The sequence below is a fragment of the Heptranchias perlo genome, chromosome X, assembly GCF_035084215.1.
Source record: "Heptranchias perlo isolate sHepPer1 chromosome X, sHepPer1.hap1, whole genome shotgun sequence".
In the NCBI taxonomy this organism is placed as follows: domain Eukaryota; kingdom Metazoa; phylum Chordata; class Chondrichthyes; order Hexanchiformes; family Hexanchidae; genus Heptranchias; species Heptranchias perlo.
The window spans coordinates 1784433-1893258 of NC_090370.1; the positions used below are offsets into that span (position 1 = coordinate 1784433).

At 57.4% G+C, this 108826-nt stretch overlaps 1 protein-coding gene across 3 annotated transcripts; it reads right to left on the reverse strand.

Annotated features, from left to right (window-relative positions):
• Window positions 1–34908: 34908 nt before the first annotated feature.
• Window positions 34909–105871, reverse strand: ankrd52a (ankyrin repeat domain 52a). 3 transcript variants are annotated; one of them, XM_067976428.1, is made up of 28 exons: window positions 105702–105871; window positions 93336–93419; window positions 90712–90790; window positions 90132–90202; window positions 88926–89126; window positions 87003–87090; window positions 86238–86380; window positions 84357–84569; window positions 81588–81666; window positions 79342–79456; window positions 78054–78136; window positions 77194–77311; window positions 75987–76055; window positions 70570–70710; window positions 68350–68424; window positions 65563–65674; window positions 64561–64632; window positions 63562–63763; window positions 61941–62028; window positions 61168–61285; window positions 42526–42745; window positions 42244–42331; window positions 40568–40651; window positions 39674–39819; window positions 39085–39164; window positions 38043–38125; window positions 37264–37355; window positions 34909–35852 (listed from the first exon to the last, which is right to left on the reverse strand). In XM_067976428.1, the coding sequence occupies exons 1-28, from the start codon at window positions 105726–105728 to the stop codon at window positions 35599–35601; spliced, it is 3225 nt and encodes a 1074-aa protein (XP_067832529.1). In that variant the 5' UTR covers window positions 105729–105871; the 3' UTR covers window positions 34909–35598. The 3 variants fall into 3 exon arrangements, with proteins under 3 accessions (XP_067832529.1, XP_067832528.1, XP_067832530.1); XM_067976427.1 differs by having other exon boundaries at window positions 39085–39167; XM_067976429.1 differs by lacking the exon at window positions 38043–38125 and having other exon boundaries at window positions 35766–35852; window positions 39085–39167.
• Between the last annotated feature and the right edge of the window lie 2955 nt (window positions 105872–108826).

A 108826-nucleotide genomic window follows, 5' to 3' on the forward strand; every position in this document is an offset into this window, starting at 1 on the left:
GCAGAAACACACTGAACAAGGAGAAGGGAAGACAAACAGATATTGAAGAGGGCCACAAATCCTTTCAAAAAGGGGACTCTCAGTATAAATGGGTTAACAGTTTGGTAGAAAAATAAGTTTGGTACTTTGACAGGTTGCAATTTGAGAGTGAAGCTCTCCGTCTCACAGGCTGCAGGGCACGCGGTCTGGGATTGTCAGACACCATCCCGACTTGGAAATATATCGGCCGTTCCCTCATCGTCGCTGGGTCAAAATCCTGGAACTCCCTTCCTAACAGCACTGTGGGAGAGCCGTCACCACACGGACTGCAGCGGTTCAAGAAGGCGGCTCACCGCCACCTTCTCAAGGGGGCAACTGGCGATGGGGCGATAAATGCCGGCCTCGCCAGCGACGCCCACATCCTGAGGACGAATGCGAAAAGAAAACGGGGGCCCTGCTTAATGAGTAGGAAGGGTACAGTCTAAAGACGTACTGATACTGGTGACATATCCTGGCTACGAGGCTGGTAGTTTGAGGCTTCTGAAAGCGCGCAAAGTTCCAGGCGTGTTTTCAGACCTGCTATTGAGCAAAATGACGACCGGTTTTGTCTCAGGTAAGGCTTGCGGGGTGGGGGGGGAATGAAACAAGTCACAATACTACTGGTAGAAGTTTAAAAACAGCCTTGGGGAGACTCTGGTGAGCAGCCGAGCCACACGTCCCCAGACAGTGCTGAGTTAGGGGGCTATATTTGTTCTCCACTTGCCCCCCCACGCCACCACCGGGATAGGGAAGGGTAAATCAGCCAGGGCCGCGGCCCCCCACCCCCAAGCGGTCAGTAACCACCGCCGGAAAGTAAGTGTGTCGGTGGAGACTGGGTGAGATGTGGGCTCTCTCTCCGCCTGCTCCCTTCCTCCCCCACCATTGAACAGGCCTGCTGATACTCAGACAAGGATCAGACGTGCAGCACGAGGGACTGGCTTCACCAGTCCGTACCCCAAGTCGTCAGGGGTGGACATGCGGGGGGGAGGGAGGGGGTAAGAATAAAACAAAGGTCCACGTACTGTGGGTACTGACCCTGCGCTGATCGAAAACAGGGCGACGGGGGAGTGACAGCGGGTGTGGGGGGGGAGGGGGAAATGGGTGAGAGAAACAGGGCGACAGGGCGAGTGACAGCGGGTGTGTAGGGGAGAGGGGGTAATGGGTGAGAGAAACAGGGCGACAGGGCGAGTGACAGCGGGTGTGGAGGGGAGAGGGGGTAATGGGTGAGAGAAACAGGGCGACAGGGCGAGTTACAGCGGGTGTGAGGGGAGAGGGGGTAATGGGTGAGAGAAACAGGGCGACAGGGCGAGTTACAGCGGGTGTGGGGGGAGAGGGGGTAATGGGTGAGAGAAACAGGGCGACAGGGCGAGTTACAGCGGGTGTGAGGGGAGAGGGGGGTAATGGGTGAGGGCGACAGGGCGAGTTACAGCGGGTGTGGGGGGGAGAGGGGGTAATGAGTGAGAGAAACAGGGCGACAGGGCGAGTTACAGCGGGTGTGGGGGGAGAGGGGGTAATGGGTGAGAGAAAAAAGGTGACAGGGCGAGTTACAGCGGGTGTGAGGGGGGAGAGGGGGTAATGGGTGAGAGAAACAGGGCGACAGGGCGAGTTACAGCGGGTGTGGGGGGGGAGAGGGGGTAATGGGTGAGAGAAACAGGGCGACAGGCCGAGTTACAGCGGGTGTGGGGGGAGAGGGGGTAATGGGTGAGAGAAAAAAGGTGACAGGGCGAGTTACAGCGGGTGTGGGAGGAGAGGGGGTAATGGGTGAGAGAAAAAAGGTGACAGGGCGAGTTACAGCGGGTGAGAGGGGAGAGGGGGTAATGGGTGAGAGAAACAGGGCGAGTTACAGCAGGTGTGGGGCGGAGAGGGGGTAATGGGTGAGAGAAACAGGGCGAGTTACAGCAGGTGTGGGGCGGAGAGGGGGTAATGGGTGAGAGAAACAGGGCGAGTTACAGTGGGTGTTGGGGGAGAGGGGGTAATGGGTGAGAGAAACAGGGCGACAGGGCGAGTTACAGCGGGTTTGGGGGGGAGAGGGGGTAATGGGTGAGAGAAACAGGGCGACAGGGCGAGTTACAGCGGGTGTGGGGGGGAGAGGGGGTAATGGGTGAGAGAAACAGGGCGACAACCCGAGTTACAGCGGGTGTGGGGGGAGAGGGGGTAATGGGTGAGAGAAACAGGGTGACAGGGCGAGTTACAGCGGGTGAGGGGGGGGAGAGGGGGTAATGGGTGAGAGAAACAGGGCGACAGGGCGAGTTACAGCGGGTGTGGGGGGGAGAGGTGGCAATGGGTGAGAGAAACAGGGCGACAGGGCGAGTTACAGCGGGTGTTGGGGGGAGAGGGGGTAATGGGTGAGAGAAACAGGGCGACAGGGCGAGTTACAGCGGGTGTGGGGGGGAGAGGTGGCAATGGGTGAGAGAAACAGGGCGAGTTACAGCGGGTGTGGGGGGAGAGGGGATAATGGGTGAGAGAAACAGGGCGACAGGGCGAGTTACAGCGGGTGTGAGGGGAGAGGGGGTAATGGGTGAGAGAAACAGGACGACAGGGCGAGTTACAGCGGGTGTGAGGGGAGAGGGGGTAATGGGTGAGAGAAACAGGGTGACAGGGCGAGTTACAGCGGGTGTGGGGGGAGAGGGGGTAATGGGTGAGAGAAACAGGGCGACAGGGGGAGTTACAGCGGGTGTTGGGGGAGAGGGGGTAATGGGTGAGAGAAACAGGGCGAGTTACAGCGGGTGTGGGGGGGGAGGGGGTAATGGGTGAGAGAAACAGGGCGACAGGGCGAGTTACAGCGGGTGTGGAGGGGAGAGGGGGTAATGGGTGAGAGAAAAAAGGTGACAGGGCGAGTTACAGCGGGTGTGAGGGGGGAGAGGGGGTAATGGGTGAGAGAAACAGGGCGACAGGGCGAGTTACAGCGGGTGTGGGGGGGAGAGGGGGTAATGGGTGAGAGAAACAGGGCGACAGGCCGAGTTACAGCGGGTGTGGGGGGAGAGGGGGTAATGGGCGAGAGAAATAGGGCGACAGGGCGAGTTACAGCGGGTGTGGGGGGAGAGGGGGTAATGGGTGAGAGAAAAAAGGAGACAGGGCGAGTTACAGCGGGTGTGGGAGGAGAGGGGGTAATGGGTGAGAGAAAAAAGGTGACAGGGCGAGTTACAGCGGGTGAGAGGGGAGAGGAGGTAATGGGTGAGAGAAACAGGGCGAGTTACAGCAGGTGTGGGGCGGAGAGGGGGTAATGGGTGAGAGAAACAGGGCGACAGGGCGAGTTACAGCGGGTGTGGGGGGGAGAGGAGGTAATGGGTGAGAGAAACAGGGCGACAGGGCGAGTTACAGCGGGTGTGGAGGGAGGGGGGTAATGAGTGAGAGAAACAGGACGGCAGGGCGAGTTACAGCGGGTGTGGAGGGAGGGGGGTAATGAGAGAGAAACAGGGCGACAGGGCGAGTTACAGCGGGTGTGGGGGGAGAGGGGGTAATGGGTGAGAGAAAAAAGGTGACAGGGCGAGTTACAGCGGGTGTGAGGGGGGAGAGGGGGTAATGGGTGAGAGAAACAGGGCGACAGGGCGAGTTACAGCGGGTGTGGGGGGGAGAGGGGGTAATGGGTGAGAGAAACAGGGCGACAGGCCGAGTTACAGCGGGTGTGGGGGGAGAGGGGGTAATGGGTGAGAGAAAAAAGGTGACAGGGCGAGTTACAGCGGGTGTGGGAGGAGAGGGGGTAATGGGTGAGAGAAAAAAGGTGACAGGGCGAGTTACAGCGGGTGAGAGGGGAGAGGGGGTAATGGGTGAGAGAAACAGGGCGAGTTACAGCAGGTGTGGGGCGGAGAGGGGGTAATGGGTGAGAGAAACAGGGCGTGTTACAGCAGGTGTGGGGCGGAGAGGGGGTAATGGGTGAGAGAAACAGGGCGAGTTACAGTGGGTGTTGGGGGAGAGGGGGTAATGGGTGAGAGAAACAGGGCGACAGGGCGAGTTACAGCGGGTGTGGGGGGGAGAGGGGGTAATGGGTGAGAGAAACAGGGCGACAGGGCGAGTTACAGCGGGTGTGGGGGGGAGAGGGGGTAATGGGTGAGAGAAAAAGGGCGACAGGGCGAGTTACAGCGGGTGTGGGGGGGAGAGGGGGTAATGGGTGAGAGAAACAGGGCGACAGGGCGAGTTACAGCGGGTGTGGGGGGAGAGGGGGTAATGGGTGAGAGAAACAGGGCGACAACCCGAGTTACAGCGGGTGTGGGGGGAGAGGGGGTAATGGGTGAGAGAAACAGGGTGACAGGGCGAGTTACAGCGGGTGAGGGGGGGGAGAGGGGGTAATGGGTGAGAGAAACAGGGCGACAGGGCGAGTTACAGCGGGTGTGGGGGGGAGAGGTGGCAATGGGTGAGAGAAACAGGGCGACAGGGCGAGTTACAGCGGGTGTTGGGGGGAGAGGGGGTAATGGGTGAGAGAAACAGGGCGACAGGGCGAGTTACAGCGGGTGTGGGGGGAGAGGGGGTAATGGGTGAGAGAAACAGGGCGACAGGGCGAGTTACAGCGGGTGTGAGGGGAGAGGGGGTAATGGGTGAGGGCGACAGGGCGAGTTACAGCGGGTGTGGGGGGGAGAGGGGGTAATGAGTGAGAGAAACAGGGCGACAGGGCGAGTTACAGCGGGTGTGGGGGGAGAGGGGGTAATGGGTGAGAGAAAAAAGGTGACAGGGCGAGTTACAGCGGGTGTGAGGGGGGAGAGGGGGTAATGGGTGAGAGAAACAGGGCGACAGGGCGAGTTACAGCGGGTGTGGGGGGGAGAGGGGGTAATGGGTGAGAGAAACAGGGCGACAGGCCGAGTTACAGCGGGTGTGGGGGGAGAGGGGGTAATGGGTGAGAGAAAAAAGGTGACAGGGCGAGTTACAGCGGGTGTGGGAGGAGAGGGGGTAATGGGTGAGAGAAAAAAGGTGACAGGGCGAGTTACAGCGGGTGAGAGGGGAGAGGGGGTAATGGGTGAGAGAAACAGGGCGAGTTACAGCAGGTGTGGGGCGGAGAGGGGGTAATGGGTGAGAGAAACAGGGCGAGTTACAGCAGGTGTGGGGCGGAGAGGGGGTAATGGGTGAGAGAAACAGGGCGAGTTACAGTGGGTGTTGGGGGAGAGGGGGTAATGGGTGAGAGAAACAGGGCGACAGGGCGAGTTACAGCGGGTTTGGGGGGGAGAGGGGGTAATGGGTGAGAGAAACAGGGCGACAGGGCGAGTTACAGCGGGTGTGGGGGGGAGAGGGGGTAATGGGTGAGAGAAACAGGGCGACAACCCGAGTTACAGCGGGTGTGGGGGGAGAGGGGGTAATGGGTGAGAGAAACAGGGTGACAGGGCGAGTTACAGCGGGTGAGGGGGGGGAGAGGGGGTAATGGGTGAGAGAAACAGGGCGACAGGGCGAGTTACAGCGGGTGTGGGGGGGAGAGGTGGCAATGGGTGAGAGAAACAGGGCGACAGGGCGAGTTACAGCGGGTGTTGGGGGGAGAGGGGGTAATGGGTGAGAGAAACAGGGCGACAGGGCGAGTTACAGCGGGTGTGGGGGGGAGAGGTGGCAATGGGTGAGAGAAACAGGGCGAGTTACAGCGGGTGTGGGGGGAGAGGGGATAATGGGTGAGAGAAACAGGGCGACAGGGCGAGTTACAGCGGGTGTGAGGGGAGAGGGGGTAATGGGTGAGAGAAACAGGACGACAGGGCGAGTTACAGCGGGTGTGAGGGGAGAGGGGGTAATGGGTGAGAGAAACAGGGTGACAGGGCGAGTTACAGCGGGTGTGGGGGGAGAGGGGGTAATGGGTGAGAGAAACAGGGCGACAGGGGGAGTTACAGCGGGTGTTGGGGGAGAGGGGGTAATGGGTGAGAGAAACAGGGCGAGTTACAGCGGGTGTGGGGGGGGAGGGGGTAATGGGTGAGAGAAACAGGGCGACAGGGCGAGTTACAGCGGGTGTGGAGGGGAGAGGGGGTAATGGGTGAGAGAAAAAAGGTGACAGGGCGAGTTACAGCGGGTGTGAGGGGGGAGAGGGGGTAATGGGTGAGAGAAACAGGGCGACAGGGCGAGTTACAGCGGGTGTGGGGGGGAGAGGGGGTAATGGGTGAGAGAAACAGGGCGACAGGCCGAGTTACAGCGGGTGTGGGGGGAGAGGGGGTAATGGGCGAGAGAAATAGGGCGACAGGGCGAGTTACAGCGGGTGTGGGGGGAGAGGGGGTAATGGGTGAGAGAAAAAAGGAGACAGGGCGAGTTACAGCGGGTGTGGGAGGAGAGGGGGTAATGGGTGAGAGAAAAAAGGTGACAGGGCGAGTTACAGCGGGTGAGAGGGGAGAGGAGGTAATGGGTGAGAGAAACAGGGCGAGTTACAGCAGGTGTGGGGCGGAGAGGGGGTAATGGGTGAGAGAAACAGGGCGACAGGGCGAGTTACAGCGGGTGTGGGGGGGAGAGGAGGTAATGGGTGAGAGAAACAGGGCGACAGGGCGAGTTACAGCGGGTGTGGAGGGAGGGGGGTAATGAGTGAGAGAAACAGGACGGCAGGGCGAGTTACAGCGGGTGTGGAGGGAGGGGGGTAATGAGAGAGAAACAGGGCGACAGGGCGAGTTACAGCGGGTGTGGGGGGAGAGGGGGTAATGGGTGAGAGAAAAAAGGTGACAGGGCGAGTTACAGCGGGTGTGAGGGGGGAGAGGGGGTAATGGGTGAGAGAAACAGGGCGACAGGGCGAGTTACAGCGGGTGTGGGGGGGAGAGGGGGTAATGGGTGAGAGAAACAGGGCGACAGGCCGAGTTACAGCGGGTGTGGGGGGAGAGGGGGTAATGGGTGAGAGAAAAAAGGTGACAGGGCGAGTTACAGCGGGTGTGGGAGGAGAGGGGGTAATGGGTGAGAGAAAAAAGGTGACAGGGCGAGTTACAGCGGGTGAGAGGGGAGAGGGGGTAATGGGTGAGAGAAACAGGGCGAGTTACAGCAGGTGTGGGGCGGAGAGGGGGTAATGGGTGAGAGAAACAGGGCGTGTTACAGCAGGTGTGGGGCGGAGAGGGGGTAATGGGTGAGAGAAACAGGGCGAGTTACAGTGGGTGTTGGGGGAGAGGGGGTAATGGGTGAGAGAAACAGGGCGACAGGGCGAGTTACAGCGGGTGTGGGGGGGAGAGGGGGTAATGGGTGAGAGAAACAGGGCGACAGGGCGAGTTACAGCGGGTGTGGGGGGGAGAGGGGGTAATGGGTGAGAGAAAAAGGGCGACAGGGCGAGTTACAGCGGGTGTGGGGGGGAGAGGGGGTAATGGGTGAGAGAAACAGGGCGACAGGGCGAGTTACAGCGGGTGTGGGGGGAGAGGGGGTAATGGGTGAGAGAAACAGGGCGACAACCCGAGTTACAGCGGGTGTGGGGGGAGAGGGGGTAATGGGTGAGAGAAACAGGGTGACAGGGCGAGTTACAGCGGGTGAGGGGGGGGAGAGGGGGTAATGGGTGAGAGAAACAGGGCGACAGGGCGAGTTACAGCGGGTGTGGGGGGGAGAGGTGGCAATGGGTGAGAGAAACAGGGCGACAGGGCGAGTTACAGCGGGTGTTGGGGGGAGAGGGGGTAATGGGTGAGAGAAACAGGGCGACAGGGCGAGTTACAGCGGGTGTGGGGGGGAGAGGTGGCAATGGGTGAGAGAAACAGGGCGAGTTACAGCGGGTGTGGGGGGAGAGGGGATAATGGGTGAGAGAAACAGGGCGACAGGGCGAGTTACAGCGGGTGTGAGGGGAGAGGGGGTAATGGGTGAGAGAAACAGGACGACAGGGCGAGTTACAGCGGGTGTGGGGGGAGAGGGGGTAATGGGTGAGAGAAACAGGACGACAGGGCGAGTTACAGCGGGTGTGAGGGGAGAGGGGGTAATGGGTGAGAGAAACAGGGCGACAGGGGGAGTTACAGCGGGTGTTGGGGGAGAGGGGGTAATGGGTGAGAGAAACAGGGCGACAGGGGGAGTTACAGCGGGTGTTGGGGGAGAGGGGGTAATGGGTGAGAGAAACAGGGCGAGTTACAGCGGGTGTGGGGGGGGAGGGGGTAATGGGTGAGAGAAACAGGGCGACAGGGCGAGTTACAGCGGGTGTGGAGGGGAGAGGGGGTAATGGGTGAGAGAAAAAAGGTGACAGGGCGAGTTACAGCGGGTGTGAGGGGGGAGAGGGGGTAATGGGTGAGAGAAACAGGGCGACAGGGCGAGTTACAGCGGGTGTGGGGGGGAGAGGGGGTAATGGGTGAGAGAAACAGGGCGACAGGCCGAGTTACAGCGGGTGTGGGGGGAGAGGGGGTAATGGGCGAGAGAAATAGGGCGACAGGGCGAGTTACAGCGGGTGTGGGGGGAGAGGGGGTAATGGGTGAGAGAAAAAAGGAGACAGGGCGAGTTACAGCGGGTGTGGGAGGAGAGGGGGTAATGGGTGAGAGAAAAAAGGTGACAGGGCGAGTTACAGCGGGTGAGAGGGGAGAGGAGGTAATGGGTGAGAGAAACAGGGCGAGTTACAGCAGGTGTGGGGCGGAGAGGGGGTAATGGGTGAGAGAAACAGGGCGACAGGGCGAGTTACAGCGGGTGTGGGGGGGAGAGGAGGTAATGGGTGAGAGAAACAGGGCGACAGGGCGAGTTACAGCGGGTGTGGAGGGAGGGGGGTAATGAGTGAGAGAAACAGGACGACAGGGCGAGTTACAGCGGGTGTGGAGGGAGGGGGGTAATGAGTGAGAGAAACAGGGCGACAGGGCGAGTTACAGCGGGTGTGGGGGGAGAGGGGGTAATGGGTGAGAGAAGCAGGGCGACAGGGCGAGTTACAGCGGGTGTGGGGGGAGAGGGGGTAATGGGTGAGAGAAACAGGGCGACAGCCCGAGTTACAGCGGGTGTGGGGGGAGAGGGGGTAATGGGTGAGAGAAACAGGGTGACAGGGCGAGTTACAGCGGGTGAGGGGGGGGGGAGAGGGGGTAATGGGTGAGAGAAACAGGGCGACAGGGCGAGTTACAGCGGGTGTGGGGGGGAGAGGTGGCAATGGGTGAGAGAAACAGGGCGACAGGGCGAGTTGCAGCGGGTGTGGGGGGAGAGGGGATAATGGGTGAGAGAAACAGGGCGAGTTACAGCGGGTGTGGGGGGGAGAGGGGATAATGGGTGAGAGAAACTGGGCGAGTTACAGCGGGTGTGGGGGGAGAGGGGGTAATAGGTGAGAGAAACAGGGCGACAGGGCGAGTTACAGCGGGTGTGAGGGGAGAGGGGGTAATGGGTGAGAGAAACAGGACGACAGGGCGAGTTACAGCGGGTGTGAGGGGAGAGAGGGGGTAATGGGTGAGAGAAACAAGGCGACAGGGCGAGTTACAGCGGGTGTGGGGGGGGAGAGGGGATAATGGGTGAGAGAAACAGGGCGAGTTACAGCGGGTGTGGGGGGAGAGGGGATAATGGGTGAGAGAAACAGGGCGACAGGGCGAGTTACAGCGGGTGTGAGGGGAGAGGGGGTGATGGGTGAGAGAAACAGGACGACAGGGCGAGTTACAGCGGGTGTGAGGGGAGAGGGGGTAATGGGTGAGAGAAACAGGGCGACAGGGCGAGTTACAGCGGGTGCGGGGGGAGAGGAGGTAATGGGTGAGAGAAACAGGGCGAGTTACAGCGGGTGTGGGGGGAGAGGGTGTAATGGGTGAGAGAAACAGGGCGACAGGGCGAGTTACAGCGGGTGTGAGGGGAGAGGGGGTAATGGGCGAGGGCGACAGGGCGAGTTACAGCGGGTGTGGGGGGGAGAGGGGGTAATGAGTGAGAGAAACAGGGCGACAGGGCGAGTTACAGCGGGTGTGGGGGGGAGGGGGTAATGGGTGAGAGAAACAGGGCGACAGGGCGAGTTACAGCGGGTGTGAGGGGAGAGGGGGTAATGGGTGAGAGAAACAGGGCGACAGGGCGAGTTACAGCGGGTGTGGGGGGAGAGGGGGTAATGGGTGAGAGAAACGGGGCGACAGGGCGAGTTACAGCGGGTGAGGAGGGAGAGGGGTTAATGGGTGAGAGAAACAGGGCGACAGGGCGAGTTACAGTGGGTGTGGGGGGGAGAGGGGGTAATGGGTGAGAGAAACAGGGCGACAGGGCGAGTTACAGCGGGTGTGGGGGGGAGAGGGGGTAATGGGTGAGAGAAACAGGGCGAAAGGGCGAGTTACAGTGGGTGTGGGGGGAGAGGGGGTAATGGGTGAGAGAAAAAGGGCGACAGGGCGAGTTACAGCAGGTGTGGGGGGAGAGGGGGTAATGGGTGAGAGAAACAGGGCGACAGGGCGAGTTACAGCGGGTGTGGGGGGAGAGGGGGTAATGGGTGAGAGAAACAGGGCAACAGGGCGAGTTACAGCAGGTGTGGGGGGAGAGGGGGTAATGGGTGAGAGAAACAGGGCGACAGGGGGAGTTACAGCGGGTGTGAGGGGAGAGGGGGTAATGGGTGAGAGAAACAGGACGACAGGGCGAGTTACAGTGGGTGTGGGGGGAGAGGTGGTTATGGGTGAGAGAAACAGGGCGACAGGGCGAGTTACAGTGGGTGTGGGGGGAGAGGGGGTAATGGGTGAGAGAAACAGGGCGACAGGGGGAGTTACAGCGGGTGTTGGGGGAGAGGGGGTAATGGGTGAGAGAAACAGGACGACAGGGCGAGTTACAGTGGGTGTGGGGGGAGAGGGGGTTATGGGTGAGAGAAACAGGACGACAGGGCGAGTTACAGCGGGTGTGGGGGGAGAGGGGGTAATGGGTGAGAGAAGCAGGGCGACAGGGCGAGTTACAGCGGGTGTGGGGGGGGAGGGGGTAATGGGTGAGAGAAACAGGGCGACAGGGGGAGTTACAGCGGGTGTGGAGGGGAGAGGGGGTAATGGGTGAGAGAAGCAGGGCGACAGGGCGAGTTACAGCGGGTGTGGAGGGGAGAGGGGGTAATGGGTGAGAGAAACAGGACGAGTTACAGCGGGTGTGGGGGGGGGAGGGGGTAATGGGTGAGAGAAACAGGGCGACAGGGCGAGTTGCAGCGGGTGTGGGGGGAGAGGGGGTAATGGGTGAGAGAAACAGGGCGAGTTACAGTGGGTGTGAGGGGAGAGGGGGTAATGGGTGAGAGAAGCAGGGCGACAGGGCGAGTTACAGCGGGTGTGGGGGGGGGAGGGGGTAATGGGTGAGAGAAACAGGGCGACAGGGCGAGTTACAGCGGGTGTGGGGGGAGAGGGGGTAATGGGTGAGAGAAACAGGACGACAGGGCGAGTTACAGCGGGTGTGGGGGGAGAGGGGGTAATGGGTGAGAGAAACAGGGCGAGTTACAGTGGGTGTGAGGGGAGAGGGGGTAATGGGTGAGAGAAACAGGGCGACAGGGCGAGTTACAGCGGGTGTGGGGGGAGAGGGGGTAATGGGTGAGAGAAACAGGACGACAGGGCGAGTTACAGTGGGTGTGGGGGGGAGAGGGGGTAATGGGTGAGAGAAACAGGGCGACAGGGGGAGTTACAGCGGGTGTTGGGGGAGAGGGGGTAATGGGTGAGAGAAACAGGACGACAGGGCGAGTTACAGTGGGTGTGGGGGGAGAGGGGGTTATGGGTGAGAGAAACAGGACGACAGGGCGAGTTACAGCGGGTGTGGGGGGAGAGGGGGTAATGGGTGAGAGAAGCAGGGCGACAGGGCGAGTTACAGCGGGTGTGGAGGGGAGAGGGGGTAATGGGTGAGAGAAGCAGGGCGACAGGGCGAGTTACAGCGGGTGTGGGGGGGGAGGGGGTAATGGGTGAGAGAAACAGGGCGACAGGGCGAGTTACAGCGGGTGTGGAGGGGAGAGGGGGTAATGGGTGAGAGAAACAGGGCGACAGGGCGAGTTACAGCGGGTGTGGGGGGGAGGGGGTAATGGGTGAGAGAAGCAGGGCGACAGGGCGAGGTACAGCGGGTGTGGGGGGGGAGAGGGGGCAATGGGTGAGAGAAACAGGGCGACAGGGCGAGTTACAGTGGGTGTGGGGGGAGAGGGGGTAATGGGTGAGAGAAGCAGGGCGACAGGGCGAGTTGCAGCGGGTGTGGGGGGGGAGAGGGGGCAATGGGTGAGAGAAGCAGGGCGACAGGGCGAGTTACAGCGGGTGTGTGGGGGAGAGGGGGTAATGGGTGAGAGAAACAGGGCGACAGGGCGAGTTACAGCGGGTGTGGAGGGGAGAGGGGGTAATGGGTGAGAGAAAAAGGGCGATAGGGCGAGTTACAGCAGGTGTGGGGGGAGAGGGGGTAATGGGTGAGAGAAAAAGGGCGACAGGGCGAGTTACAGCGGGTGTGAGGGGAGAGGGGGTAATGGGTGAGAGAAAAAGGGCTACAGGGCGAGTTACAGCGGGTGTGGGGGGAGAGGGGGTAATGGGTGAGAGAAACAGGGCGACAGGGCGAGTTACAGCGGGTGTGGGGGGGGAGGGGGCAATGGGTGAGAGAAACAGGGCGAGTTACAGCGGGTGTGGGGGGAGAGGGGGTAATGGGTGAGAGAAACAGGACGACAGGGCGAGTTACAGCGGGTGTGGGGGGAGAGGGGGTAATGGGTGAGAGAAACAGGACGACAGGGCGAGTTACAGCGGGTGTGGGGGGAGAGGGGGTAATGGGTGAGAGAAACAGGGCGAGTTACAGTGGGTGTGAGGGGAGAGGGGGTAATGGGTGAGAGAAACAGGGCGACAGGGCGAGTTATAGCGGGTGTTGGGGGAGAGGGGGTAATGGGTGAGAGAAACAGGGCGACAGGGCGAGTTACAGCGGGTGTGGGGGGAGAGGGGGTAATGGGTGAGAGAAACAGGGCGACAGGGCGGGTTACAGCGGGTGTGGGGGGGGGGAGGGGGTAATGGGTGAGAGAAACAGGGCGACAGGGCGAGTTACAGCGGGTGTTGGGGGAGAGGGGGTAATGGGTGAGAGAAACAGGACGACAGGGCGAGTTACAGTGGGTGTGGGGGGGAGAGGGGGTAATGGGTGAGAGAAAAAGGGCGACAGGGCGAGTTACAGCAGGTGTGGGGGGGAGGGGGTAATGGGTGAGAGAAAAAGGGCGACAGGGCGAGGTACAGCAGGTGTGGGGGGAGAGGGGGTAATGGGTGAGAGAAAAAGGGGCGACAGGGCGAGTTACAGCGGGTGTGGGGGGAGAGGGGGTAATGGGTGAGAGAAACAGGGCGACAGGGCGAGTTACAGCGGGTGTGGGGGGGGAGGGGGTAATGGGTGAGAGAAACAGGACGACAGGGCGAGTTACAGCGGGTGTGGAGGGAGAGGGGGTAATGGGTGAGAGAAACAGGGCGACAGGGCGAGTTACAGCGGGTGTGGGGGGAGAGGGGGTAATGGGTGAGAGAAACAGGACGACAGGGCGAGTTACAGCGGGTGTGGGGGGAGAGGGGGTAATGGGTGAGAGAAACAGGGCGACAGGGCGAGTTACAGCGGGTGTGGGGGGAGAGGGGGTAATGGGTGAGAGAAACAGGACGACAGGGCGAGTTACAGCGGGTGTGGAGGGAGAGGGGGTAATGGGTGAGAGAAACAGGGCGACAGGGCGAGTTACAGCGGGTGTGGGGGGAGAGGGGGTAATGGGTGAGAGAAACAGGACGACAGGGCGAGTTACAGCGGGTGTGGGGGGAGAGGGGGTAATGGGTGAGAGAAACAGGGCGAGTTACAGTGGGTGTGAGGGGAGAGGGGGTAATGGGTGAGAGAAACAGGGCGACAGGGCGAGTTACAGCGGGTGTTGGGGGAGAGGGGGTAATGGGTGAGAGAAACAGGACGACAGGGCGAGTTACAGTGGGTGTGGGGGGGAGAGGGGGTAATGGGTGAGAGAAACAGGGCGACAGGGCGAGTTACAGCAGGTGTTGGGGGAGAGGGGGTCATGGGTGAGAGAAACAGGGCGACAGGGCGCGTTACAGCGGGTGTTGGGGGAGAGGGGGTAATGGGTGAGAGAAACAGGACGACAGGGCGAGTTACAGCGGGTGTTGGGGGAGAGGGGGTAATGGGTGAGAGAAACAGGGCGACAGGGGGAGTTACAGCGGGTGTTGGGGGATAGGGGGTAATGGGTGAGAGAAACAGGACGACAGGGCGAGTTACAGTGGGTGTGGGGGGAGAGGGGGTTATGGGTGAGAGAAACAGGACGACAGGGCGAGTTACAGCGGGTGTGGGGGGGAGGGGGTAATGGGTGAGAGAAGCAGGGCGACAGGGCGAGTTACAGCGGGTGTGGGGGGGGGGAGGGGGTAATGGGTGAGAGAAGCAGGGCGACAGGGCGAGTTACAGCGGGTGTGGAGGGGAGAGGGGGTAATGGGTGAGAGAAGCAGGGCGACAGGGCGAGTTACAGCGGGTGTGGGGCGGGGAGGGGGTAATGGGTGAGAGAAACAGGGCGACAGGGCGAGTTACAGCAGGTGTGGGGGGAGAGGGGGTAATGGGTGAGAGAAACAGGGCGACAGGGCGAGTTACAGCGGGTGTGGAGGGGAGAGGGGGTAATGGGTGAGAGAAGCAGGGCGACAGGGCGAGTTACAGCGGGTGTGGAGGGGAGAGGGGGTAATGGGTGAGAGAAACAGGGCGACAGGGCGAGTTACAGCGGGTGTGGGGGGGAGGGGGTAATGGGTGAGAGAAGCAGGGCGACAGGGCGAGGTACAGCGGGTGTGGGGGGGGAGAGGGGGCAATGGGTGAGAGAAACAGGGCGACAGGGCGAGTTACAGTGGGTGTGGGGGGAGAGGGGGTAATGGGTGAGAGAAGCAGGGCGACAGGGCGAGTTGCAGCGGGTGTGGGGGGGGAGAGGGGGCAATGGGTGAGAGAAGCAGGGCGACAGGGCGAGTTACAGCGGGTGTGGGGGGGAGAGGGGGTAATGGGTGAGAGAAAAAGGGCGACAGGGCGAGTTACAGCAGGTGTGGGGGGAGAGGGGGTAATGGGTGAGAGAAAAAGGGCGACAGGGCGAGTTACAGCGGGTGTGGAGGGGAGAGGGGGTAATGGGTGAGAGAAAAAGGGCGACAGGGCGAGTTACAGCAGGTGTGGGGGGAGAGGGGGTAATGGGTGAGAGAAAAAGGGCGACAGGGCGAGTTACAGCGGGTGTGAGGGGAGAGGGGGTAATGGGTGAGAGAAAAAGGGCTACAGGGCGAGTTACAGCAGGTGTGGGGGGAGAGGGGGTAATGGGTGAGAGAAACAGGGCGACAGGGCGAGTTACAGCGGGTGTGGAGAGAGGGGGGTAATGGGTGAGAGAAACAGGGCGACAGGGCGAGTTACAGCGGGTGTGGGGGGGGGGGGGGGGAGAGGGGGTAATGGGTGAGAGAAACAGGACGACAGGGCGAGTTACAGCGGGTGTGGAGGGAGGGGGGGTAATGAGTGAGAGAAACAGGACGACAGGGCGAGTTACAGTGGGTGTGGGGGGAGAGGGGGTAATGGGTGAGAGAAAAAGGGCGACAGGGCGAGTTACAGCGGGTGTGGAGGGAGAGGGGGTAATGAGTGAGAGAAACAGGACGACAGGGCGAGTTACAGTGGGTGTGGGGGGAGAGGGGGTAATGGGTGAGAGAAAAAGGGCGACAGGGCGAGTTACAGCAGGTGTGGGGGGAGAGGGGGTAATGGGTGAGAGAAACAGGACGACAGGGCGAGTTACAGTGGGTGTGGGGGGAGAGGGGGTAATGGGTGAGAGAAAAAGGGCGACAGGGCGAGTTCCAGCAGGTGTGGGGGGAGAGGGGGTAATGGGTGAGAGAAACAGGACGACAGGGCGAGTTACAGCGGGTGTTGGGGGAGAGGGGGTAATGGGTGAGAGAAACAGGGCGAGTTACAGCGGGTGTGGAGGGAGAGGGGGTAATGGGTGAGAGAAACAGGACGACAGGGCGAGTTACAGCGGGTGTGGGCGGGAGAGGGGGTAATGGGCGAGAGAAACCGGGCGACAGGGCGAGTTACAGCGGGTGTTGGGGGAGAGGGGGTAATGGGTGAGAGAAACAGGGCGACAGGGCGAGTTACAGCGGGTGTGGAGGGAGAGGGGGTAATGGGTGAGAGAAACAGGGCGACAGGGCGAGTTACAGCGGGTGTTGGGGGAGAGGGAGTAATGGGTGAGAGAAACAGGGCGACAGGGCGAGTTACAGTGGGTGTGGGGGGAGAGGGGGTTTTGGGTGAGAGAAACAGGACGACAGGGCGAGTTACAGCGGGTGTGGGGTGGAGGGGGTAATGGGTGAGAGAAACAGGGCGACAGGGCGAGTTACAGCGGGTGTGAGGGGAGAGGGGGTAATGGGTGAGAGAAAAAGGGCGACAGGGCGAGGTACAGCAGGTGTGGGGGGAGAGGGGGTAATGGGTGAGAGAAAAAGAGCGACAGAGCGAGTTACAGCAGGTGTGGGGGGAGAGGGGGTAATGGGTGAGAGAAAAAGGGGCGACAGGGCGAGTTACAGCGGGTGTGAGGGGAGAGGGGGTAATGGGTGAGAGAAAAAGGGCGACAGGGCGAGTTACAGCGGGTGTGGGGGGAGAGGGGGTAATGGGTGAGAGAAAAAGGGCGACAGGGCGAGTTACAGCAGGTGTGGGGGGAGAGAGGGGGTAATGGGTGAGAGAAACAGGGCGACAGGGCGAGTTGCAGTGGGTGTGGGGGGAGAGGGGGTAATGGGTGAGAGAAAAAGGGCGACAGGGCGAGTTACAGCGGGTGAGGAGGGAGAGGGGGTAATGGGTGAGAGAAACAGGACGACAGGGCGAGTTACAGCGGGTGAGGAGGGAGAGGGGGTAATGAGTGAGAGAAACAGGACGACAGGGCGAGTTACAGTGGGTGTGGGGGGAGAGGGGGTAATGGGTGAGAGAAAAAGGGCGACAGGGCGAGTTACAGCGGGTGTGGGGGGGGAGAGGGGGTAATGGGTGAGAGAAACAGGGCGACAGGGCGAGTTACAGCGGGTGTGGGGGGAGAGGGGGTAATGGGTGAGAGAAACAGGGCGACAGGGCGAGTTACAGCGGGAGTGGGGGGAGAGGGGGTCATGGGTGAGAGAAACAGGGCGACAGGGCGAGTTACAGTGGGTGTGGGGGGAGAGGGGGCAATGGGTGAGAGAAACAGGGCGACAGGCCGAGTTGGATCAGATGTTTGGGGAGGGGGGGTATTAGAGACGAGAGAAACAGGGCGACAGGGCGAGTTACAGCGGGTGTTGGGGGAGAGGGGGTAATGGGTGAGAGAAACAGGGCGACAGGGCGAGTTACAGTGGGTGTGGGGGGAGAGGGGGTTATGGGTGAGAGAAACAGGACGACAGGGCGAGTTAAAGCGGGTGTGGGGGGGGAGAGGGGGCAATGGGTGAGAGAAGCAGGGCGACAGGGCGAGTTACAGCGGGTGTTGGGGGAGAGGGAGTAATGGGTGAGAGAAACAGGGCGACAGGGCGAGTTACAGCGGGTGTTGGGGGAGAGGGGGTAATGGGTGAGGGCGACAGGGCGAGTTACAGTGGGTGTGGGGGGAGAGGGGGTAATGGGTGAGAGAAACAGGGCGACAGGGCGAGTTACAGCGGGTGTTGGGGGAGAGGGGGTAATGGGTGAGAGAAACAGGGCGACAGGGCGAGTTACAGTGGGTGTGGGGGGAGAGGGGGTTATGGGTGAGAGAAACAGGACGACAGGGCGAGTTACAGCGGGTGTGGGGGGGGAGAGGGGGCAATGGGTGAGAGAAGCAGGGCGACAGGGCGAGTTACAGCGGGTGTGGGGGGGGAGGGGGTAATGGGTGAGAGAAACAGGGCGACAGGGCGAGTTACATCGGGTGTGGGGGGAGAGGGGGTAATTTGTGAGAGAAAAAGGGCGACAGGGCGAGTTACAGTGGGTGTGGGGGGAGAGGGGGTAATGGGTGAGAGAAAAAGGGCGACAGGGCGAGTTACAGCAGGTGTGGGGGGAGAGGGGGTAATGGGTGAGAGAAACAGGGCGACAGGGCGAGTTACAGCGGGTGTGGGGGGGGTGGGAGAGGGGGTAATGGGTGAGAGAAACAGGACAACAGGGCGAGTTACAGTGGGTGTGGGGGGAGAGGGGGTAATGGGTGAGAGAAACAGGGCGACAGGGCGAGTTACAGCGGGTGTGGGGGGAGAGGGGGTAATGGGTGAGAGAAAAAGGGCGACAGGGCGAGTTACAGCAGGTGTGGGGGGAGAGGAGGTAATGGGTGAGAGAATCAGGGCGACAGGGCGAGTTACAGCGGGTGAGGAGGGAGAGGGGGTAATCAGTGAGAGAAACAGGACGACAGGGCGAGTTACAGTGGGTGTGGGGGGAGAGGGGGTAATGGGTGAGAGAAAAAGGGCGACAGGGCGAGTTACAGCAGGTGTGGGGGGAGAGGGGGTAATGGGTGAGAGAAACAGGACGACAGGGCGAGTTACATCGGGTGTTGGGGGAGAGGGGGTAATGGGTGAGAGAAACAGGGCGAGTTACAGCGGGTGTGGAAGGAGAGGGGGTAATGGGTGAGAGAAACAGGGCGACAGGGCGAGTTACAGCGGGTGTGGGGGGAGAGGGTGTAATGGGTGAGAGAAACAGGACGAAAGGGCGAGTTACAGCGGGTGTGGGCGGGAGAGGGGGTAATGGGCGAGAGAAACAGGGCGACAGGGCGAGTTACAGCGGGTGAGGAGGGAGAGGGGGTAATGAGTGAAAGAAGCAGGGCGACAGAGCGAGTTACAGCGGGTGTGGGAGGAGAGGGGGTAATGGGTGAGAGAAACAGAGGGTAATGGGTGAGAGAAACAGGGCGACGGGGGAGTTACAGCGGGTGTGGGGGTGTAGAGCGGGTCATGGGTGAGAGAAAGAGGGCGACAGGGCGAGTTGCAGCGGGTGTGGGGGGAGAAGGGGTAATGGGTGAGAGAAACAGGACGACAGGGCGAGTTACAGCGGGTGTGGGGGGGGAGAGGGGGCAATGGGTGAGAGAAACAGGGCGACAGGGCGAGTTACAGCGGGTGTTGGGGGAGAGGGGGTAATGGGTGAGAGAAACAGGGCGACAGGGGGAGTTACAGCGGGTGTGGGGGGAGAGGGGGTAATGAGTGAGAGAAACAGGGCGACAGGGCGAGTTACAGCGGGTGTGGAGGGGAGAGGGGGTAATGGGTGAGAGAAACAGGGCGACAGGGCGAGTTACAGCGGGTGTGGGGGGGAGGGGGTAATGGGTGAGAGAAACAGGGCGACAGGGCGAGTTACAGCGGGTGTGGGGGGAGAGGGGGTAATGGGTGAGAGAAACAGGACGACAGGGCGAGTTACAGCGGGTGTGGGGGGGAGGGGGTAATGGGTGAGAGAAAGAGGGCGACAGCGCGAGTTGCAGCGGGTGTGGGGGGAGAGGGGGTAATGGGTGAGAGAAACAGGACGACAGGGCGAGTTACAGCGGGTGTGGGGGGGGAGAGGGGGCAATGGGTGAGAGAAACAGGGCGACAGGGCGAGTTACAGTGGGTGTGAGGGGAGAGGGGGTAATGGGTGAGAGAAACAGGGCGACAGGGCGAGTTACAGCGGGTGTGGGGGGAGAGGGGGTAATGGGTGAGAGAAACAGGGCGACAGGGCGAGTTACAGCGGGTGTGGGGGGGAGGGGGTAATGGGTGAGAGAAACAGGGCGACAGGGCGAGTTACAGCGGGTGTGGGGGGGAGGGGGTAATGGGTGAGAGAAACAGGACGACAGGGCGAGTTACAGCGGGTGTGGGGGGGAGGGGGTAATGGGTGAGAGAAACAGGGCGACAGGGCGAGTTACAGCGGGTGTGGAGGGGAGAGGGGGTAATGGGTGAGAGAAACAGGGCGACAAGGCGAGTTACAGCGGGTGTGGAGGGGAGAGGGGGTAATGGGTGAGAGAAACAGGGCGACAGGGCGAGTTACAGCGGGTGTGGAGGGGAGAGGGGGTAATGGGTGAGAGAAACAGGGCGACAGGGGGAGTTACAGCGGGTGTGGGGGGAGAGGTGGTAATGGGTGAGAGAAACAGGGCGACAGGGCGAGTTACAGCGGGTGTGGAGGGGAGAGGGGGTAATGGGTGAGAGAAACAGGGCGACAGGGCGAGTTACAGCGGGAGTGGGGGGAGAGGGGGTAATGGGTGAGAGAAACAGGGCGACAGGGCGAGTTACAGCGCGTGTTGGGGGGGGAGAGGGGGTAATGGGTGAGAGAAACAGGACGACAGGGCGAGTTACAGCGGGTGTGGAGGGAGGGGGGTAATGAGTGAGAGAAACAGGACGACAGGGCGAGTTACAGTGGGTGTGGGGGGAGAGGGGGTAATGGGTGAGAGAAACAGGGCGACAGGGCGAGTTACAGCGGGTGTTGGGGGAGAGGGGGTAATGGGTGAGAGAAACAGGGCGAGTTACAGCGGGTGTGGAGGGAGAGGGGGTAATGGGTGAGAGAAACAGGGCGACAGGGCGAGTTACAGTGGGTGTGGGGGGAGAGGGGGTAATGGGTGAGAGAAACAGGACGACAGGGCGAGTTACAGCGGGTGTGGGGGGGAGAGGGGGTAATGGGTGAGAGAAACAGGGCGACAGGGCGAGTTACAGCGGGTGTGGGGGGGAGAGGGGGTAATGGGTGAGAGAAACAGGGCGACAGGGCGAGTTACAGCGGGTGTGGGGGGAGAGGGGGTAATGGGTGAGAGAAACAGGGGGTAATGGGTGAGAGAAACAGGGCGACGGGGGAGTTACAGCGGGTGTGGGGGGAGAGGGGGTAATGGGAGAGAGAAACAGGACGACAGGGCGAGTTACAGCGGGTGTGGGGGGGAGAGGGGGTAATGGGTGAGAGAAACAGGGCGACAGGGCGAGTTACAGTGGGTGTGGGGGGAGAGGGGGTAATGGGTGAGAGAAACAGGACGACAGGGCGAGTTACAGCGGGTGTGGGGGGGAGGGGGGGTAATGGGTGAGAGAAACAGGGCGACAGGGCGAGTTACAGTGGGTGTGGGGGGAGAGGGGGTAATGGGCGAGAGAAACAGGGCGACAGGGCGAGTTACAGCGGGTGTTGGGGGAGAGGGGGTAATGGGTGAGAGAAACAGGGCGACAGGGCGAGTTACAGCGGGTGTGGAGGGAGAGGGGGTAATGGGTGAGAGAAACAGGGCGACAGGGCGAGTTACAGTGGGTGTGGGGGGAGAGGGGGTAATGGGTGAGAGAAACAGGACGACAGGGCGAGTTACAGCGGGTGTGGAGGGGAGAGGGGGTAATGGGTGAGAGAAACAGGGCGACAGGGCGAGTTGCAGTGGGTGTGGGGGGAGAGGGGGTAATGGGCGAGAGAAACAGGGCGACAGGGCGAGTTACAGCGGGTGTTGGGGGAGAGGGGGTAATGGGTGAGAGAAACAGGGCGACAGGGCGAGTTACAGCGGGTGTGGAGGGAGAGGGGGTAATGGGTGAGAGAAACAGGGCGACAGGGCGAGTTACAGCGGGTGTTGGGGGAGAGGGGGTAATGGGTGAGAGAAACAGGGCGACAGGGCGAGTTCCAGCGGGTGTGGAGGGAGAGGGGGTAATGGGTGAGAGAAACAGGGCGACAGGGCGAGTTACAGCGGGTGTGGGGGGGGAGAGGGGGTAATGGGTGAGAGAAACAGGACGACAGGGCGAGTTACAGCGGGTGAGGAGGGAGAGGGGGTAATGGGTGAAAGAAGCAGGGCGACAGGGCGAGTTACAGCGGTTGTGGGAGGAGAGGGGGTAATGGGTGAGAGAAACAGGGGGTTATGGGTGAGAGAAACAGGGCGACGGGGGAGTTACAGCGGGTGTGGGGGTGGAGAGCGGGTCATGGGTGAGAGAAAGAGGGCGACAGGGCGAGTTGCAGAGGGCGTGGGGGGAGAGAGGGGGTAATGGGCGAGAGAAACAGGGCGACAGGGCGAGTTACAGCGGGTGTGGGGGGAGAGAGGGGGTAATGGGCGAGAGAAACAGGGCGACAGGGGGAGTTACAGTGGGTGTGGGGGGAGAGGGGGTAATGGGTGAGAGAAACAGGACGACAGGGCGAGTTACAGCAGGTGTGGGGGGAGAGGGGGTAATGGGTGAGAGAAACAGGGCGACAGGCCGAGTTACAGCGGGTGTGGAGGGGAGAGGGGGTAATGGGTGAGAGAAACAGGACGACAGGCCGAGTTACAGCGGGTGTGGGGGGAGAGGGGGTAATGGGTGAGAGAAACAGGGCGACAGGGCGAGTTACAGCGGGTGTGGTGGGGAGAGGGGGTAATGGGTGAGAGAAACAGGACGACAGGCCGAGTTACAGCGGGTGTGGGGGGCAGAGGGGGTAATGGGTGAGAGAAACAGGACGACAGGCCGAGTTACAGCGGGTGTGGGGGGAGAGGGGGTAATGGGTGAGAGAAACAGGGCGACAGGGCGAGTTACAGCGGGAGTGGGGGGAGAGGGGGTCATGGGTGAGAGAAACAGGGCGACAGGGCGAGTTACAGTGGGTGTGGGGGGAGAGGGGGCAATGGGTGAGAGAAACAGGGCGACAGGCCGAGTTGGATCAGGTGTTTGGGGAGGGGGGGTATTAGAGACGAGAGAAACAGGGCGACAGGGCGAGTTACAGCGGGTGTGGGGGGGGAGAGGGGGTAATGGGTGAGAGAAACAGGGCGACAGGGCGAGTTACAGTGGGTGTGGGGGGAGAGGGGGTAATGGGTGAGAGAAACAGGGCGACAGGGCGTGTTACAGTGGGTGTGGGGGGAGAGGGGGTAATGGGTGAGAGAAACAGGGCGACAGGGCGAGTTACAGTGGGTGTGGGGGGAGAGGGGGTAATGGGTGAGAGAAACAGGGCGACAGGCCGAGTTACAGTGGGTGTGGGGGGAGAGGGGGTAATGGGTGAGAGAAACAGGGCGACAGGCCGAGTTGGATCAGGTGTTTGGGGAGGGGGGGTATTCGGGACGAGAGAAACAGGGCGACAGGCCGAGTTAGATCAGGTGTTTGGGGAGGGGGGTATTAGAGACGAGAGAAACAGGGCGACAGGCCGAGTTAGATCAGGTATTTGGGGAGGGGGGTATTCGGGACGAGAGAAACAGGACGACAGGCCGAGTTAGATCAGGTGTTTGGGGAGGGGGGTATTCGGGACGAGAGAAACAGGGCGACAGGCCGCGTTAGATCAGGTGTTTGGGGAGGGGGGTATTCGGGACGAGAGAAACAGGACGACAGGCCGCGTTAGATCAGGTGTTTGGGGAGGGGGGGTATTCGGGACGAGAGAAACAGGGCGACAGGCCGAGTTAGATCAGGTGTTTGGGGAGGGGGGTATTCGGGACGAGAGAAACAGGGCGACAGGCCGAGTTCGATCTGGTGTTTGGGGAGGGGGGTATTCGGGACGAGAGAAACAGGGCGACAGGCCGAGTTAGATCAGGTGTTTGGGGAGGGGGGTATTCGGGACGAGAGAAACAGGGCGACAGGCCGCGTTAGATCAGGTGTTTGGGGAGGGGGGTATTCGGGACGAGAGAAACAGGGCGACAGGCCGAGTTAGATCTGGTGTTTGGGGAGGGGGGTATTCGGGACGAGAGAAACAGGGCGACAGGCCGAGTTAGATCAGGTGTTTGGGGAGGGGGGTATTCGGGACGAGAGAAACAGGGCGACAGGCCGAGTTAGATCAGGTGTTTGGGGAGGGGGGTATTCGGGACGAGAGAAACAGGGCGACAGGCCGCGTTAGATCAGGTGTTTGGGGAGGGGGGTATTCGGGACGAGAGAAACAGGGCGACAGGCCGAGTTAGATCTGGTGTTTGGGGAGGGGGGTATTCGGGACGAGAGAAACAGGGCGACAGGCCGAGTTAGATCTGGTGTTTGGGGAGGGGGGTATTCGGGACGAGAGAAACAGGGCGACAGGCTGAGTTAGAGGCAGCACCGTCAGACAGTCTCTACCGTGTGGGGGGAGCTAACAGGGGCATCAACGATGAAAGATATTTTATAGCGACGGGTCAGAGCACCCGGTTTGAAAAGAAGGCAGCATGAGAACACTGAGAATAAATCATCAAAATGTACAGCTCCTCGTTCATATTGAGAGATCGGAAGTGGGAGAGAGGGGGGCGGGGGGTTTATACTGTGATTCTCCTGCCAATCGGATTCCATTTTCTGAAGGTCAGAATCAACCATCACACCGTGAAGTGACATGATTAGGGTGCGTTATTCCGCCCCCCGCCCCAAGACACACACAAAAGTAAACCCTCCCCTCCCTGCGACTCCGCACCTCACGCAGCCCTTCATTGCTGTTTGATGCCGTACTGACGTCAAGTGCAAAAATATCACCCCCCCTGCCCCCCGCCCCAGACGCGAGGAGCTGCTGCTGCTCTCCCCTTGCTGAAAGTTTTTACAGTGGACTCGGACAGGGCCGCAACGAGTCGTAAAACTCCCGTTGTGGGGGGTCACAAAAAAAAAGTGCATGTGTTTTACTCTCAAACTTACCCCGTCTCTCTCGCTCGCTCGCGCACACACACACGCGCACACACACACACACACACACGCACGCACACACACGCACACACACACACGCACACACACACGCGCACACACACACACACACACACACGCACACACGCACACGCACACACGCACACGCACACACGCACACGCACACGCACACACACACACGCACACACGCACACGCACACGCACACACGCACACGCACACACACACACACACACACACGCCAAAGTGACCTGCAATGATAATTCAGAACTGTAAACCGTGTGATATTTAAAGGAGACGGCACGCGGGGTGGGTTGGAGGGGGCAGTTTTCGAAGAAACCAGTCGCAGGTACGTAACCCGTGGGCCCCGTCCCGCCTGTCACCAACTCCTGAAGTTCAGGATGGAAGGAGTCAACCTCCAACCTTGGAACAAATACTTTTGGGGGAGGTGCACGGGTTCTAAACGGTCGAGGTAAACGGTTGAAAATAAACTTTGCGTCTTTTCTGCTTGTTTGGCGTCTCCGGCAAGAACAGTCTTACATTTTTTTAAAACGAAAAAGAAAGTTACCAGAGACTATTTTGTTACGCCTGAGGCTTCGAAAGATGCTACATTAGAGTCCTCGGTGCGCAAGAAAGTGGAAGGACAAGAAACTGCAACTCTTTCCCTGTCCCTTCCTAACAGGGATCCACTATTTTATAAACATCCAGTGAGGTGTTCAGTGGTGGGGAGGGGGAAGTCAGGAGGCATAAGAACAGGGAGCTCGCTGCAGAAAGATAACACTTTACAGTACATATAAATAAATAATTTATTTTTAAAAAAAAATAATCCGTGGCTGAATTCTGGTCGTAAAATGTATCCCATTTTACCGTTAAACCCTGGATTGGCTGCTTAATGAACTGAAACCCACACAGGAGACACGGGGTTAAACCAGCTCCGCTCCCACTTGGCGCGAGACTCGAGCAGCATTCTCCACACGGTAAGGTTGCAAGACGAGGAGAATTAATTTTAATTAATCGGATAGCTCGCCCAAAGAGCCGGCACAGGCATGATGGGCTGAACAGCCTCCTTCTGTGCTGAATCGTTCTACATTTCTAACTCGAAACATATTCCAGGGCAAGTGGGGCCCCTTTAAAATTTCATGACATATAAATTTGTACAGGGCATTACAACCTGGACAGAGGTGAAGGGTAAGGCCACCAGGTTTTAAACACGTCAAAATAATCAGGAGTTAATTTTTTTTTCGATGAGGATAATTCATAATGGCGACAGGCTGAAGCACCTTCTCCTCTGACTAAGCTGACCCTTTTCGCCGAGTGCTGCGGCCTTAACCTGTGGAGCAGACGCTGCAGCGTGGGCCTGGTTAACCGGGGCCTGCTGTTTTCCCCCCCGCAGGTGGCTGGGCTCCCCCCTCCTGCACAGACCCCCTCTGGACTCTGTCCGCTCCACTCCCCGAGTCTGTTTGCTCCTTTGAAAAATATTTCATCTCCATCGTTTTACATACATTTGAATGCTGATTTGAAAACAAACAGGACGTGGTCCTGATTTCACAGTCTGGGTTAAATCCACATTTGTACAAGTCCAGTTCCGCTCCACAATGCTTTCTTAAAAAAAATACAAGTGGTCATGAATAAAGATCAGGGGTTGGTGGTGTGCGAGGAATAAGTCACGGTCAGTGTAACTCACACCTGTAGGGAGTTCTGTAACCCCCTCCTCCCCACCACCGGTTACAGATCCCATGCCTCCGTCATTCCTGATCTGACGGTGCCGGCCGGTAATTACAAGCGCCACAGCTGAGCCCGGACCAGTGTCCCCGGCCCGGTGTGATCAGGAGCGGGAACGCCCGAGGTCGAGTGCAGTCCCTCCCAGCACCACGCTCGCTGAGGCCGGACCAGCGTCCCCGGCCCGGTGTGATCAGGAGCGGGAACGCTGGCTGGCACGGGGACGGCCGAGGTTGAGTGCAGTCCTCCCCAGGCACTGTTAACCAAGTTCAGGCTTCAGTTTAAACACAGTGACCGTCTCCAGGCACCCCGCTGCAGCACCTAAACCAGACTGAGGGAGGTGGGCGGGTACTGATCGACGGGACGTCCCAGTCCCAGACTGAGGGAGGTGGGCGGGTACTGATCGACGGGACGTCCCAGTCCCAGACTGAGGGAGGTGGGCGGGTACTGATCGACGGGACGTCCCAGTCCCAGACTGAGGGAGGTGGGCGGGTACTGATCGACGGGACGTCCCAGTCCCAGACTGAGGGAGGTGGGCGGGTACTGATCGACGGGACGTCCCAGTCCCAGACTGAGGGAGGTGGGCGGGTACTGCTCGACGGGACGTCCCAGTCCCAGACTGAGGGAGGTGGACGGGTACTGATCGACGGGACGTCCCAGTCCCAGACTGAGGGAGGTGGGCGGGTACTGATCGACGGGACGTCCCAGTCCCAGACTGAGGGAGGTGGGCGGGTACTGATCGACGGGACGTCCCAGTCCCAGACTGAGGGAGGTGGGCGGGGTACTGCTCGACGGGACGTCCCAGTCCCAGACTGAGGGAGGTGGGCGGGTACTGATCGACGGGACGTCCCAGTCCCAGACTGAGGGAGGTGGGCGGGTACTGATCGACGGGACGTCCCAGTCCCAGACTGAGGGAGGTGGGCGGGTACTGATCGACGGGACGTCCCAGTCCCAGACTGAGGGAGGTGGACGGGTACTGATCGACGGGACGTCCCAGTCCCAGACTGAGGGAGGTGGACGGGTACTGATCGACGGGACGTCCCAGTCCCAGACTGAGGGAGGTGGGCGGGTACTGATCGACGGGACGTCCCAGTCCCAGACTGAGGGAGGTGGGCGGGTACTGATCGACGGGACGTCCCAGTCCCAGACTGAGGGAGGTGGGCGGGTACTGATCGACGGGACGTCCCAGTCCCAGACTGAGGGAGGTGGGCGGGTACTGATCGACGGGACGTCCCAGTCCCAGACTGAGGGAGGTGGGCGGGTACTGATCGACGGGACGTCCCAGTCCCAGACTGAGGGAGGTGGGCGGGTACTGATCGACAGGACGTCCCAGTCCCAGACTGAGGGAGGTGGGCGGGTACTGATCGACAGGACGTCCCAGTCCCAGACTGAGGGAGGTGGGCGGGTACTGATCGACGGGACGTCCCAGTCCCAGACTGAGGGAGGTGGGCGGGTACTGATCGACGGGACGTCCCAGTCCCAGACTGAGGGAGGTGGGCGGGTACTGATCGACGGGACGTCCCAGTCCCAGAATGAGGGAGGTGGGCGGGTACTGATCGACGGGACATCCCAGTCCCAGACTGAGGGAGGTGGGCGGGTACTGATCGACGGGACGTCCCAGTCCCAGACTGAGGGAGGTGGGCGGGTACTGATCGACAGGACGTCCCAGTCCCAGACTGAGGGAGGTGGGCGGGTACTGATCGACAGGACGTCCCAGTCCCAGACTGAGGGAGGTGGGCGGGTACTGCTCGACTTACTCAGCTGCTACAACGGAATCACACGCCAACTAAACGCGCTCAGACCCTTCAACAGGTCTCCAGACTTTTGCGTAAACCCTCACACTGACGGACAGAGCAGCCCAGACACAAGTTAGCCGGATGGGGTTAAAGTGCGGAACATTTTGGAAGCATATTTGGATTTTAAAAGTTGACGTCTCCCTGCGTGCGAGGGGACCAATCTGCATTTTCAACCACCCAGCCCGCCCCCCCCACCTAACCTCCCCTTTCCTTGGTCAAAATTTCCATTTGGAGGTAATGAGCAAGAGTTAACCCTTAAACGCCAGTTAACTCAGTCAATGGAATACCTGGGATAACCCCCTCCCCAATCATACCGAAGCCTCCTCCAGCAAGCTGAATTACGGGATTCGGTTCCCCCCCTCCCCTTCCCTCCCCCCCCCCCCCAAAAATGAAACCTTTTTCCGGCGTTGCAGGGAAGTTCAACCCAGTAAATCTCTAAAGGTTAACGGTGGTCGCTGCACTACGGTAGTTCACTGCAACTGTAACACTAGTGAAAAGCACAATCACTCTCGCAAGCTTGCACACACACGCACACGCACGCCCCCCCCACCCCAACTTCTGTTCCACGAGACAGTACATTCAGCATTTGTCAACAGTTTTTATGGCTCGGGTGAGTTAACCCTTCCGGCAACTCCGATTGTTTTTTTTTGTTGTTTTTGTTTTAACGATTCAATGGCAGTGCAAATACACCCACAAAAAATGTATTTGTGCTGTTTAACCTCCTCCTCCGCCCTGCTCTTCAAATTCGGACCCTCCCTTCCTAACGAATTGTCCCACCCCCCCCTCCCCCCACCGGCTCCAACCACCAATCCCTTGCACTTTCTTTCCCTGCTTTGGGAAACGAGATCCTCTCTCTCTCTCTCTTTCTCTCTCTCCCCCATCTCTTTTTTTTTTCTTCCGCTGGGGGAAAAAAAAAAGTGCTCGATTTAAAGCAAGTGCTTCAGACGCACCAAGGAAACCAATGTGAATCTCATCCAGCTAGATAATGCATTATTACTATTACTGTAAGTTTGTCAAGTGTGCTGTTGACATACACTTATTGTATATATAATATATTAAAAATAAAAAAAAGAGAACAACGCCATTGAGAAAGAGTGGCCTCGATTACAATAAACCCGTAATCAACAGGGTCCTTTGCTCGACGAGCAATACTGTCTTGCGTGCCATGTTAAGGAAGAAAGATGGGCGGTAGGAAACTTCGGCCGCTAGCCAGTGCCCCCCAGAGCCGGACGTGTACCAGCAACGTAAGGGGAGGGGGGAAATCACTGGTTACGGTCCGCACTGGAGCCCTGGCTTCCACTCCACATGCACTGCAAATCACTGGCTACGCCACCCTCCGCCAATCCCTGCCGCTACCTCACGCTCAATCCTTTGGCCAAAGGCAGCACTGGCAGTGGTCAGCACGTGAACTGAACTCGTTTTTACCCGCGAGATCTCGGCTGGTCCGAGGTTACTGCCCGGCTGCTGCTAACGCAGTAGATTTCTTGGCTGACGGGCCAAGTGCCAAACTCTAAGAACACAACATCGAGCCACCGGGGGACTTGTGTGGAGCTGATTCCCTCCCTCAGAGTTGGTGTTTTAATCTACCCCGCTGGCCACACCCTGTAATTACAGCAAGCAAAATACTGCAGATGCCGGGAAACCCGAGATGAAAACAGAAGATGCTGGGAGCACTCAGAGGGTCGGGCAGCGGTGGAGAGCAGGAGGGGTTCGGGTTAACGTTTGAGGGGGGTTGGAAAGGTGGTCACCCTGAAACGTTAACCCGACCGTCCTCTCTCACCACAGACGCCTCCCGACCTGAGTATTTCCAGCACTTTTCCTGGTAATTACAGCTTGTGGAGAGAGGAAGGGGAGTGCCAGGGGCGCGAGTGAGAAAGTCACTTCACAAGGTCTTAAGGCTTGGGACATTCTGTAAACTGGTCAGCAACTCTTGCAAAGTGTCTCTCCCCCCTCCGCCCTGCCCCGGCGATTGCAGGTCAAGTCGGGACAACACCGTACGCGTTGGAAGATACCGTCGGCTGAGCTGAACCGGGTCCCCCGCTCTCTTCCCCCTCCTAGTTTTGTAAAGTTTGCTTCGTGATCGGGCAAGAATTTTTGCGAAAGGCAAGAATAAAAAAAAAAGGCCGAGTGACCGGTTGGTGAACTCAGAATGGGAAGTTACAAGGGCGCCAGTCCCCGTGCCAAAAAAAAAACAGTGCAAGGCCACAACAGACAGAGCAAACAGGGCGCTGGGCCGCAGTGCTGGATCAACAGAGTTCAAATCCCCACAGGCCACAGTGAAGCTTTACAGGTCCCTGGTCCGGTCTCGCACCTGGAGTTTTTGCTACAGTTCTGTTGGCTGGGGTTTAAAGGGGTGGGGGCCCATAGACAGTGCAGAGGACAGCATCTAACATCTGATCCCTGGTGTTACATTGACAGCGGCTTGATTAAAGGGGGCTCCCAACCTCAAAATAAAAAAAGGCCCACGTACCCCTAGACTAGATGGGGAAGATATCGATCTCGCAGGAGAATGGTCAAGGCACAGGGGGTCGGAGACGGCGAAGGGCAGGTTTAGGGCGGGCGTTAGGAAGTGTTGTGTTGCACAGAGGCGTCAACAACTTGGTCATGAGGGTGGTTGAGGTCATGACATTGGGCACCCTTAAGGGGCAACTAGATCGTGCCATGGGGATCTGGGGAGGACTGGTATTCTGGTGGGGGTGGGAGGTGGGGGGAGACGGACTGGGCCAAAGGTGGCGTTCCATCGAAAACCCTCCCAGGATCTTGTGAAAGAACGGATTTGTCATGACCCAGCTCTGCCCCCATGAATCACTTGCAAAGCATATTCCAGCAAAAGGTAATGGGTGGGCAGCCATTAATATCAATCAGTACCTGGCTTTAAAACACAGGAGCGCTGAAGGGGCAGGGCAATCTCACTGGGATCTTAACTTGGACGCGTACCATCGGTCGTCACTCGTGACCCGTTGCTGCTCGCCAACGGGAGCCCTCGCCGTTTCATGAACTATTAATGCTGAACTGTACTGCTCGGGAAGGTCAAGCTGCCGGTGGTTTTGGTGGTGGTGGGGGGGGAAGACACGAGCTGGTGACCGTCGCTGGACCGAACGCAGGGTGTTTAATGCAGTGTTTGTCACGTGGCACCCGGGATGGATTTAGAGAACGGTTTAAATAAAAAAAACCAACCCATCGAGAGGTGCAGAAACGGTGTGCTGTGAGGGGTCCTCCGAAGCAAACCATATGAGATCCAGTGTAAGTCCTATTGCACTCCTCGTCTTGCATATATTGAAAAGGTCCTGTCCAATCGTGTTCAGAGTCAACTACTCCAGGTTAATTACAGTAACCGTCCGATCGCCCCCTCCCCAAGAACCGTTTTACAATTCTACGTCGTGCGTTGGAGCAGTGATTCTCGGTCCGGGGACTGAATTAAGAAACGCCCTTCAAACGACTGTCATTTCCCTTCAGCTCCGGTGCCCACAGGCCACTTGTTAAAACGTGAATCGCTGTGGGAGTCAGCGGGTAGTGATCCCATTCGCGTTTGGGTCGTATAAAAGCAGGGAGATAAAACCAGTCAGTGTTGGGGAGGGGGTGTCAATTTCACCAAGCATGGTTAACAGGGTCGGGGTATCGGACTGAGGAGGGGGTGGCACGCCCGCAGTGGGTATCAGACCGAGGGGGGAGGGGGAACGCCCGCAGTGGGTACCGGACCGAGAGGGGAGAGGGAACGCCCGCAGTGGGTACCGGACCGAGGGGGGAGAGGGAACGCCCGCAGTGGGTACCGGACCGAGAGGGGAGAGGGAACGCCCGCAGTGGGTACCGGACCGAGAGGGGAGGGGGGGCACGCCCGCAGTGGGTACCGGACCGAGAGGGGAGGGGGGGCACGCCCGCAGTGGGTACCGGACCGAGAGGGGAGGGGGGCACGCCCGCAGTGGGTACCGGACCGAGAGGGGAGGGGGGCACGCCCGCAGTGGGTATCGGACCGAGAGGGGAGGGTGGCACGCCCGCAGTGGGTAACGGACCGAGAGGGGAGAGGGAACGCCCGCAGTGGGTACCGGACCGAGAGGGGAGAGGGAACGCCCGCAGTGGGTACCGGACCGAGAGGGGAGAGGGAACGCCCGCAGTGGGTACCGGACCGAGAGGGGAGGGGGGCACGCCCGCAGTGGGTACCGGACCGAGAGGGGAGGGTGGCACGCCCGCAGTGGGTACCGGACCGAGAGGGGAGAGGGAACGCCCGCAGTGGGTACCGGACCGAGAGGGAAGGGGGAACGCCCGCAGTGGGTAACAGACCGAGAGGGGAGAGGGAACGCCCGCAGTGGGTAACGGACCGAGAGGGGAGAGGGAACGCCCACAGTGGGTACCGGACCGAGAGGGGAGAGGGAACACCCGCAGTGGGTACCGGACCGAGAGGGGAGGGGGAACGCCCGCAGTGGGTACCGGACCGAGAGGGGAGAGGGAACGCCCGCAGTGGGTACCGGACCGAGAGGGGAGGGGGAACGCCCGCAGTGGGTACCGGACCGAGAGGGGAGGGGGAACGCCCGCAGTGGGTACCGGACCGAGAGGGGAGAAGGAACGCCCGCAGTGGGTACCGGACCGAGAGGGGAGAGGGAACGCCCGCAGTGGGTACCGGACCGAGAGGGGAGAGGGAACGCCCGCAGTGGGTACCGGACCGAGAGGGGAGAGGGAACGCCCGCAGTGGGTACCGGACCGAGAGGGGAGGGGGAACGCCCGCAGTGGGTACCGGACCGAGAGGGGAGAGGGAACGCCCGCAGTGGGTACCGGACCGAGAGGGGAGGGGGAACGCCCGCAGTGGGTACCGGACCGAGAGGGGAGGGGGAACGCCCGCAGTGGGTACCAGACCGAGAGGGGAGAAGGAACGCCCGCAGTGGGTACCGGACCGAGAGGGGAGAGGGAACGCCCGCAGTGGGTACCGGACCGAGGGGGGAGAGGGAACGCCCGCAGTGGGTACCGGACCGAGGGGGGAGAGGGAACGCCCGCAGTGGGTACCGGACCGAGAGGGGAGGGGGAACGCCCGCAGTGGGTACCGGACCGAGAGGGGAGGGGGAACGCCCGCAGTGGGTACCGGACCGAGAGGGAAGGGGGAACGCCCGCAGTGGGTACCGGACCGAGAGGGGAGGGGGAACGCCCGCAGTGGGTACCGGACCGAGGGGGGAGAGGGAACGCCCGCAGTGGGTACCGGACCGAGAGGGAAGGGGGAACGCCCGCAGTGGGTACCGGACCGAGAGGGGAGAAGGAACGCCCGCAGTGGGTACCGGACCGAGAGGGGAGAGGGAACGCCCGCAGTGGGTAACGGACCGAGGGGGGAGAGGGAACGCCCGCAGTGGGTATCGGACCGAGAGGGGAGAGGGAACGCCCGCAGTGGGTACCGGACCGAGAGGGGAGGGGGAACGCCCGCAGTGGGTATCGGACCGAGAGGGGAGGGGGAACGCCCGCAGTGGGTACCGGACCGAGAGGGGAGAGGGAACGCCCGCAGTGGGTATCGGACCGAGAGGGGAGAGGGAACGCCCGCAGTGGGTATCGGACCGAGAGGGGAGAGGGAACGCCCGCAGTGGGTACCGGACCGAGAGGGGAGGGGGAACGCCCGCAGTGGGTACCGGACCGAGAGGGGAGAGGGAACGCCCGCAGTGGGTACCGGACCGAGAGGGGAGGGGGAACGCCCGCAGTGGGTACCGGACCGAGAGGGGAGGGGGAACGCCCGCAGTGGGTAACGGACCGAGAGGGGAGGGGGAACGCCCGCAGTGGGTAACGGACCGAGAGGGGAGAGGGAACGCCCGCAGTGGGTACCGGACCGAGAGGGGAGAGGGAACGCCCGCAGTGGGTACCGGACCGAGAGGGGAGAGGGAACGCCCGCAGTGGGTACTGGACCGAGAGGGGAGGGGGAACGCCCGCAGTGGGTACCGGACCGAGAGGGGAGAGGGAACGCCCGCAGTGGGTACCGGACCGAGAGGGGAGAGGGAACGCCCGCAGTGGGTACCGGACCGAGAGGGGAGAGGGAACGCCCGCAGTGGGTACCGGACCGAGAGGGGAGGGGGGCACGCCCGCAGTGGGTACCGGACCGAGAGGGGAGGGGGAACGCCCGCAGTGGGTACCGGACCGAGAGGGGAGGGGGAACGCCCGCAGTGGGTACCGGACCGAGAGGGGAGGGGGAACGCCCGCAGTGGGTACCGGACCGAGAGGGGAGAGGGAACGCCCGCAGTGGGTACCGGACCGAGAGGGGAGAGGGAACGCCCGCAGTGGGTACCGGACCGAGAGGGGAGAGGGAACGCCCGCAGTGGGTACCGGACCGAGAGGGGAGAGGGAACGCCCGCAGTGGGTACCGGACCGAGAGGGGAGGGGGAACGCCCGCAGTGGGTACCGGACCGAGAGGGGAGGGGGAACGCCCGCAGTGGGTACCGGACCGAGAGGGGAGAGGGAACGCCCGCAGTGGGTACCGGACCGAGAGGGGAGAGGGAACGCCCGCAGTGGGTACCGGACCGAGAGGGGAGAGGGAACGCCCGCAGTGGGTACCGGACCGAGAGGGGAGGGGGAACGCCCGCAGTGGGTACCGGACCGAGGGGGGAGGGGGAACGCCCGCAGTGGGTACCGGACCGAGAGGGGAGGGGGGACGCCCGCAGTGGGTAACGGACCGAGAGGGGAGGGGGAATGCCCGCAGTGGGTACCGGACCGAGAGGGGAGAGGGAACGCCCGCAGTGGGTAGTGGACTGAGGGGGGGGGGCACGCCCGCAGTGGGTAGTGGACCGAGAGGGGAGGGGGGACGCCCGCAGTGGGTAGTGGACTGAGGGGGGGGGGCACGCCCGCAGGAGTGGGGGGCATGCCTGCAGGTCACAGGATAGCAGCTGGCAAAATGTTAAAAAAAGACATGCTGCATTTTAATAAAACAATTTAAAAATTAAATATATAAAATCAAACAGCGCGCTAGTTTTGCTAAAATGAGACAATTTCAAGCAGGAATCGAACCTCTGGGTCACAAGGAGATTAATCCCAATTACAGGTTAAACCTTATAGCAGGGCATGACCCTTTAAGTCAGTGGCCTCAGGTTATCTACAAACTTACTGATTTAATACTGGATTAACCCGTGTCACATACCACGCTCGACGCCCCTGCTTTACCGTGTCTGCAGGTGAATTAAACTCCGTTTTCACCGCGTGGGAATTTGTGCTGTTTCGGGTAGTGCGTTCAATCGGTCTCCCCGCTCCCCACCCCGCCCCCCCCCCATGAATGCCTCAGGCCTTCCCCTTACAGAGGGGGCTGTCGTCTTCCCTTCCCCCCCACCGCGATCGGAACCACCGGCTCGTGGTGGACGAAACGCGTCGAATTCCATCCTGCTACAGGCGAGCTCTCGGTCCCTCGCTCGTGACACAACCCCAGCCTTATATATATATATAAAAAAAAAGACACGATCTGCACTGAAATGTTGGCGACTGCACCCCACACCTGCTCTCACCCCTCACCACCGCCCCACCCGCCCCACCACAGTAAACGGGCGAGCTTCTAACTGTTTGAAGATGGGGGGGCGGGGGGCAGCAACGAGGGATTGAATCACTCGCAACCCAAAACAATCTATTCTTTGGCGTCAGTTCTTTGCACACCCAGTTTAATTCACACAGACTAGCTAGTGTATATTATTGTTATATATATATATATATTATAAATAAATATATATAAAATAATATAGTTTTGATCTCTGTCATTGTATTAGCTACTTTCTCTTTTGTTTTAAATAACAATTAAATGATACTGAAGTATATTTAAATGCTGCTGTACTTTAAACTGGAAAAGCCTATTCTGTAAACTCCTGAATATTAAGACTAAATAGCAGTGCATGTTTATACGCGCGAGTTACTAGTAAGGCCACACTTCTAGCTGGCGTTGCTCTCCTTCAAGGTAAGGTTATGGGATGGATTCACCCACGCCCCGTTACTCGGGGTAACAGCCGTCCAGGCCGACGGCGCTGTGGCGGTCTTCGCCGAACGGGCAGATGGCACTTCCGCCAAAGGTGGTCACGGAGTCGCAGGACACGGCCTTGGCCAGGATGCTGCAGTTCTTGATGAGGTTGAGGCTGAAGGAGCTGACGGCGTCTTTGGGTGGGAAAGGCTTCATGGTAGCCAGAATAAGTGCCAGGCAGTCGGCCACGTCCTTGTTGGGGGCGCAGGCCAGGGCCGGGGTGTGACCTGTGGGCGAGAGAGGAGAACAGCCCGGGTCAAAGAAAGAAACAGCGAATGTCTCGTTACCCGCGAGGCCTGACTTTACTGCACTCATTCCAGGCACCAGCTTCAATTAAAGGGGATTAATTTACACATGAAAAGAAAAAAAGGCAAAACAGTAACTTTCAAAAGGGGAACTGGATAAATACTTGAAGGGGAAAAATTTACAGGGAAAGGGCAGGGGGAGTGGGACGAATTGGATAGCTCGTTCAAAGAGCTGGCACAGGCACGATGGGCCGAATGGCCTCCTTCTGTGTTGTATACCATTCTACGAAGGGACCTGCATTTCTACAGCACCTTTCACGTCCTCAGGACGTCCCAAAGCGCTTCACACAGCCAATGAATTACCTGTTCAAGTGTGGCCACTGTTGTGATGCAGGGAAACGCAGCAGCAGCCAATCTGCGCACAGCAAGATCCCACAAACAGGAATGAGATAAATGACCAGATAATCTGTTTTTTTTTTAAAGTGATGTTGGTTGGAAGGATAAATATTGGCCCCGGGGGGACACAATAAAATCAGGGCAATCAAGGGAATCGTTATTACTTAAAGTCTCATAACCAAAAGAACAAATGGACATACAAGTAAAAAAAATAAATTATAGCACCCCTTCCCCTATCTCAACAAGGGCAGTAGTATATGCGCTACAATTGGCCTCAACACCCCTGAGTTTTGGGGGGACGGGGGGGGGGGGGAAGAGAACAAATGTGATTAGCCAGGGTTCCAATAAATGAAAAATTGTGAAAGAGGAACCTCCCACTGGAAAATGTGCAAATGTCGGGGAAGGTTAGTGTCACACACACGACTTTCCCTACACGCACTGGCCAGCCTCACAAAGAATGGCCAGAGGGAGAGGGGGGGTTGGGGGGGGCAGCATCAGCGGGGAGCGTACTCCAAGCAAGGAGCCAGCACCACTTTGGCACTGTGGCCAGTTAGCTGATTTCGGCTCGGGAGGAGCAGCCGTGGATGGGGCGGGGTGGGGGGGGGCTACAATTCCAATTCGGGAACCCCCCCCTCCCCGAAGTGGGGGGTGGAGCATCGGCATCCCGCTTCTGGTCGCTATCAGCGACCCCCTTACTGGAGGGGTGGGGACAGGGATCGAGGCTTGGCCTCGGCGCACCCTCCCACAGTCGAATAAGCTCACAAGGAGCACACTGCTCAAGATATCGAACCTGTGAAACGGAACCCGCGGAGCCGACTAAAGTCTGCGTCTCACGGGTTTCACCGCCGCTCTCGTGCTGAAACAGCTGCCTGCAGAAACCGTCGACCAAGGTTTCCAATTCCCAGCGCTGGTTCTGCTGGCGGGGCCGAGGACCCCGTGACATCGTAGTCGGGAGAGGGAGAGGGTGAGGAGGGGGGCCGCAGTGGTGGATACTAACCTTCTTCATCTACGGCAAGAACAGTTGCTCCTCTGTTAAGGAGTGCTTGTACCACTGAGGCCAGTCCGTTCCGAGCTGCTATATGAAGCGGCCTGTTAACACAAGAATGGGTTACAGTTAAGGGGCCTGCGTTCGACCCACACTGATACATACAAGAGCTCAGGGGAACCCCACCGCCCGCTGTACAGACCAGTAGGTTCAATCCTTAGCCTGTGCTGTGTTAGTTGATTAACAGGGTAACTGATAGGCATGCTACGATTGCCCCTAGTGTCTCGAGAGGGACTCCAGATGAAATAACTGCGGGCGTGCGACTGCGCGTGTGCGCGGGGAGGGGAGAAACGGGATCAGGTTCAGCTGCCGCGCCCGCTCTCCGCGGTCAAACGACCTGCTGACACCCTCCGTCAGGCGAATAACCTTGGCTGAGCCACCCCTAAACAAGGAGTCGGCACCTTCGGGAGGGAAAGACGCCGCAAGAGAGAATACAGGCAGCCTCGACTTTATAGTGGAAGGCCAGGGAGGGAAGGAAAGAGGGCGAGGTACTAGAGGAGAAAGGCCAAAATGGGACCTGGCAGGAGACGGTGCAATGAGTTGATTTTAAAACAGCGAGATGCAGAGAGGAGGAGGAGTGTGCACGAACTGGGCAATTGGAACTTGAGGGGGGAAAATACAGGTCAGCACTGACCATAGTAGTGGGGATAAGAGCGCGGGGATCGTGAAGGGACTGTGCTCGAGTCTGGCTGCTGTTAAGTTCCACTCACACTGCTAATGCTGTTACTTACATTTGCAGTGCACCGTTAGTTGCATTAATAAGGCCATGGTCGCAAATTTCCCCAAGAATCAACAAGGCACACATTTCATGGCCCTACAGTGGGGAATAAACAGAAGCAGATTACACACACATTTCACCAGTTCTACGTGGCAGTCAGTCACGGTTTCACAGCAACCTCTCAGTACCACGGCCCAATCAATACATTTAGCATTCTCCCCACGGCCCGTGGCCGGCCAACAAAAGCCCTTCGACTCAGCCCAACAGCCCCCATCTTTCACCCTGAATCTTGCTTCGTCTCATCGACACCGAACCTCACCGACTCCCCGGTCCCACACTAACTCCCCCCCCCCACCCCGCATCGTTGATGGTGCCTCCAAGGAACTCTTGGTGCCAGATACTCGGTTCCCCCTCGTCAACTGTTAATCCTCAACCAAGCCCAAATCCGTCCTGGATTTCAAACGTACCTGGGGGAGGTCTAATCTGATTCTGACTCGCCCCGGTGGCAGACAAGAAATGGCAGGTCATCGAAGAGGTCTCTCACCTCCAGTCAGTGTCTCTCTCTCTCACACCGTTTATTTTATCAATACTGTGGTCCGTACACCTGCGCACTTTGCTCTCTCGTTCCCCGCAAGCTCCCCGTCCCGCCACGCTCTCCCTCCTCCCTGCGCTGAAGTTAAGACTTATCCGCACCGTCTCCTACGCCGGCACTCTCTTCCAGCACCTCAAAACCCTCACTGCCCTCGGTTTCCAAGCGTGGCTAACAATACTGGTTATCTATCGCCATGCAAAAACCTGAAAAGAAACCTTTCAACCAGCAAAGTGTCTGGAGAAACCAGGTCAGCTCAGAGGTAAGACAGGTCAATGTTAACAGGTGGTCCCTCCATCACAGTCTAGGAGTATAATCTCAGGTGGCAAGCCCCTTCACGATCAATCTCTCTCTCTCCTCCTTCAGACGTTGTTTGGCCAGCCACGCGTAACTACCCCGTCATTTTTCCACCCGTGCAAACCGGACAAGGGTGTTTCACCCAGCGGACAGCGAGCGAGAGACTAACCTTGCTGCAGGCCAGGTGAAGAGCTGTGTTCTTGTTGACATCATGCAGTGTCAAATCAGCACTCGCTCTGTGTAGCAGAACTTCTGGAACAGAAAGTATTATTTTAAATCTGCATCCTACTTGTACCGGCCCCTGCGCCCACGCGGGCGCGTATGCACCCCAGCCCCTGCGCGTCTCCTCCCCTGCTCTGGTTTTCATCGTCAACTGCTGCACATTCCCATCTCCTCCCATTAGACAGACCATCACCCACCTACAATCTTGGGGTGCCCATGTTCAGCTGCCCCTATTCCCTTCCCCCAGACCGTCACCCACCTACAATCTTGGGGTGCCCATGTTCAGCTGCCCCTATTCCCTTCCCTTCCCCCAGACCGTCACCCACCTCCGTCACCCACCTACAATCTTGGGGTGCCCATGTTCAGCTGCCCCCCTTCCCTTCCCCCAGACCGTCACCCACCTACAATCTTGGGGTGCCCATGTTCAGCTGCCCCCCTTCCCTTCCCTTCCCCCCAGACCGTCACCCACCTACAATCTTGGGGTGCCCATGTTCAGCTGCCCCCCTTCCCTTCCCTTCCCCCAGACCGTCACCCACCTACAATCTTGGTGTGCCCATGTTCAGCTGCCATCATGAGGGGCGTCCTCCCCATTTTATCAGTCGCGTTCACTGAGGCTCTATGGCTTAGGAGCAGCTGCAGGCACTGCACGTGGTTTGAGAAAGCAGCCGCATGCAGGGGGGTTCTGCGATGGACAAAAAGCACACAGGAGTCAGAGAGTAGCTTGAATACCAGATAGCAGCGCACAGCAGGACCTGCACAGCCCGCTAGAGCAGACGACCCTCCCCTGGGGTAAATCACTGGATAATTCTGGTCGTAAATGGGTGGTAGAAGGATAAAAAAAAAAGTACAATTCAGATAACAAGAAAATCGATCGCACCGAAACATCCCCCCGGTCGATCGCACCGAAACATCCCCCCCACCCCTGGTCGATCGCACCGAAACATGCCCCCCCCACCTCCGGTCGATCGCACCGAAACATCCCCCCGATCGATCGCACTGAAACATTCCTCAGCGTCTCGCAGGGAATCTAAAAGCTCAGGAACTGGCATGCAGGTAAATAACCCAGCCACTGGGTTATTTAGTGATGTTGGTCGAGGGATGAACATTGGCCCTGGGACACCAGGGAGAACTCCCCATCTCTCGTTGCAATCGTGGCCGTGGGATCTTTAATATCCACCCAAGGGGGCAGACAGGGCCTCAGTTTAACGTCTTATCCGAAAGACAAGGGCTGCGTTCCCTCAGTACTGGCACTGGGAGCGTCAGCCGAGGTTACGCGCTCAACATCCAGGTTTGGGGCTGGCAATGAGGCGCAAGGCAGCATTGCCTGGAAAGCTCTGGCTGGTCATCGGGAAGGCAGGCGATTGTGGGACAGTGAATGGAGGCCCCACCACATGCGGGCATGACAACAATTCACAGTAACATTTCCTTACCTTCCTTTGGCATCATTGCTATTCACAATCTTGGCACCCAGGATGCCGATCAGCATTTCCGCAGCTCCGTCGTGACCATTTATTCTACAGGGGAGGGGAAGGGGAAGAAGGAATAGTGAGCGTCAAAAGGGTTTCATAGACAGCAACCTCCCCCTCCAGGGATTCGGCGGTTAAATGCGGGGGAAGGGGTACACGCAGGCAGTATAGGTGTCCCTCTCTCCAGGGATTCGGCGGTTAAATGTGGGGGAAGGGGTACACGCAGGCAGTATAGGTGTCCCTCTCTCCAGGGACCAGGGGGTTAAATGTGGGGGAAGGGGTACACGCAGACAGTATAGGTGTCCCTCTCTCCAGGGACCCGGGGGTTAAATGTGGGGGAAGGGGTACACGCAGACAGTATAGGTGTCCCTCTCTCCAGGGACCAGGGGGTTAAATGTGGGGGAAGGGGTACACGCAGGCAGTATAGGTGTCCCTCTCTCCAGGGACCAGGGGGTTAAATGTGGGGGAAGGGGTACACGCAGGCAGTATAGGTGTCCCTCTCTCCAGGGACCAGGGGGTTAAATGTGGGGGAAGGGGTACACGCAGACAGTATAGGTGTCCCTCTCTCCAGGGACCAGGGGGTTAAATGTGGAGACTGGGGTACACGCAGGCAGTATAGGTGTCCCTCTCTCCAGGGACCAGGGGGTTAAATGCGGAGAATGGGGTACACGGAGATAGTTTGGGTGTCCCTCTCTCCAGGGACCAGAGGGTTAAATGCAGAGATTGGAGTACACGGAGATAGTTTGGGTGTCCCTCTCTCCAGGGACCAGAGGGTTAAATGCAGAGATTGGAGTACACGGAGATAGTTTGGGTGTCCCTCTCTCCAGGGACCAGAGGGTTAAATGCAGAGATTGGAGCACACGGAGATAGTTTGGGTGTCCCTCTCTCCAGGGACCAGAGGGTTAATTATGCAGAACGGGGTACGCGGAGATAGTTTGGGTGTCCCTCTCTCCAGGGACCAGAGGGTTAAATGCAGAGATTGGAGTACACGGAGATAGTTTGGGTGTCCCTCTCTCCAGGGACCAGAGGGTTAAATGCAGAGATTGGAGTACACGGAGATAGTTTGGGTGTCCCTCTCTCCAGGGACCAGAGGGTTAATTATGCAGAACGGGGTACGCGGAGATAGTTTGGGTGTCCCTCTCTCCAGGGACCAGGGCGTTAAATGCGGAGATTGGGGTACACAGAGATAGTTTGGGTGTCCCTCTCTCCAGGGACCAGGGGGTTAAATGCAGAGATTGGAGCACACGGAGATAGTTTAGGTGTCCCTCTCTCCAGGGACCAGGGGGTTAAATGCGGAGAGTGGGGTACACGGAGATAGTTTGGGTGTCCCTCTCTCCAGGGACCAGGGGGTTAAATGCGGAGACTGGAGTACACGGAGATAGTTTGGGTGTCCCTCTCTCCAGGGACCAGAGGGTTAAATGCAGAGATTGGGGTACACGGAGATAGTTTGGGTGTCCCTCCCTCCAGGGACCAGGGGTTTAATTGTGGAGAATGGGGTACACGCAGTTTAGGTGTCCCTCTCTCCAGGGACCAGAGGGTTAAATGCGGAGACTGGAGTACACGGATGTGGTTAGGGTGTCCCTCCCTAGGGACCCGATAGAAAAGGCGAGAGCAGCAATAGGTACAAGAGGGTAACTTACACAGCACAGTGCAATGGACTGAAAGGATCGGCCTCGAGGTTAGACAACAATTTGTGTTCAAGTAGTAATTCCAAACAGTCTTCGTGACCTGAGAGACAGAAAGGGACGTTACCCTGGGCAGCAGCCACAGCAACTTAAGCTGCAAATGAGAGAGACACCACAGTGCAACAAGAGAAAATTTCCAACCTGGACTGAGCGACAAAGCAAACCAGACTGCACAACTGGCCGACGATTCAGAAAAGGGACCCAGTGCAACGCTCTGCACCCTGGCCATCGCCTTACCTTTGTAACAGGCCCAGTGCAAAGGTGTGTAGCCAGAATAGTCCTGCAGAGAATCCAAAGGATCCACGGAAAGTGCTGCCTGCAGCAAGATCCCCAGGATGTTAGTGTGCCCGCACGCTGCAGCAAAGTGCAAGGGCGTCCGACCCTTCACGTCCCGGCACAGGACAAACGCCTCGTGGTCGAGGAGAGATGCTACGCATTCCTCACATCCCTGTACGGCCTGAAACAGGGAGCACATGGAACAAGGTGTCAGAAGCCTACGGGTAACAGCCCCCTGCCGGTGGGTGGGGCGCCCATGCTGGCCGATGCCCTTCACAGTCCGTTAGCCTGCCGGCACTCACCGGCAGGGCCTGTAGGTGAAGAATGGACAGACGGGTGAGTCACTGTGTCACATTGAAGGAACCAGCCTCCCCTGCGGGTCAGATAATATCTCCCGTCAGGTAACGGCTGCCAGCAGTGGGCAACTCCTGCAACCCCGCACCCCCCACACTTCGTTTGCTCCCGCCCCCAATCAGTGGGCAACTCCTGCAGCACCCCCTTCGCTTGCTCTCCGCACCCCACCCACCCCCCCATGAGTGGCAGCTTGCTCCAACTCAAAGCTCCCTCCCGATTGTGCTGAAAACAATCTACGAGCAGTATCGGTTAGCAATCAGAGCCCGACCCGTGACGTACGAGGTACAGCCCTTTCCCCAGTGTTATAACCCCTGACACACCCCTCAGGAGTGCCAGCTCCCACCCTCTCCCCATTGTTATAACCCCTGACTCACCCCTCAGGAGTGCCAGCTCCCACCCTCTCCCCAGTGTTATAACCCCTGACTCACCCCTCAGGAGTGCCAGCTCCCACCCTCTCCCCAGTCTTATAACCCCTGACTCACCCCTCAGGAGTGCCAGCTCCGACCCTCTCCCCAGTGTTATAACCCCTGACTCACCCTCAGGAGTGCCAGCTCCCACCCTCTCCCCAGTCTTATAACCCCTGACTCACCCCTCAGGAGTGCCAGCTCCCACCCTCTCTCCAGTGTTATAACCCCTGACTCACCCCTCAGGAGTGCCAGCACACACCCTCTCCCCAGTGTTACAACACCTGACTCACCCCTCAGGAGTGCCAGCTCCTGCCCTCTCCCCAGTGTTACAACACCTGACTCACCCCTCAGGAGTGCCAGCTCCCACCCTCTCCCCAGTGTTACAACACCTGACTCACCCCTCAGGAGTGCCAGCTCCTGCCCTCTCCCCAGTGTTACAACACCTGACTCACCCTTCAGGAGTGCCAGCTCCCACCCTCTCCCCAGTGTTACAACACCTGACTCACCCCTCAGGAGTGCCAGCTCCTGCCCTCTCCCCAGTGTTATAACCCATGACTCACCCTCAGGAGTGCCAGCTCCCACCCTCTCCCCAGTGTTATAACCCCTGACTCACCCCTCAGGAGTGCCAGCACACACCCTCTCCCCAGTGTTATAACCCCTGACTCACCCTCAGGAGTGCCAGCTCCCACCCTCTCCCCAGTCTTATAACCCCTGACTCACCCCTCAGGAGTGCCAGCTCCGACCCTCTCCCCAGTGTTACAACACCTGACTCACCCCTCAGGAGTGCCAGCTCCCACCCTCTCCCCAGTGTTATAACCCCTGACTCACCCTCAGGAGTGCCAGCTCCCACCCTCTCCCCAGTGTTATAACCCCTGACTCACCCCTCAGGAGTGCCAGCACACACCCTCTCCCCAGTGTTATAACCCCTGACTCACCCTCAGGAGTGCCAGCTCCCACCCTCTCCCCAGTGTTACAACCCCTGACTCATCCCTCAGGAGTGCCAGCTCCCACCCTCTCCCCAGTGTTATAACCCCTGACTCACCCCTCAGGAGTGCCAGCTCCCACCCTCTCCCCAGTCTTATAACCCCTGACTCACCCTCAGGAGTGCCAGCTCCCACCCTCTCCCCAGTGTTACAACCCCTGACTCATCCCTCAGGAGTGCCAGCTCCCACCCTCTCCCCAGTGTTATAACCCCTGACTCACCCCTCAGGAGTGCCAGCTCCCACCCTCTCCCCAGTGTTACAACCCCTGACTCATCCCTCAGGAGTGCCAGCTCCCACCCTCTCCCCAGTGTTATAACCCCTGACTCACCCTCAGGAGTGCCAGCTCCCACCCTCTCCCCAGTGTTATAACCCCTGACTCACCCCTCAGGAGTGCCAGCTCCCACCCTCTCCCCATTGTTATAACCCCTGACTCACCCCTCAGGAGTGCCAGCTCCCGCCCTCTCCCCAGTGTTATAACCCCTGACTCACCCCTCAGGAGTGCCAGCTCCCACCCTCTCCCCATTGTTATAACCCCTGACTCACCCCTCAGGAGTGCCAGCTCCCACCCTCTCCCCATTGTTATAACCCCTGACTCACCCTCAGGAGTGCCAGCTCCCACCCTCTCCCCATTGCTATAACCCCTGACTCACCCCTCAGGAGTGCCAGCTCCCACCCTCTCCCCAGTGTTATAACCCCTGACTCACCCTCAGGAGTGCCAGCTCCCACCCTTTCCCCAGTGTTATAACCCCTGACTCACCACTCAGGAGTGCCAGCTCCCACCCTCTCCCCAGTGTTATAACCCCTGACTCACCCTCAGGAGTGCCAGCTCCCACCCTCTCCCCAGTCTTATAACCCCTGACTCACCCCTCAGGAGTGCCAGCTCCGACCCTCTCCCCAGTGTTACAACACGTGACTCACCCCTCAGGAGTGCCAGCTCCTGCCCTCTCCCCAGTGTTACAACACCTGACTCACCCCTCAGGAGTGCCAGCTCCCACCCTTTCCCCAGTGTTATAACCCATGACTCACCTCAGGAGTGCCAGCTCCCACCCTCTCCCCAGTGTTATAACCCCTGACTCACCCCTCAGGAGTGCCAGCACACACCCTCTCCCCAGTGTTATAACCCCTGACTCACCCTCAGGAGTGCCAGCTCCCACCCTCTCCCCAGTCTTATAACCCCTGACTCACCCCTCAGGAGTGCCAGCTCCGACCCTCTCCCCAGTGTTACAACACCTGACTCACCCCTCAGGAGTGCCAGCTCCCACCCTCTCCCCAGTGTTATAACCCCTGACTCACCCTCAGGAGTGCCAGCTCCCACCCTCTCCCCAGTGTTATAACCCCTGACTCACCCCTCAGGAGTGCCAGCTCCCACCCTCTCCCCAGTGTTATAACCCCTGACTCACCCCTCAGGAGTGCCAGCACACACCCTCTCCCCAGTCTTATAACCCCTGACTCACCCCTCAGGAGTGCCAGCTCCGACCCTCTCCCCAGTGTTACAACACCTGACTCACCCCTCAGGAGTGCCAGCTCCCACCCTCTCCCCAGTGTTATAACCCCTGACTCACCCTCAGGAGTGCCAGCTCCCACCCTCTCCCCAGTGTTATAACCCCTGACTCACCCCTCAGGAGTGCCAGCACACACCCTCTCCCCAGTGTTATAACCCCTGACTCACCCTCAGGAGTGCCAGCTCCCACCCTCTCCCCAGTCTTATAACCCCTGACTCACCCTCAGGAGTGCCAGCTCCCACCCTCTCCCCAGTGTTACAACCCCTGACTCATCCCTCAGGAGTGCCAGCTCCCACCCTCTCCCCAGTGTTATAACCCCTGACTCACCCCTCAGGAGTGCCAGCTCCCACCCTCTCCTCAGTGTTACAACCCCTGACTCATCCCTCAGGAGTGCCAGCTCCCACCCTCTCCCCAGTGTTATAACCCCTGACTCACCCCTCAGGAGTGCCAGCTCCCACCCTCTCCCCAGTGTTACAACCCCTGACTCACCCCTCAGGAGTGCCAGCTCCCACCCTCTCCCCAGTGTTATAACCCCTGACTCACCCCTCAGGAGTGCCAGCTCCCACCCTCTCCCCATTGTTATAACCCCTGACTCACCCCTCAGGAGTGCCAGCTCCCACCCTCTCCCCAGTGTTATAACCCCTGACTCACCCCTCAGGAGTGCCAGCTCCCACCCTCTCCCCATTGTTATAACCCCTGACTCACCCCTCAGGAGTGCCAGCTCCCACCCTCTCCCCATTGTTATAACCCCTGACTCACCCTCAGGAGTGCCAGCTCCCACCCTCTCCCCATTGCTATAACCCCTGACTCACCCCTCAGGAGTGCCAGCTCCCACCCTCTCCCCAGTGTTATAACCCCTGACTCACCCTCAGGAGTGCCAGCTCCCACCCTTTCCCCAGTGTTATAACCCCTGACTCACCACTCAGGAGTGCCAGCTCCCACCCTCTCCCCAGTGTTATAACCCCTGACTCACCCTCAGGAGTGCCAGCTCCCACCCTCTCCCCAGTCTTATAACCCCTGACTCACCCCTCAGGAGTGCCAGCTCCGACCCTCTCCCCAGTGTTACAACACCTGACTCACCCCTCAGGAGTGCCAGCTCCTGCCCTCTCCCCAGTGTTATAACCCCTGACTCACCCTCAGGAGTGCCAGCTCCCACCCTTTCCCCAGTGTTATAACCCCTGACTCACCACTCAGGAGTGCCAGCTCCCACCCTCTCCCCAGTGTTATAACCCCTGACTCACCCTCAGGAGTGCCAGCTCCCACCCTCTCCCCAGTCTTATAACCCCTGACTCACCCCTCAGGAGTGCCAGCTCCGACCCTCTCCCCAGTGTTACAACACGTGACTCACCCCTCAGGAGTGCCAGCTCCTGCCCTCTCCCCAGTGTTACAACACCTGACTCACCCCTCAGGAGTGCCAGCTCCCACCCTTTCCCCAGTGTTATAACCCATGACTCACCTCAGGAGTGCCAGCTCCCACCCTCTCCCCAGTGTTATAACCCCTGACTCACCCCTCAGGAGTGCCAGCACACACCCTCTCCCCAGTGTTATAACCCCTGACTCACCCTCAGGAGTGCCAGCTCCCACCCTCTCCCCAGTCTTATAACCCCTGACTCACCCCTCAGGAGTGCCAGCTCCGACCCTCTCCCCAGTGTTACAACACCTGACTCACCCCTCAGGAGTGCCAGCTCCCACCCTCTCCCCAGTGTTATAACCCCTGACTCACCCTCAGGAGTGCCAGCTCCCACCCTCTCCCCAGTGTTATAACCCCTGACTCACCCCTCAGGAGTGCCAGCTCCCACCCTCTCCCCAGTGTTATAACCCCTGACTCACCCCTCAGGAGTGCCAGCACACACCCTCTCCCCAGTCTTATAACCCCTGACTCACCCCTCAGGAGTGCCAGCTCCGACCCTCTCCCCAGTGTTACAACACCTGACTCACCCCTCAGGAGTGCCAGCTCCCACCCTCTCCCCAGTGTTATAACCCCTGACTCACCCTCAGGAGTGCCAGCTCCCACCCTCTCCCCAGTGTTATAACCCCTGACTCACCCCTCAGGAGTGCCAGCACACACCCTCTCCCCAGTGTTATAACCCCTGACTCACCCTCAGGAGTGCCAGCTCCCACCCTCTCCCCAGTCTTATAACCCCTGACTCACCCTCAGGAGTGCCAGCTCCCACCCTCTCCCCAGTGTTACAACCCCTGACTCATCCCTCAGGAGTGCCAGCTCCCACCCTCTCCCCAGTGTTATAACCCCTGACTCACCCCTCAGGAGTGCCAGCTCCCACCCTCTCCTCAGTGTTACAACCCCTGACTCATCCCTCAGGAGTGCCAGCTCCCACCCTCTCCCCAGTGTTATAACCCCTGACTCACCCCTCAGGAGTGCCAGCTCCCACCCTCTCCCCAGTGTTACAACCCCTGACTCACCCCTCAGGAGTGCCAGCTCCCACCCTCTCCCCAGTGTTATAACCCCTGACTCACCCCTCAGGAGTGCCAGCTCCCACCCTCTCCCCATTGTTATAACCCCTGACTCACCCCTCAGGAGTGCCAGCTCCCACCCTCTCCCCAGTGTTATAACCCCTGACTCACCCCTCAGGAGTGCCAGCTCCCACCCTCTCCCCATTGTTATAACCCCTGACTCACCCCTCAGGAGTGCCAGCTCCCACCCTCTCCCCATTGTTATAACCCCTGACTCACCCTCAGGAGTGCCAGCTCCCACCCTCTCCCCATTGCTATAACCCCTGACTCACCCCTCAGGAGTGCCAGCTCCCACCCTCTCCCCAGTGTTATAACCCCTGACTCACCCTCAGGAGTGCCAGCTCCCACCCTTTCCCCAGTGTTATAACCCCTGACTCACCACTCAGGAGTGCCAGCTCCCACCCTCTCCCCAGTGTTATAACCCCTGACTCACCCTCAGGAGTGCCAGCTCCCACCCTCTCCCCAGTCTTATAACCCCTGACTCACCCCTCAGGAGTGCCAGCTCCGACCCTCTCCCCAGTGTTACAACACCTGACTCACCCCTCAGGAGTGCCAGCTCCTGCCCTCTCCCCAGTGTTATAACCCCTGACTCACCCCTCAGGAGTGCCAGCACACACCCTCTCCCCAGTGTTATAACCCCTGACTCACCCTCAGGAGTGCCAGCTCCCACCCTCTCCCCAGTCTTATAACCCCTGACTCACCCCTCAGGAGTGCCAGCTCCCACCCTCTCCCCAGTGTTATAACCCCTGACTCACCCCTCAGGAGTGCCAGCACACACCCTCTCCCCAGTGTTATAACCCCTGACTCACCCCTCAGGAGTGCCAGCTCCCACCCTCTCCCCAGTGTTACAACCCCTGACTCATCCCTCAGGAGTGCCAGCTCCCACCCTCTCCCCAGTGTTATAACCCCTGACTCACCCCTCAGGAGTGCCAGCTCCCACCCTCTCCCCAGTGTTACAACCCCTGACTCACCCCTCAGGAGTGCCAGCTCCCACCCTCTCCCCAGTGTTATAACCCCTGACTCACCCCTCAGGAGTGCCAGCTCCCACCCTCTCCCCAGTGTTACAACACCTGACTCACCCCTCAGGAGTGCCAGCTCCCACCCTCTCTCCAGTGTTATAACCCCTGACTCACCCTCAGGAGTGCCAGCTCCCACCCTCTCCCCAGTGTTATAACCCCTGACTCACCCTCAGGAGTGCCAGCTCCCACCCTCTCCCCAGTGTTATAACCCCTGACTCACCCCTCAGGAGTGCCAGCTCCCACCCTCTCTCCAGTGTTATAACCCCTGACTCACCCCTCAGGAGTGCCAGCTCCCACCCTCTCCCCAGTGTTACAACCCCTGACTCACCCCTCAGGAGTGCCAGCTCCTGCCCTCTCCCCAGTGTTACAACACCTGACTCACCCCTCAGGAGTGCCAGCTCCCACCCTCTCCCCAGTGTTATAACCCCTGACTCACCCTCAGGAGTGCCAGCTCCCACCCTCTCCCCAGTGTCATAACCCCTGACTCACCCTCAGGAGTGCCAGCTCCCGCCCTCTCCCCAGTGTTATAACCCCTGACTCACCCCTCAGGAGTGCCAGCTCCCACCCTCTCCCCATTGTTATAACCCCTGACTCACCCTCAGGAGTGCCAGCTCCCACCCTCTCCCCAGTGTTATAACCCCTGACTCACCCCTCAGGAGTGCCAGCTCCCACCCTCTCCCCAGTGTTATAACCCCTGACTCACCCTAAGGAGTGCCAGCTCCCACCCTCTCCCCAGTCTTATAACCCCTGACTCACCCTCAGGAGTGCCAGCTCCCACCCTCTCCCCAGTGTTATAACCCCTGACTCACCCCTCAGGAGTGCCAGCTCCCACCCTCTCCCCAGTGTTATAACCCCTGACTCACCCTCAGGAGTGCCAGCTCCCACCCTCTCCCCAGTGTTATAACCCCTGACTCACCCCTCAGGAGTGCCAGCTCCCACCCTCTCCCCAGTGTTATAACCCCTGACTCACCCTCAGGAGTGCCAGCTCCCACCCTCTCCCCAGTGTTATAACCCCTGACTCACCCCTCAGGAGTGCCAGCTCCCACCCTCTCCCCAGTGTTATAACCCCTGACTCACCCTCAGGATTGCCAGCTCCCACCCTCTCCCCAGTGTTATAACCCCTGACTCACCCCTCAGGAGTGCCAGCTCCCACCCTCTCCCCAGTGTTATAACCCCTGACTCACCCCTCAGGAGTGCCAGCTCCCACCCTCTCCCCAGTGTTATAACCCCTGACTCACCCCTCAGGAGTGCCAGCTCCCACCCTCTCCCCAGTGTTATAACCCCTGACTCACCCTCAGGAGTGCCAGCTCCCACCCTCTCCCCAGTGTTACAACCCCTGACTCATCCCTCAGGAGTGCCAGCTCCCACCCTCTCCCCAGTGTTATAACCCCTGACTCACCCCTCAGGAGTGCCAGCTCCCACCCTCTCCCCAGTGTTACAACCCCTGACTCATCCCTCAGGAGTGCCAGCTCCCACCCTCTCCCCAGTGTTATAACCCCTGACTCACCCTCAGGAGTGCCAGCTCCCACCCTCTCCCCAGTGTTATAACCCCTGACTCACCCCTCAGGAGTGCCAGCTCCCACCCTCTCCCCATTGTTATAACCCCTGACTCACCCCTCAGGAGTGCCAGCTCCCGCCCTCTCCCCAGTGTTATAACCCCTGACTCACCCCTCAGGAGTGCCAGCTGCCACCCTCTCCCCATTGTTATAACCCCTGACTCACCCCTCAGGAGTGCCAGCTCCCACCCTCTCCCCATTGTTATAACCCCTGACTCACCCTCAGGAGTGCCAGCTCCCACCCTCTCCCCATTGCTATAACCCCTGACTCACCCCTCAGGAGTGCCAGCTCCCACCCTCTCCCCAGTGTTATAACCCCTGACTCACCCTCAGGAGTGCCAGCTCCCACCCTTTCCCCAGTGTTATAACCCCTGACTCACCACTCAGGAGTGCCAGCTCCCACCCTCTCCCCAGTGTTATAACCCCTGACTCACCCTCAGGAGTGCCAGCTCCCACCCTCTCCCCAGTCTTATAACCCCTGACTCACCCCTCAGGAGTGCCAGCTCCGACCCTCTCCCCAGTGTTACAACACGTGACTCACCCCTCAGGAGTGCCAGCTCCTGCCCTCTCCCCAGTGTTACAACACCTGACTCACCCCTCAGGAGTGCCAGCTCCCACCCTTTCCCCAGTGTTATAACCCATGACTCACCTCAGGAGTGCCAGCTCCCACCCTCTCCCCAGTGTTATAACCCCTGACTCACCCCTCAGGAGTGCCAGCACACACCCTCTCCCCAGTGTTATAACCCCTGACTCACCCTCAGGAGTGCCAGCTCCCACCCTCTCCCCAGTCTTATAACCCCTGACTCACCCCTCAGGAGTGCCAGCTCCGACCCTCTCCCCAGTGTTACAACACCTGACTCACCCCTCAGGAGTGCCAGCTCCCACCCTCTCCCCAGTGTTATAACCCCTGACTCACCCTCAGGAGTGCCAGCTCCCACCCTCTCCCCAGTGTTATAACCCCTGACTCACCCCTCAGGAGTGCCAGCTCCCACCCTCTCCCCAGTGTTATAACCCCTGACTCACCCCTCAGGAGTGCCAGCACACACCCTCTCCCCAGTCTTATAACCCCTGACTCACCCCTCAGGAGTGCCAGCTCCGACCCTCTCCCCAGTGTTACAACACCTGACTCACCCCTCAGGAGTGCCAGCTCCCACCCTCTCCCCAGTGTTATAACCCCTGACTCACCCTCAGGAGTGCCAGCTCCCACCCTCTCCCCAGTGTTATAACCCCTGACTCACCCCTCAGGAGTGCCAGCACACACCCTCTCCCCAGTGTTATAACCCCTGACTCACCCTCAGGAGTGCCAGCTCCCACCCTCTCCCCAGTCTTATAACCCCTGACTCACCCTCAGGAGTGCCAGCTCCCACCCTCTCCCCAGTGTTACAACCCCTGACTCATCCCTCAGGAGTGCCAGCTCCCACCCTCTCCCCAGTGTTATAACCCCTGACTCACCCCTCAGGAGTGCCAGCTCCCACCCTCTCCTCAGTGTTACAACCCCTGACTCATCCCTCAGGAGTGCCAGCTCCCACCCTCTCCCCAGTGTTATAACCCCTGACTCACCCCTCAGGAGTGCCAGCTCCCACCCTCTCCCCAGTGTTACAACCCCTGACTCACCCCTCAGGAGTGCCAGCTCCCACCCTCTCCCCAGTGTTATAACCCCTGACTCACCCCTCAGGAGTGCCAGCTCCCACCCTCTCCCCATTGTTATAACCCCTGACTCACCCCTCAGGAGTGCCAGCTCCCACCCTCTCCCCAGTGTTATAACCCCTGACTCACCCCTCAGGAGTGCCAGCTCCCACCCTCTCCCCATTGTTATAACCCCTGACTCACCCCTCAGGAGTGCCAGCTCCCACCCTCTCCCCATTGTTATAACCCCTGACTCACCCTCAGGAGTGCCAGCTCCCACCCTCTCCCCATTGCTATAACCCCTGACTCACCCCTCAGGAGTGCCAGCTCCCACCCTCTCCCCAGTGTTATAACCCCTGACTCACCCTCAGGAGTGCCAGCTCCCACCCTTTCCCCAGTGTTATAACCCCTGACTCACCACTCAGGAGTGCCAGCTCCCACCCTCTCCCCAGTGTTATAACCCCTGACTCACCCTCAGGAGTGCCAGCTCCCACCCTCTCCCCAGTCTTATAACCCCTGACTCACCCCTCAGGAGTGCCAGCTCCGACCCTCTCCCCAGTGTTACAACACCTGACTCACCCCTCAGGAGTGCCAGCTCCTGCCCTCTCCCCAGTGTTATAACCCCTGACTCACCCCTCAGGAGTGCCAGCACACACCCTCTCCCCAGTGTTATAACCCCTGACTCACCCTCAGGAGTGCCAGCTCCCACCCTCTCCCCAGTCTTATAACCCCTGACTCACCCCTCAGGAGTGCCAGCTCCCACCCTCTCCCCAGTGTTATAACCCCTGACTCACCCCTCAGGAGTGCCAGCACACACCCTCTCCCCAGTGTTATAACCCCTGACTCACCCCTCAGGAGTGCCAGCTCCCACCCTCTCCCCAGTGTTACAACCCCTGACTCATCCCTCAGGAGTGCCAGCTCCCACCCTCTCCCCAGTGTTATAACCCCTGACTCACCCCTCAGGAGTGCCAGCTCCCACCCTCTCCCCAGTGTTACAACCCCTGACTCACCCCTCAGGAGTGCCAGCTCCCACCCTCTCCCCAGTGTTATAACCCCTGACTCACCCCTCAGGAGTGCCAGCTCCCACCCTCTCCCCAGTGTTACAACACCTGACTCACCCCTCAGGAGTGCCAGCTCCCACCCTCTCTCCAGTGTTATAACCCCTGACTCACCCTCAGGAGTGCCAGCTCCCACCCTCTCCCCAGTGTTATAACCCCTGACTCACCCTCAGGAGTGCCAGCTCCCACCCTCTCCCCAGTGTTATAACCCCTGACTCACCCCTCAGGAGTGCCAGCTCCCACCCTCTCTCCAGTGTTATAACCCCTGACTCACCCCTCAGGAGTGCCAGCTCCCACCCTCTCCCCAGTGTTACAACCCCTGACTCACCCCTCAGGAGTGCCAGCTCCTGCCCTCTCCCCAGTGTTACAACACCTGACTCACCCCTCAGGAGTGCCAGCTCCCACCCTCTCCCCAGTGTTATAACCCCTGACTCACCCTCAGGAGTGCCAGCTCCCACCCTCTCCCCAGTGTCATAACCCCTGACTCACCCTCAGGAGTGCCAGCTCCCGCCCTCTCCCCAGTGTTATAACCCCTGACTCACCCCTCAGGAGTGCCAGCTCCCACCCTCTCCCCATTGTTATAACCCCTGACTCACCCTCAGGAGTGCCAGCTCCCACCCTCTCCCCAGTGTTATAACCCCTGACTCACCCCTCAGGAGTGCCAGCTCCCACCCTCTCCCCAGTGTTATAACCCCTGACTCACCCTAAGGAGTGCCAGCTCCCACCCTCTCCCCAGTCTTATAACCCCTGACTCACCCTCAGGAGTGCCAGCTCCCACCCTCTCCCCAGTGTTATAACCCCTGACTCACCCCTCAGGAGTGCCAGCTCCCACCCTCTCCCCAGTGTTATAACCCCTGACTCACCCTCAGGAGTGCCAGCTCCCACCCTCTCCCCAGTGTTATAACCCCTGACTCACCCCTCAGGAGTGCCAGCTCCCACCCTCTCCCCAGTGTTATAACCCCTGACTCACCCTCAGGAGTGCCAGCTCCCACCCTCTCCCCAGTGTTATAACCCCTGACTCACCCCTCAGGAGTGCCAGCTCCCACCCTCTCCCCAGTGTTATAACCCCTGACTCACCCTCAGGATTGCCAGCTCCCACCCTCTCCCCAGTGTTATAACCCCTGACTCACCCCTCAGGAGTGCCAGCTCCCACCCTCTCCCCAGTGTTATAACCCCTGACTCACCCCTCAGGAGTGCCAGCTCCCACCCTCTCCCCAGTGTTATAACCCCTGACTCACCCCTCAGGAGTGCCAGCTCCCACCCTCTCCCCAGTGTTATAACCCCTGACTCACCCCTCAGGAGTGCCAGCTCCCACCCTCTCCCCAGTGTTATAACCCCTGACTCACCCCTCAGGAGTGCCAGCTCCCACCCTCTCCCCAGTGTTATAACCCCTGACTCACCCTCAGGAGTGCCAGCTCCCACCCTCTCCCCAGTGTTATAACCCCCGACTCACCCCTCAGGAGTGCCAGCACACACCCTCTCCCCAGTGTTATAACCCCCGACTCACCCCTCAGGAGTGCCAGCTCCCACCCTCTCCCCAGTGTTATAACCCCTGACTCACCCTTCAGGAGTGCCAGCTCCCACCCTCTCCCCAGTGTTATAACCCCTGACTCACCCCTCAGGAGTGCCAGCTCCCACCCTCTCCCCAGTGTTATAACCCCTGACTCACCCTCAGGAGTGCCAGCTCCCACCCTCTCCCCATTGTTATAACCCCTGACTCACCCTCAGGAGTGCCAGCTCCCACCCTCTCCCCAGTGTTATAACCCCTGACTCACCCTCAGGAGTGCCAGCTCCCACCCTTTCCCCAGTGTTATAACCCCTGACTCACCCCTCAGGAGTGCCAGCTCCCACCCTCTCCCCAGTGTTATAACCCCTGACTCACCCTCAGGAGTGCCAGCTCCCACCCTCTCCCCAGTCTTATAACCCCTGACTCACCCCTCAGGAGTGCCAGCTCCGACCCTCTCCCCAGTGTTACAACACCTGACTCACCCTTCAGGAGTGCCAGCTCCTGCCCTCTCCCCAGTGTTATAACCCATGACTCACCCTCAGGAGTGCCAGCTCCCACCCTCTCCCCAGTGTTATAACCCCTGACTCACCCCTCAGGAGTGCCAGCACACACCCTCTCCCCAGTGTTATAACCCCTGACTCACCCTCAGGAGTGCCAGCTCCCACCCTCTCCCCAGTCTTATAACCCCTGACTCACCCCTCAGGTGTGCCAGCTCCGACCCTCTCCCCAGTGTTACAACACCTGACTCACCCCTCAGGAGTGCCAGCTCCCACCCTCTCCCCAGTGTTATAACCCCTGACTCACCCCTCAGGAGTGCCAGCACACACCCTCTCCCCAGTGTTATAACCCCTGACTCACCCTCAGGAGTGCCAGCTCCCACCCTCTCCCCAGTCTTATAACCCCTGACTCACCCTCAGGAGTGCCAGCTCCCACCCTCTCCCCAGTGTTACAACCCCTGACTCATCCCTCAGGAGTGCCAGCTCCCACCCTCTCCCCAGTGTTATAACCCCTGACTCACCCCTCAGGAGTGCCAGCTCCCACCCTCTCCCCAGTGTTACAACCCCTGACTCATCCCTCAGGAGTGCCAGCTCCCACCCTCTCCCCAGTGTTATAACCCCTGACTCACCCCTCAGGAGTGCCAGCTCCCACCCTCTCCCCAGTGTTACAACCCCTGACTCACCCCTCAGGAGTGCCAGCTCCCACCCTCTCCCCAGTGTTATAACCCCTGACTCACCCCTCAGGAGTGCCAGCTCCCACCCTCTCCCCATTGTTATAACCCCTGACTCACCCCTCAGGAGTGCCAGCTCCCACCCTCTCCCCAGTGTTATAACCCCTGACTCACCCCTCAGGAGTGCCAGCTCCCACCCTCTCCCCATTGTTATAACCCCTGACTCACCCCTCAGGAGTGCCAGCTCCCACCCTCTCCCCATTGTTATAACCCCTGACTCACCCTCAGGAGTGCCAGCTCCCACCCTCTCCCCATTGCTATAACCCCTGACTCACCCCTCAGGAGTGCCAGCTCCCACCCTCTCCCCAGTGTTATAACCCCTGACTCACCCTCAGGAGTGCCAGCTCCCACCCTTTCCCCAGTGTTATAACCCCTGACTCACCACTCAGGAGTGCCAGCTCCCACCCTCTCCCCAGTGTTATTACCCCTGACTCACCCTCAGGAGTGCCAGCTCCCACCCTCTCCCCAGTCTTATAACCCCTGACTCACCCCTCAGGAGTGCCAGCTCCGACCCTCTCCCCAGTGTTACAACACCTGACTCACCCCTCAGGAGTGCCAGCTCCTGCCCTCTCCCCAGTGTTATAACCCATGACTCACCTCAGGAGTGCCAGCTCCCACCCTCTCCCCAGTGTTATAACCCCTGACTCACCCCTCAGGAGTGCCAGCACACACCCTCTCCCCAGTGTTATAACCCCTGACTCACCCTCAGGAGTGCCAGCTCCCACCCTCTCCCCAGTCTTATAACCCCTGACTCACCCCTCAGGAGTGCCAGCTCCGACCTTCTCCCCAGTGTTACAACACCTGACTCACCCCTCAGGAGTGCCAGCTCCCACCCTCTCCCCAGTCTTATAACCCCTGACTCACCCTCAGGAGTGCCAGCTCCCACCCTCTCCCCAGTGTTATAACCCCTGACTCACCCCTCAGGAGTGCCAGCACACACCCTCTCCCCAGTGTTATAACCCCTGACTCACCCTCAGGAGTGCCAGCTCCCACCCTCTCCCCAGTCTTATAACCCCTGACTCACCCTCAGGAGTGCCAGCTCCCACCCTCTCCCCAGTGTTACAACCCCTGACTCATCCCTCAGGAGTGCCAGCTCCCACCCTCTCCCCAGTGTTATAACCCCTGACTCACCCCTCAGGAGTGCCAGCTCCCACCCTCTCCCCAGTGTTACAACCCATGACTCACCCCTCAGGAGTGCCAGCTCCCACCCTCTCCCCAGTGTTATAACCCCTGACTCACCCCTCAGGAGTGCCAGCTCCCACCCTCTCCCCAGTGTTACAACCCCTGACTCATCCCTCAGGAGTGCCAGCTCCCACCCTCTCCCCAGTGTTATAACCCCTGACTCACCCCTCAGGAGTGCCAGTTCCCACCCTCTCCCCAGTGTTACAACCCCTGACTCACCCCTCAGGAGTGCCAGCTCCCACCCTCTCCCCAGTGTTATAACCCCTGACTCACCCCTCAGGAGTGCCAGCTCCCACCCTCTCCCCAGTGTTACAACACCTGACTCACCCCTCAGGAGTGCCAGCTCCCACCCTCTCTCCAGTGTTATAACCCCTGACTCACCCTCAGGAGTGCCAGCTCCCACCCTCTCCCCAGTGTTATAACCCCTGACTCACCCTCAGGAGTGCCAGCTCCCACCCTCTCCCCAGTGTTGTAACCCCTGACTCACCCCTCAGGAGTGCCAGCTCCCACCCTCTCTCCAGTGTTATAACCCCTGACTCACCCCTCAGGAGTGCCAGCTCCCACCCTCTCCCCAGTGTTACAACCCCTGACTCACCCCTCAGGAGTGCCAGCTCCTGCCCTCTCCCCAGTGTTACAACACCTGACTCACCCCTCAGGAGTGCCAGCTCCCACCCTCTCCCCAGTGTTATAACCCCTGACTCACCCTCAGGAGTGCCAGCTCCCACCCTCTCCCCAGTGTCATAACCCCTGACTCACCCTCAGGAGTGCCAGCTCCCGCCCTCTCCCCAGTGTTATAACCCCTGACTCACCCCTCAGGAGTGCCAGCTCCCACCCTCTCCCCAGTGTTATAACCCCTGACTCACCCTCAGGAGTGCCAGCTCCCACCCTCTCCCCAGTGTTATAACCCCTGACTCACCCCTCAGGAGTGCCAGCTCCCACCCTCTCCCCAGTGTTATAACCCCTGACTCACCCTAAGGAGTGCCAGCTCCCACCCTCTCCCCAGTGTTATAACCCCTGACTCACCCTCAGGAGTGCCAGCTCCCACCCTCTCCCCAGTGTTATAACCCCTGACTCACCCCTCAGGAGTGCCAGCTCCCACCCTCTCCCCAGTGTTATAACCCCTGACTCACCCTCAGGAGTGCCAGCTCCCACCCTCTCCCCAGTGTTATAACCCCTGACTCACCCCTCAGGAGTGCCAGCTCCCACCCTCTCCCCAGTGTTATAACCCCTGACTCACCCTCAGGAGTGCCAGCTCCCACCCTCTCCCCAGTGTTATAACCCCTGACTCACCCCTCAGGAGTGCCAGCTCCCACCCTCTCCCCAGTGTTATAACCCCTGACTCACCCTCAGGATTGCCAGCTCCCACCCTCTCCCCAGTGTTATAACCCCTGACTCACCCCTCAGGAGTGCCAGCTCCCACCCTCTCCCCAGTGTTATAACCCCTGACTCACCCCTCAGGAGTGCCAGCTCCCACCCTCTCCCCAGTGTTATAACCCCTGACTCACCCCTCAGGAGTGCCAGCTCCCACCCTCTCCCCAGTGTTATAACCCCTGACTCACCCCTCAGGAGTGCCAGCTCCCACCCTCTCCCCAGTGTTATAACCCCTGACTCACCCCTCAGGAGTGCCAGCTCCCACCCTCTCCCCAGTGTTATAACCCCTGACTCACCCTCAGGAGTGCCAGCTCCCACCCTCTCCCCAGTGTTATAACCCCCGACTCACCCCTCAGGAGTGCCAGCACACACCCTCTCCCCAGTGTTATAACCCCCGACTCACCCCTCAGGAGTGCCAGCTCCCACCCTCTCCCCAGTGTTATAACCCCTGACTCACCCTTCAGGAGTGCCAGCTCCCACCCTCTCCCCAGTGTTATAACCCCTGACTCACCCCTCAGGAGTGCCAGCTCCCACCCTCTCCCCAGTGTTATAACCCCTGACTCACCCTCAGGAGTGCCAGCTCCCACCCTCTCCCCAGTGTTATAACACCCGACTCACCCTTCAGGAGTGCCAGCTCCCACCCTCTCCCCAGTGTAACAACCCCTGACTCACCCCTCAGGAGTGCCAGCTCCCACCCTCTCCCCAGTGTAACAACCCCTGACTCACCCCTCAGGAGTGCCAGCTCCCACCCTCTCCCCAGTGTAACAACCCCTGACTCACCCCTCAGGAGTGCCAGCTCCCACCCTCTCCCCAGTGTTATAACCCCTGACTCACCCTCAGGAGTGCCAGCTCCTGCCCTTTCCCCAGTGTTATAACCCCTGACTCACCCCTCAGGAGTGCCAGCTCCCACCCTCTCCCCAGTGTTACAACCCCCAACTCACCCCTCAGGAGTGCCAGCTCCCACCCTCTCCCCAGTGTTACAACACCTGACTCACCCTCAGGAGTGCCAGCTCCTGCCCTCTCCCCAGTGTTACAACCCCTGACTCACCCCTCAGGAGTGCCAGCTCCCACCCTCTCCCCAGTGTTACAACCCCCAACTCACCCCTCAGGAGTGCCAGCTCCCACCCTCTCCCCAGTGTTACAACCCCCGACTCACCCCTCAGGAGTGCCAGCTCCCACCCTCTCCCCAGTGTTATAACCCCCGACTCACCCTCAGGAGTGCCAGCTCCCACCCTCTCCCCAGTCTTATAACCCCTGACTCACCCTCAGGAGTGCCAGCTCCCACCCTCTCCCCAGTGTTATAACCCCTGACTCACCCCTCAGGAGTGCCAGCTCCCGCCCTCTCCCCAGTGTTACAACCCCCGACTCACCCCTCAGGAGTGCCAGCTCCCACCCTCTCCCCAGTGTTATAACCCCTGACTCACCCTCAGGATTGCCAGCTCCCACCTTCTCCCCAGTGTTACAACCCCCGACTCACCCCTCAGGAGTGCCAGCTCCCACCCTCTCCCCAGTGTTATAACCCCTGACTCACCCTCAGGAGTGCCAGCTCCCACCCTCTCCCCAGTGTTATAACCCCCAACTCACCCCTCAGGAGTGTATGCTCCCACCCTCTCCCCAGTGTTATAACCCCTGACTCACCCTCAGGAGTGCCAGCTCCTGCCCTCTCCCCAGTGTTATAACCCCTGACTCACCCCTCAGGAGTGCCAGCTCCCGCCCTCTCCCCAGTGTTACAACCCCCAACTCACCCCTCAGGAGTGTATGCTCCCACCCTCTCCCCAGTGTTATAACCCCTGACTCACCCTTCAGGAGTGCCAGCTCCCACCCTCTCCCCAGTGTTATAACCCCTGACTCACCCCTCAGGAGTGCCAGCTCCCACCCTCTCTCCAGTGTTATAACCCCTAACTCACCCCTCAGGAGTGCCAGCACACACCCTCTCCCCAGTGTTATAACCCCTGACTCACCCCTCAGGAGTGCCAGCACACACCCTCTCCCCAGTGTTACAACCCCCGACTCACCCCTCAGGAGTGCCATCTCCCACCCTCTCCCCAGTGTTACAACACCTGACTCACCCTCAGGAGTGCCAGCTCCTGCCCTCTCCCCAGTGTTATAACCCCTGACTCACCCCTCAGGAGTGCCAGCTCCCACCCTCTCCCCAGTGTTATAACCCCTGACTCACCCCTCAGGAGTGCCAGCTCCCACCCTCTCCCCAGTGTTATAACCCCCAACTCACCCCTCAGGAGTGCCAGCTCCCACCCTCTCCCCAGTGTTATAACCCCCAACTCACCCCTCAGGAGTGTATGCTCCCACCCTCTCCCCAGTGTTATAACCCCTGACTCACCCCTCGGTGCAGGGCTGTCCGCCCCCTTTTATCAGCAGCATCAGTCGTAGCTCCTTTCTCCAGCAGTAGGTGTGTGCAGTCCATGTGCCCGTTGGTCACGGCCAGCATCACTGCAGTCCTGAGGAGCATAGGGCAAAAGTGAAGCAGCCTGCAGTCAGCCTGGTGTCTCCTGCCTAACACGGCTCCTCCGCCCTGCAAAATGTGACTCTCACTAGAGCGGTTCCAAAAGCCAGCGCAGCTCAGTAGCGTCTAACTTGCCTTAGCTAGACCGAGGCGCAGACAGTTCCTCTCTAAGAAATCAGGGTTAAAAAAACTGCAGGTAGAGGTAAGATAATCCATTCTGGGACTGGATTGATCCACTTTCTCCTTATTTACCCTATCAAAACCCCTCATTAACACCTCTATTAAATCTCCCCTTAACCTTCTCTGCTCCAAGGAGAACGACTCCAGCTTCTCCAGTCTCTCCGCATAACTGGAGTCCCTCATTCCCAGGCGCCGTTCTGGTAAATCTCCTCTGCACCCTCTCCAAGGCCTTGACATCCTTCCTAAAGTGCGGTGCCCCAGAACTGGGACCTAACCAGTGATTTGTGAAGGTTTAGCATAACTTCACGCAGTAACGCTGTGACTAGGATCACTGCCCAGATGAGGAAGAGAATCGGTTCATCATCACCCAGCCTTTGCACAGACGGGTTTGACGTTAATGAACGTGGCCCGTTTTACGGCACGGCTACGCAGCAGCGACTGGCTGGGGGGGGGGGGGTTTGACGACTTACTGTCCTTGGGCATCCATCGTGTCCAGTTCCTCCACGTTCTCCACACTGTTGATCAACAAGTGCAAACAGTCAGTGCGGCCATTGGCAGCTATTCAATGACGGAGGGAGAGAGAGGAAAAAAAGGAGTGTGAACCAAACTGGAAGGAAGGAGCAATTCAGTTATTTTAAACAAATCTTTTACTGAGCCTGCACACACAGTAACATCACCAAGTACACAAGCCGACTCCAGATTAAACCAGGAACTGGTTTATATCGTACAGATTAAACTGCGAAAAAGTTATCTTGTGTTAAGTTTGTGCTCAGCAAGCTTCAGAGAAGGAATAGTGCTCAGGAAAAGAACAATTTCCCTTTCAGTCTCACAGTGTCAGTAAACACTCCCAGGGCAGGTACAGCACAGCTTAGGTACAGAGTAAAGCTCCCTCTACACTGTCCCATCAAACACTCCCAGGGCAGGTACAGGGTTAGATACAGAGTAAAGCTCCCTCTACACTGTCCCATCAAACACTCCCAGGGACAGGTACAGGGTTAGATACAGAGTAAAGCTCCCTCTACACTGTCCCATCAAACACTCCCAGGGCAGGTACAGGGTTAGATACAGAGTAAAGCTCCCTCTACAATGTCCCATCAAACACTCCCAGGGCAGGTACAGGGTTAGATACAGAGTAAAGCTCCCTCTACACCGTTCCATCAAACACTCCCAGGGCAGGTACAGGGTTAGATACAGAGTAAAGCTCCCTCTACAATGTCCCATCAAACACTCCCAGGGCAGGTACAGGGTTAGATACAGAGTAAAGCTCCCTCTACACCGTTCCATCAAACACTCCCAGGGCAGGTACAGGGTTAGATACAGAGTAAAGCTCCCTCTACACTGTCCCATCATCACTCCCAGGGCAGGTAGAGGGTTAGATACAAAGTAAAGCTCCCTCTACACTGTCCCATCAAACACTCCCAGGGTCAGGTACAGGGTTAGATACAGAGTAAAGCTCCCTCTACACTGTCCCATCAAACACTCCCAGGGCAGGTACAGCATGGTTAGATACAGAGTAAAGCTCCCTCTACACTGTCCCATCAAACACTCCCAGGGCAGGTACAGCACGGGTTAGATACAGAGTAAAGCTCCCTCTACACTGTCCCATCAAACACTCCCAGGGCAGGTACAGGGTTAGATACAGAGTAAAGCTCCCTCTACACTGTCCCATCAAACACTCCCAGGGCAGGTACAGGGTTAGATACAGAGTAAAGCTCCCTCTACACTGTCCCATCAAACACTCCCAGGGCAGGTACAGAGTTAGATACAGAGTAAAGCTCCCTCTACACTGTCCCATCAGACACTCCCAGGGCAGGTACAGGGTTAGATACAGAGTAAAGGTCCCTTTTGTGCCAGTGTGATCTGTTCCCGTTTCCCACACCAGCCATCCTCTGGCCTTTCTAACCAAGTTTACCAACCCAGTGCCAAATTAGGTGAGTTCGGTGCTCACTCGGGATTGGGTTGAGACGGCCGCGAACGTTTGCGAGCTGCGAGTGTTCACCCGGTTTAAATTTCCGCACACCTGCGGGTTTGGGCGGGTGTGCGAGGGCCCGCCTCCCCCACCTCGGTCGAAGGCCGGGGCTCCGACTGTACCTGCAACGTGAAGCGCGGTTCCTTTGGTTAGCCGGTCCTTGATCAGGATGGACGCTCCGTGCCTGGTCAGAATCTCCACGCAGTCCGTGTGCCCTCTCTGCGCTGCCACGTACAGCGGCGTGCGGCCGACGCGGTCCCTCGCGTCCAGGTTCACCAGGGTTTCCACCAGTACTTTCAGGGCCTCGGGGTGACCGTTGTAAGCCTGGAGAGGGGAAAAGGGGCTCGAGGATTAAGGGAGGCCCTTTCCTTTTTTTTTTAACGGACGCAACTTCTTCTCGTTCCCTCAATCACATTTTCCATGCTGGATGAACTCTGCTTGGGTGCGTCGCAGCCTCCACCGGACAGTGCTGCCTCCAGCAACCCCCTCTCCCACCCTCTCACCCCACGCACAGGCCGATCTCAGTTCCCTCCCCACCAGCTTGATCGACATTCAGCTAACTCGGTGCAGACCGAGGATCGAACCTGCAAACGTCCAGGTTGTCGTGACCCAGTACCGCACCACACTTATTGCCTTGTTGCTCGTCGTCGACTGACGCTCCTGGTCCCTGGTGGTTTTTACCTTTGCAAATCTCCGCCCCTCCTTTGCTCGCTTCTGATATTTACGTTCCCCGCCTGCTCGGTCGCGGTTTGCTGCTGTTTCACGAACGTGCGAAGTGAAAGAGGGACTCGACAGTCGTTCAAGAGCGGCAGCGGGAAATCTGACAGGCGGCACGTTTGCTGGGCCGAAAGCTTCGCCACGCAGCGGGAGCACACCCACCTTCCGCGAGGAGAGAAACTGGAATCTATTCACTGACCCAACTCATATCACCGTTCAAAATCCCGGGACAATGAATTGGACAGCGGCACCCTGCCGTTTAGGACATAGGGACCATTAGGAACAGGAGCAGGCCATTTCGTAGAACCGTACCGCACGCGAGGAGGCGGCCATTCGGCCCATCGTGCCTGTGCCGGCTCTTCTGAAAGAGCTAAATACGCCGTTTCATAAAAGGTTGTACTCACAGCTAAGTGCAAGGGGCTCACTGGGATGACACTCTCTGCTTCGTTCAGGCAGTCGAACGTCGTCTCGATGAGCTGTGAAAGCATTTTTGCATCGCAACCATTTAGTTTATTCCCTTCAGGTGCGACGACGAAAGAAAAGGGAAAGGAGGAGAAAAGAAGCAACAGGCAGCGGAGAGCCAGAAAGCCGCACAGACACAGAGGGATGATGAGGAGAGGGTCCCTGCCACAAACTCCGCTCCCTTCCCACCGACTCCATCCCTCTCCCCGGCCGCCGTCTGAGGGTGAATCAGACCGTTCGCAACCTCGGCGTCCTGTTTGACTCTGAGCTGAGCTTCCTACCCCACATCCTCTCCATCACCGAGACCGCCTACTGTAACTTCGCCCGTCTCCGCCCCTGCCTCAGCTCATCTGCTGCTGTAACCCTCACCCGTGCCTTTGTCCCCCTCCAGACTCGACTATTCCAACGCTCTCCTGGCCGGCCTCCCACCTTCCGCCCTCCGTAAACCTCAGCTCATCGAAGACTCTGCTGCCCTGTATTCTAACCCGCACCGAGTCCCGTTCACCCATCACCCCCTATGCTCGCTGACCCACATTGGCTCCCGGTCCAGCAACGCCTCGGTTTTAAAATTCTCATCCTTGTTTTCAAATCCCTCCATGATCTCCTCGCCACCCCCACCTTTGTATCCTCCTCCAGCACCTACAACCCTCCGAGATCTCTGCGCTCCTCCAATTCTGGCCTCCCCGATTTCCCATCGCTCCACCACTGGCGGCCGTGCCTTCAGCTGCCTGGGCCCTAGGTTCTGGAATTCCCTCCCTAAACCCCTCTACCTCCTTTAAGACGCTCCTTAAAATCCACCTCTTTGATCAAGCTTTTGGTCACCTGTCCTAACAGCTCATGCGGCTCGGTGTCGAATTTTGATCGCTAACTCTCCTGTGAAGCGCCTTGGGGACGTTTTACTATGTTAAAGGCGCTGTATAAATGCAATTTGCTGTTGTACTGACCAGTTCCAGGTTCTGCTTGTTCCCGTGTGCAGCTGCGTAGTGTATTGCACTGTAACCTTGCTTGTCCTGAATCGACGGGTCGGCACCGTTGTCCAGCAAGTACTCCAGACAGCTGGAACGGCAAAGGATCAGCGTTAAAACCACGCCCGCGGGAGCACGGGAAGGGCACGCGGTGAACGCACGCGGCAGACGTCTGGAAGCGAGGCGGGAGGACCTCTAGCCGAGCCCTGCCTGCGAACAGGTCAATCGCGATGCCGCCCTTCAGGCGGGACGATAGATCGGGGCCCCGACTGCCTGTTCTGAGGGTTCAGCGGGCATTTACATGGCTGTCTGCGGGATCCTGCTGTGCGTGGAATGGCTGCCTGGCCTGTCTATGTAAGAGCGAGTGAGCGAGTGGTGCTTTGAGACAGTCTGAGAGCTGTGACAATGCGCTACATACGTGCAGATTTCCCTCCCCTCCCATTTAATTACACAGCACAGAAACAGGCCATTCGGCCCAACTGGTCTGTGCTGGTGTTTGTGCTCCACAAGAGTCTTGGACGTTAAGATTTTTGAAACTGCTGCAATTTTGCCCCACCCGTTTCCTTTTTAAAAGCTGAAAAGGCTGCATTGGCCCAGCAGTAAATCGGCAGAAAAGTGTTCCCATCACCATTTAAACCCCTGTGCGGGAATCCAATCCACTCACTGCATTCCATGGACACAGCAGGCAGGGGATTTAGTACCACTGTGTGGCCAAGAACAGCACTGCGCTTAGGTTAGGGATAGCTCCTGAAATCGGAGACGGGTGCCAAAAGAAACCAGGGGTCTTTACGGAGCACCTACCTTTGAAGGACTTTAGGAAGGATGTCAAGGCCTTGGAGAGGGTACCGAGGAGATTTACCAGAACGGTACCAGGGATGAGGGACCTCAGTTATGTGGAGAGACTGGAGAAGCTGGGGTTGTCCTCCTTAGAGCAGAGAAGGTTAAGGGGGAGGTTTAATAGAGGTGATCAAAATCATGAGGGGTTTTGATAGAGTAGATGGGGAGAAACTGTTTCCGACTGGCAGGAGGGTCAGTAACCAGAGGACACAGATTTAAGATAATTTGCAAAAAAAGAAGGGAGATGAGGAGAGAATTTTTTTTACGCAGCGAGTTGTTATGATCTGGAACGCGCTGCCTGAAAGGGCGGTGGAAGCAGATTCAATAGTAACTTTCAAAAGGGAATTGGATAAATAATTGAAAAAGAAAAATTTGCAGGGCTATGACGGGCCGAGTAGCCTCCTTCTGTGCTGTAAGGTTCTACGGCTGCGGCCCGAATGTTTAAACGACCCGTCCTCCCCGATCCCTAACTGCTACCCTGCACACCCCACGGGGGGAAGAGAGTTCCAGATTTCCACTCCCCTTTGTGTGAAAAAGTGCTTCCCTGAATTTCCAGTCTCTAATTTTAAGATTGTGCCCTCTTGCTGTTGATTCCCTCACCAGAGGAAATAGTTTCTGTGTCTAACCAATCGAACCCCATAATCATTTTAAATACCTTGAGCGGATCACCCCTCAAACTTTGAAACTCACGGGAACACAACCCAGGTTCATGCAACCTGTCCTCCTAATTGATCCCCTTGGGCCCTGGCGAAGAGGGCGGACGGGGCCTCGGTTTGAGGCCTCATCCAAAAGACAACACCCTCCTGCGACTGCAGTGAAGTGCCAGCCTAGATTATGTCCTTTAGTGGGGCTCGAACGCACAACCCTCTGAGAGCGGAGATTCTGGTCGTCACAGACACATAGACCCCCCCAGCCCACACAACCGTCCCCTTATCCCTCTCTCATACACGCACTCACCCCGGGTGGTAATTGCAGCAGAGCAGGGAGTTACAGGCAGCCTAGTGGTACATGTCACAGCACCTAGCATGGATCCTGAGTTACTTCTGAACTGAACACAAGGCAGTCAAGGTCCGTTCAATTCAATTCACGCAGCGCAGCTTATATCTTAAAGCCGGGCCCACCCGGCCGTGTAAACGTCCGATTGGGACGAGGGCTCACTGGGTCAACCGATCTCAGCCAGGGGAGCAATAAGGGGCCGTCCTCCAGGGACGAGGGGCGCTGCAGGTGACCTCAGCACCCCCGGGTGAGGGGAAAATGGGACGAAAGCAGTCGGGCCTCTGCTGTCAGGTAAACTCCCCGCGGACAGGGTCGGGGAGCGCCTTCTGTACCGGCAAAGCTTGCTCGTGCTCACAGTGCACACTAAGAATGGGCAGCCGGGCAAGATGCAATGTGCGAGGGGGTGCAGAAACAAGTCAGCACCTTCAGGAGCGAGGGGCAAGGGTTTGGCTGGGGGGGGGAGATTTTATACACAGTCACGCTCTCCACTTCACTGCTCAGGCAGCCAAAGCTGGGGGAACCACACCACCCTGTGAAAGCGCAGCAGGCTCTCCTGTTCCAGAGCTGTGTACACTCAGTCTTTTGTATCAAGCCCATCTCGTCTGAAGACGGGCCTCTCTCTAGAGGAGTCACTGATATACTGGGCATCTGGGAGCCCAATGGAGTTGGGGCCAGCCCAGGCGATGGGCAGACACGGGGTGGGGGGGTTATATATGCGCGTGCGTGTCTCAGTCCCACTGATCAGTGAGATCAGCTCTCGCTCAGGAGAGGCCGGGGATGAGGCCTGGGCCTTTCCTAATCTGTACGCCTCAGCCAGCAACAGGACAATCTCCCAGAACCAGCAAGTCAGCTCCATCGATTAGACTGTGCTGGGGCAGGGTGATGGTGGCGTGGGGGGGGTTGCGGAGGGAAACCAGCAGGCGTTGTACTTACAAGAAGGCCTCCTTCTCCCGAGATTCCTTTAGTACTTCTTCATCGCGTTCGTGACTACTTGTGGGATGGTCACTCCTTGAGGAAAAAGAGGGAACAATCAGCGGCTCGGAGTAATAGTTGAAGCCTCACCCCTGCACCCTCTCTCGATGGCTCAGGGGATTAAATACACCACCCGGTGCTGTACAGAGCAGGCGATCCCATACTGTGATCTGAGGCGCGCTGCCAGATGGGGAGACTATTGCTGGCCTCAGCGCAAGGCAGGGTGCTAGGGAAGAATCACAGAGGGTACCCAGTCCTGATCACTGGCTGGCGACGCCTGGAGAGTGGCACCTGTGCCTGGCCATCAGCCAAGAACTGAGTCAGGCCTCCTCAAGGCCTGCTGGTCACCCGGAGCAAGGACTACCAGAGGGACTGGAGGAGCTGGGGTTGTTCTCCTTAGAGCATATACGGTTAAGGGGAGATTCAACAGAGGTGTTCAAAATCATTAAGGATTTTGATAGAGTAAATAGGGAGAAACTGTTTCCAGTGGCAGGAGGGTCAGTAGCCAGAGGACACAGATTTAAGATAATTGGCAAAAGAGCCAGGAGGGGAGATGAGGAGAAATTATTTTTGCACAGCGGGTTACGATGACCTGGAATGCGCTGCCTGAAAGGGCGGTGGGAGAAGGTTCAATAGTAACTTTCAAAAGGGAATCGGCTAAATACTTGAAAGGGAAAAATTTGCGGGGCTTTGGGGAAAGAGCAGGGGGGAGAGTGGGACTAATTGGACAGCTCTTTCAAAGAGCCGGCACAGGCACGATGGGCCGAATGACCTCCTTCTTTGCTGTATCATTCTATGATTCTAGGGCGGGCTGCACCTCACCGAGTCAGGAGAGGGAGTAAGCATATGTCTCCCGGCAAATCGCCCATGGCATTGCTCGTTAACTCAGGCGCGCTGCACAGTGTAGGCTGGTCTGCTGAAGTATTTGGGGGAGGTGGCGTCTCTCTCTCTAAAGCTGCAACAAATAATTGCTTTTCCATTCTTCAATTAAATGCTCAGGTCAAGCTGCAGATCAGAATCATAGTTTGTGCTCAGGTCAATGAAGCAACTGCAGAGCGTTCTGGTATAAAACATGCTGCAGAAGCTTTCACTGGATTGAGTGACGTCTGCAGTACCACGTGTAAAACGACTCAGACGTTCTGTTACGCGTTGCCTGTTTTTTGTTGCCAGAAACACTGGCCCGGAAGTAACGGTTAAAGTGCAACGGTGGATCTGTTTGTAGTGCTGTACTTGTAACAGCCAACATTAACGCCACTCATACAATCTTCCCAACACTGCTGCTGCAGTTCGATTCCTGGTCTGTGCCTGTTACAACCAGGACGGCTAAATGACATACTATTTCCTCCAACTAAGCATGAAGCAGAGCCACTGGAGATACACTAATATTAATACATTTCATATAGTACAGCACAGAAGCAGGCCACTCGGCCCATCTGGTCTATCCCGGTGTTTATGCTCCACACGAGCCTCCTCCCTCCCTACTTCATCTCACCCTATCAGCATATCCTTCTATTCCTTTCTCCCTCATGTGTTTATCCAGCTCCCCCTTAAATCCATCTCCACTATTCCCCTCAACCACTCCATGTGGTAGTGAGTTCCACATTCTCACCGCTCTCTGGGGAAAGAAGTTTCTCCTGAATTCCCGATTGGATTTATTGGTGACTATCTTATATTTATGGCCCCCGAGTTCTGGTCTCCCCCACAAGTGGAAACATCTTCTCCACATCTACCCTATCGAACCCCTTCATAATTTAAAGACCTCGATCAGGTCACCCCTCAGCCTTCTCTTTTCTAGAGAAAAGAGTCCCAGCCTGTTCAGCCTTTCCTGATAGTCATAACTGCTCTGTTCTGATAACATCCTTGTAAATCTTTCAATGCACCTTCTCCAGTGCCTCTATATCCTTTTTATAATATGGAGACCAGAACTGTGCACAGTATATTTTGAAAAAATCCAAACACACAGAACTGAAGGAGATATGAGGCCCTTCAGCTGACTAACGCGATCGGAGCCTCCAGTACACGTTACCCTTCACGTCAAGGCACCCACCGCAATCATGAACCGATCTTTCCCTTTCAGATGCTGACTGACCTGCTGTGCTCTCCCACCCTCTCCTGTTTATATCGGATTAACGGCTGGCACGGCTGGCATTCCATCTCTCCGTGCCAGCACCAGCTTCGTACCTTCTGTATGCCTCTGAAGCAGCAGCGTAGTGCAAGGGGGTGCAGCCTCTCCCGTCTGTCACAATGATACTGGCCCCAGCGGTTATTAAAGTTACCGTACACTGATAGCTGCCATTGGCAGCTGCATAGTGCAATGGAGTCCTGCAATAAAAGGACATGCTCAGAATTAGCCACCGGCAGGGGGAAGAGTTCACTGGCAAAAGATTGGCATCAGTTTCACTGATCGGTACCATTTCACAGGGGAGCTCAGTCCAAGGTACCATTTCACAGGGGAGCTCAGTCCAAGGTACCATTTCACAGGGGAGCTCAGTCCAAGGTACCATTTCACAGGGGAGCACAGTCCAAGGTACCATTTCACAGGGGAGCTCAGTCCAAGGTACCATTTCACAGGGGAGCACAGTCCAAGGTACCATTTCACAGGGGAGCTCAGTCCAACGGACCATTTCACAGGGGAGCTCAGTCCAACGGACCATTTCACAGGGGAGTTCAGTCCAACGGACCATTTCACAGAGAAGGAGCATCACCCCAAGGTACCATTTCACAGGGGAGCTCAGTCCAAGGTACCATTTCACAGGGGAGCTCAGTCCAACGTACCATTTCACAGAGAAGGAGCATCACACCAAGGTACCATTTCACAGGGGAGCTCAGTCCAACGTACCATTTCACAGAGAAGGAGCATCACACCAAGGTATCATTTCACAGGGGAGCGCAGTCCAAGGTACCATTTCACAGGGACGGAGTCTCACCCCAAGGTACCATTTCACAGGGGAGCTCAGTCCAAGGTACCATTTCACAGGGACGGAGTCTCACCCCAAGGTACCATTTCACAGGGGAGCTCAGTCCAAGGTACCATTTCACAGGGACGGAGTCTCACCCCAAGGTACCATTTCACAGGGACTGAGTCTCACCCCAAGGTATCATTTCACAGTGACGGAGTCTCACCCCAAGGTACCATTTCACAGGGACGGAGTCTCACCCCAAGGTACCATTTCACAGGGACTGAGTCTCACCCCAAGGTACCATTTCACAGGGACTGAGTCTCACCCCAAGGTACCATTTCACAGGGACTGAGTCTCACCCCAAGGTACCATTTCACAGGGACTGAGTCTCACCCCAAGGTACCATTTCACAGGGACTGAGTCTCACCCCAAGGTACCATTTCACAGGGACGGAGTCTCACCCCAAGGTATTATTTCACAGGGACGGAGTCTCACTCCAAGGTATCATTTCACAGGGACGGAGTCTCACCCCAAGGTACCATTTCACAGGGACTGAGTCTCAGCCCAAGGTACCATTTCACAGGGACTGAGTCTCAGCCCAAGGTACCATTTCACAGGGACGGAGTCTCACCCCAAGGTACCATTTCACAGGGACGGAGTCTCACCCCAAGGTACCATTTCACAGGGGACGGAGTCTCACCCCAAGGTACCATTTCACAGCGACTGAGTCTCACCCCAAGGTATCATTTCACAGGGAGTGAGTTTCACCCCAAGGTATCATTTCACAGGGACAGAGTCTCACCCCAAGGTGCCATTTCACAGGGACGGAGTCTCACCCCAAGGGACCATTTCACAGGGACTGAGTCTCACCCCAAGGTATCATTTCACAGGGACGGAGTCTCACCCCAAGGTACCATTTCACAGGGACGGAGTCTCACCCCAAGGGACCATTTCACAGGGACGGAGTCTCACCCCAAGGGACCATTTCACAGGGACGGAGTCTCACCCCAAGGGACCATTTCACAGGGACGGAGTCTCACCCCAAGGTATCATTTCACAGGGACGGAGTCTCACCCCAAGGTACCATTTCACAGGGACTGAGTCTCAGCCCAAGGTACCATTTCACAGGGACTGAGTCTCACCCCAAGGTACCATTTCACAGGGACGGAGTCTCACCCCAAGGTACCATTTCACAGGGACGGAGTCTCACCCCAAGGTACCATTTCACAGGGGACGGAGTCTCACCCCAAGGTACCATTTCACAGCGACTGAGTCTCACCCCAAGGTATCATTTCACAGGGAGTGAGTCTCACCCCAAGGTATCATTTCACAGGGACAGAGTCTCACCCCAAGGTGCCATTTCACAGGGACGGAGTCTCACCCCAAGGGACCATTTCACAGGGACTGAGTCTCACCCCAAGGTACCATTTCACAGGGACTGAGTCTCACCCCAAGGTACCATTTCACAGGGACGGAGTCTCACCCCAAGGTACCATTTCACAGGGACGGAGTCTCACCCCAAGGTACCATTTCACAGGGACGGAGTCTCACCCCAAGGTACCATTTCACAGGGACAGAGTCTCACCCCAAGGGACCATTTCACAGGGACAGAGTCTCACTCCAAGGTACCATTTCACAGGGACAGAGTCTCACCCCAAGGTACCATTTCACAGGGACGGAGTCTCACCCCAAGGGACCATTTCACAGGGGAGCTCACCCCAAGGGACCATTTCACAGGGACAGAGTCTCACCCAAAGGGACCATTTCACAGGGACAGAGTCTCACTCCAAGGTACCATTTCACAGGGACAGAGTCTCACCCCAAGGTACCATTTCACAGGGGCGGAGTCTCACTCCAAGGTACCATTTCACAGGGACGGAGTCTCACCCCAAGGTACCATTTCACAGGGACGGAGTCTCACCCCAAGGTATCATTTCACAGGGACGGAGTCTCACCCCAAGGTACCATTTCACAGGGACAGAGTCTCACCCCAAGGTATCATTTCACAGGGACGGAGTCTCACCCCAAGGTACCATTTCACAGGGGAGCTCACCCCAAGGTACCATTTCACAGGGACGGAGTCTCACCCCAAGGTACCATTTCACAGGGACAGAGTCTCACCCCAAGGTATCATTTCACAGGGACGGAGTCTCACCCCAAGGTATCATTTCACAGGGACTGAGTCTCACCCCAAGGTACCATTTCACAGGGACTGAGTCTCACCCCAAGGTACCATTTCACAGGGACTGAGTCTCACCCCAAGGTACCATTTCACAGGGACTGAGTCTCACCCCAAGGTATCATTTCACAGCGACTGAGTCTCACCCCAAGGTACCATTTCACAGGGACGGAGTCTCACCCCAAGGTACCATTTCACAGGGGAGCTCACCCCAAGGTACCATTTCACAGGGACGGAGTCTCACCCCAAGGTATCATTTCACAGGGACGGAGTCTCACCCCAAGGTACCATTTCACAGGGACTGAGTCTCACCCCAAGGTATCATTTCACAGGGACGGAGTCTCACCCCAAGGTACCATTTCACAGGGACGGAGTCTCACCCCAAGGTACCATTTCACAGGGACTGAGTCTCACCCCAAGGTACCATTTCACAGGGACGGAGTCTCACCCCAAGGTACCATTTCACAGGGACGGAGTCTCACCCCAAGGTACCATTTCACAGGGACGGAGTCTCACCCCAAGGTACCATTTCACAGGGACAGAGTCTCACCCCAAGGGACCATTTCACAGGGACAGAGTCTCACTCCAAGGTACCATTTCACAGGGACAGAGTCTCACCCCAAGGTACCATTTCACAGGGACGGAGTCTCACCCCAAGGGACCATTTCACAGGGGAGCTCACCCCAAGGGACCATTTCACAGGGACAGAGTCTCACCCAAAGGGACCATTTCACAGGGACAGAGTCTCACTCCAAGGTACCATTTCACAGGGACAGAGTCTCACCCCAAGGTACCATTTCACAGGGGCGGAGTCTCACTCCAAGGTACCATTTCACAGGGACGGAGTCTCACCCCAAGGTACCATTTCACAGGGACGGAGTCTCACCCCAAGGTATCATTTCACAGGGACGGAGTCTCACCCCAAGGTACCATTTCACAGGGACAGAGTCTCACCCCAAGGTATCATTTCACAGGGACGGAGTCTCACCCCAAGGTACCATTTCACAGGGGAGCTCACCCCAAGGTACCATTTCACAGGGACGGAGTCTCACCCCAAGGTACCATTTCACAGGGACAGAGTCTCACCCCAAGGTATCATTTCACAGGGACGGAGTCTCACCCCAAGGTATCATTTCACAGGGACTGAGTCTCACCCCAAGGTACCATTTCACAGGGACTGAGTCTCACCCCAAGGTACCATTTCACAGGGACTGAGTCTCACCCCAAGGTACCATTTCACAGGGACTGAGTCTCACCCCAAGGTATCATTTCACAGCGACTGAGTCTCACCCCAAGGTACCATTTCACAGGGACGGAGTCTCACCCCAAGGTACCATTTCACAGGGGAGCTCACCCCAAGGTACCATTTCACAGGGACGGAGTCTCACCCCAAGGTATCATTTCACAGGGACGGAGTCTCACCCCAAGGTACCATTTCACAGGGACTGAGTCTCACCCCAAGGTATCATTTCACAGGGACGGAGTCTCACCCCAAGGTACCATTTCACAGGGACGGAGTCTCACCCCAAGGTACCATTTCACAGGGACTGAGTCTCACCCCAAGGTACCATTTCACAGGGACGGAGTCTCACCCCAAGGTATCATTTCACAGGGACGGAGTCTCACCCCAAGGTATCATTTCACAGGGACGGAGTCTCACCCCAAGGTACCATTTCACAGGGACGGAGTCTCACCCCAAGGTATCATTTCACAGGGACGGAGTCAAACCCCAAGATACCATTTCACAGGGACGGAGTCTCACCCCAAGGTAACATTTCACAGGGACTGAGTCTCACCCCAAGGTACCATTTCGCAGGGACGGAGTCTCACCCCAAGGTACCATTTCACAGGGACGGAGTCTCACCCCAAGGTACCATTTCACAGGGACGTAGTCTCACCCCAAGGTACCATTTCACAGGGACGGAGTCTCACCCCAAGGTACCATTTCACAGGGACGGAGTCTCACCCCAAGGTACCATTTCACAGGGACTGAGTCTCACCCCAAGGTACCATTTCACAGGGACGGAGTCTCACCCCAAGGGACCATTTCACAGGGGAGCTCACCCCAAGGTACCATTTCACAGGGACGGAGTCTCACCCCAAGGTACCATTTCACAGGGACGGAGTCTCACCCCCAAGGTACCATTTCACAGGGACGTAGTCTCACCCCAAGGTATCATTTCACAGGGACTGAGTCTCACCCCAAGGTACCATTTCACAGGGACGGAGTCTCACCCCAAGGTACCATTTCACAGGGACGGAGTCTCACCCCCAAGGTACCATTTCACAGGGACAGAGTCTCACCCCAAGGTACCATTTCACAGGGACGGAGTCTCACCCCCAAGGTACCATTTAACAGGGGAGCTCAGCCCCAACACATCCTTTTGGGCCTGACCCCCCCCTCCCCCACATGGACCCGATCCCCATCACCAGGTGGGGCCCGACCCCAACTCGTGCGCCATCTGACTTCTCCCACGTGTGCCCTCCCCATCCCCTCCGGCCCCGTCTCCGCCGCTCACCTTCCAAATTTATCCTCCCTCCTTAAACCCGCACCGCTGCTGAGCAGCAAGTTAAGACACTCTACATTCCTGCAGGGAAAGGAACAAGAAGAAAGATAATTAACAAGAGTGAAGGAGGACACGACAGACCACAGGGGAGCACGGGACATTTGTGCACCGCATCTCCCGCACACCGAGTCCAGCTCCACAACAGCCTGCAACCTGTGACTCCGCACATCCCAGTCACAGGGATCGGGCCTCAGCTTCAAGCGGAAACCAGCGAGTACAATTTTCCACACAGTTTTACAAATCCTTTTGAAACCCAATTCCATTCCCGTTCTCGAAAAATAAACTGTTTTTGTCAGCGATTTTGCCCACCATTTTCAGCTTCCCCCCCTCTTTCCTGAGGGCGCTCTGACCCCTTGCTCTGTTAGGGCAGCAGGGGTGTCCGATCGCACCTCGTCCAAGCGTCGTTGGGGTGGGAGGGGGGAGAAGAGATATCACTGCCGAACCCTGCCCTCACTTTCCAGCAGGAACTTCGGTTGGTTTACACCCCAACACAGGGGTGCGAGGCCAATTGTGTCCCACCACGCTCTCCAGCTGAGATCAGCTCACTCAGTTATCGTTATCGTCCAAACCCACACCCCGGCAGCAGCCCCAACAGATTAGGGCTGTGGCTGTACCCCGGGCAGTTGGTGTCTAACCCACATCACTGACCGTTGCGTGGCGAGACTCGGAGGAGCTGCTCCTTAGAGCAGAGAAGGTTAAGGGGGAGATTTACTAGAGGTGTTCAAGGTGACGAGGGGTTTTGATAGTTTCCCCCCATCTACTCTGTTTCCACCGGCAGGAGGGTAGAAGACACAGGTTTAAGATATTTGGCAAAAAATCCAGAGGGGAGACGAGGAGAAATTTTTTTTACGCTGCGAGTTGTGATGACCTGGAATGCGCTGCCTGAAAGGGGGGTGGGAGCAGATTCAATAGTAACTCTCAAAAGGGGAATTGGATAAATACTTGAAGGGGGAAAATCTGTAGGGTTGTGGGGAAAGAGCAGGGCAGCGGGACTAACTGGACAGCTCTTTGGCAGGCCCGACGGGCCGAATGGCCTCCTTCGGTGCTGTGAGGTTCTATGACTGTGTGACCGGTCCGGTCCAGCCTCTACCCTGGCCCCCCTTGACCTCCACCAGCCCGAACCCAGCCTTCTCAGGGAGAAAGTAAACCCCTCACTCACCCTCCTGAAGCAGCAGCGTGAAGGCAGGTCCGCCCGAGGTCATCTGGGGTATTTATGTCGAAGCCTGCAGACAGCACGTGCTCGTTACTGAACGACGACACAATGCTGTACATTTGACCTGGAATTAGGTGCAACGTTCAAAATAATGCAATCAGCACAGAAATAAGGAAGGATCACTTCTTTAAAAAACACACACACACACACACACTGAAACCTGTAAATTACGGACACCTCGCGGACTGGCATGAGCTGTCCTTATTTTCAAAATGGTCATTGGATGTCGTGTAAAAATGCTCAGTGAAATGGGGAGTTCTTTACCCAGCATTGCACAGCGGCAGAGAAACCGCGCTCTCCCCCGGGTACTGAGCCCTGCGAGCATTCGATCCGAGGGAGGAGGGGGCAACAGAGAGTGCGGGCTTTCTCTCCCCCTGTACGTGCTGGGTAAAGAGCACCCCCTCACCCCCCCATTCCACAACAGCCGTTTCTTCCACAAAACCCCCACCGCCGCCTGGCGCCGACCTGCGAACACTGACCCGACGAGAACTTGTGGGCGGGGGGGGGCAGAACGGAGAAGCGAGCTGCGGGGGCAAGGTTCCAGTGATCCCGACTCAGTGAAAGTGGTATCTGGAACAGACGGTGTGCGTCCCTGTGTTTTTAAGGTGTAAAAGGTACTTGCTGCATTGAAGGCCGTCTGTAGTTTGTAATTTGCGAGTGTCCCCAAGTGTCCCGTTTTTCTTTTGTGGGAGCGTCCCCGTTTATGCAGGTTTCACTGAATTAAGACCAAAAACTGGAGGGGAAAGGGGTGGGAGCGAGGGAGGAAAAGAAGCGGAGGATGAAGACGTATAAACAAAGCAACTTGCCTGATGAAAGCAACTTGCGGCAGCAATCTGAAAACCCGTAAAGCACAGCCAGGTGCAGAGGAAACATACCGTGAATTCCACGTCTGAAAACAGAGAACAGAAAAGACTCGCACTTACACGTTGCCTCGTCATGTGGCGCAAACATTTCAGATCCACCCGTGCACCGTCACTTCAGGGGGCTGCAGTGGCCGAATCGCGCAACGATGCAGCACAGGAGGAGGCCGATCGGCCCGTCGTGCCTGCTGCTGCGTGGGCAGACGCAGCAGCCATTTCGCACCTGCGACCTCCCAACCTCAGCGCTCCTGTGTTAATGATGGACAAACGGGCCAGAGCGCCCAGCGACTGACCACCAGACCAGCGCAGGCACGAGATCACCAGGCTCCCACATCCTGGCCAGGGCCGGTCAGCGGCGCAACAAAAAAAAAATCACAAACAGAACTTATGCGTGTCTCTCTCTAATTGTCTCTACTGCTTTGAGATCTCTGTCCCTGACTGTTTGATACTGAGGCACTTCTGTTGCCTCTATCCATCCGTGAACAAATAGCAAAATGCTACCAGATGCTGGAAATCTGAAACAAAAACAGAACATGTTGGAAACACTCGGGTCAGGCAGCATCTGTGGAGAGAACACACACAGAGTTCTCGGGCGTGGGGAGTCTTTTGTCAAGGTCGGATGTTCGCTGATAATACGTTCCAGTCTTGACAAAGGGCCCATAGTCCCAAAACGTGTTTTGTCTGTATTCTCCATTGATGATGTTTCCATTCCAGTACTGTCCTGTTTCTGTATATCCAATTCTTTCTCACTCTGTGACTCTGTCCTTCTATCAGTCTCCCTCCCCTCTCTCACGTGTCCCTGCTAACTCAAGTGCGCCTGGAAACAGGTTTTTTTTTAAAATTGAGCTTTCAAGTTAGTGAAATTTGAGCTGACCATTGACATACACCCGACAGAAATGGCAACCTGCTGAATACAAAGACAGACAACACTGATGGGACACACATAAATAGAGACAAAAATAAACAGATCAGTGAGTACAGGCAGTGAGGAGATAAAGACAGAGGTAGTCAGCCAGACAATAGGTAAGGATCAATAGACAGGTAAGTAGATAGGTTAGATACAGAAGGTAGACAGGTAGGTAGATGATAGATGGGCAGACAGACAGACATAGGTAATAGATAGATGGATTTGGATGAATAATTCATGGGGGTAGGTCGAGATGGATAAAGAGGTAATAGACAGAAATTCAAGGGACAAGAACATTCAGGAACCGGGAGTGTCACCAGTACTTACCGTGCTGTATCAGCACCATTTGTCATTAAGGTACTGATGAGTAGTTCATGACCATATCTAGCAGCAACATGTAGAGGAGTATTGCCATATTTATCTGCACAGTCTATCTCTCCACCTGAGAACAGACAATGACCCATTACTACTGAACCACCACACACTGCCCGTCACGTACATTATGGGACAGGCACGCTCACCCTGGCAGCCTGGGGCACTGGGCAAGTGGACGTCATTCCCACGGTTTACACAGCATTCAAGGTGCACAGGGGCCAAGCCCGGAAGGCAGCATCCTGCTGAGTCCTTAGTCTTATCCGTCGCTGTCTGCAGCACCAAGCATATCAACACTCGTCACACTGGACTTTTCGAATAAAGTGCGCAGGGAAAACTATACTGGATTACTTTTGCTGCCTTTTGTCTCGTGAGCCCCTCGTTCACGAGCGAGCGTGGTGCCTGAACTAAAGGTGACTTTATGTTATGTTTAACAAACCAATCTGATGGTTCAGAGGTAACCTCACCATCTGAGCCACTCTGGCCGGGAAGACCCATGGTTCAATTCCCCAGGCCTGGGCTCGTTTAGCTCATCACAGCTGGGAGACCAGCAGGGAACGGCCACCAACTGGAGTAGGGAAGGTGGAGGGGGGGGGGGAAATATCGGCCAGCGTTCCCAATCCTGATCACCGTGCAGTTGGAAAGAGAATGTGAGGACGACGGGATCGGGTCCCAGATGAAATGCCCTCCACAGTTGGGATACCCGTACTAACCATCACCGTCCCGGCTCGCACTTGAGGGCGACAGCACGCATGGAACTGTACCCCAGTAAGTGAGCCCACCATCATTGGGCTCAGACACCAATAACTGGAGGGTACCCCCACTCATTGAACTGCGCTCCCACTAAGTGAGCCAACCATCACTGTCTGGGTTCACATGATGCTGGTGGGCAATCTCCACCATGGAACTGTACCCCAACACACAACTGAAGAGCAGTCAAAATTAGAAGAGAACAAGCAGCAACTGCTGGGGAGCGGGAATATATATTTTTTTATTCATTTATGGGATGTGGGCGTCGCTGGCAAGGCCAGTATTTATTGCCCATCCCTAGTTGCCCTTGAGAAGGTGGTGGTGAGCCGCCTTCTTGAACCGCTGCAGTCCGTGTGGTGAAGGTTCTCCTACAGTGCTGTTAGGAAGGGAGTTCCAGGATTTTGACCCAGCGACGATGAAGGAACGGCCGATATATTTCCAAGTCGGGATGGTGTGTGACTTGGAGGGGACTGTGCAGATGGTGTTGTTCCCATGCGCCTGCTGCCCTTGTCCTTCTAGGTGGTAGAGGTCGCGGGTTTGGGAGGTGCTGTCGAAGAAGCCTTGGTGAGTTGCTGCAGTGCATCTTGTAGATGGCACACACTGCAGCCACTGTGCGCCGGTGGTGGAGGGAGTGAATGTTTAAAGGTGATTGATGGAGTGCCAATCAAGCGGGCTGCTTTTTCCTGGATGGTGTCGAGCTTCTCGAGTGCTGTTGGAGCTGCACTCATCCAGGCAAGTGGAGAGTATTCCATCACACTCCTGACTTGTGCCTTGTAGATGGTGGAAAGGCTTTGGAGTCAGGAGGTGAGTCACTCGCCACAGAATACCCAGCCTCTGACCTGCTCTTGTAGCCACAGTATTCATGTGGCTGGTCCAGTTAAGTTTCTGGTCAATGGTGACCCCCCAGGATGTTGATGGTGGGGGATTCGGCGATGGTAATGCCACTGAACGTCAAAGGGAGGTGGTTAGACTCTCTCTTTTTGGAGATGGTCATTGCCTGGCACTTGTGTGGTGCGAATGTATTTAACATATATTGTGTAAGCAGAATCTTGTGCAGAATATGGCATCGAATGCACAAAGATCTAGCATTGATATCAGTTCCGCTCTTCAATTATGTGTCTACGGCATTTAATATCTTATACACAGCACTTACAACAACATAGCCCTGCCCTTAACAGTCTTCCATCGCTGTTTTTTCAAAAGGAGAAAATGCATCAATGGAACATTCCCATTATCTGTTCCCCCTCAAAGGGATATGAACAAACGTGGCTATTATCTTTTTGTAGCTGTTCCCCACTTTGTCCTTAAAACACACGATCCACTTGGGATGTATAATGAACGTTAGCTCAAAGCCCAGGTTTTAAGATTTGAGCTGCACATTTCCGATGTGGGCGTGTGTACACAAAAGCCCATCTCAAGCTTCAAAGCAAGGCATTAAAAGAGGTACGTACCGTTCTGGATGAGAATCTGAGACCGTGTAAACCTGCCGTGGATTGCAGCCATGTGCAATGGGCTCTTCCCATCCTTACTCTGAAACAGCAAGAGGAGAGTCCGCTGGCTTATAATCAGGCTCGGCGCAGCACAGGTTAAGGGACAGCAAGTCTAACAGTTTCGCCTTACAAGGCAGTGGTTGTACGGAGGCCGGGTGCAGCACCTTGGAGTGCCAGGACACCTTGGGATGTACGTTCCGCAGCGCCTCCAACACTGCCATAGTGCAGTCCAGGCCTTGGAAAGATTACACCCAAACATCTTCCCTGCACCCCTCTCCTGCAATTATACTGGAAGTCTGCTGCCGGTCTCCCCCAGGGCCGCTGGAGGCCGAGCAGGTGGGCAGTGGCAGAGGGAGCCTCCGCTGCACTACAATACGGTAGATCGAGTGATTTACATCACATCACATAGAATTTACAGCATTGAAACAGGCCATTTGGCCCAACTGGTCGATGCCAGTGTTTACGCTCCCCACGAGCCTCCTCCCTCTCACCCTATCAGCATATCCTTCTATTCCTTTCTCCCTCATGTGTTTATCCAGCTTCCCCTAAATGCATCTCCGCTATTCGCCTCATATGGCAGCGAGTTCCACATCCTCACCACTCTCTGGGTAAAGAAGTTTCTCCTGAATTCCTTATTGGATTTGTCAGTGAATATCTTATATTTATGGCCCCCTGGTTTTTGGACTCTCCCACAGGTGGAAACATCTTCTCTACGTCTACCCTACTGAACCTCTTCATAATGTGGGGGGTGCAGCCGACCACCCTAGACCTGCATGAGCTGGACTTTTGTGCCCAATTCTGGACACCACACTTTAGGGAGGATGTCAAGGCCCTTGGAGAGGGTGCAGAGGAGATTTACCAGAACGGTACCAGGGATGAGGGACCTCAGCTATGTGGAGAGACTGGAGAAGCTGGGATTGTTCTCCTTGGAGCCGAGAAGGTCAAGGGGGAGATTTGATAGAGGTTTTGATGCGAGTAAATAAGGAGAAACTATTTCCGGTGGCAGAAGGGTCAGTAACCAGAGGGGACAGATTTAAGATAATTGGCTAAAGAACCAGAAGCAACATGAGGAAAAATATTTTAAGCAGTTGTGCAGTTATGATCTGGAATGCACTGCCTGAAAACAGATTCAATACTAGCTTTAAAAAGGGGAAAAAATTGTAGGGGCTATGGGGAAAGAGCAGGGGAGTGGGACTAATTAGATAGCTCTTTCTAAGAGCCAGCACAGGCAAGTTGGGCCGAATGGCCTCCTCCTGCGCTGTATCAGTCTATGATAGCTCTGCAGTGATGTGAAGCACCTTGTGAAAAATACATTGGGCCCTCCCGGCTTCAGAGACTCCAGGGAAATCAGGTGCACTCTGTGCAAAAGGTACAGCCAGATGTGGATCACTGTGGAAGTCTCCTGTTACAGTGGGGATGATGAGGATGTACGAATAGTCTGGAGTGTTGGCTCAATCCGCTTCAGTCATCAGGGAGCTGTTACCAAGGCCGTGCAGTGCTCGGGGTTCAGATACCGACCTGCCGCCCTCTAACACCTGGGCTCAAACCCAGTACACTGATGGGATGATGGGTCTCTTCCCTGCTCATTGTAAGGCTCCGAAAGGCAAGATGTTTGTCGCAGCCTCGATCCAATCCTAACTACCCGAGTTCAACATTAAATTATCGGTGTCAGAGATGGCTGGTACGGAAAAATGACCGATTGGTCCAATAGAGGGCACTCTTACCACCTCGGAGCTCTGCAGCATTGATGGGACAGTGTGGAGGGAGCTTTACTCTGTATCTAACCCTCTACCTGCCCTGGGAGTGTTTGATGGGACAGTATAGAGGGAGCTTTACTCTGTATCTAACCCTGTACCTGCCCTGGGAGTGTTTGATGGGACAGTGTAGAGGGAGCTTTACTCTGTATCTAACCCTGTACCTGCCCTGGGAGTGTTTGATGGGACAGTGTAGAGGGAGCTTTACTCTGTATCTAACCCTGTACCTGCCCTGGGAGTGTTTGATGGGACAGTGTAGAGGGAGCTTTACTCTGTATCTAACCCTGTACCTGCCCTGGGAGTGTTTGATGGGACAGTGTAGAGGGAGCTTTACTCTGTATCTAACCCTCTACCTGCCCTGGGAGTGTTTGATGGGACAGTATAGAGGGAGCTTTACTCTGTATCTAACCCTGTACCTGCCCTGGGAGTGTTTGATGGGACAGTGTAGAGGGAGCTTTACTCTGTATCTAACCCTGCACCTGCCCTGGGAGTGTTTGATGGGACAGTGTTCGAGGGAGCTTTACTCTGTATCTAACCCTGTATCTGCCCTGGGAGTGTTTGATGGGACAGTGTAGAGGGAGCTTTACTCTGCATCTAACCCTGTACCTGCCCTGGGAGTGTTTGATGGGACAGTGTAGAGGGAGCTTTACTCTGTATCTAACCCTGTACCTGCCCTGGGAGTGTTTGATGGGACTGTGTAGAGGGAGCTTTACTCTGTATCTAACCCTGTACCTGCCCTGGGAGTGTTTGATGGGACAGTGTAGAGGGAGCTTTACTCTGTATCTAACCCTGTACCTGCCCTGGGAGTGTTTGATGGACAGTGTACAGGGAGCTTAACCCGTGCTGTACCTGCCCTAGAATTGCTGGATGCCCGAGGGGGATAATCTTCCAGTTCTCATCTCCAACGCCCCTCAACTTTACGAGCACGAAAATCCCACCGTTGCTGGGGTGAGGTTTGGGCGGAAAGCTGGCTCACCTGAAGATTCACATCCGCTCCGTTATTGACCAGGAGCTCCAGGCATAACGCACCGTTTGTGGAGACAGCAGCAAAGTGCAGCGGCGTGAAACCCTTCTCGTTGGGCTGGTTTACGTTCGCGCCGTAATTCACCAGCTCGTTTGCCACCGCATCTTGTCCAGTGTAACAGGCAATGTGGAGGGCAGTGTTTCCGTAGGCGTTTGGTTCATCGATCTAGGGAGGCAATGGGAACACACAGGCACTCAGTTTCCCCTTTTCATGCACATCACATTTATTTCCACAATGTTGATTCTCGGGATAACAGGTCAGTGTCAGTCGTGGCTCAGTGGGTAGCACTCTTGCCTGAGTCAGAAGGTTGTGGGTTCGAGCCTCACTCCAGGGGCTCGAGTCCCATAATCCAGGCTGACACTCCCAGTACCAGTACTGAGGAAGCGCCGCACTGTCGGAGGGTCAGTACTGAGGAAGCGCCGCACTGTCGGAGGGTCAGTACTGAGGGAGCGCCGCACTGTCGGAGGGTCAGTACTGAGGGAGCGCCGCACTGTCGGAGGGTCAGTACTAAGGGAGCGCCGCACTGTCGGAGGGTCAGTACTGAGGGAGCGCTGCACTGTCGGAGGATCAGTACTGAGGGAGCGCTGCACCATCAGAGGGTCAGTACTGAAGGAGCGAGGCACTATCGGAGGGTCAGTACTGAGGGAGTGCGGCACTGTCGGAGGGTCAGTACTGAGGGAGCGCCGCACTGTCGGAGGGTCAGTACAGAGGGAGCGCCGCACCATCAGAGGGTCAGTACTGAGGGAGCACTGCACAGTGGGAGGGTCAGTACTAAGGGAGCGCTGCACTGTGGGAGGGTCAGTACTGAGGGAGCGCGGCACTGTCGGAGGGTCAGTACTGAGGGAGCGCTGCACTGTCGGAGGGGCAGTACTGAGGGAGCGACGCACTGTCGGAGGGTCAGTACTGAGGGAGCTCCGCACTGTCGGAGGGTCAGTACTGAGGGTGGGCTGCACTGTGGGAGGGTCAGTACTGAGGGAGCGCTGCACTGTGGGAGGGACAGTACTGAGGGAGCGCTGCACTGTCGGAGGGTCAGTACTGAAGGGGCGCCGCACTGTCGGAGGGTCAGTACTGAGGGAGAGCTGCGCCGTCGGAGGGGCAGTACTGAAGGAGCGAGGCACTATCGGAGGGTCAGTACTGAGGGAGTGCGGCACTGTGGGAGGGTCAGTACTGAGGGAGCGTCGCACTGTCGGAGGGTCAGTACTGAGGGGGCGCTGCACCGTCGGAGGGTCAGTACTGAGGGAGCGCTGCAGTGTCGGTCGTGCCGCCTTTTGGATGAGACATTAAACCAAGGCCCCGTCTGCCCCTCTCAGTTGGACGTAAAAGATCCCACGGCCACTATTTCTCTCCGGTGTCCTGCGGCCAATATTTATCCCTCAACCAACATCACTAAAAACAAATTATCTGGTCATTACCTCATTGCTGTTTGTGGGATCTTGCTGTGTGCAAATTGGCTGCTGTGTTTCCTACATTACAACAGTGACTACACTTCAAAAAGTACTTCATTGGCTGTAAAGTGCTTTGGGACGTCCTGTGGTGGTGAAAAGCGCAGTATATAAATGCCAAGTTCTTTCTTCCTTTTCTCGGTGAGTAGCCGAGCGGTGCAGAACAGCAATGTCCCGGGTTGTGATCCGGACTAATTGATGAGATATTGATTGCTATGATTAGTCGATAACTCCTTCATCATTGTAACCCTGCGACTGCTCGGATGGTAGAAGGCCAACTAGATGGACCTTTCCTCGTCCAGCGAATCCCATGTCCCCCCCCCCCACCAAAAAATGGGGGGAGAACGGGATTCCGCTCGGATTTCCCCTGCGCTGCGTCCGCGGCACTTACCTCCACCCCGAGCTTCAGAAGGTATTTCACAACGTCGATTTGTCCGTTCGAGGCAGCAGCATGTAGTGGCGTGTAACCCTTCTTGTCCTTGCACGTTACGTCAGCCCCACGAGACGACAGCAGCTTCACAACGTCCAAGTGTCCTGCGGCGGCAACGTATCAGGTCAGTGTTGGGGGTATTGGGGGTATGGGGGGGTAAACACAAACACGATCCCAAACCACCGCGCCCCCACCACCCCGTACAAACTGCGGGGTCAAGGGGAGATTTAATACAGGCGTTCAAAATTATCAGGGGTTTTGATGGAGTAAATAGGGAGAAACTGTTTCCACTGCCAGGAGGGTCAGTAACCAGAGGGGACAGATTTACGGTAAGTGGCGAAAGATCCAGCTCCAACAACCCTCCCTGAAACTCCCCAGTGAGGTGCCCATAGGGTGAGATTTTCCTCACCATAAGCAGCCACTCCCCCACTCCCCACTCCCATCACATCTCTCTTCCACCCTGTGCTAGTTTTTAAGGTCCCTCCCTTCAGTCATAATTCACATCCAACCTATTTCAGCTTACATCTGCAGTACCAACTCCCATTAATGCGGGGTTCAAAGTCCAGTTATCATGTTCACACAACATGGGAAAACCTGGGGCTCCCAGCGCCGGTCCAAAGGCCCATAACTGGACCCCCTGGGACCCCCTTCTGGCAAGGTCAGGAGTGGTCAGTGATTTTTCTCCTCTTGACTTATTCCACCACCAACGTTAACGCTGCCAGTTACCTATATAAGCTGCCCAGTGAATAGGTTGTCGTTCCTTCTTGTCGCAGGCACTGACACTGGCCCCTTTATTCAACAACAAATGTACCATCTGAAAACAAAACAGCACAGACAGAGATGAGGGCCCAAGCACTGATGGGGTTATTAAAACATCATTTTATATTTTACTGCTCCCTCACTGGTCATCCTCGGGGAATTGACCCAACCCTGATCCTCACTGGGATACGGTCACTCTTGGGGAATTGATCCAACCCTGACCCTCACTGGGGTACGGTCACTCTCGGGGAATTGACCCAACCCTGACCCTCACTGGGGTACGGTCACTCTCGGGGAACTCACACAACCCTGACCCTCACTGGGGTACGGTCACTCTCAGGGAATTGACCCTACCCTGACCCTCACTGGGGTACGGTCACTCTCAGGGAATTGACCCCACCCTGACCCTCACTGGGGTACAGTCACTCTCAGGGAATTCACACAACCCTGACCCTCACTGGGGTACGGTCACTCTCGGGGAATTGATCCAACCCTGACCCTCACTGGGGTACGGTCACACTCGGGGAATTGATCCAACCCTGACCCTCACTGGGGTACGGTCACTCTCGGGGAATTGACCCGACCCTGACCCTCACTGGGGTACGGTCATTCTCGGGGAATTGACCCGACCCTGACCCTCACTGGGGTACGGTCACTCCCGGGGAATTGACCCCACCCTGACCCTCACTGGGGTACGGTCACTCTCGGGGAATTGACCCCACCCTGACCCTCACTGGGGTACGGTCACTCTCGGGGAATTGACCCCACCCTGACTCTCACTGGGGTACGGTCACTCTCGGGGAATTGACCCGACCCTGACCCTCACTGGGGTACAGTCTTGGGGAATTCACACAACCCTGACCCTCACTGGGGTACGGTCACTCTCAGGGAACTCACACAACTCTGACCCTCACTGGGGTACGGTCACTCTCGGGGAATTGACCCCACCCTGACCCTCACTGGGGTACGGTCACTCTCGGGGAATTGACCCGACCCTGACCCTCACTGGGGTATGGTCACTCCCGGGGGATTCACACAACCCTGACCCTCACTGGGGTACGGTCACTCTCGGGGAATTGACCCGACCCTGACCCTCACTGGGGTACGGTCACTCTCGGGGAATTGACCCCACCCTGACCCTCACTGGGGTACGGTCACTCTCGGGGAATTGACCCCACCCTGACCCTCACTGGGGTACGGTCACTCTCGGGGAATTGACCCGACCCTGACCCTCACTGGGGTACGGTCACTCTCGGGGAATTGACCCGACCCTGACCCTCACTGGGGTACGGTCACTCTCGGGGAATTGACCCGACCCTGACCCTCACTGGGGTACGGTCACTCTCGGGGAATTGACCCGACCCTGACCCTCACTGGGGTACGGTCACTCTCGGGGAATTGACCCGACCCTGACCCTCACTGGGGTACGGTCACTCTCGGGGAATTGACCCGACCCTGACCCTCACTGGGGTACGGTCACTCCTGGGGGATTCACACAACGACTATTATTGAGGCGCAAAGAATTTACTGAACTGCCCGAAACAGCTGGAACGCTGAATACGTTATAAGCACCGTCTTTGTAATTGGCCCTTATGGTACTGGCAAATGGACAGCGCCATTTGCCCGATATGGGCAGCTGCCTGAATTAGCACGGACAGTGTGAGTGGTGGGAACTGTACCGCAATTCACAACGGTAAATGCTAACAGAAAAACATGGCCAAAAATAGCGCCGACAGGAAGTTTTGTGGGCAGGAAGAGTGCGCCCTTTGCAAGATTTTTTTTAAACGAACACATATTATATGTATACATTGCAGACAGATAGATACAGCAGGCCTGGCACTGGCGTGTAGACCACATGCGGAATTAAACAAAGCGGAGCCCGTGACTTGCCTCTACGTGACTGCTGTACGCTGCATGGTGGAGGGCCGTCCTCCCGGTGCGGTCGGATACATTTACACTGCTCAGCAGTGGGATCAGGAGCTCGGTGCACTTTGTGGCCTTGTTAGCAGCAGCTACGTGCAGCGGTGTCTGCCAGTATTTGTCCCGGGCGTTAACGTCAGCAGAATGCTTCAACAGTGTGTTAACTGCTCTCTGTCGGTGCAGGGAGAATTATTTTAAATCGCTTAACCAATTCCATCACAAAGGTGGTCTTTAAATGTAATCTTTTCCCCCCTGGTTCCGGCTGAAGTGGAAGAGAGTGAAACAGTTCTAAAACATGCAGACCAGCATGGGGTCAGATGAAATCCCCTGTCTAATCACAGCTGGGGCTGCAGATTGAGCATTTTAGCCAACCTCAGCGCTCTGGATTAGGGAGGGAAGTATCAAAGTATCAGGCTGGACTCCTACTCCCCTCATCGCTATCCAGTGTACGAAGGGATATCTGTCGGGCGGAGGAGGAGGGCTGGACTCAGCTCGACGCTGATGACCCTCCACAGTCGATTAGCCAGCCTACGCCCACAATCAAGGCTCCCGCGTCGATTGAGACACTGCAGGAGATTCTCGCAGGCCGAGAGGACGAGCGTTATCGGCAGAACTGTTGTACCAGGCTTTGCCGTCAGCCTGCCCTCTCCGAATTACAGTTACAGCATAGTTACAACAGTGACTTGCATTTATATACAGCGCCTTTAACAAAGTAAAACGTCCCCAAGGCGCTTCACAGGAGCGTAAATCTGACAAAATCTGACACTGCATCAAAAAAGGAGATATTAGGACAGGTGACCAAAAGCTCGGTCAAAGAGGTAGGTTTTAAGGAGCGTCTTAAAGGAGGAGAGAGAGGTGGAGAGGTTTAGGGGGGGAATTCCAGAGCTCAGGGCCCAGGCAGCTGAAGGCACGGCCGCCAATGGTGGAGCGATTAAAATCAGGGATGCGTAAGAGGCCAGAATTGGAGGAGCGCAGAGATCTCAGAGGGTTGTAGGGACTGGAGGAGGTTACAGAGAGAGGGAGGAGGGGGGGGCGATGTCATGGAGGGATTTGAAGGCAAGGATGAGAATTTTAAAATCGAGGCGTTGCCGGACCGGGAGCCAATGTAGGTCAGCGAGCACAGCGGGGGTGAATAGGACTGGGTGCGAGTTAGGGTAGGGGGCAGCAGTTACTTACTTCATTACGAGAAGCTGCAGCTCGGTGCAGCGGTGTCAGCCAGGTATTGTCCTTAGCGTTAACGTTAGCACCTGTGGGGAAACAGGGAAAGGCAGATGTTATCGGTCTTGTAATCATGTTTAAATAGGCTGGCGAACTCTTGCCCGCGGTACAACAACACTCAATACAGGATAAAGCTCACGTTATACTCTGCTGCGACCACCTCAGAAAAGCACAAACTGCACAAGCGAGGACTTCACTCTCAGGCTATCCAGCTCTCTCGTCTGTGAGCGAGACTGCCTTCTGAACGTTGCATCGCGAGAGGTCTTGTGCGCGCTGTGGACGGGCACTCATTGGGAGTTGGGTTACACAGCGGTTTATTTCAGGCAGAAGACTGTCTGGTCTGCCCATCCGATTATCTGCGACTGCAACTGGGATTTTTGATAGCGCATTTGACGCAGCCGACAGCCGCCCCCCCCCACAGGGTTCTTCGACATCAGCCCCCCCCCTCCCCCAAGAGCGTGGGGGTCAGGCATGACGGTCACAAGCTTACAATACACGGATTGATACTGCACGCTTTAGATAATGTCTGAAGTATTACCTGACTGAATAAGGACATCTATGATCTGAACGTCACCCAGGTAAGCAGCAGCATGGAGGGGCGTACGTTTCTCTTGGTCCTGTAAACAGAACGGAAAGGACAAAAAGATTTGATCAGTCACCTTCAGACCCACAACAAAGTGATGGACACGTCTGGATAAAGCTGTGTAATAAAAATGTTTTGCGTTTGTTGGTTATAGTGCTTCTTTGGCTGACGCCTAACCGGTCAATCAGTCGCCTAACCGGTCAATCAGTCGCCTAACCGGTCAATCAGTCGCCTAACCACAACAACAACTTGCATTTATACAGCACCTTTAACATAGTAAATCGTCCCAAGGCGCTTCACAGGAGCGTAAATCAGACAAAATTTGACACTGAGCCACACAGGGAGATATTAGGACAGATGACTAAAAGCTCGGTCAAAGAGGTAGGTTTTAAGGAGCGTCTTAAAGGAGGAGAGAGAGGTGGAGAGGTTTAAAGGAGGGAATTCCAGACCTTAGGGCCCAGGCAGCTGAAGGCACGGCTGCCAATGGTGGGAGCGAAGGAAATCGGGGGATGGGCAAGAGGCCAGAATTGGAGGGGCGCAGAGATCTGGGAGGGTCGTAGGGGCTGAAGGAGGTTACAGAGATGGGGGGGTGGGTAAGGGCCATGGAGGGATCTGATCACAAGGATGAGAATTTTAAAATCAAGGTGTTGCCGGACTGAGAGCCGAAGCAAGTCAGCGAGCACAGGGGGGTAATGGGTGAACGGGATTTGGTGAGAGTTAGGATACGGGGCAGCAGAGTTTTGGATGAGCTCAATCAATCCACCATTCAGTCAATCAACCACCCAGAGCAATGTTAAAAAAAAAATCAAAATCCACCAAGTAAAAAACCTTTTTCAAAATGTTTGGGGTGGGGAATCAGTCCCCACTTTAAATTGGCCTAGTCCCAAAGGTCGCACCCGGTGCGCCAGGTCACGGTATGTCTACTCTCACCAAGAGCCCAACGATTTGAGATGCGTGCACACACACACACGGAGAGGAGCGATCATTTGGCAAGGACGGGTGTCCCAATCGAACTGCCGCAGAATCCCAACTGCAGAGGGGACCCGGGTCAACTCGTGCCGCGATCAGAGATTCCCGTCGCTGCCGGCCTGGGGAAAACCAGCCCCGTGAGAGCCGGGCGATGCTGTGCTGTGCTGCCGCCAGGTCACAGGCTGTTTATATTTACAGGTGTGGCCAGCGGTGGGGATAGCCGTACCTTTACCAATAGCTGTTCTGACGCAAAAGCATCCCAAGAGATAATTGGATGCCTACAGGCAAAGTTATGGCCGGGGCCGACCGCACTGCGACGTCCAGTGCGTCAACGGGCCCCGATTCACTTCGGACCAGTTCAGGGCATTACATTACGATGGGCTGAACCGTGTTAATATACAAAAAGCATTTAAAAATATTAAGCCAGGTCGACTATTAACGTAATCTGCAAAACTGCATAAGAACGAGGATAAGGGATAGGGGCTTAAACTGGAAGCAAAAGCAAATTTAGAGCAAATTTAAAACTTGGCATCGCGCACAGCAAGATCCCACAAACCGCAGTGAGATAACGATCAGATTATCTGTTTTAGTGATGTCGGTTGAGGGATAAACGTTGGCCAGGACGCCGGGAAAAACTCTTCTTCGAATAGTGACGGGGGATCTTTCACATCCGGGGCAGGACATTTAGGACTGAGATGAGGAGAAATTTCTTCACTCAGAGGGTGGTGAACCTGTGGAATTCTCTACCCCAGAAGGCTGTGGAGGTCAAGTCACTGAATATATTTAAGATGGAGCTGGATAGATTTCTAGACACAAGAGGCATCAAGGGGTATGGGGCGAGAGCGGGAATGCGGTATTGAGATAGACGATCAGCCGTGATCATATTGAATGGCGGAGCAGGCTCGAAGGGCCGAATGGCCTACTCCTGCTCCTATTTTCTATCCCTCAGCACTCGACCAGAGTGTCCCCTGTATTTCTGTGCTCAGTCCCTGGAGTGGAGCTTGAACCCACAAGCCTTGTGACTCAGAGGTGAGAGCGCCATAGCTGAAACCTGAAGGACAAATGCACTGGACTTCTGAACTGGGTACTGGTGGCAGAAACCCTGGCATCGGGAACGACTGGAGGCTGTGATCAGAGACGGCAGCGTCTTGGATGGATGAGCTTCGATAAGGCAGATGGCCCCGCTAACGAGAATCCGTTTGTGTGATCAAACAGAAAACCCAAGGCACCAATCTAAAGCGGATGAAACATAAACAGCTCTGCACGGCCCGAGTGCTGAGAAAGATAGATTTCATTGTGAGGAACTGAATACAACACACCAGGCTGGCCAAAAAAAAAAATCAATTCTGCTCTAACGAGCTGGATAAATACCCACCCACATCCCGCTTACCCATCTGAAGGCATGTTGTTCTTTGTGGCTTTCAAATTATGACATTTTTATTAATAGCAAAAGGGGTGCTATTCCTGAATTTTGTTCCATTTCTCGAGTCAGTGATTAGAAATGGCAGGTTCAAACCTCCCTTTAAAATGCATCCGCGCCCCCACAGATTACCCCACCACCCCCCCAACTCCCTCCCCAGCCCTGCTCGTGCCAATGACGCTGTACGTACCAATCCATTGATATCTTCATTTTCATTTATTAACGACCGCACTTCGTCGCGATCCCTGTTAAAGATAGCCTGGACCAGTGGCGTCTGCAACGGAAAGAGAACGCATCACAGTTAATCACGGGGTCCAAACCGAGGGGCTTTTCTGTAGCCCCTCCTCCTGTCCCACTTGGGACTCATTCCATTCAACTGTCAGCTCTCCCGATCAACGGGCAAAGTAAGCAATCCAACTCCAAGGCCTCTGCCAGGTGCACATCTTTAAATGACGCATGATGTCAAGATTGCAAGTTATCCAATCCTCCCCCCCAAAGCCCACAGTGACATCCGTGGTAATTTTAAAAAATTCCCTATCTAGCCTTTCCTCTCCTTGATGGGTGGCCATAAGTGTGTGTGTGTGGGTGCGTGCGCGCGCGGCCCGGGCGGGGGGGGTGTCTGACAGGCTATTCGACTATGAGGTCCTCACAGTCAAACCTGCTCTGGCCCTCACCTGACATCCCAGCACCTGCATTAATTCAGGAGTCGCTGGAATGGGGAAGCCAGTCGTCATTCCCCCACACCCAGAGGTGCAGAAGTTGTTCTTTCAGCTCAAAGTTGAGGGGCAGTACTCACTTTCAGCGTTCCCGAACATTACACGGTCAGTGCAACTGAGGAGTTTGGAAATCATAACACCCAGTCCATGAACATGTGTTTTATAAGTGAGCCGATATTACCTTAAAATCGGATGAGCAGCTCAAGGAGAAGCCATTGCTCACGATACTGCCTAGCAGTGATAGTTGTATGTCAATATAAACATATACCATGTGTGGGGGCTTCCCTCATCGACTGGGTAAGGACACGGGTTCAATCCCTGGTCGATGCTGATCTTTGAAGGGGGGGGGGGGGGTGGAATGATGCAAAGGAACTGGCCTAAGGTGAACAGGGCAGGGAAAGAGGCAGTGAGCCAGGGTTCCCCACTCCTAATGGGTATCGGTAGCCTCCCACAACCCCCGCATTCAAAAGGGCAGACTGGGCAAGCACACTGGGCTCTGTTACAATGCCCCCACCCCCCAACCATGGTCAAACAGCATGTCAGTCACTGTTTAGGCTCATATAGGAACGACAGCCACTGTTAAGGCACCAACTCATGGGACTCTGCCCACAAGGGAGTCACTGTCCTTCAGTAGGGGAGAGAAAAAGGAGGGAAATTAAGGATGAACGGGCATGGGGGGGTAAGAGGAGGGGAGTGAAGTCTCCTCCCAGCAAGCTCACAAATTCCTAATGACAAGAACCAATGATAAAAGTACCGGACCTTTATATAACGCGGTAATGTCAGTGACTGGCATTGGTGAATAACACACTGGAAGTGTTTGCATCACCTCTCTGACTGTACCTACGACCAGAGGTTAGATACCGGGAAGCCTCTGAAATCAATTTATCGCATTGCTCATTCCACATCCCGTTCTGAAGAACGGTCCAGCTTTTCAATCTCGGACTAACCACTGGCGCCCTGCTGGAACAAGATCGGACTCAGCCACTATCCCCGCCCACGAGTCACTGCCATGACCTCCCCAGCAGCAGTGTCCTGCAGACTATTTAATGCTAGTCTTTCCCTATAATCTCCAACCCCAATTCCCAGTGCCTTTTCTCCTCTGTGGAGTGTTTTGGGACACCTCTCTACATTAATGAATCATACAGCACAGGAGGAGGAGGCCATTCGGCCCATCGTGCCTGTGCCGGCTCTTTGAAAGAGCTATCCGATTAGTCCCACTCCTCCCCCACTGCTCTTTCCCCCGTAGCCCTGCAAATGTTTTTCCCCTTCAAGTATTTATCCAATTCCCTTTTGAAAGTTACTGTTGAATCTGCTTCCGCCTGCTTTCAGGCGCGAAATAATTACCAGCCGCTGCTGTTGTCCTGAAGACAAATGATTAGCAGGTGGAACAAGTCTCTATTTCAACAGAGTGAGGATCAGGGTGCGGGGGAATGGAAGAGAAAGAGGGTGTGGTGCGTAGGGATGGGGTATTTGAAACTCTGGGAACGAGAGGAAAGCTCAGAGCAACTCCGACCTTAGTATCAATAAAGAGAAAGGCAGGGGTAGCGAGAGAGAGGGGGGAATTACCCAGTGCTCAGTTGGACACAGAGGGCTGGGCATCGACACAGCGAGGACGCTAGCAGGACGAACAGCAACTGGGGTCGTGCATTTCGAGCTCATGTCGACTGTCTTAATTGTTTCTTAAAACAAAAAAAGTACATCCTTTCCCCCCCCCCCCGCCGAGTGAGGAACTGGCCGTGAAAACTGCAATCTCGCAGTGCCTCGGTAAATCGACTGGGCGAGAAGCACTGCGGAGCTGCTCCCATCCCCGACTGCATTTTGAGTTAGACGAGTGGGAAAAGCGCAGTAAAAGGGGATGCTTTCTCATTACAAAGCCCCGATTGTCTTGGCGACAGATTAATTAATTAAACCACAGAACCACCAGTGTAAACAAGGGTCAGTTCTGTGCTGCTTGTGGAGGGAAGGAACTGCAGTGTTGTTTACTTTCCAAACACCCTCAAAACACGGTCCTCCTTTTAGTGTTAAAAGATTCCTCCCTCCCCTCCTGAAGGTGCTGACTCAGGAGTGCCAGCTGCCACCGCTGCACCCAAACCCCCACCGCCAGCGCGGCCGCCCCCCGTGTGGCCATTCCTCGTGTGCGGGCCCAGGCAGCACAGCTGTTCTATCAGAGTGCTATGTCCACTCTTGGCTTGCACGTGACGCCTGTCTCTCCCGAGTACCCTGCGGAGAGTGAGACAGGAAAAGGCCGACTGGTGCAGCCTGCCCCACACAGTTGTGCTGCCTTATACATCACAGTACAAACACTCCCCACCTCACCCGGAGCCATGTATCCTCCCAAGAGGGGCAAAAAAAACCAGATAGAAAGCCAGGCCACTTGGGGGAGGGGGAGAAAAACTGGAAAATTCCTCCCCGACCCCCCAACCCTGAGGTGATCGAACTAGTCCAGATCACATTGGCCCTGATTTACGTTTCAGGACACCCACCGCTTCGTACCAGGCGATCTCGAACCCAGCCAGAAACAGGTCCAGCTCTCGCCTGAAGGATTTCAGCGAATCTGCGTTCACCACACGAGCCGGCAGCCTGTTGCACAGGTCCATTAATCTCTGGGAAAAGAACCACCCAATATCTAACCGAGCTCTGCCCTTACATAACTTGTAAGCGTGTCCCCGGTCCACCCTAACCTAGTCAAGTAAAAAAATTGGTCTGTAGAAATACAGTCGAGTCCCTTGATTATTTTATAAACCGCGATCAAATTACCCCCCAAGTCTAAGCTTCTCTAAAGTACAGAGAAACGTCCTGTCGAGCCTCTCGGGGTAGATTAATTTGCAAAATATACATAAAACATAGAAAGACGTGCATTTATACAACAGACAATAAAACAGAGACCAGCGATACAGTAAAGGCCCATTAAACCAACAATCCCACCAGTGATACAGTGGACAGTAAAGGCCCTTTAAACCAACAATCCCACCAGTGATACAGTGGGCAGTAAAGGCCCTTTAAACCAACAATCCCACCAGTGATACAGTGGGCAGTAAAGGCCCTTTAAACCAACAATCCCACCAGTGATACAGTGGGCAGTAAAGGTGCTTTAAACCAACAATCCCTCCAGTGAGACAGTGGGCAGTAAAGGCCCTTTAAACCAACAATCCCACCAGTGAGACAGTGGGCAGTAAAGGCCCTTTAAACCAACAATCCCACCAGTGAGACAGTGGGCAGAAAAGGCCCTTTAAACCAACAATCCCACCAGTGAGACAGTGGGCAGTAAAGGCCCTTTAAACCAACAATCCCACCAGTGATACAGTGGGCAGTAAAGGCCCTTTAAACCAACAATCCCACCAGTGAGACAGTGGGCAGTAAAGGCCCTTTAAACCAACAATCCCACCAGAGACACAGTGGGCAGTAAAGGCCCTTTAAACCAACAATCCCACCAGTGATACAGTGGGCAGTAAAGGCCCTTTAAACCAACAATCCCACCAGTGAGACAGTGGGCAGTAAAGGCCCTTTAAACCAACAATCCCACCAGTGATACAGTGGGCAGTAAAGGCCCTTTAAACCAACAATCCCACCAGTGAGACAGTGGGCAGTAAAGGCCCTTTAAACCAACAATCCCACCAGTGATACAGTGGGCAGTAAAGGCCCTTTAATCCAACAATCCCACCAGTGAGACAGTGGGCAGTAAAGGCCCTTTAAACCAACAATCCCACCAGTGAGACAGTGGGCAGTAAAGGCCCTTTAAACCAACAATCCCACCAGTGATACAGTGGGCAGTAAAGGCCCTTCAAACCAACAATCCCACCAGTGAGACAGTGGGCAGTAAAGGCCCTTTAAACCAACAATCCCACCAGTGATACAGTGGGCAGTAAAGGCCCTTTAAACCAACAATCCCACCAGTGAGACAGTGGGCAGTAAAGGCCCTTTAAACCAACAATCCCACCAGTGAGACAGTGGGCAGTAAAGGCCCTTTAAACCAACAATCCCACCAGTGATACAGTGGGCAGTAAAGGCCCTTTAAACCAACAATCCCACCAGTGAGACAGTGGGCAGTAAAGGCCCTTTAAACCAACAATCCCACCAGTGAGACAGTGGGCAGTAAAGGCCCTTTAAACCAACAATCCCACCAGTGAGACAGTGGGCAGTAAAGGCCCTTTAAACCAACAATCCCACCAGTGATACAGTGGGCAGTAAAGGCCCTTTAAACCAACAATCCCTCCAGTGAGACAGTGGGCAGAAAAGGCCCTTTAAACCAACAATCCCACCAGTGAGACAGTGGGCAGAAAAGGCCCTTTAAACCAACAATCCCACCAGAGATACAGTGGACAGTAAAGGCCCTTTAAACCAACAATCCCACCAGTGATACAGTGGGCAGTAAAGGCCCTTTAAACCAACAATCCCACCAGTGAGACAGTGGGCAGCAAAGGCCTTTAATCCAACAATCCCACCAGTGATACAGTGGGCAGTAAAGGCCCTTTAAACCAACAATCCCACCAGTGAGACAGTGGGCAGTAAAGGCCCTTTAAACCAACAATCCCACCAGTGAGACAGTGGGCAGTAAAGGCCCTTTAAACCAACAATCCCACCAGTGAGACAGTGGGCAGTAAAGGCCCTTTAAACCAACAATCCCACCAGTGATACAGTGGGCAGTAAAGGCCCTTTAAACCAACAATCCCACCAGTGATACAGTGGGCAGTAAAGGCCCTTTAAACCAACAATCCCACCAGTGAGACAGTGGGCAGCAAAGGCCTTTAATCCAACAATCCCACCAGTGATACAGTGGGCAGTAAAGGCCCTTTAAACCAACAATCCCACCAGTGATACAGTGGGCAGTAAAGGCCCTTTAAACCAACAATCCCACCAGTGATACAGTGGGCAGTAAAGGCCCTTTAAACCAACAATCCCACCAGTGATACAGTGGGCAGTAAAGGCCCTTTAAACCAACAATCCCACCAGTGAGACAGTGGGCAGTAAAGGCCCTTTAAACCAACAATCCCACCAGTGAGACAGTGGGCAGCAAAGGCCTTTAATCCAACAATCCCACCAGTGATACAGTGGGCAGTAAAGGCCCTTTAAACCAACAATCCCACCAGTGAGACAGTGGGCAGTAAAGGCCCTTTAAACCAACAATCCCACCAGTGATACAGTGGGCAGTAAAGGCCCTTTAAACCAACAATCCCACCAGTGAGACAGTGGGCAGTAAAGGCCCTTTAAACCAACAATCCCACCAGTGAGACAGTGGGCAGCAAAGGCCTTTAATCCAACAATCCCACCAGTGATACAGTGGGCAGTAAAGGCCCTTTAAACCAACAATCCCACCAGTGATACAGTGGGCAGTAAAGGCCCTTTAAACCAACAATCCCACCAGTGAGACAGTGGGCAGTAAAGGCCCTTTAAACCAACAATCCCACCAGTGATACAGTGGGCAGTAAAGGCCCTTTAAACCAACAATCCCACCAGTGAGACAGTGGGCAGTAAAGGCCCTTTAAACCAACAATCCCACCAGTGATACAGTGGGCAGTAAAGGCCCTTTAAACCAACAACCCCACCAGTGATACAGTGGGCAGTAAAGGCCCTTTAAACCAACAATCCCACCAGTGAGACAGTGGGCAGTAAAGGCCCTTTAAACCAACAATCCCACCAGTGAGACAGTGGGCAGTAAAGGCCCTTTAAACCAACAATCCCACCAGTGATACAGTGGGCAGTAAAGGCCCTTTAAACCAACAATCCCACCAGTGATACAGTGGGCAGGAAAGGCCCTTTAAACCAACAATCCCACCAGAGATACAGTGGGCAGTAAAGGCGCTTTAAACCAACAATCCCACCAGTGAGACAGTGGGCAGTAAAGGCCCTTTAAACCAACAATCCCACCAGTGAGACAGTGGGCAGTAAAGGCCCTTTAAACCAACAATCCCACCAGTGATACAGTGGGCAGGAAAGGCCCTTTAAACCAACAATCCCACCAGAGATACAGTGGGCAGTAAAGGCCCTTTAAACCAACAATCCCACCAGTGAGACAGTGGGCAGTAAAGGCCCTTTAAACCAACAATCCCACCAGAGATACAGTGGGCAGTAAAGGCCCTTTAAACCAACAATCCCACCAGTGATACAGTGGGCAGTAAAGGCCCTTTAAACCAACAATCCCACCAGTGAGACAGTGGGCAGTAAAGGCCCTTTAAACCAACAATCCCACCAGTGAGACAGTGGGCAGTAAAGGCCCTTTAAACCAACAATCCCACCAGTGATACAGTGGGCAGTAAAGGCCCTTTAAACCAACAATCCCACCAGTGAGACAGTGGGCAGTAAAGGCCCTTTAAACCAACAATCCCACCAGTGATACAGTGGGCAGTAAAGGCCCTTTAAACCAACAATCCCACCAGTGATACAGTGGGCAGTAAAGGCCCTTTAAACCAACAATCCCACCAGTGAGACAGTGGGCAGTAAAGGCCCTTTAAACCAACAATCCCACCAGTGAGACAGTGGGCAGTAAAGGCCCTTTAAACCAACAATCCCACCAGTGATACAGTGGGCAGTAAAGGCCCTTTAAACCAACAATCCCACCAGTGATACAGTGGGCAGGAAAGGCCCTTTAAACCAACAATCCCACCAGAGATACAGTGGGCAGTAAAGGCCCTTTAAACCAACAATCCCACCAGTGAGACAGTGGGCAGAAAAGGCCCTTTAAACCAACAATCCCACCAGTGAGACAGTGGGCAGTAAAGGCCCTTTAAACCAACAATCCCACCAGTGATACAGTGGGCAGGAAAGGCCCTTTAAACCAACAATCCCACCAGAGATACAGTGGGCAGTAAAGGCCCTTTAAACCAACAATCCCACCAGTGATACAGTGGGCAGTAAAGGCCCTTTAAACCAACAATCCCACCAGTGATACAGTGGGCAGTAAAGGCCCTTTAAACCAACAATCCCACCAGTGATACAGTGGGCAGGAAAGGCCCTTTAAACCAATAATCCCACCAGTGATACAGTGGGCAGTAAAGGCCCTTTAAACCAACAATCCCACCAGTGAGACAGTGGGCAATGGACATGGAGTGATTGGTGGGAATGGGCGGCACGGCCAGATAATCCAGACCAGTGCCTCAGGTGAGGAACTCAGCGGTGACGGACCCTCCCCAAGTCAAATAGCCTGCCGACGTTCACCGCCATGTCACAAATCAACAGCTGCACTGGTTAAGTATCAGAGGGCACCTGTCCCCGCCCCCCCGCTCACAGCTTCGGGGGGTGGGAGGGAAGGAAGCAGACAAGAGGAGACAATGGCAGTAGAAATTTCAATTTAAGAGTGGAGGGGGGAGAGGGGGGAAGTGTGGGTGGGGGCAGAGATATCGTCCTATCCAATATTTATCCCTCAACCAACATCACAACAATCAGATTATCTGCTCATTTATCACATTGCTGTTTGTGGGACCTTGCTGTGCGCAAATTGAGTTTCCTCCATCACAACAGTGACTACACTTCAAAAGTACTTCACTGGCTGTAAAGGGCTGGGGCGTCTTGAGGTTGTGAATGGCGCTGTTAAGTGCATGATTTTCTTTCCAAAAAATCCACGCACGCAAAAGTAGTGAAAGATGCAGCATTATGAGCCACTGGAAACGCAGCTGATCTCATGGATACTCCACACTCTAAAATCAAATTACTGTTTTCTGTACACTTGCCGCTTAAAAAGCACAGCACACAATAACCTCTCACTGTTACTTTCCAACACTGCCGGGCCGCAGAGGCAGACTTTCATGTTTTATTTATGGAGTGTTTTTTTTTTATTGGCACTCGAATTGTTTTCCCAGCTGGTACCAAGAGCATTCCACTCATTCGCCGCATCACTGCCTGGCACAGGGAACAACACCAAAACACGTCTCACGGCGGCAGCAGGAGTCGGGGGATTAGGCCCCGAGTTTCCTGGAACGATGCAGGAGCTCTGGTGGGCTTCTCCCTCAAGCCAATTGTAATGCCACTACTGCCACTCAGGCTCTGCACAGACTTGCGATCGAACCTGGGACCTTCATGGCCAAGTGGATACACTGCAATCCCGCACCTAAATTAAGAGCCTAACAAACACTAAATCAAAGCTTCCGGTCCCTGTAGAGCTGAAAAATGATTACGTTTGAGTGTCAACTTGGCTCAGTTGGCAGCGCTCTCCCCTCTGAGTCAGAAGGTCATGGGTTCAAGCCCCCACGCCAGGACACAATCCAGGCCGACACTCCCACTGCAGCACCGAGGGAGTGCTGCGCTGTCGGAAGTGCCGTCTTTCGGATGAGACGTTAAACCGAGACCCCCGTCTGCCTCCTCAGGTGGATTTAAAAGATCCAGGAGCTGGAGAGTTCTCCCAGCGTCCTGGTCAACATTTACCCTTCAACCAACACCACCAAAACCAGATTAACTGATCATCCATTGTGCCTGTGGGATCTTGCTGTGCGCAAGTATTTGCCGACATTACAACAGTCACTATACTTCAAAAGTAATTACTTGGCTGTAAAGCAAATTAAGTATGTTTGAAGTGTAGTCACTGTTGTAATGTGGGGAAACGAGGCAGCCAATTTGCGCACAGCAAGCTCCCACGAACAACAATAAAATAAACGACCAGATAATCTGTTTCAGTGATGTTGGTTGAGGGATAAATATTGGCCAGCGCACAGGGAAGAACTCCCCTGCTCTTCGAAATCGTGGCCGTGGGATCTTTTACGTCCACCTGAGAGGGGCAGACGGGGGCTTCGGTTTAACGTCTCATCCGAAAGACAGCACCTCCGATAGTGCAGTGCTCCCACAGTCCTGACCCTCCGACAGTGCAGCGCTCCCTCAGTACCGACCCTCCGACAGTGCGGCGCTCCCTCAGTACTGACCCTCCGACAGTGCGGCGCTCCCTCAGTACTGACCCTCCGACAGTGCAGCGCTCCCTCAGTACTGACCCTCCGACAGTGCAGTGCTCCCACAGTCCTGACCCTCCGACAGTGCAGCGCTCCCTCAGTACCGACCCTCCGACAGTGCAGCGCTCCCTCAGTACTGACCCTCCGACAGTGCGGCGCTCCCTCAGTACTGACCCTCCGACAGTGCTGCGCTCCCTCAGTACTGACCCTCCGACAGTGCGGCGCTCCCTCAGTACTGACCCTCCGACAGTGCGGCGCTCCCTCAGTACTGACCCTCCGACAGTGCAGCGCTCCCTCAGCACTGCAGTGGGGAGTGTCAGCCTGAATTGTGCTCAGGTCTCTGGAGTGGGAGCTTGAATTGATGATCTTGTGATTCAGAGGTGAGAGGGTGCTACCCACTGAGCCGAGGCTGACATGCTGGACATGGCAGCGGTTTTTTGCATCTGATCCCACTCCACGGCACGGCTGTCACGCTGAACGTGGTTTAATTTGATGGGCTGCCCTCAGATCCTGTTTTATAGAACAGTGCTGACCTTAATACCGAAGACAAAACAAACCCTGAAATAGGCTGCAGAATCTCAGCTCAGGCTAAAAATAAATTGTTCCAAATCACCCCCCCCGCCACAAACATAACAGAGACACGACATCAACCGATAATGGGACAGAATGGTGACAGCACCTGTAACGTACATTTTATACACAGTACAACGCCCCTAATATGGAAGTCCAAATCAAAACACAACCTGCCTCTGCATATATTCTGGATATATTCTGAAATTGTTTTATGTACAGTAACGGCCACACCAGGCATCAACCCCGGGCGGGTCCGAATACCCCACTAATCCGGGGGTTAACCCCCATTTTAGATGCAAATTCCCTGCAATACCCACACCAGGGAACAGCCATCCCCCCGCCCCGACTCTGGACTGGTCCCGGTGACCCCAATACCCACCCAACCCAGGGGTTAACCCCCATTCGATGCCTGTAATCTGGCAGGAAGGCATGAAGCCCCTCCTCTCCCCCCGGGGGGGGGGGTGTAAACCTCAGATCCCCACCCTCTCCCCCCGGGGGGGTGTAAACCTCAGATCCCCACCCTCTCCCCCCCGGGGGGGTGTAAATCACAGATCCCCACCCTCTCCCCCCTCCCCCGGGGGGTGTAAACCTCAGATCCCCACCCTCTCCCCCAGGGGGGTGTAAAACTCAGATCCCCACCCTCTCCCCCGGGGGAGGGGTGTAAACCTCAGATTCCCACCCTCTCCCCCGGGGGGGTGTAAACCTCAGATCCCCACCCTCTCCCCCAGGGGGGTGTAAACCTCAGATCCCCACCCTCTCCCCACCCCCCCGGGGGGTGTAAACCTCAGATCCCCACCCTCTCCCCCAGGGGGGTGTAAAACTCAGATCCCCACCCTCTCCCCCCGGGGGGGGTGTAAACCTCAGATCCCCACCCTCTCCCCCCAGGGGGGTGTAAACCTCAGATCCCCACCCTCTCCCCCCCACCCCCTGGGGGGGTGTAAACCTCAGATCCCCACCCTCTCCCCCCCACCCCCTGGGGGGGTGTAAACCTCAGATCCCCACCCTCTCCCCCGGGGGGGTGTAAACCTCAGATCGCCACCCTCTCCCCCCACCCCCCGGGGGGTGTAAACCTCAGATCCCCACCCACTCCCCCTCCCCCCGGGGGGGTGTAAACCTCAGATCCCCACCCTCTCCCCCACGCCCCCGGGGGGGTGTAAACCTCAGATTCCCACCCTCTCCCCCTCCCCCCGGGGGGTGTAAACCTCAGATCCCCACCCTCTCCCCCTCCCCCCAGGGGGTGTAAACCTCAGATCCCCACCCTCTCCCCCACGCCCCCGGGGGGGTGTAAACCTCAGATCCCCACCCTCTCCCCCTCCCCCCGGGGGGTGTAAACCTCAGATCCCCACCCTCTCCCCCTCCCCCTGGGGGGGGGGGTGTAAACCTCAGATCCCCACCCTCTCCCCCTCCCCCCGGGGGGGGGGGGGGGTGTAAACCTCAGATCCCCACCCTCTCCCCCTCCCCCCGGGGGGGGGGGGGGTGTAAACCTCAGATCCCCACCCTCTCCTCCTCCCCCCGGGGGGTGTAAACCTCAGATCCCCACCCTCTCCCCCTCCCCCCGGGGGGTGTAAACCTCAGATCCCCACCCTCTCCCCCTCCCCCCGGGGGGTGTAAACCTCAGATCCCCACCCTCTCCCCCCACCCCCCGGGGGGTGTAAACCTCAGATCCCCACCCTCTCCCCCCCTCCCCCCGGGGGGTGTAAACCTCAGATCCCCACCCTCTCCCCCCACCCCCCGGGGGGTGTAAACCTCAGATCCCCACCCTCTCCCCCACCCCCCCGGGGGGTGTAAACCTCAGATCCCCACCCCCTCCCCCCACCCCCGGGGGGTGTAAACCTCAGATCCCCACCCTCTCCCCCACCCCCCCGGGGAGGTGTAAACCTCAGATCCCCACCCTCTCCCCCACCCCCCCGGGGGGGGTGTAAACCTCAGATCCCCACCCTCTCCCCCACCCCCCCGGGGAGGTGTAAACCTCAGATCCCCACCCTCTCCCCCACCCTCTCCCCCCGGGGGTGTAAACCTCAGATCCCCACCCTCTCCCCCCGGGGGGTGTAAACCACAGAGCCCCACCCTCTCCCCCTCCCCCCGGGGGGTGTAAACCTCAGAGCCCCACCCTCTCCCCCCGGGGGGTGTAAACCTCAGATCCCCACCCTCTCCCCCCACCCCCCGGGGGGTGTAAACCTCAGATCCCCACCCTCTCCCCCACCCCCCCGGGGGGGTGTAAACCTCAGATCCCCACCCTCTCCCCCACCCCACCGGGGAGGTGTAGGCCTCAGATCCCCACCCTCTCCCCCACCCCACCGGGGAGGTGTAGGCCTCAGATCCCCGCCCTCTCCCCCCGGGAGAGGGGAGGTGTAGGCCTCAGATCCCCGCCCTCGCCTAGCGCGGCCGGCCCCGTACCTGCTCCGTTAAGCTGAGTATCCCCATGTCCCGCTCGGGTTGCGGCGAGGGTGAGTAGGCGCCGGCGGGCGGTGGGAGGCCGCGGGGCCGAGGCCGGGGCCGGGAGCGGAGCGGGGAGGCTGCTGTCGCCGGGAGACGCTCTGGCTCATCACTGGGCTCGAGCGCCCCGCCAGAGCCCGCCTCAGAGCGCGCGGCCGGCGGGGAGGAGTCCGCCCGCGACACCGCCACCCGCAGGCCGGCTCCGGCATCGACCGGGGAGGAGTCCGCCCGCGACACCGCCACCCGCAGGTCGGCTCCGGCATCGACCGGGGAGGAGTCCGCCCGCGACACCGCCACCCGCAGGCCGGCTCCGGCATCGACCGGGGAGGAGTCCGCCCGCGACACCGCCACCCGCAGGCCGGCTCCGGCATCGACCGGGGAGGAGTCCGCCCGCGACACCGCCACCCGCAGGCCGGCTCCGGCATCGACCGGGGAGGAGTCCGCCCGCGACACCGCCACCCGCAGGCCGGCTCCGGCATCGACCGTGGAGGAGTCCGCCCGCGACACCGCCACCCGCAGGCCGGTTCCGGCATCGACTGGGGAGGAGTCCGCCCGCGACACCGCCACCCGCAGGCCGGCTCCGGCATCGACCGTGGAGGAGTCCGCCCGCGACACCGCCACCCGCAGGCCGGCTCCGGCATCGACCGGGGAGGAGTCCGCCCGCGACACCGCCACCCGCAGGTCGGCTCCGGCATCGACCGGGGAGGAGTCCGCCCGCGACACCGCCACCCGCAGGCCGGCTCCGGCATCGACCGGGGAGGAGTCCGCCCGCGACACCGCCACCCGCAGGCCGGCTCCGGCATCGACCGGGGAGGAGTCCGCCCGCGACACCGCCACCCGCAGGCCGGCTCCGGCATCGACCGGGGAGGAGTCCGCCCGCGACACCGCCACCCGCAGGCCGGCTCCGGCATCGACCGTGGAGGAGTCCGCCCGCGACACCGCCACCCGCAGGCCGGTTCCGGCATCGACTGGGGAGGAGTCCGCCCGCGACACCGCCACCCGCAGGCCGGCTCCGGCATCGACCGTGGAGGAGTCCGCCCGCGACACCGCCACCCGCAGGCCGGCTCCGGCATCGACCGGGGAGGAGTCCGCCCGCGACACCGCCACCCGCAAGCCGGCTCCGGCATCGACCGGGGAGGAGTCCGCCCGCGACACCGCCACCCGCAGGCCGGCTCCGGCATCGACCGGGGAGGAGTCCGCCCGCGACACCGCCACCCGCAGGCCGGCTCCGGCATCGACCGGGGAGGAGTCCGCCCGCGACACCGCCACCCGCAGACCGGCTCCGGTATCGACCGGGGGAGGAGTCCGCCACCGACACCGCCACCCTCAGGCCGGCTCCGGCATCGACCGGGGAGGAGTCCGCCCGCGACACCGCCACCCGCAGGCCGGCTCAGGCATCGACCGGGGGAGGAGACCGCCCGCGACACCGCCACCGGCAGGCCGGCTCCGGCATCGACCGGGGAGGAGTCCGCCCGCGACACCGCCACCCGCAGGCCGGCTCCGGCATCGACCGGGGAGGAGTCCGCCCGCGACACCGCCACCCGCAGGCCGGCTCCGGCATCGACCGGGGAGGAGTCCGCCCGCGACACCGCCACCCGCAGGACGGATCCCGCATCGACTGGTGAGGAGTCCGCCCGCGACACCGCCACCCGCAGGCCGGCTCCGGCATCGACCGGGGAGGAGTCCGCCCGCGACACCGCCACCCGCAGGCCGGCTCCGGCATCGACCGGGGAGGAGTCCGCTGTGGGGTTTGGGGGGATTGGGCTGTGGGGTTTGCGGGGATTGGGCTGTGGGGTTTGGGGGGATTGGGCTGTGGGGTTTGGGGGGATTGGGCTGTGGGGTTTGGGGGGGATTGGGCTGTGGGGTTTGGGGTGATTGGGCTGTGGGGTTTGGGGGGATTGGGCTGTGGGGATTGGGGGGATTGGGCTGCGGGGTTTGGGCTGTGGGGTTTGCGGGGTGATTGGGCTGTGGGGTTTGGGGGGATTGGGCTGTGGGGTTTGGGGTGATTGGGCTGTGGGGTTTGGGGGGATTGGGCTGTGGGGTTTGGGGGTGATTGGGCTGTGGGGTTTGGGAGGATTGGGCTGTGGGGTTTGCGGGGATTGGGCTGTGGGGTTTGGGGTGATTGGGCTGTGGGGTTTGGGGGGATTGGGCTGTGGGGTTTAGGGGGATTGGGCTGCGGGGTTTGGGCTGTGGGGTTTGGGCTGTGGGGTTTGCGGAGTGATTCGGCTGTGGGGTTTGGGGGGATTGGGCTGTGGGGTTTGGGGGGATTGGGCTGTGGGGTTTGGGGTGATTGGGCTGTGGGGTTTGGGCTGTGGGGTTTAGGGGGATTGGGCTGTCGGATTTGGGCTGTGGGGTTTGGGGGGATTGGGCTGTGGGGTTTGGGGGGGTGATTGGGCTGTGGGGTTTGGGGGTTTGGGGGGGATTGGGCTGTGGGGTTTGGGGGTGATTGGGCCGTGGGGTTTGGGGGGGAATGGGCTGTGGGGTTTGGGGGGGGATTGGGCTGTGGTGTTTGGGGGGGTGATTGGGCTGTGGGGTTTGGGGGGGATTGGGCTGTGGGGTTTGCGGGGATTGGGCTGTGGGGTTTGCGGGGATTGGGCTGTGGGGTTTGGGGGGTGATTGGGCTGTGTGGTTTGCGGGGATTGGGCTGTGGGGTTTGGGGGGGATTGGGCTGTGGAGTTTGGGGGGTGATTGGGCTGTGGTGTTTGGGGGGATTGGGCTGTGGGGTTTGGGGGGATTGGGCTGTGGGGTTTGGGGGGGGATTGGGCTGTGGGGTTTGGGGGGTGATTGGCCTGTGGGGTTTGGGGTGATTGGGCTGTGGGTTTGGGGGGGATTGGGCTGTGGGGTTTGGGGGGATTGGGCTGTGGGGTTTGCGGGGATTGGGCTGTGGGGTTTGCGGGGATTGGGCTGTGGGGTTTGGGGTGATTGGGCTGTGGGGTTTGGGGGGGGATTGGGCTGTGGGGTTTGGGGGGGGGATTGGGCTGTGGGGTTTGGGGGGGATTGGGCTGTGGGGTTTGGGGGGGATTGGGCTGTGGGGTTTGGGGTGATTGGGCTGTGGGGTTTGGGGGGGATTGGGCTGTGGGGTTTGG

What these genes read in the sequence shown, in the direction of transcription:
- ankrd52a (XM_067976427.1), bottom strand. Translation starts at nt 105,728, where the DNA reads ATGGGGATACTCAGCTTAACGGAGCAG. An exon ending in TGAGCCCCTTGCACTTAGCT is followed by an intron (nt 63,764 to 64,560) that starts GTGAGTACAACC and finishes TCCCCTCTCCAG; the next exon opens with GCTTACAACGGTCACCCCGA. An exon ending in TTCACCTGGCCTGCAGCAAG is followed by an intron (nt 38,126 to 39,084) that starts GTTAGTCTCTCG and finishes TCCCCACTGTAG; the next exon opens with GGCCATGAAATGTGTGCCTT.